This window comes from Telopea speciosissima, chromosome 10, assembly GCF_018873765.1.
Source record: "Telopea speciosissima isolate NSW1024214 ecotype Mountain lineage chromosome 10, Tspe_v1, whole genome shotgun sequence".
Classification (NCBI taxonomy): Eukaryota; Viridiplantae; Streptophyta; class Magnoliopsida; order Proteales; family Proteaceae; genus Telopea; species Telopea speciosissima.
In genome coordinates, this window is record NC_057925.1 from 37,184,679 (window position 1) to 37,309,919 (window position 125,241).

General features: G+C 40.7%; 1 protein-coding gene across 1 annotated transcript; it reads left to right on the forward strand.

The window, feature by feature from the left end:
• Positions 1-6,232: 6,232 nt before the first annotated feature.
• On the forward strand, positions 6,233-121,158 carry LOC122643527 (starch synthase 3, chloroplastic/amyloplastic-like). Its single transcript, XM_043837144.1, has 16 exons — positions 6,233-6,307; positions 6,724-6,787; positions 6,901-8,319; positions 9,053-9,267; positions 12,195-12,465; positions 13,134-13,309; positions 45,840-45,947; positions 46,486-46,595; positions 62,373-62,478; positions 63,416-63,586; positions 84,182-84,310; positions 107,299-107,481; positions 107,744-107,875; positions 107,977-108,088; positions 120,084-120,207; positions 120,858-121,158. Exons 1-16 carry the CDS (start codon positions 6,233-6,235, stop codon positions 120,985-120,987), a joined length of 3,525 nt encoding a protein of 1,174 aa, XP_043693079.1. The 3' UTR covers positions 120,988-121,158.
• The last annotated feature ends 4,083 nt before the right edge of the window (positions 121,159-125,241 follow it).

The following is a 125,241-nucleotide window of genomic DNA, read 5'->3' on the forward strand; positions in this document are numbered from 1 at the left end:
TCAACAAGTGTATCATCATCATCAACCAATGGCTTGTTTCTATCTTTAGGAAGAGATTCATCAAATTTTATATTCATTGATTCTTCAATAATCAAGCTTTTCTTATTGAAGACTCTATAGGCTCGACTATTTGAAGAGTATCCAAGGAAAATGCCATCATCGGCTTTAGCATCAAATTTTCCTAAGTTATCCTTAGTATTCAATATATAGCATATACACCCAAACACTTTAAAGTAATCAACTTTAGGTAGTTTATTATGATAGAGTTCATAGGGTGTTTTGAGTAATATAGGTCTAATTAATACACGATTTAACACATAGCAAGCCGTATTGACCGCTTAAGCCCAAAAATATTTTGGAAGAGAGTATCCATTTATCATTGTTCTAGCGGTCTCTTGGAGTGATCTATTTTTTCTTTCAACCACCCCATTGGATTGAGGTGTTCTAGGAGCGGAGAAGTTATGGGTTATGCCTTGTTTACTGCAATAACTCCCAAATTGATTGAGATTGTCAAATTCTCCTCCATGATCACTTCTAATGGTTGTTATGAGATATCCCTTTTGGTTTTGTATTCTCTTACATAGAGATGCAAATTCATCAAAGGCTTCATCTTTATGTTTTAAAAATAGAGTCCATGTGAAGCGAGAGAAATCATCAACTATTACAAAGGTGTATCTTGAACCGCCTAGGCTAGGTGTAGTAATAGGTCCAAACAAGTCCAAGTGTAGTAGTTCTAAGGGTCTAGTGGTAGACACTTCATTTTTTGATTTATGAGATACCTTGGTTTGTTTTCCTCTTTGACAAGCATCACATACATGGTCTTTTCCAAATTTGAGTTTGGGTAAGTTTCTAACTAAATTCTTAGATGCAATGGTCTTAATAACTTTTACATTAACATGTCCTAGTTTCCTATGCCATAGGTAGGGATCAACATCATTTGTCACAAGACATGTATTACTAGAATTTGCTTCATCCAATAAGCAGATATAGATATTATTTTTCCTAATTCCCTTCAAGATAGTCTTATCATTTGAATTTTTTACTAAGCAATGAGAGGTTTTGAAAATGACACTATATCCTATATTACATAGTTGACTCACACTAAGTAAATTATACTTTAAATTGTCAACTAGGCATACATTGGATATGATTGTACCTCCAATGGTGATTTCACCGATGCCAATGATTTTTCCTTTGCTATTGTCCCCAAATGTCACCATTCCTCCATTGTACTTGTTTAGCTTGGTGAATAGATTGGAGTTGGCCGTCATATGCTTGGAGCATCCACTATCAATATACCATTCAATTGCTTCACTGCTTTTCAAGCATACCTATAAAAGCAATCAATTATATGTTGGTCCCCATAATCTCATGGGTCCATTGAGGTTAGGATCGATCATACCCTTAGGTATCCAAGCTCTTCTAGAATTTTGACTTTGTATTGTAGGTGTTCGATGTCCATATGATCTTTGGGTTCTTCTTGGCCCTTGAAATTCATAGTGTCTATATGGAACATAGTAATTTTGTGATGTGTAAGACTTATTGTTGATGTAGGCCCTTTGGTGATCATAGGGCCTAGTGTATGTGTTTGGTCTATAGTGATTTTGAGGTCTTTGGGGTGCATATGGCATATATGAAGCATTTTGCCTATATGGTTGAAATGGCTTAGGCTTGGGATATTGTCTTTGTGGCCGTTGGGGCACAAATTCTCTTTGAGGTTTGTTGGTCCTCTTTTGAGAAGTATAGTAGAATGCATGATGCTTCCTTTTTGTATCCGGTTCTTTATATATCACCTTACCATCAATATAAGCACCGATGCAAGTTTCATGCCCGGGTAAATGACATTTTTCACATACAATGGGATGTGAGGTTTGGCCTTGGTTTGATTTTCTCCATCTTGGAGTTCTCATCTTTCCCTTTCCTTTGGCTTGATGTGGTCTTTTACCATCATAGCCTAGACCTTCTTTATTTTGAGGTCCCTTTTGTGGATTTCCTAATAATGTATCTAAGGTGTTTTGACCCTTAGTAAAGGTGTGCAATGTGGAAGTTAGATTCTTATTTTCTTCTTCTAGGTTGTGTGCAAGTGAAGTCAACTCATCAATTTTGTGTAGAAGATTGGCTACTTCTTTTTCTAAGGCCTTTTTAGAAGCTTCCTCTTGGAGACTTACATTATAAAGTTCTTCAAAGGCCTCTTGAAGTTCTTCATATTCTAAATCAACATTGCAAATTGACACTGAGCTATGATAGGGAGAGTTTACCTCGTCATCATCATTGTTGTGAGCCATTAGTGCCAAGTTGACGGTCTCTTCATCGGATTCATTATTTTCTTCTCCACTATCACTTGAATCCCATGATATCTCGGCGGTGCAAGCCTTTTTCTTTCTGTTTTCCTTTCCTTTTAGCTTGGGACACTCGGTTTTGAAGTGTCTGGGCTTTCTACATTCATAACACACAATGTCCTTGTTAGTATTGAAGGGTTTTTCCTTTGTGTATGTTTTACCTTTGTTTTCTTTTGATGGTTGTCCTTTGTAGAATCTTCCTCCTCTCTTTCTTAGGAATTTTTGGAACTTTCTTGTGATTAGAGAGATTTCTTTCTCTATATCCTCTTCATCGCTTTCTTCTTCTTCGGATTCGCAAGAGGTCTTGAGTGCGATGGACTTTCTCCTTGGTTCTTTTACTTCTATGACTTTATCATCTTCAAGGAGTTCAACTTCATGGGTTTGTAGAGTACCCATCAATTCATCCATGTGTAGAACCTCTAGATCTTTTGCTTGTTTGATGGCGGTCACCATTGGTCTCCACTTGGAGGGTAGTGATCTCAAGATCTTCCTTACATTCTCCGCTTTGGTGTATTCCTTTCCTAAGCTTTTCAACTTGTTAACAATGTTAGTAAACCTAGTAAACATGTTAGAAATACTTTCATCATCAAGCATTTTAAACAATTCATATTCATGAACAAGTTTGTCAATCTTGAGTTGTTTAACTTGTGATGTTCCTTCATAGGTAACCACAAGAGTATCAAACATCTCCTTAGCTGTGTTACACATACTAGTTCTATTGAATTCCTTTTCACTAAGAGCACATTGTAGGAATGCAATAGCTTTGTAGTTTTGTTGTATGTGTGTTTTATCTGATGGTGTCCATTCGGATTTCTCCTTAGGTACAATTCTTCCTCCAACTTCTTTTGTGATTTGGAAGGGACCTTCCTCAATCACAGTCCATACATCAATATCATGAGCACACACATAATTTTTGAACCTACACTTCCAGTAGGCAAATCCTTCACCATCAAAGTATGGTGGCCTAGAAGTGTTGAGCCCCTCAATTTGGTGTGTAGATGATGATGATGCCATGGATCGTTTTTAGCACAATATAAAGACAATATGGTCTTAGTTTTGAGCTCCCGCTCTGATACCAATTGTTGGGTAACCTAGAGGGGGGTGAATAGGTTACCACTAGTGGATTTTGCCTCTTTTTCGATTGGTTGCACACTTATATTAAATATAAAAAGCAGAAGTAAATGAGGCACAAGATTTATAGTGGTTCGGCTAACTTAGCCTACATCCACTCCTCTCAACCTTGAGAGAATTCCACTAGTATTTCCCTTTCAATACAATAGGTGGGGAAATGACACCTTTACAACTCTTTTTAACAGGATAAGAGGATCCTTACAATCTTAGTTCCAGGACAAGAGTATCCTTTCAATCTCTTAAGGATGAGAGGGTCCTTGTACTAATCTAAGTACAATCTAGATTAATACAACAATGCTTTATCAAATCAAAAGCATAAACAAGTAAATACAATAGAAGTTTGGTATAAATACCTATCAAAGAGTAGTGACACTTTTACCCTTTGAGTGATGGTGCTAAATGATATGAATGAGAGTGATGCACCTTGAGTCTCCTAGATGACTCTCCTTGATGGCATGAGTTGGAGAGAGTGGAGAGTTAAGAGCTTGGTAATATCTCTTTGAAGAGCTTGAATTGAATAATTTAGCTCAATGACAAATTCTCACTTTTGTACTTTCTCAAATGTACTATGCACTTTTTTCTATCAAAAGATGTATTTTGTTCCTTGTTTGGATGTGTTTTATAAAGCCAAAAGTTGGAGTTTGTTTGTTCTCCAACGGATATAAAACTGTCATATTTTTAGACTGTCGGTCGACCTATAAAATTTGTCGGTCGACCATCAAAAAACTAGCCGTTGAAAACTAGCCGTTAAGCCCAAGTTTTGGGCTGTAGGTCGATTGTCGGTCGACCTATGGATCGACCTACAAGTGTCGGTCGACCGATAGATCTGTCGGTTGCAACCGACAGGCTACTGGAAACAGGTCTGTATTTTTATATTCTGTAGGTCGACCGACAGAGTCTGTAGGTCGACCGACAGACAATTATCCTATTTTTTGATTGTCTGTCAAGGGGATTTTTGGTCCAGCTTGCTTGGGGACTTCATAGGTTTTTGTCTAACACTTTAATGGCCATGTTTCTTGAGTCTAGGGCATGGGAATGAGTTCCTCCTAGGGTCTCTTACATGTGAATGCAATGTATGTGTAATGTGATATGTACATGTAATGAAATGTGTTCTAATGCACTTGAATCTTCTTGGAGAGTCTTTGTCTTGGCTTCCTTTAGAGGATGTTCCTCAATCTTCAAATTTCTTCTTTTCCTTAACTCTTCTGTTGTGAGCTCCATTGATCAAGTCTTTCCTGGATGCTTGATGTTCCCAACGTCTGACTATGAGGTTTGCTTAAAGATTGGAATATTAGTATTAATCTTAATGTTTGTTATCATCAAAATTAGTTTATGGAGGAATGTGTTTTCCAACAAAGGGTACTATTACACATGGACTTTTCTTTCAAAAATTGCCATCCTTGACTCTCCAGGCCTATACAGATGCTGACTGGGCAGGAAGTACTAAGGATCGGCGATCTACGGGTGCATATGCAATATTTTTGGGGCCCAATCTCCTTTCATGGAACTCATGGAAACAGAAGACTATATCCTGTTTGTCCACTGAGGCCGAATATAAAGCACTTGCTGATGCGGCAGCAGAGTTGATTTGGTTACAGGCATTGTTTAAGGAACTAGGGATCCAAGAGACCACGGCACCAATCCTGTGGTGTGATAATATCGGGGCCACATATCTATCGGCAAACCCCGTTTTCCATGCACGCACCAAGCACGTGGAAATTGACTTCCATTTTGTACGTGAACGGGTTGTGGCAAAGACCTTGTAGGTTCAATTCATCTCCACCCTTTACCAAATTGCAGATATTTTGACCAAAGCGCTACCGACCGCACAATTTCAGTTTATGAGAGAAGCTAAAGCTCCGTCACACCGGATCTTCATGTTGAGGGGGTGTATTGACCAACATAGTCGTTCTCACTCTTGGAACGTGCTATATTGGTACCCTTCCTTCTATAATTCTTACCATATGTTGACCATACCTTTTACACCTCCTACTATGTATTGCACATACCTTTTCTATCTCTTACCTTGTATTGTAGTGATTTGAATATATCTCTTACCTTATAAATCCACATGTGATATAGAATGTTTCCTATTATCACATGTGGGATCTTATCCCTTTGAGGATCCTTTAGACCTCTATATATACACATGTAATCTCATTGATTTGAATAGTGAATACAATCCAACTTACCATGTTCAATAAGCATTATTAAACTTCATTTGCTGCAAAACAAATATGTTCAGCTGCTAACTAACAGTTCACTAAATAGCCCATAAGATTTAAGAACACTGTCCGTGAGTAATTTCTACCCAAACCTCATTTCTACTAATGACCTTAAGTCAGGCCACCAATCAATCTGTTTAAGAGAGTAAATTAGAGAAGAAAATTCAGTTCCATTAGTGTTCATGCTCAGCAGAGCAAAAGCCTGAAGCCATCATCTTAAGACTAGAATGACATTTTGCACCGAAAGAAAGAAGAGGAAGGGATGGGGAAAGAATAGAAGAAAAAAAAAAGGGGTTGGGGGGGGGGGGGGAATAAGAGACTTGAATTAAGATTATGATTCCATGAATCACATAATGACAAGTACTACCAATGTAATTGTACCATCTTCTGAATCCTTATAGTCTCTCTGTGAAGGAAAAGTCGACATTAGAAATCATACATGATCTAAGAATTAATCAAGTATATCATCAGAGCATGATCATAGCTCTTCTCTCACCTCCCCAACCCATGCTCTCTCCATTCATTTAATTGACATTAATGCCCACAACTCCTTTAGAGACTAGAGCGTCTATTGAATTATTCTCCATTGGCAGAGCTAATTCTTCTGCACCGGTAATTTCTCTAATAGTCTTAGTATCTGTTTCCTCTGTCTTATTTTTGCTGAGTTTTGTTTAATGTTTAGTTTATTTTAGTTTCGATTGAAGTTAATTGGAAACTGTTTGATTTCGTGCTCCGTAAACTGTTTTTTATGCTCTACTTGTTGAAGATTTTGATGGGGATTTTCACATAAAATTGCATGGCTTCACTTGATCTTTACTGCCTTTCTCCTCGAATAAATCGTGAAAGAAGAAGAGTTTTTGTATTTTAGTCATTGTGTAAGCCAATTGTTCGAGTGGTTCGCAGGATGATAGTTGCAGTAAAGATGGACATATATATTGATTTGTGTCGCACTAAAAAAGAAAAATGGAGTGTCATTTGTGGTTAATGGTTGAGATATGTCTGTTTATTTTTTCATTTATTCTTTTCAGTTGTCCCCATGGCGAAAGGATTCTGTAGGAATGGGGGTTTCACATCATATCATCGCAAGTGCAGGTCAGTGTGTTATTGATTTATTCTCAATAGGATACTATTCTGATGCATATTGAAATCCATTTTACTAACTTTATTTTTATTTCCCTTCCCTGTTTATTATCTTTAACTCGTAGATTTCTCACGGAGGAAACCAAGAAAAGGGCAGATTCCAAGGCCAAAAGGTGCTGTTCCAAAGGGTTTTGTGCCAAAATCACGAGTTGACACGAGCACCCAAAAGAGAGAAAAAAGTGACAGTGGAGATGAAGATGGTTCGAGGACTGTCGTATCTGGCGGGAGGGCTGGACCCAGTAAAAAACCAGCAGAAATGAAAGCTGGCTCTGATGAAGATATTGAAATTGAAAATGAATCTGACAGAACTGTATCAACAAGCCAACTGTTAGATGCAGTAAGAAGTGATGAAACAGAGGAAAATGAAAGAATGGCTGTAACAGACGATGATGTAGCTGAGACATCAACTCCAAAAATACTTGCTGAGAGTGAAGAGGGTGAGGGAGATGGTACACCATTTAGAAGCAAGCATTTGGATGTGGTTGGGAGTGACATTGTAAATGAAGCTGATGGAACGCTGTCAACAAGAAAGACTTTGGGTGTACTTACGAGCGACAGTGAGGAAAGTGGAACTATTGCTGAAATTGATGAGTACAAAACTAAAACAGAATTGACAAAACCAGAATTGCTCAATCACAGTGAAACTTCATTGGATCATGACCCGGAGATGGAAGAGTGTTCAATTAAAAAGGTGGAGCTCGATGCTGATATGTACAGGCAGATGCTTGAGAACCTAGCTCAGGAGAACTTTTCAAAAGGGAATAAAATGTTTGTTTATCCTCAGGTAGTGAAGCCTGATCAAGATATAGAATTGGTCCTAAATCGGAGTCTCTCCACTTTGAAAGAAGAGCCAGATGTTTTGATCATGGGAGCCTTTAATGATTGGAGATGGAAACATTTCAAGGTAAAATTGAATAAAACTCATCTTAATGGAGATTGGTGGTCTTGCCAGCTTTATGTTCCTAAGGAGGCGTACAAGATTGATTTTGTGTTCTTCAATGGGGGGGATGTTTATGATAATAATGATAAAAAAGATTTCTTTATAAATGTCGAAGGTGGAATGGATGTGTTGTCTTTTGAGGATGTCTTGCTTGAAGAGAAAAGGAGGGAACTTGAAAGACTTGCTACAGAGCAAGCTGAAAGAGAAAGACAAGCAGAAGAGGACCAACGTAAAGAAGCAGAAAGGGCTGCAAGAGAAGCTGATAAAGCACAGGCTAGGATGGAGGTTGAAAAGAGACAGGAAGCTATACATCTGGTAATGAAGAAGGCTGTAAAGGCTACTGATAACGTTTGGCGTATAGAGCCTAATGAATTTAAAGGTGGGGACTCGGTCAGATTATATTATAACAGGTGCTCGGGTCCTCTTGCTCATGCTAACGAACTTTGGATCCATGGGGGGCACAATAATTGGAATGAAGGAGTGTCTATCACCGGAAGACTTTTCCAGTCAGGGAAAAAGGACGCTGACTGGTGGTATGTTGATGGTATGCATGACTACGCACCATCATATATTTCTTGTTGAGTGAAGATAGATTGTCTTCTGTTGAAATCCATTGCCACTTGGGTGGGCACTTAGAATTTTTTGACTGACACTATGATACAAAGTGGGTGCATGCAAGGGGAAACCTATTGTTTTGGATGGTCCAACCAACCAGGGCGCACTATACCGGAGCTTAATGTAGCTATGTTCATAATTATCTACTTCCTTAGGTTAGAAAAGGTTGGAAATTTGTTTTCTAAGAAATGAGTCTATTCATAACACAATATGCTGATTCGCCATAGATTATCTCGTATTGTGGATCGAGGGAATGGTGGGTCTTGAACACTTGCATGTGTGCCATGTTCACCAAACATAATTCCATATATCTTCCTTTCTGGAATGTATTTATGGCCTTTTAAGAGTTGAGTTGGTCCCTACCTTTTGTGTTCTGAGTATGCAATATATATATATATTTAACCCTATACAACTTGATAAGTGTTTGTTTTTGTCTTTGACCTACATACAGTTGTTTTCAGTTGAAAATTTAAATGCCATCCGATCATTTCACCATGGATGATGACAGAATCGTGCATTTGAACCTTCATTTTTAGGTTTATTCTTAGAGAGTATCTAGTAGCAACAGATTTTTGCAGATGCATATCACCCATCATGGTCCTCTGCGTTTACCTCTGTCTGTGGCTGATTGATTGTCCGTTTTCTTTTTCTCTCCCCAATAGTTGTTGTACCTGATCGAGCACTCATCTTGGATTGGGTTTTTGCTGATGGACCTCCCAAGAATGCCCACATATATGATAATAACTACTTTCAAGATTTCCATGCTATTGTTCGAATGTGCATGCCTGAAGAACTGTATTGGGTTGAAGAAGAGGACCGGATATATAACAAAATTCAGGAGGAGAGAAGATTAAAAGAAGAGGCAATACGTGCTAAGGTTAGTCTAATTTGAATGATAGTCAATATAGTAGTTATAGTGTAATTTGGAATTAACTTTGAACGTGAAAATTAAACCCCCCTCACCCTACCAAGAGAGAGAGAGAGAGACAGAGAGAGGTAAGAGTTATCTTTATCCAATTTTCTGAGATCTGTCATGTGATATTCTCTTTTACTTAATGAGGACTTCCAAGGAACCTGTCAGGTAGACCATAAGTGATGCTATAGTGAATCAATTCATTGTGCTTGCAATGGATTTGAAAAGTTTTTTTTTTTTAAACATTGTGGAAGCCTAGTTTCTTTTACGGAGGGCAATAACTTCTTGCTGTAAATATCCATCTCAAAAGCAGCCTAGTTTCTTTTATGGAGGTCATACATCTCAAAAGCTCGAACTATTGGGTGGAGGGACTCATAGATAATTGAGGGGGCGGAAGGCCTTAGGGATAACTGATGTGGGACTATTCTCCCAATAATCCCCTTCACATGGAGGCAGGACAGAACTGCGCACACGTGCATGGATTAACGGAGGCAGGTCTGAGACACCTGCAGCATGACTAGAGAAAATTGACTCTGATAGCATGTCAGATTCCAACCCAAAAGACTAGTCTATTAGGTGGAGGGACTCATGGAGTCATGAGTATACGATGACATGGATATCCCACTCCTAACTGATGTGGGATCCTAACGCTTGCAAGGTGGTAATCTGAGCAACATGAAAAGATGAAAGCGTAAAGAAAATATTTATTTATAATTAACTTTTGATATCTTTTGGACATCATGTATACATCTTCTACTGACCTTTCAATGCTCCTCTCATGCTGAACCTGTGCTCTGCTAACCAAGAACTCTTGCAATTCTACAAATTCAAGATAGGAGATACTTAAAGAAGCCATAATCAAACTACAAGTTCCTTTTCACAAAAATATTTCAAATAAGGTAGCTCAACCTTAGAGTGTTTCAGTAACAAAGACATGCATCCACTAGCTCAGCTTCCAGGTTTTCCCATAAAGGACTCCTAAGAAGATGAATTATGTTAACAACAACAATAACTCAGCCTTATCCCAACTAAATGGGGTCAGCAAGAAGATGAATAAATTATGTAGAATAAAGATATTCAAAACTTGGATGCTTGAGATTTACTGACTATATTTCCATGTATACAGATCTAATCAACTAATAATCTTTAAGGACCCATATTTCCATGACTTAAAACTTGATGTTTTGAACAACGTCAAATTCTGGACTATAATCTTTGAAACCTCATGAAAATTCCACAGAGATGTACTAATAAAATAAATGAAGAAGTCGGTATAACATTTTTACTGCATCCATGTGTCTTAGCTCTATAATTAACCCCATGTACTCTCGGATGGAATTTTATTTGGTTCTTCTCATCAGTGTTGGAGTACTTCAAATACTATATCAACCAGTGCTTGAAGTGACCCATTACCCTCTAACATAATGCCAAGATTTAATGCCTATTTTTCAAATACATAAAAATTGGTAGTCAAATGGTATCTTAGTCTAGATATAATAATGTGGTTTCAAGCTTGTCTGACTCCTGTTCTTGGTAGTTAACAGCTTTCTTGTAGCTTTTAGTGATATACACTAGCCATTATAATTATTGGCAACCTTAGTACCAAAGTTTTTCCTTAACCTAAGCTCCATTTGTTTAAATTGGAAAATTTTTCTGGAAAATCAACTTTCATTTTAGTATATCTTTTCCATTTTCCTTTATGAACTGTATATGACAAGAAGCTTTTTTAAGCTAGGTTGAGTGAGGAAAAGGATCCAGCCATATGACGGGGTTGGTCTCCTCTATGGTTGGCAAATGTATCATGGACCCAGATGCCACCATTTTTTTCTGGAAAACCACATCCATAAATTTAATTGGAATTCATTCTGAAAATTTGTGTTGTATTTAAGTAAAAATTACACGTCACCCCCTGGTTTTCAAACGAAACTCAGATCACCCCTTGGTTTTTGAAAAAACTCAAATCACCCCCTCTACAGTAACGGTGTTAGTCTGCTGTTAGTTATTGGTGTGAAAGGACTATTTTACCCTTGTACTAAAACATTAGAATTAAATTTACAATACTACCCTTCCTTCATCTTCAACATTGGTCAAGGGTAGTTTAGGGATTTAGATTTATTTAACTGGCTGACATCATCACTTAACAGCATAAAACTAACGGTAGGGACTAATTTGTCATATTGGGGTCTAAACCAGGCGGTGATCTGAGTTTCGTTTGAAAACCAGGGGGTGACATGTAATTTACCCAATAATTTATAGCTTTTTAACAATATAAATTCCTTTTTCTTTCAAGTAATTCCTGTAAAATATTTCCCATTGAAACAAATGGAACCTAATGGAAGAATCTGCTTTGATACCTACTTGATACAAGGGGACTACATAGGTTAATAAATTTTAAGGAAAAAAGCTCGAGAAAATTTCTATCTAAGAAACCCAATAACCCATAGCTTCACAAAGAAACAAAAGCAAAAGGCAAATCTTTGTTGAAAAGTTGCCATTAAAGTTTTACAACATGATACATCTTTTTCTACTTCTTAAAATTCCTCCCATGATAAACATCCATAAGGCTTGGTACTAAGTACAAAGTGCAATTTTAAGTTCCATCCTTAGATGTTGAATACTTAAAAAGCCTCATTGTTTTTGGTTGAATCAAGAAAAATGGTCTGCCTATGTCAATATGTCATACTGGTCACATGAGTCTACTGAAGGTGTATGAGACCCTCTACTCGTTGGCTTCCTTCTCACTGCATTGTGCTATCCTTGTCATCTACAAAACGGATACCTTAGTTTTTTTTTTTTAAAACCTTTAGAATTCTTTTCTGTTAAATGTTAACATTTCACTTGACTCACTTTTGTTCTTCACACTATTTTCTTCTGTGCTTGCTCTCTCACAGGCTGAAAGAACAGCTCGCATGAAATCTGAAACAAAGGCAAGAACCATGAAAATGTTTTTATTGTCTCAAAAGCATATAGTCTACACTGAGCCAGTTGATGTCCAAGCAGGAAGTGCTGTGACAGTTTTTTATAATCCTTCAAACACAGTTCTGAATGGAAAACCTGAAGTTTGGTTCAGAGGCTCATTCAATCATTGGACCCACCGTAATGGTCCATTACCACCTCAAAAAATGTTGCCTACTGATAATAGTTTGCATGTCAAAGCCACTGGTGAGGTTCTCCTTCAGTTGGGCCGCTTGTTGCACTATAGTACATTTACAAATCTGGTCAGAATCATAGTTTTTGAATCGTCTCTTTATTGGGGATATCCAAAAGGATTCTCCAAAGTGAATTAAGTTTCATATTTTAATATTTTCCTGGGATTATAATTTCCAAACCTTGTAGCAACAATGTTCAAACTCTAGTTCTCTTCCCATTTTGCTATTTGTTGATTTTGTACCTATTTATATGTATATGCAATTTTTTTTTTAACTTCTCTTTTTAAAAAGATTTGTTGAATGTGTTGCAAATAGTTATTTTCAAATATTCCATGAAGAAAATGCGTAATTAAACTCGGAAATAAAGGGTGGCCTCGGCATAATGAATTATGGAAAACCAAAATGCTGATAAACAACCTATACACTGGTCTGAGTTAAATTCTTAAATCCATAAGGAAATTCAGTTTTTGTATAGCAGTGCTGCACATGTGCTTGTAATCCAGCTGATGATCTCGTTACTATCCAATTATCCATGCAGTTTCATCGTCCAATTCAGTGATTCACAATTCATTAACTCCTAAGACTTTTTCCTCAATTTCCAGCATATTAGGATACCCATTTTGTATACAAGTATGTTAATACTTGTCCAGACATGAAGGTGCGAATGTTGTCTTCTTGCAGTTAAGGTTCCATTGGATGCATATAAGATGGACTTTGTTTTCTCTGAGAAGGAAGATGGTGGCATTTATGACAACAAAAATGGGATGGACTACCATATACCTGTCTTTGGAGGAATCACAAAGGAGCCACCAATGCATATTGTTCATGTGTCTGTTGAAATGGCACCTATTGCTAAGGTCAGTTTCAGCTATACTTTACCTGGGATGATTATACATGACACTTCCTATTTGGTAGGATTCTGATGTATGCATGTTTTTTCTATATTCTTCCACAAATTTGGGACTTTAAGAAATTACATGGTGAAATCTGCGAACACTTGAGAGGGAGGCATGGTAAGGTATCATGACATCTATTAACTATTAAGAGGGTATGTAGGTGAAGAGAATGGTTTGGTACGTGTGATGCTGTTGGATGCTTGATGCAGAATTTCAGCAGGAAGAGAAGATGGGCCTGTTGTTTTGGGTTGGTTAACTTTCTTGAGTCAAGTTAGGCTTAATTTGGAGTTCCCAATGGGATATAAGGACCATGGACTTAGTATTTTTGAGTTCTTTATTAGTTTATTGTAATGAGCCTATAAGCCCAAATATTAGGGATTTAGGCCTTATACGGGATTAAGTAATTAGTTAGCCATTTTTATCTAAGAGGTGTTTTTTCGTTCACCCACAGTCAAGGGATTCACCAAGGGGTCCGGATGGTTGCAGAGGGTATCGGGGAACAGTCAAGGGGTATTATCGATTTTTACTATGGGGGGGGGGGGGCATTTATGTCCCTAGATGGGTGTACTCCTTGGTGCAGGAAAACTTTTCCTTTATTTAAGTTCTTTTCTTTTTCAGTTGTTTTATTAAGTCTATGCCCTTTATCTTGTGTAAAGGGTTTTCTTTAAGTTTCTCTTTTTGTTTTTAGTTTCCTATTGGCTATGTAAGTTTGGTTAGACAAGTTTCTTACCCAGCTAGGGAATCTTTTCTTCTAAATAAACTGTTGCAGGCTATTTGTCCATCTAGCGTTTTGATGAATGAAGTCTGTGGCTGTTGCCTCTTTGCTGCTGAGAAAGTAAGTTGCTGTGAGATTTGGTGAAGAGTGAGAAACTCTTGTGATTTGAGAGATTCTGATCTAGGCCTGTTGGTGGGATATCATAAGTCATATCCTGTTAGCAGATCCGTGAGTTAGAAAGAGAGAAGAGAATAGCTTATTCATTGATAGGTAAACTCTCTATTTATAATAGAGGGGAAAATTACAAAGGGACAGAAATACCCCTAACTAACTGACTTTATAAGAGTAGCAACTTAAACCCAATGACATAAGAATTAAACTACCCCCAAAAGGACCAGAATACCCCCACGGCATTCTGGATTACATATTCCAACACTCCCCCTCAAGCTGGATTATACAAATAAGTAAAGAAAGAAGATCCAGCTTGAACTAATAAGAAAAAAACTCCAACATTCTAACACTCGCCCTCAAGTTGGCGCGTATAAAGTACTAATGCCCAACTTGAACAAAATAAGAAGAAATAGAGTTGCAGCAGAGTCCAGCTTGACAGATGAATGAAGCTCCCAAATAAACCTTCAAGAACTTGAAAAATAGATCTTCAAAACCTGGGCAGACTTGATCAGCAAACCGGGACTGGAATGTCTTAAAAAAAGACAGCTTTCACCAATCTTCAATAGCTGTCCAGTGATGAATCTTAGATTGTCATAATGACACAAAATCTTGAAGTGAAAAACTAGGGCAGCAAGCGGCGGAATAACTTTAATCAGGTAGCGGAAACAACTGAATCGACCAAACTGTAAATCCTCAAATAGGCAGGCAACAACCAAATATCTTCAATAAACTTCAAAACTTTAATCTCCCCCTTACGGCAAGTTCAACCCAATAACAAAAAAATACCCACTGGCAATGGTGGACAAATCTGATCTTCTATGTTTTGCCACAAATGTTCCTGCAAGTTCTGCTTCTGCAATGTCTGCAGGTGTACTGTACATAATCTCCCCCTCACGTGTAGTACACGTGGACATAACAGAGATTTTGTAAGAGGTAATGGCAAAAGTATAATGTTCCTGAATTTTCCAAAGGTGCTATGGGAATGGAAAAGGAAGGAATGACTAATTAGAGTATACCATGAACTTCCAAAGTGGTTATGGGTAAAAGCCAAAGGTATGGGTATGGGAGATGGGTAAGTGAAAAAGCAGTGGGATAAAAATCATGGAGAAAAACAATGCAATAGATAAATTTTCAACCGTCTTCAAACGATCAAACAAACTCCTTAGATGGAAACTCCTGCAGGAGAGAAACACCAAACTCCAATATTTAGATCTGGTCTAATATAAGAAAAATAGATCTGATTTGAAACAAGGAAAGGCTCCAATCTTCAAGGCTTGATCAATCGTCAAACTAGGAAGAACCAGTATGCAAAACTCCAATCTATAGACTCCCATATGCTGAATAGAACTGATGAAGATATTTGGGTAGAATTGACATAATAACCTTAAAAAAAACTTGGATCAGGCCTGAGTTAGAGAACAATGCTAGGATCAAGCTCCCAAAGTAAGCTGGAAATGAACCAATAGTAATGCTTCACACAACTGAATAGATTCGTAGTCGCAACCAAAAACCATGAACACACTATTGTAATCCCAAATAAATTGATCTCCAGGGTAGTAGATTCGACCTTCAACAACGTGGAAGAACTTCGATCTCCAGTAGTAGGATACTCAATCTCAAGAGCAGGGCAGCAGTAGTCCTCATAAAGGCAGCAGTAACATGTTAACCAGTCATGCTTACAAAAGCCAAGTAATAGAACCAACAAGTGATGTAATAAAGCTCAATAGAACCAGCAAGTATAAGATAAATAACTCAACAGATCCAATAGTAATTGATGCAGCTAGCCATATAGGAACCAGGAAAATAGAGGTTGATAGTTGTAGAAATTGACCATAAGGAAGAAACCTGAATTTTGTCAAAAAAACTCCATAAATGATGCTGAAATTTGGGTTGAATACTCTTCTGGTATGTGTAAGACTCCCCTAAAAAAATTAGCTTGATAGGACAGCCCTAAGTCTAAAATCGATTTTAGTTAGGGTTTTAGAAAACCCTGAAATTGAGATCGATTTAGGGAAAGAGGGCTTCAATTTCTGATGTAGACTTGCAATAGATGCTGATTAGTATTGCTTGAATGGGACCTCCAATGCGAACAACCAATCTCCAGCTAGAATGAGACTTGATCTTCAAGAGGGAGAGCCGAAAAAGTTGCTGAAAATTAGGGCAGAAGCTATTGCAGTAAATAGACCTTCTTCAAGCCATGAATTGATGAAGTAGAGTGTCTCTTTTAATATTAGAACCACCTCCAAAGCACTACAACAGCAGCAACAAACATCCCTATCCCAAAAATCTAATTGTATCAGGGTTTTGGAAAACCTTGAATAGTAGAGATTGATTGGGGTAGGGATCTTCAAAAAAACTTGGAAAGGTACAATATTGAGGTCGATTGGTCCTTGTAATGGAAGTAATCAGCCCTCCAAAAATCAGCAAAAGCTAAAACCTGTAACCCTAAATTCGATTGGAGTCAAGATTTTGCCAAGGTTTTTAGTAGGTAACTAAATTAGAAGGTTAAGGAAGCTTTGCTGTAAAAACTAATCCAGCCATCAGAAAGGGTCCAAACTCAAGTCGAGTGGGGCTTATAGTAGTAGAGAATCACCCCTAAAAAATCAGCAGCAACTGAAAGGAGAAACCCAAAAAATCGATGGAGTCAGGGTTTTGAAAAAAACCTTGATAAAGGAGATCGATTGGGGTAAATTAAGGCTGGAGAAAAAAAAAAGGAAGGGGAAAGAGAAGATGTAAAAAAAGGTAGATAGATGTTGGAAAAGAAGGTAGAGGGAGCTCCAATAATGGAAGATCAGCCTTCCATGGTGATAGGAATCTGATCTCTAAAGAATTTTGGGAAACTCCAAATCGCAGAGATGGTTCCAGTAGTTTTTGATTAGAAAAAGTAATGAAAAAGGTAGATTGGGAGGAGGGCAGCAACTAAATCATTGGATGCTTTGATTACCTCATTAGTGCTGCCCCCTTGCAAGGATGAGAAGAAGAAAAAACAGAAGAAGGAGAAGCCGAGAAAGTGAGAAAGGAGGGAGAAGTCGATTGAAGAAAAAAGGGTGTTTTTTTTTTCTTTTCCTTCTAACCTAGATCAGAGTTGGCTCTGATACCATGTTAGCAGAACCGTGAGTTAGAAAGAGAGAATGGAATAGCTTATTCATTGATAGGTAACCCCTCTATTTATAATAGAGGGAAAAATTACAAAGGGACAGAAATACCCCCAACTAACTGACTCTATAAGAGTAGCAACTTAAACCTAATGACATAAGAATTACACTACCCCTAAAATGACTAGAATACCCCCACGGTATTCTGGATTACATATTCCAACATATGCCCTTTTCTATGTTTTGTTTTCCTTCTCAAGTAACTGCTATTTCTTCTACTGTTTATTGTGCTTGCTGAAGTTTGATTTAATCTGAGGTTGGGTGGGATAATCATCTACTGTTATTTCTGTTCATAAACTGTTAGTACTGGAATTTAAGTCACAGCAAGATACCACCAATACACACCCTGTTTTAGGTCCTCTTTTTTTTGGTCAAATTGAGATCTGCTGTAATCAGGAATCTGCCCATCAGATTTCCCTCATCTTCCAGCAGTGTCCTCGACCAAGCTTTGAGGCTGATCCGAGCCTCTGATTTGCTGTTACAGAAAATCTCCTAAATTCTGGGTTTTCAAGTTGTAATTAAGTGGCGTAAGGATAGAAGTATATCTACTTCTAACTCTTTGTAATTTCTCTTATTTTTTAATATATAGTTTCTTTCCATAAAAAAAAAAAAGTTCAGATTCCATTGTTTTGACTGTTGACCTCAATCCGATCATTGAATCATTGCAGTAATTTGGGGTTCTGTTATTCCTAGCAGTTTATTACCTTTGACCAGAACATGGACTCCATCAGAAAAGGTTGACTTTGAATTTATTATTTGAGCTAATTTCTGGTTTAAGGTTTTCTTGAGATCTTGTTAAAGGGGTGTGAAATCTGAATCCTTGTGTTCTGCCTACCTGATAAAACCTTTTTACATCAATAGAAACAAATTCATGAATGAAAGATAAAAGTGCAGAAATGAGTAATTTAATAATCCTTTTCTTCCAAAGCTCTCAAGCATGGTTAAACCTTCGAGACATGATGTATAATCTCCCCACCACTTGTGTCTTCTTAGGTAAAAAAATTCTTTGAAGCAAAGCTTTCAGCTTTACCTGGAAATTTGTATGGGGTTCACTGATTTGAAAACATTGATTGCTGAAAGGGTTGATTATATTGGGGACTGATGAGTAACCCTGTTCAGTTTTCTTCTTGTTGAAGATGTTACTAATAGAATGAGTTAAAATCAAATACCTAGGTTGTACTCTACTACCAACTTGTTAGAACCTTGTTTCGTCAACAAGAATAGTGGAGTAATAATTCTAAGTGCAGGATATTGTAAATGATTGAAAAAGGTTTTATTTGAGGAAATCCCTTGTCCCTGAAACACTTGAGAATTGTAACAACCTTCTTACAAATCACCTGCTTTACATCTTTGCAAGCTGGCACGTTTAGCTCTGGTGGCACACGTTAGGATCTGCGATTCACGTGGGTGTTAGGTCATGGCTGCTCCTCCATCTCGGGAGGAGCACCCCCCCTGATCCTTGTGGGGTTGGAGATGGTAGGACCTCGTTTGCTGCTGTCGTGGCAAAGTCGCTGAGTGTTACGCCAGTCGCGATAGAAGTCAAGAAGCCATCGTCGTTTTTTGGAGAACCAGCAGTGTTCTTCTCCAAGGAGGAAGTATCGTTATCGGAGACTGTTTTCTCGACTGCGCTGATTTCAAAGTGCAGCCATGGCCGGCCTTCCCTGTTTGCAATCAAGGATCATCTTCGAAAAAGTCTATTTCTGCAGGCGGATGTTGTCATCTCCACCTTGGATCCCAGGCACGTCCTCCTTCGTTTTACTGCCGCAGAAGACTTTGTTAAGGTTTGGATGAAGGGGCAGGTTCATATCCAGGGCTACCTACTGAGAATAATGAAGTGGACCTCAGATTTTGTCTCAGGGTGGGAATCCCCCTTTGCACCAGTGTGGGTTGCACTGCCAGAGCTGGCAGTCAATTTCTACCAGGGGAACTTTCTGGTGTCGATCGCAGGGACGATAGGTAATTTTCTGAAAGTGGATGGTGCCACGGCCAATTGCACTCGTACCGTTGAGGCTCGATTCTGCATGGAGGTGGACCTTAGAACAGTGCTGCCATCGAAGGTGTGGATTGGATGTGGCTCAGAAGGTTTTTATCAAAGGGTGGTCTACGAAGGGCTCCCCTCTTACTGTGATGCTTGCTCGAAGTTGGGTCATTCTCGGGAGGCTTGTAGAAAGTTGCAGAAAAGGCTTGTCGTGCCTCCAGGTGCAGTGGCAGGGAACGAGGGCCTTACTAGCGCTGGCTTGGGTGTCGCGGGGCAGGACGGTGATGATGGTAGTAGGAATCGAGAGGAGGTTTTCATTCCTAGGGGTGAGGGGTCCTAATGGCGTGACGCAACAGTAGCGTCAACCGGCAGGGTGACAAGGCTTTGCTAGAAGGGGGGACGATGGAGACCAGCGGCGCAGCAATCGGCGAGGCCGCGCGAAGGGAATGGTACTGGTTGTTAGGTCGAGGGTGTTGCCCCTCTTAATCACGCAGTTGGTGTGCTGGTGGGGACAGTGGATGGAGAGACCAATCGCTCTTTGGAAAAAGGTGCGCTTCGTGGCTTGGGGACGGGAGGTAGTCTTGTATGCGTCGGAGGCACCGCCAGTCGCACCACGGCAGCTATCGGTGGCGCAAGATGCGTCGAGTTTGGAGGTGAGTGGGGTTGTTGGCGCTATGGGCGATCTTTGTCATTGCTATAGTGGACTGTTCGCAGTTTGTTGAAGATGATGTCCAGCCTTTTTTTGAGAACTGTGAGGAGCCATTGAGAGCCTCAGATGATCTCCATGTGTCAGATCAGGGAGAGGTGTTTGCGTCAAGCCGTGTGGCCCTATTGGAGAGTCTTAAGGAGTTAAATGCTTCCATTGCCGAGCGCATTCAAAGAACTTTTGACAAGGATGGTGGGGTCACGGCTTCGCCAGTGCCGGCAGGTGTTCAGGAAAGGAGGAGGACTCCACCTCGGGCTAGCTCCCTTACTGCTACCAAGGTGTACAACAAAAGGAAATTCAGGAAATCCAAGGGGGGGAGGTTTGTCAGGGAGGGAACCCTTCGTCGTGTCACGTGATCGATCAGATCATTGGAAACAGCCCCAAATGGTTCCGAATGAGTTGCTTATTTTGGAATGCTCGGGATATCGGGAACAAGCCTACCTCTAGGCGTTTAAAAACCTTAATTAGCCTGCACAAGGTTGACATGGTTGCTATTGCTGAACCTAAAGCGCAAGTTTCCAAGGCGCATAAGATTATGGGACGGATTGGGATGGATTCAGTACATGTGGTGGACAGGATTTGGGTGTTCTGGAAGACTTTGTTGCAAATTAGGGTGGTGGAGGAACATCTCCAGTTTGTTACACTGGAGTGTGTGGATACCAGTGCAGTTCCCTTTGCTATTACTTTAGTTCGTGGGCTGTGCTCAGCGGGAGAGAGGAGGGAGGTGTGGGAGAGGCTTGAACTCTTCTCCAGGTCAAACTCTTTGCCATGGTCGGTGGGTGGGGATTTCAACGCTGTTGTGGCCCCTTTTGAAAAGGCAGGGGGTAGACTGGCTTGCTCTTTGTCTTTGGAAGAGTTTGGCAGTTTTGTGAGCAGTGCTGCATTTATTGATGCGGGCTATTGTGGCAATATGTTTACTTGGTCGAATAACTAGACAGGGGCAGGGAGGGTTCTTGCTAGGCTGGATCGCTTTCTTGTGAACGCTGCGTGGGTGGGGGCGTTTCCCAGGTGCGAGGTCACTCACCTCAATTGGACCTGCTCCGATCATGCGCCCATCTGGCTCTCTTTTTCTGTGGTCTGTAGCAAGGGGTTCTCAGCTTTTAAAATCCAGCAAATGTGGTTGTTGCACCCAGGGTTCCAGGACTTTATTAAGGAACAGTGGGCAAAGCCAGTGGTGGGCCCGCCCCTTAGTGTCCTATTTTTGAAGCTCAAATTTCTTCGCAGTGCTTTGCGCAAATGGAACAGAGAGGTCTTTGGCAATGTACATCAGAGGGTCAGGGATGCTGAGGATTCTATCAGCAGGGCAGAGGCTGAGGCTGATCAGCGTGGCAGTATGGAGGCCAGGGATGCCCTCGTGGAGGCCAGAAGCACCTTGGAGGGGGTGCTGGTATAGGAGGAGATTTTCTGGAGACAGAAGTCCAGGGTGACGTGGTTAAAGGAGGGGGACCGCAACACGAAGTTTTTTCACTCTATGGTTAATGTCAGGAGAAGGCAGGCGTGTGTGAACAGAATAAAAGGGGGGGACGGTACGTGGATATCTGATCCAGAGGGAGTGCAGGCTGAGGCGGTGCGTCACTTCTCCAGTATCTTTAGTTCCCAGGGATGTTCGGTTGATGAGGAGTTGTTAGCAGTTATTCTCAAGGTAGTGTTGGATACTGCGAATTCAGCTCTTATTTTACCTCCCTCTCTGGAAGAGGTGAAGGGGGCTGTTTTCGCCTTACCGTGCAAGAGTGCTCCGGGCCCCGATGGTTTCTCGGGCTATTTCTACACGGCGTACTGGGAGGTGGTTGGTAAGGATGTTTGGGTTGTTGTGGTGGGTTTTTTTGAAGGCGGGGTACTTCCTAGAAGCTTCACCTGGGCCAACCTGGTGCTCGTCCCCAAAAAGGACAACCCTGAGGTAATGGCTGATCTCCGCCCCATTAGTCTTTGCAATTTCTCTTACAAGGTTATTGCCAAGATTGTTGTTTCCAGGCTGGCAGGTCTCCTTACTTCCTTAGTGGTAGAGGAGCGGGGCGCTTTTGTGCAGGGCAGATGTATACATGATAATATCTCCATTGTCCAGGAAGTCACGCAGGACTTGAACAGGAAAGCTCGTGGGGGTAATGAGATCCTCAAGCTGGATATGGCTAAAGCCTATGACCGACTGGAGTGGAAGTTTCTTTGGTTAGTCCTCTCCAGGTTTGGCTTTTGTGAAGCCTGGATCGCCTTAGTCCGGAAAACAGTGGAGAATTGCTGGTTCTCTATAGTGATGGGAGGCAGCCACTCCGGTTTCTTCAACTCTACCAGAGGGGTCAGGCAGGGAGACCCTTTGTCTCTGCCCTTTTCATCTTGGCGGAGGAGATGATGAGCAGGGGCATAAAGAATCTCTTTCAGGAGGGGCATGCTTCTTGCTACAGGCTTCCAAGGGGGTGTCCGGTAATATCTCATTGTCTTTTCGCGGACGACACCATTATCTTCACAAGGGGCCTAAAGGGCTTGCTTAAGCAAGTAATGGGATTTATTGGCAGGTATCAAGGCTTCTCAGGGCAGCTGGTCAATAAGGAGAATAGTTGCTTTATCTTGGGGGGCAGGGTCTCCATGGTTAGGGCCCAAATGGTTGGGGTAGTGACTGGGTTTGCCAAGAAATCGCTCCCAATCACCTACCTGGGGGCCCCTCTGCACTCTGGAAGGCTTAAAATTTGTTTCTTTGATGGGCTTGTGGAAAAAATAAGGAACAAAGTGGCAGGCTGGAAGGGAAGACTCTTATCATCTGGGGGACGTGTAACACTCATAAAACATGTCCTTTCTTCTATTCCCATACATGTCCTTGCAACGCTGGACCCGCCGAAGGCAGTCATTTGGAGGATATACAGGATCTTTGCTGATTTTCTGTGGGGTAGTTTTTGGAGTGGGGCAACCGGAGACACTGGATGTGCTGGGAGAAAGTCTGCAGGCCTCTGACTGAAGGGGGGGCTGGGGATCAGGCTACTTGAAGATGTGGGTCTCTCTCTCAGGATCAAGGGGTTTTGGAGGGTTCTCTCTGATCAGTCTCTTTGGAGTGCTTTTTTCAGTGCCAAGTTCTTCAAGAATCTCCATGTATCTTTGGCGGGTCGGCATGGTGTGAGCTCGAAATCTTGGCGTAATACTCTAGCTTTCAAGGGTTTCTTGTTGGAGAGATCTCGGTGGCTGCTTGGCTCTGGCAGGATCACTTTCTGGCTTAACAACTGCATGGGAGCTGGCCCTCTAATTGATTATGTTGACAATGGCCTTAACGTGGACACGGAGTTGTGTGTTAAAGAAGTGTTGGGGGAGAATGGTGTTTGGCGGCAGGACATTTTAGAGCACATAGATTCGGCTGCAGTTAGAGACCGCATTGGTCAGGGAGGTTTTGCCCTGTCGGGGAGTGAGGATGTCTTGGTGTGGACACCCTCTAGTGATGGATGCTTCTCCACTAAATCAGCCTGGAATGAGATTCGGAGCTCTTCTCCCGTGATTTCTTACGTGAAGTGGATTTGGAATCAATCTGTTCCATTGAAGGTGGCCTTCTTTTCTTGGCAGCTCCGTAATGGAAAGATCCCCACTGATGAGGCCTTGATGTCGATTGGCATACCCCTGGCTTCTAAATGCAACTGTTGTGGGAGGCCTCAACTGGGGACGACGAACCATTGTCTGTTATATGGCGGTACGACCACTAAAGTATGGGGTTACTTTTCTAGGCTTTTTGACATCACTTTTGTTCTCTACCAAAATGTCAGGAGTTGAATCTCTTTGTGGCAGAATTCGGCAAGCAATAAAAGCCTGAGTGCTTACATCGCAGGTATCCTTCCTTCTCTGATTGTCTGGGAGCTCTGGAAGGAGAGAAATAATAGAAGGCATGGGGAGAGTAGGCGCACTGTAGGGTTTATAGTGGAAAAAATAAAAGCTTGGGTGAGGGAAAGTCATCTCCCCCCTATGATAGGGTGCTCAGGGTCCTTGAGGGACGGTTTTATTTTGCAGTGCTTGGGCATTATTCCTCCAGCGCCCCCTCTGAGGCGTCCTCTGCCTGTGTACTGGTGCCCACCTTTTGCCTCTGTTAAACTGAATGTGGACGGTGCGTGTAGGGGAAATCCAGGGGATGGAGGAGGTGGGAGAGTCATTAGGAACCAGAATGGTGAGGTTCTGGCGGCCTTTGCTAATTTTTATGGTGTTTGCACTAATTCGGTTGCTGAGCTCCGAGCACTAAGGGATGGCTTGCTCTTGTGCCAGGGTATGGGTGTTCTTGATGTTGTGGTTAACTCAGATTCTGCTTCCACAGTCAGAATGGTTAATCAGAGGAAGTGTAACTTATGGCAAGGCTGGTATTGGTTCCGCGAGATTGTGGCCTTGATTTCAGCTTTGCGGGCTACTGTGACGTTTGCATTTCGGGAGAGTAATAGGGCGGTAGACTGGCTTGCCAACCTGGCATGTGATGTAGGGGAGTCTGCCACTTTTCAGCAGGGCTGCATTCCGGAGGGTGAGATCCAGACTATTCTTCGTGAGGATAAGGCAGGTCTGCCCGTCCTCAGGAATTAATTCCCTTTGGGTTCCAGGATTAGCTATTGTGAGTTCTTGAGTGCTTCTGCACTTTGGGATTGGGGTAAGGTGGAATGTCCCCCCGCGTTTATTCTTTTATTCTTTTATTCTTTTGAGGATTCTAATAAAGCTCTAGGGGCTGCCCCGGGTCCCAGTTAAGTTCGGGTTAAAAAAAGGAAAAAAACAAAAATTGCAAGCTAAAATTGATATCGTTAATATCTATGTTTAAAAATGAAATGTTGGCTTGCATTTGCCTTGTAGCTAGGTGGTGCCTACAAAAACATTGTTTGTGTTTTGAATGTCAAAAAGAGATGTCAAACAGCTTGAACATTAGGAGAGTTGCATTAGTGTGTGCTAAATAAGAAAATGCATTAGGAGAAAGCTGGCGCACTACACGGCAGAGCCACTACTCTTCGAGGCACCAAGCAGCCTCGCACCTCAACCCACCCATTCTCGAGGAGCAACAATGGTTGACTCAATACTAACTCCCTTACTACTTGTTGAATAATGTAAACCAGCATACCGTGGGGGTATTCTTGTCTTTTTGGGATTTTTATTATGTGTTTTATGTATTTCCTAATTAAGTCGGCTAAGCTAGGGGTATTTTGGTCATTAGGGTGTAATTCTTAATGTTATAAATATAAGGCTTGCTTGATCAATTCGATCATTCAAGCATTCGCCTATTTTCTGTTTTTGTTAACATGGCATCAGAGCCAACTTCTGTGATCCAGGTTTTCAAAACCCCATCCCCTCCATCGTTCTTCTCTTCCACCCTTTTCCACTCGATCTTCTCTTTCTCTCTTCCTTTTTTTCTTGGTTCTCTTAGTTGGATTTTAGTTTAAGGATGTAGGTAAGAGAAGAGGAGGAAGATGGTGGAGAGGAAGAGAAGAAGAAGAGAGCAAGAGAATGGAAGAGTAATGTTTCGGTTGTAATGGTTGTGTGTGTGAGAGAGATCTCCACACATCTATATTACTTCAAAGTCATAAATTAAAGTATTACAACTCACTCCCTAGGGAGGTAAAAGGTAAAAAAGAAGAAAATACAGAATTACATAATAAGGTAACTAGTAACAAGACTAGTACCAGAATTACCCTTATTACAACTCTATACACATCTAACACTCCCCCTCAAGTGGAGAATATATATCATGCATTCCTGACTTGCTTAGGAGAGTACTAAGCGAGGAGAGGCGAGAGCCTTGGTGAAGATGTCTGCAACCTGATCACCGGTCTTCACAAAAGGAGTACAAATACAGCCAGAGTCTATCTTCTCCTTAATGAAGTGTCTATCAACCTCAATGTGCTTAGTTCGGTCATGTTGGACAGGATTGTGAGCAATACTGATGGCAGCCTTGTTGTCACAGTATAGCCTCATAGGCCCTTCAGTGCCAAATCCCAATTCTTGAACTAGTCTCTTCAACCAAATGAGCTCACACACTCCATGAGCCATAGCTCTAAATTTTGCCTCTGCACTAGATCTGGCCACAACATGTTGCTTTTTTGCTTCTCCATGTAACTCAGTTACCTCCTACAAAGGTACAATAACCCGAGGTAGATCTCCTGTCTGTAATGGATCCAGCCCAATCGGCATCAGTAAAACCTTCCATTCTTAAGTGACTGTGTTTTACATACAACAGTCCTTTCCTTGGAGAAGACTTCAAATATCTCAGAATGCGATACACTGCATCCAAGTGGCCACTCTTGGGGGCATGCATGAATTGGCTCACAACTCCCACTGCGTAAGAGATATCTGGGCGTGTCATAGAAAGATAGATAAGTTTCCCCACAAGCCTTTGGTATTTTCCCGCATCAACAAGAGAAGGACCACAATCTTCTCCTAGTTTGTGATTCTGTTCAATAGGAGAATTTGCCGGTTTGCATCCTAACATCCCTCTGTCAACAAATCAAGAACAAATTTCCGCTGACATATGTTGATTCCTCTCTTGGTCCTTGATACCTCAATGCCTAAGAAGTACTTCAAGGGACCTAGATCTTTGATTTCAAACTGTTGAGCCAAGTAGATTTTCAGTCTTTTAATCTCAACCAGATCATCTCCAGTGACTACAATATCATCAATATACACTATGAAGGCTGTAATGGTACCATCTCCTCGCTTGGTAAAGAGAGTGTGATCAGCTTGACTCTGGGAATACCCATCCTTTAGAATAGCCTGTCGGAAGCGCTCAAACCATGCCTTTGGTGACTGTTTGAGACCATATAGAGCCTTTTTGAGGAGACACCCTTTCCCTTCAGCTGAAGGCATTTTGAAGCCTGGTGGAGTTTGCATGTACACTTCCTCTTCCAAGCCCCCATGAAGGGAGGCATTCTTCACATCTAACTGATATAGTGGCCAATCTTTATTGGCAGCCAAGGATAATAGGACTCTTATAGAGTTGTGCTTAGCCACAGGAGCAAATGTCTCCTGATAGTCAATCCCATAAACTTGACTGTACCCCTTGGCTACTAACCTTGCTTTGTATCTCTCAACTGTCCCATCTGACTTATGCTTGATTGTGTAGACCCATCTGCATCCAACTGGGACACGTCCCCTTGGAAGGTCCACCAATTGCCAAGTACCATTCTTTTCAAGGGCCATCATCTCCTCGGACATGGCTTGTCTCCACTTTGGGTCAGACATAGCATCAACAACATTCCTGGGAATAGAAGCAGTAGAGAGAGCAGTAACAAAGGCAAGACCTGTAGGAGAAAGAGCATCATAGGAAACAAACTGGGCTATAGGATTAGTACAGGCTCTTTTCCCTTTTCTAACAGCAATGGGAAGGTCTAAGTCAGATGGAAGGGAAGGAATATCACCTGATTGAGGAGGCTCAGGATGTGGATTTGGATCCAAAGAGGACTCTTGGTAGGTCTTCTTTCTTTCATTATGCAAGCCTTCACCTCTCTTGTAGGTAATATGGTAATCCTTATCCTTACTAGTATCATTGTCAACATCCGGATCTGTATTCACATCTACACCCACAACCCTGTGCTTACCAATGTCAAGTATAAAGGGAGAGATAGGTAGGGAGGAATGAAGGAGATCAGTAGCCTGTTCACTACCACAATTCTCCCCCTGAAGAGGATGCTGAGAGGGTGCAAAGAAAGGGATAGACTCAAGGAAGGTCACATCATTGGAGATGAAACACTTGCGAGAAGAGGGATGATAGCACTTGTAACCTTTGGTAGTAGAGGAGTAACCAAGAAAGAGACACTTGAGAGCTTTGGGATCAAGTTTAGTGCGATGTGATTTATTAACATGCACATAACAAACACATCCAAAGACTTTAGGAGGAAGAGAGAAAGCAGAGACTGTAGGAGATAGAATGTCCAAGGGAGATTTGTAGTCAAGAAGTTTAGTAGGCATGCGATTGATGAGGAAAGAGGCCGTAAGAAGAGCAGCAGACCAGAAGGTCTTGGGGGCATGCATGCCAAACAAGAGACTACGGGTGACCTCCAATAGATGGCGATTTTTCCTTTCAGCAACCCCATTTTGTTGGGGGGTGTCAACACACGCAAGCTGATGGATAATGCCATGATCAGTAAAGAAGGTTTGAAGGCCACCAAACATTTATTCCCCCCCCTTTATCAGACCGAACAATTTTGATCCGAGTTTCAAACTGGGTAAGGATCATCTGATAAAAATGTTGAAATGCATCACAAACATCACTTTTATGTTTCAGAAGAACAGTCCATGTAGCACGAGAAAAATCATCAACAAATGACACGAAATAACGAAAGCCAAATAAAGAAGTAGTAGGGGAAGGTCCCCAAACATCAGTATGCACAATGTGAAAAGGGGCTGCAGTTCTATTACCATGATATGGATAAGAGGAACGACAATGTTTGGCTAACATACATGATTCACATTGAAAAACATGAGAAGAAGCAGCAAAAGAAAATAAGTGAGGCAATTGTTTCCTCATTACAACAAAAGAAGGGTGGCCAAGACGACGATGCCATAACAAAACAGCCGCCACTGAACTACTATCATTACGGCCACACACATAAGACTGAGCTGTAGACACAAAAGGATAAAAAAGATAAAGGCCTTGCTCTTCACGTCCACTACCAATAATCCTCTTCGTCACCAAATCCTGAAAAAGACAGTGAGAAGGGAAAAAGGTGATGCAACAATTCAAAGATTTTGTCAAGTGACTCACAGATAAAAGATTAACTATAAGGTTAGGAACATGAAGAACTGAAGTAAGAGAAATAGATGAAGTGACAGGAATGCTACCCTTACCAGATATGGAGGATAGGGAGCCATCAGCTATTCTAACCTTATCCTTACTAGAGCAAATGGTATAGGAATTATAATTATGGGACGTACCAGTCATATGGTCAGTGGCACCAGAATCAATGACCCAAGACTGGGCTGTAGTAGAGGCTGAAGTAGAGACCTGTAAAGCGGAGGATGATGAGGAACTGGCTACAGAAGGTGTAGAAGATGTGCTAAGCTGTGATATGACCCGGCGAACCACTGTATCCATAAAGGCAGAGTCATCCTGTGTAGTATCTGCCTCAGTCATCACAGAGTGAGCTCGAGCTCCCCCTCTACGGCCACCACGACCACGTGTGCCAGGAGGACGGCCATGAAGAGACTAACACCTATCCTTGGTGTGGCCAGTTCTCCCACAATGATCACATTTAAACCGGTCACGACCAACTCCACTAGCACCTACTGTCTCCACTGTATTGGCTACCTCTCGGTTAGGCCCTTGGCCTCTACCACCTCCACGGGTGTCTCGGGAAGAGCTGGAGTTGAGGGCTGACCTCTCAATAGAAGATACAGAAGCGGGCTCCATAGCAACACGCCGAGTCTCCTCACTCTGTAAGTAACTACAGACCTCACTAAGAGATGGAAAGGGAGACCGGCCTAAGATCTGAAGCCTGATGGGCTCATAGTCAGGGTTCAGACCACCAAGTAAGGTAAAGACACGCTCTTTTTCAAGAGTCTGATATACCTTAGCCTCATCCTCTGGGTCCTTCAAGTGGAGATCCCTGTAGTGGTCATATTCTTCCAAAAGGCTAAGGAAGGCATTGTAGTACTCAGAAATGGTCCTATCACCCTGCCTCATGGAGTTAATCTTTTGGTGAAGCTGGTAGACCTTGGCAGAGTCACCCACTCGATCAAAAGTTTTTGCAACACTGTCCCAGATGGCCTTGGCAGTCTCCTTTCTTATAAACCTTCGCCCAATCTCAGGTGTCATAGAGAAGATCAGCCATGTCATGACTGTAGAATTGTTGGCCTCCCATTGGTCAAAGCCAGGTGAACTAGGCTCTGGAGCCTTAATGGTACCTGTAATGTACCCAAGTTTCCGTTTGCTTCTTAGTGACAGCCTCACGGAGTGTGACCAATCCAAATAATTGGTGCCATCAAGTTTTACAAAGGAGATTTGTGTAGGCACACTCTCATAAACAACTTGAGGTGCAGTGGGAAGAGGCTGTGAGGTAGCCGAACCAAGTTCAGATGCAGATGTATCACCCATAGTGTATGGGAAAGAGTACTTGACCATAAACAGGTAACAACCAGCAAGGGGAGTGCATACTCAACCCAAGGAAATTATCCCAACAGGCAAAAACAGAGCTGCCAGCTTAAAGACAAAGATTACAGCACAACAAAGCTTCACTCCCACACTCTTCAAGAGATAAAACAGCTTAAACAAGCCCCAATATTTCAAATGCAGATATTCATCATCACTTTTCAATCAAACAAGAGGTCCAATATACCCTAAATGCAAGAACAAGGAAAATGCAGCATTATCGGGTTTACCTGGGCAGAGAACAACACCACGAAACTGAGTAGAACTCAAAGAGGAGTCTCATCCATAAAAGGAGAACACGAAGACTATAACTAGGGTCCTTATACGATCCTAGTAGGCTGGTCCAACAGCCAAACCCATGCTGAAATGGACCTGATCCATGGATTCAACCTGCAACTAGCGGAAATCTGGGCAGAAGAGCAGATCCACAAAACTGAGCTATGCTTGGACAGTACCTTCATTCATCAAGGAGGCACACTTGGAGCATATAGAGGACCCTTATACGATTCTGTTGAGCTATTCCAAGCTCCAAAAACATGCCGAGAATGAGAGAAACATGGCCTTCACTCTTGAGCTGGCGGAAACCCTAACTGCTGCTTGGTTCACTTCAAAACAGCTTCAATGGAGCTCCAAAGTAGCTCAAGAATCATCCTCAATCACCTAAATAGGTTATAGAGAACCTACTTCATACCTCTTTTGCAAAGGATTTACATAGGAACCTCTTCTTTGAAATCCCTTGAGTTCTAGGATCTCAAAGAGAGGGAAAAAGATGAGGAAAATAGAGATGGTACGACTCTCAAACCTTTGGCTTTGATACCAAGTTGGATTTTAGTTTAAGGATGTAGGTAAGAGAAGAGGAGGAAGATGGTGGAGAGGAAGAGAAGAAGAAGAGAGCAAGAGAATGGAAGAGTAATATTTCGGTTGTAATGGTTGTGTGTGTGAGAGAGATCTCCACACATCTATATTACTTCAAAGTCATAAATTAAAGTATTACAACTCACTCCCTAGGGAGGTAAAAGGTTAAAAAGAAGAAAATACAGAATTACATAATAAGGTAACTAGTAACAAGACTAGTACCAGAACTACCCTTATTACAACTCTATACACATCTAATACTCTTCACTTACTAGGGCAGCACTAATGAGGTGATCATACGATCTAGATGCTGCCCTCAATCCAACCTCTTCAATAGATGGTTTAATCACATATCAAGCTCGGTAGCTGCTGCCTTGTGTCTCTGCGATTTTTTGGAGTTCTCCCCTTCATGAAGATCGAGCCCTTTTTTGTCTTGGAAGCTAATTTTCCCTATTGGAGATCCATCATAGCAGTATTGGACAGCAACTATCACAAGAATTTCAAATTGTTCGAAGCCCATACCCATTATCGATCTCCCTTCAGGGTTTTGGAAAACCCTGACTCTTCTCGATTTTTGGGTTTTCTCTTCTTTGCTTTGGCTGATCTTTGGAGATCTTATTCACACTACTTCAAGGCCCACTCGCCACTGTTGGTGTCCCTTTCTACTGAAGATTTTCCAGATTTCCAGCATCTCCCAACCTTGGATCGATTTCTGCCTATATCGATCAGGTTTTGCTGTTTTTTTTGGTTCTCGGCTGCTGCATTGACCTTGATATTTGGCTGCTCTCACATCAGTATGGAAGGGTCTGATATTACATCTGCTACCTCTGGTATTGAAGGACACAATAAGCCTGAATATCTTCCTTATGCTTCAGCTATTAAGCTTGATGGGACAAATTATCTGATGTGGTCCTGTTTTACTTACTTAACTATTGCTGGCCGTGGCCTTACTGGGCATCTCCTTGGCACTTCTGCTGCACCCTCTGAACCTGGTCCTCCTCAGGACCGATGGCTGTCTAATGATGCTATGGTTATGGAATATTTGATACACTCCATGCAGCCTGACCTCTCTAGCAAATATCTTTTATTGGAAACTGCCCATCACATATGGAGTGCTGCTAAGGAGACCTATGGACAGGTAGGGAACAATGCTCAAGTGTATGAAATTCATAAGAAAATTCATGACACCATATAGAAGGAGTTACCTGTCTCTAAATACTATGCTGCCCTCAAAGGTCTATGGCAGCAACTGGATCACTACTCTGCTTTTCAGCCTACCACTCAACATGTGGACAAAATTAGAGTCTATGATTTTCTGGCAGGTCTGAACATTGAGTATGATCCTATTCGTCAGCAAGTTCTTAGTAGGGTTCCCTTCCCTACCCTAGAGCAATCTTTTGCCTTGGTTCATACAGAGGAATCTCGTAGAGATACTATGCTACTTCAGTCTCCTATTGATAGGTCTGCCCTATAGGCTGGTTCCAACCTTGCTACTCCTACTGATGCTTCTCCCACTGCTACTATTTCCACCAAGGAACCTGTTAAGTGTGAACACTGCCATAAATCTTATCACACTAAGGCTACTTGCTGGAAATTACATGGGAAGCCTTCTGATTTTGAAGCCAAGCGTGGTCGTGCTAAAACTAAAAACAAGGTTAATCACACTGAAAGTGTAGCTCCAGCCCCCACTGCTGACAATGGTCTCTCCCAGGAGGAATTACAGGCTTTCCGGCGTATGTTACAGACTTCCGCTGCCTCTACTACATCTCTTCCTGCCAGTTACTCCACTCCATCAGGTTCCCACTTTGCCCGATCAGGTATTTTCTTTGCTGGTCATTGTGCATCGGTTGTCTCCACTCCATGGATCATAGACTCCGGTGCCACTGACCACATGACAGGTTCCTCTAGCCTTTTTCATACCTATTCCCCTACTTTTGGCAAAGATAAAGTGAAAGTGGCTGATGGCTCCCTCTCCTCTGTTTTTTGGAAAAGGATCCGTTAGTTGTTCCCCTTCTCTTACCTTGTCTTCTGTTTTGCTTATCCCTAATTTCACTACTAATCTTCTCTCTCTATTAGTAGTCTTACAAAAGATCTGAATTGCAAAGTAACTTTTTTTCCAACTTATTGTGTTTTTCAGGAACTGGACTCGGTGAAGACAATTGGATCGGGTAAAGTGTATGGTGGATTGTACCTGCTTGATGATGGATACCTTCCTCTACAAGCATTACCTTCCAAGTTATGTCAGACTCATAGTTGTCAGGCGACGCCTAGGCGTCCAGACGCTTTGGTCGACTTGGGCGCCTTGGACGCCTTGGCCGCCTACTTGGTGTCGCCTTGATTTTCTACCCTCTCCAACGCCTTGGATCGCCTAACCGCCGTGACAACTATGGTCAGACTTCATCTTTCTCCTCTGAACTACACCAATGGCATTCTAGATTAGGACATCCCCCTTTAGGCACTTTATCCCATTTATTTCCAGCTTTGGTTAACAGTTGTAATAAGGAAGAATTTTTTTGTGAGGCTTATGTCTTGGCCAAACAGATACGTTCAAACTATCTTATTTCTAATAAAACATGTTCTTCCCTATTTCACTTGGTTCATTCTGATGTGTGGGGTCCTAGCTGTTAAGTGTCTCTTTCTGGTCATCGGTGGTTTGTTACATTCATAGACTGTTATTCTAGATCCACTTGGGTTTACCTGATGCACACACAAAATGAAGTTTTTTACTATTTTCAGCATTTTCACAAAATGGTTTAGACCTGATTTAATGCCACTCTCAACTCTCAAAATCTTAAGAAGTGACAATAGGACAAAGTATATGGAAGGTCAGTTCCAAAAATACCGTGCTGCCCATGGGATTCTACATCAGACCAGCTGTGTTGATACTCTAGCTAGAATGGTGTGGCTGAGAGAAAAAATCACCATCTCTTGGAGGTGGCTAGAGCACTTTTGTTTGCTCGAAATGTTCCCTCTTTTTATTAGGGCGATGCTGTCCTTATTGCGGCCTATTTAATTAATAGACTGCCTTCTCGGGTTCTTGACTCCAAGTCCCTTGTTGAGCTCCTACACGGCTCTACTTCTTTTATTGTTACCCCTAGGGTATTTTGCTGTGTTTGTTATGCTAGGGATACTAGATCCCCTAGTAAACTTGAGCCCCATGGTTTCCGCTGCATTTTTTTGGGATACTCTGCCACCCAAAAGGGGTACAAGTGCTATTATCCTCCTACACGCCGTACCATGGTCAGTATGGATGTTGTCTTTCATGAGAATCTCTCATATTATTCGTCCCTACCCCTTCAGGGGGAGAGTGTTAGTGAAGATGTGCTGACCATAGAACCTCCCTTTCCGTATGTTCATAATGAGTCTGTTCTTGTTCCTCCTACTCCTAGTCCTCCCTCTGCCTCAGGGGGAGAGGTTCCTATACAGGGGGAGACCATCACAAATAATGTTGACATTCCTATTCAGGGGAAGATAACTCCGGTCCAAGTGTCCAACAAACACTAGTCCAGAAAACCATTAGTGAATTTCAGAGGAGGATTAATGATTCTAATGTGCAAACTTATACAAGGAAACATAAGCAGCTTCAATCCACTGCAGTTCTAGTACCCATCCAGTTGCCGAACCTGGATCCAGAACCTGCTTCTCCACCTGGTATTCTGGTAATACTTCTCCTCATGATCACCTGCGGATAGAAGCATACACTGATGCGGATTGGGCTGGTTCTCCTGGTCGCAAATCTATCTCTGGATATTGTTCTTTTGTAGGTGGCAAACTTGTCACTTGGCGTAGCAAGAAGAAGAATGTGGTGGCTCGTTCTAGTACCGAAGCAGAATTTCGTGCTATGGCACAAGGCATTTGTGAGTTGCTCTGGCTGAAGGGTTTGCTACAAGACCTTGGTGTTCCTATTCGTCTTCCTATGATGTTGCATTCATAGTTCAAAATCTCGCGAAATTTCGGCGATATTTCGCCAAATTTCGTATATCTCGAGCTGTTCGAGATACGATACCAATCCGAAATGGAAAAATACCATATTTCGACGATATCTCGTGAGATATCGACGAAATATCGTGGACTCACGATATATCGCGAGATATTGAAAAAGTCACGTGCAATATTTCGAATATTTCGGAAATTTCGGTCATCTCTTTTCGGAAATCTCGGTAATTTCGATAATCTCGGTCATTTTGGCCTTTTACACCCACAGAAAAATACCATATTTCGACGAAATTTCGGTATCTCGGAAATTTCGGTCAGACCGAAACACCGAAACGAAACGAGATTTAATACCATGGTTGTATTATGACAACAAGGCTGCAATCAGCATTGCACATAATCCAGTACAACATGATCGTACCAAGCATGTTGAAGTGGATAGGCATTTCATCAATGAAAAATTAGAAGAAGGGCTGATTTGTGTTCCTTTTGTGAAGTCTACTGATCAGTTTGCTGATATATTCACTAAGGGACTGTCTGGAAAGATGTTTCATCCTAATTTAGTCAAGTTGGGCATGTTTGACATTTTTGCTCTAACTTGAGGGGGAGTGTTGAATAATGTAAACCGTGGGGGTATTCTGGTCTTTTTGGGGGTTTATTGTGTTTTATGTACTGCCTAGTTAAGTCGGCTAAGTTAGGGGTATTTTGGTCATTAGGATGTAATTCTTAATGTTATAAATATAAGGCCTGCTTGATCAATTCGATTATTCAAGCATTCTCTTATTTTCTGTTTTGTTAACACTACTTAAAGGCAGCTGACCTGCTCAATCCACAACCTGGTTCTTTTTCTCTGCAATTTATGCGGCAAACTCCGCTGTTGAGAGGCTCTTTTTATGGTCTTCGCTTGCAGGTATCTCCTCTCAACTTGGGAGGTTTCCCTAGTGTTTGGGAGGGGATTTTAATGTTCTCTTTGCTCATGAGAAAATTGGTTTGGGGGGGGGGGAGGTCCTATTTTTGAGCAGGTTGTGGCTACCTTACATTCCCACCTGGATTCCATCAAGGTTCAGGATCTTAAATGTACTGGTTTTAAGTTTACTTGGTCCAATAGAAGGTAGGGTGCAGATAGGATTGCTAGCCAGCTTGACTGAGTACTCTCAAATGATCATTGGCTTGATGCGTACCCTGACTTTGGGGTTGTTTATGATCCCCCAGGTATCTTGGATCACAGCTCTGCAGTAATTCCTATTTCCCCTTATGTCTTATTTGGCCCCAAGCCATTCAGATTGTTTGACATGTGCATTCAGCACTGTGACTATCTGGCCATTGTTAGATAGGCTTTGGAGCAACTTGTAAAAGAAAATGTCTGCCCCCCTTCTCAGGTTTGCTCAAAAGCTAAATACTGTCAAAGCTGCTCTTAAGGGTTCGAACTCCAATGTATTTGGAAATATTTCTTCTATTGTTAAGGATTGTAAAGCCATCCTATCGGATGCCCAAAGACAACTCCAATCTGATAGGACTAACTCTCACCTTGCCCAAGAGAAAAAGACTATCTATCAAGCTTGGAACCCTATTTCTCTAAGGAGAGAGTTTATTCAACCAGAACTTTAGGGTAAAGTGGTTCACTCTCGGCGACTCTAACACGGGGTTTTTTTCATCGCTCTCTTAAAGCCAGAACTAGCCATAACTCCTTGTATAGGCTGGTTTCTCGTGAAGGAGTCACGTTATCGCAGCCGGGGAAGACATTAAGGCTGAAGTGTTGAGATATTATATGGAGATATTCCGTCCTTCCTCTCTTCTTTCTTTAGAGCCGATTCCTAACCACTTATCCTAATAGGCTTGCTTTGGATCAGCAGTTTTTCTTGTCGGGCCTCCCCTATGACGAAATATTTTTGGCCATCAAAATTCATAAAGCTCAAAAATCCCTGGGTCTAGATGGTTTTAGCATGGGTTTCTTCCTCTCAGCCTGGGACATTATTAAGTCGGATCTAGTAGGCGCCATTCACAGCTTCTTCTTTCATGCCCAAAAAATTAGAGGCATCAACCACTAGTTTATTTGCCTTATTCCAAAGGTTGAAGATGCTTCTTCTGTTTCGGCATTCAGGCTGTTGCAAATCAGAATTAAACTAATCACATCAGGGATGAAGGAAGAAAGATGAAAGAAGAAGAAGAAAGAGAGGAAGAAGAAGTTGCCGCAAGAGAGGAGAGCAGCCTGCGATAGGTAAAAACAGAATACCATCACGCAGGCAGCCTCCCAGTATATAATTAATTTAGAGACAAAATAGAAAGTAAGGTAGTTAGGGATATATGAAATTACCCCTAACCCCTTACTTATTACAACCTTACAAACTAAGGACAGAACTGATGTAAAATAACAGAAAACCCCAAAAACCCAAAATATAAGACTAAAATACCCCTAGTTTTCAACACTCCCCCTCAAGCTGGAGCATAGAGGTCTCTCATGCTCAGCTTGTTACAACAGGTGAGAAAACTAGGAGCAAAAAGTGACTTAGTGAACATATCTGCTAGCTGATTCAAGGATGAATCAAATGGGGTCTCATCAAGTTTTTTTAACACAGCATCTCGAACAAAGTGACAGTCCACTTCAATATGTTTGGTCCGTTCATGATAGACCGGATTGCTCGCAATGTATATGGCTGCCTGGTTATCACAATACATCTTCATAGGCACCGACACAGATAAACCCTTCTCAAGAAGAAGAGACCTGAGCCACATCAACTTTGCAGTAGTATGAGCCATAGCTTTGTTTTCCACTTCAGCACTCGACCTGGCAATTGTGGTCTGTTTCTTACTACGCCACGTAACTAGATTACCCCCAACAAAAGTACAATACCCTGTAGTCGAGCGACGATCACTGGCCAAACCAGCCCAGCCAGCATCTGAAAAAGCAACAAGATCCATATGCCTATGAGGGCGATAAATCAACCCTTTACCAGGAGCACCCATCAAATAGCGAAGAACACGAACAACTCCATCCCAATGAGCCTTCCGAGGAGACTGCATAAACTGACTAAGGACACCCACTGCAAGGAAATGTCTGGTTTGGTAACTGTAAGATAGATTAGCTTCCCAATCAAACTTCTGTACTGGTGCACGTCTTTAAGGAGATCACCATCATCTACCCCAAACTTCTGATGAGGATCCATAGGAACATCCACTGGCTTTGAAGCAAGCATGCCAGTGTCAGACAGAAGGTCCAATACATATTTCCTTTGAGATAAACTGACACCTTTCGTACTTCTCACAACTTCGATGCCAAGAAAATAGTGAAGATTACCTAGATCCTTGGTCTGAAAATGCTGTTGTCAATATGCTTTTACCTCTGCAATACCAGCCTCATCATCACCAGAAATAATAATATCGTCTACATAAAAGACCAAGACAACCACTTTACCATCTCGGCGGTGGACAAACACCGAGTGGTCGGAATAACACTGTGAAAAGCCACAAGACATCACCATGGCATTGAATTTCTCAAACCACGCTCTGGGCGACTGTTTGAGACCATAGATAACCTTTCGTAGCTTACAAACCCGTGTAAGATCCTCCCCCTGAGCAACATACCCCGGAGGTTGCTCCATATAAACTTCCTCTTACAAGTCACCATACAAAAAGGCATTTTTAATGTCAAGCTGATATAATGGCCAATCAAAATTCACCACCAAGGAAATAAGTAAGTGCACCGAATTCAGCCGGGCAACGGGAGAGAACGTCTCAAAATAATCAACTCCATAAGTCTGGGTATATCCATTGGCAACTAGACGGGCTTTGAGCTGCTCAACAGAACCATCAGGAAGATACTTAATAGTGTAAACCCAGCGACACTTGACAAGGTCCTTACCAGGTGGCAAATCATCAAGAGTCCAGGTGTTACGGGTCAACAGGGCATCCATTTCAGCATCCGTGGCATGCTTCCAGCCAGGAAGACGAAGGGCCTCAGTGTGACTTTTAGGCACAGTAGAAGCGGATAACGACAAGGAAAAATTATGGACCAAAGGCAGTAGATGAGATAAGGAAACAAACTTGTTAATGGGGTACACAATATTAGACTTCTGTGTACAGGAACGTGTACCTTTCCGCAAGGCAACTAGTAAGTTAGATGAGGAAGTAGACGGAGCTTCACTAGAGGAGGACGCAAGTGGAGGGGTTGAAACCACTGGAATTGTAGGAATCTCACACGGGGCTGCTGTCTTGTCCCGACGCTGATACACCTGCAAAGGAGGGGAAAACGGTACTAAGGTAGGAATAGGAGGTGGCACAACAGGATGCCACTCGTCCTCAGAGGACAACGAAGACTGAGAAAAGTAAGAACTCCCCTCAAAGAAGGTGACATCAGCACTCACAAAATATCTGGAAGAGACAGGGTCATAACACTTGTACCCTTTTTGGGTACGAGAATAACTTAGGAAAATACACTTGGTAGACCTAGGTGCAAACTTGTCGGTGGAGACATGTAAGTTATGCACAAAGCACACACATCCAAAAACATGAGGGGGTAAAGCGAAAGCGCAAATGCCCGGAAAAACAATGGATAAAGGGGACCTATCGGCAAAAATAGAAGAAGGCATGCGATTAATCAAATAACAAGCAGTCAACACACTCTCACACCAAAAAAGCTTTGGGACATGCATATGGAACATGATAGCATGAGCTGCCTCAAGAAGATGCCTATTTTTGCGTTCAGCCACTCCATTTTGTTGTGGAGTGTAGGAACAACTAGTCTGATGAATCATACCACGGGAAATACAAAAATCAGAAATTTCATTTTGTACATATTCCAATGCATTATCAGAACGAAAAACTTTAATAGAGACACCAAACTGAGTTTTTATTTCATTATAAAATTCTTGGAATACAGATAAAAACTCGGAACGATCCTTCAGGAGATACAACCAGGTACAAAAAAAAAACAGGAGTGATGACCCAGTAGTAGGTGAGCACCAACCACACAAATAATATGGACAGCAGCAGCTTATACCAATTCAGGATCAATGAAGGTTGCAGCAGAAGTCAAACAATAACCACACAGAGCAAACCAGCAAGTGCAGTAAATAACTAAACACCACAGTAGAAGAATCCTCCACAGTCACACAGCCAGCGGCAACCATCGATTCTCACCAAAAAAGGAACCAAAATTGATATGGAGAGCAAAACATCAGTTGAGATTGATTTCTCCAATATGAAGAACAGAGAGAGAAGTTGATAGAATCTTCAAACCAGCATGAAAACCACCTTAAAGAAGATCATAAAGAACAAGATTGGCATAGGAACCACATGCCATTAGCACCCAGTTATAATAGGAACCATCACCATTGAGAGAGAGAAAAAAAAAATATTCAGCAGGAACAATTTCTGATCGATTCTTCAAGGTTGTCTTCCCATCAGCAACCAAACTCCATCGAGAGAGATCAAAAACAGCCCTCCATTCATTAATAAGGAGGGTTTAATCCATAGTAAACCAGAGCAGCAATCGGTGGCTGCACACCAAAAAAAAAAAAAAAAAAACTGGAAACCGAAGGAGAAAACCAGAAGAAAGGGATTGAAGAACCCTTGATTGATTAGTATAGCTCTGATACCATGTTGCAAATCAGAATTAAACTAATCACATCAGGGATGAAGGAAGAAAGATGAAAGAAGAAGAAGAAAGAGAGGAAGAAGAAGTTGCCGCAAGAGAGGAGAGCAGCCTGCGATAGGTAAAAACAGAATACCATCACGCAGGCAGCCTCCCAATATATAATTAATTTAGAGACAAAATAGAAAGTATGGTAGTTAGGGATATATGAAATTACCCCTAATCCCTTACTTATTACAACCTTACAAACTAAGGACAGAACTGATGTAAAATAGCCGAAAACCCCAAAAACCCAAAATATAAGACTAAAATACCCCTAGTTTTCAACACAGGCCAATCTACCTCAGTAACTTCTTGTATAAATTTATTGCTAAGATCCTTGTTAACAGACTGAAGTAGTTTGTTCACGATCTTGTTACTGCAAATCAAACTGCTTTCGTTTGTATAAGAAATATTGTGGATAACATTCTCTTATGCCAGGAGGTCGCTAGAGGTTTTGACAGGAATTCACACCCCCTATTTTGATACTCTGAAGTTGTATGTCCATAAAGCCTTTTGGCTCTATTAGGTGGGAATACATAAATTGTATCATAGCGAAGATGGGTTTTCCACCTTGTTTTACCCACTGGGTTCTCCAGTGCATCTTATTTTGTTCATCTCTCCATCCTCATCAATGGGAGCTCTGCTCTGTGGGTTATTTTGAGCCAAAGCTGGGGCTGAGGCAAGGCCAAGTAATATATCTGGAAATCCCCGCTGGTGATTCTTTATCTTTATTAACATCGTTTCGGGCACAATTGGTACATTTCAAAATAACCATGCCTCTGACTCAATTCTGACACAAGGACCTTCTTAGATCGAATAAGTACATTAGATTTGATAAAATGATTTTGGCGTATCCAGAATAATACCAATCCAACCCATTTCATGAATAAAATGTGACCAAGAAATTAATATTCTAGTCTATTTTTATTCTAATTTCTCTCAATTCTAAAGAAATTTTCTATTTTCTATTCGATTTTCTAATCTATTTTACTCTAAATAAAATAGAATTATAAATAGATTTTGATTGGTCTGGTTTCGACTCGAAACCAGACCAATCAAAATCTATTTATAATCATAGTTGTCAAGGCGTCGCCTAAGCGCTGCCAAGGCGACGCCTAGGCGTCCAGGCGCTTTGGTCGACTTGGGCGCCTTGGTCGCCTAGGCGGGCGCCTTGGACACCTTGGCCACCTACTTGGTGTCGCCTTGATTTTTTACCCTCTCCAACGCCTTGGATCACCTAACCGCCATGACAACTATGGTTTCGACCGAGTCAGAGCTAACTTGGGGTGCCTGGGCAGGCATATAGACAACTTCCTCGTCTTCTATAACAGCTTGTGAAGCACTAGGCATATTTCCTAAGGACTTGCTAGGAGTTGTTTGCAATTGGGGTTGTGCGAACGGATGTCCATCAAAATATGCATATTTTACTTAATATTTCTAAAAATTTATATTTCTAAATAATAGTAAAAAAAAATATTTTTTTATAATATTTAACTATTTTTTTTGGTAGGCTTGATCTTGATCATATATGATTAGATGCATATGTAGTTGCGGTTAAGAATCGCTTGTATTTTTACGCGGAATCCCTAACAAAAATTATAAAATTGATATGTATAATAATCCGATAAATGAGATTGACTTCAAGGGTGCCCCCTATCCCCTCTCATTTTATTTATTGCTATGGAGTGTCTCTCAAGAAGTTTGCATTATATGGTTGTTCAAAATTATTTTATTCCTTTGGGAAAATGTATGCCTCTCAAGTTAACTAATCTTATCTTTGCTGATGAAATCATGATCTTCTCGAAAGCCTCTGCGACCTGTGTGACTGCTATTATTAAATCCTTAAAAGTTTTCTCTGGGATGTCAGAGCTCGTCATCAATGCCCAAAAATTGGTCATTTTCATTGCTGGAGTCACAGATGAAGATAAGGCCAAAATTCGAGCCATCTCATGTTTTCCCTTTGGACACCTCCCTGTCACTTACCTGGGTCTGCCATTACTCTCTTCAAAGGTCTTTGTTCATCATTGTTTGCCTATTCTTGATAGGCTTCGCAAGAGGCTTTAGCTCGGAAAATGTAGATTACTGTCTTATGCTGGTAGGTTAGAGCTCATTAAATCTGTCATGCAAGCTTCAATACCTGTACTGGGTTGGTGTTTTTGGGTTTCTAAGTAGCATTACAAATAAGATTGAAGCCCTCATGTGCTTGTTCCTCTGGAAAAGAATTGAGAGCTCTAGGTTTTTGCACAGTTGCAGTTGGAAATCTATTTGCCTCTCAAAAGAAGAGGGTGGTCTTGGGCTGAGAAGAGTTTAGGAGGTCAATACAGCTTCCCTTGTGAAACTAATTTGGAAGATTGCAGTTAAAGATGACTCCATATGGTCAATTGGCTTTACTCTCGTCTTCTTAGAAAGGACTCAATCTGGTTTGTCACTTGCCTTTCTGACTCATCCTGGTCTTAGAGAAAGATTATTCAGATTAGGCAGTTGGTATCTCATTCTATCATGACTTCTACCGATGATGAGGAGGATAACATCCTCTGGTTAGACTTTGGTACCCCAAAGGGTCTCTTTCGGCTTGCTATGGGGCATAGTTGTCACGGCGATCCAAGTCGGTGGAGGGGTGTCACGTCGATATATCGACATGTCGCCCGCCATGGCGAGCATGTCGTTGCCATGGCGAGCATGTCGTTGCCATGGCGAGCATGTTGACCATGTTTTATTTTTTATTTTCTCTATTTTTAATGTTTTAATAGATGTATACTCGAGCCATGTTTTATTTTTTCTCTATTGTTTCTCAAGTTTTAAGAAGAAAATTCAGAAATCGAAGAAGAAATCAAAGAGGGAAAGAAAAAATCGAAAGAAATCGAAGAGGGAAAGAAGAAATCGAAAGAAATTGAAGAGGGAAAGAAGAAATCGAAGGGGGAAGAAGAAATCGAAGACAGGAAGAAGAAATCGAAGAGGGAAAGAGAGACAGGAAGAAGAAATCAAAGAGGGACGCCATGGCGTAGGTCACCATGCAGTCCTCTCCAGCGCCATGGCGACGCCATGACAACTATGCTATGGGGAAAGGATTAGATACGACGCTAGGTCAGATAGATTGACCAAATTCTTTTCCATCTTGAGAGATTTTGGAATCCTGGTCCTTCCATTTCCTCTGCCCTCATTAAAGTTTGGGCTGATCTGCAGAGCATTCCTTGGAGGCCCAGAGGTAGTGGTGACCTTGTTCAGTGGACAGCTTGTCCCTCTGGTAGGTTTTCTACAACATCTCTTTGGAATTTGGTGTGATCCAAGATGCCTTTGGTCCCCTGGGCCATATGGTCTAAAGGTTGTATCCCAAGGCACAACTTTGTTTTTTAGCGTGCCCTCACCTTTACTCTTCCTACCCAGCTCTTCCTTCAGCAAGTGGATCCCTTTCCATTCCTAACTGTTGCTTCTGTTGGAATGCCCTCAAAGATGTAAATCACCTTTTTTTTTCCTTTCAATTCTCCAAAGTGATTTGGGAAGGTATTTTGGCCAAGATGTCTAGGAGATGGCGAACATTTGGCTCTTTTGAAAGATTATGAGTGTGGGTCTTGTCTCGGTTTAAACGGAATTCAATCTGTGATGCTATTGTGAGATTTACTTTTAGAGCTGTGATTTACCATATCTAGTGGGAGCGAAACAAGAAAAGATGGTCTAAATCGCTCCGTACATATCATCAGATTTGGACTTCAGACTTCTATTGTATTTGATGTTCGTCAGAAGACCCTCACTCTTCTTTCTCTCTCTGTAGAGACACTGTGAGGAATCGTTTCATTGCTTCTTCTTGGGATATCCCAATGCTGTTCTCCCCCCAATCCCTAGTCTTCCTCTTCTTGCTGTTTTTGGTTTGTTGTTCTATTTGCCATGTATTTTGATGTATTGCTGTGGTAAGCTGCTGCTCTTGTCTTTGTAGGCTTATGCCTTCTTGGGTGGCCTTTGTGTTGGGGTCCCTCCGCTTCTTTTTTTTTTTTTTAAATTTTCTTAGAGAGAGACACTGTTAAGTTGCTAAAGTATGAGTTATTATCTCTCTCTCTCTCTCTCTCTCTCTCTCACCCGTGGTAATCAATACATATTCTCTCAACCATAGTTATCAAGGCGTCGCCAAGGCGTCACCATGGCGACGGCATGGCGTCCAAATTCCTTGGTCACCTTGGACGCCTTGCGCGCCATGACGGCCGCCTTGCCGGCAAGGCGGTGTCGCCTTGATTTTTGGCCCTCTAAAACGCCATGGTCGCCTTCCCGCCTTGATAACTATGCTCTCAACTTACTAAAAGGGCTGGATTGAATTGTAGGCCATTTCCTTGTGCTGCAACCATTGAGTTTTAGTGGTATGATCAGTAAAGGGTGGGTGCAGAAATGGGAATGGATACTTATCTTTCTCAATCTTGTGACTGTGGTTGCAGCAAATATTCCTACTCTATTCAACATTTCTCCTTTTTAGAATTCTTTAATGAAACCTATCTGTTCTTTTTTTTTGTGAAGGACAATTCTTTTCTGCATTAGATATACCTGAAGAAGTGTACATGGAAATTGTGATACTGAAAATGAACATGGGGAATCAAAAATCATGGTACAATGCTTGCAAAATGTACAAAAAGAAAGTAGAATTAGCAACAAATACTCTAAGCTGTGACATGTGAAAATAAAAATATAGAAAACACACAGTATTAAGAATATTTTTATGGTCTCTTAAAAATTCACAATTGTTGGTCAATTATATTTATAATTGTTAACTTATTTTTACATTAAATATACATGGTAAGATTCCGAATTACAAATTCAATTGGAAATAATAGTAACATTATGTGATGAAGTTGAAACATTGATATGATGTTTGTTCATAGAATATGCAAATCAACAGAAAAGATAAAATTTTAAATTTTTATAAAAAATAGAATAAATTAAAAAACAGATACTGATCCAATTCCTTCTTACTATTTTTTCCCGCTTGCTAGCATCAAGAGAAACTATATGTAGATAATTTCTGTGTGACATTTATGCTTGTGATTTATCTTTTTTCTTCCAATATTCTGGGGGCTTCCCTTCTCTTGATGAATTTTGCCCACCTTCATCAAGAAAAAAAGATCTGCAATGAACTATTAGTATTTTTATAAAATGAATTGTCATATTTTGAAGGAGCATTCCAAATTGCTGTATAAACCTTAAGCTATCCGCCTTTGCAGATTTTTTGTACAATGAGTCTACTTGTATGTTCTTATACATAATTTATATATGTCATGTCCAACAATGTTTCAGGTGGGAGGCCTTGGAGATGTTGTCACAAGCCTTTCTCGTGCTGTTCAAGATTTAGGCCATAATGTTGACATAATTCTTCCTAAGTATGACTGCTTGAACCTTAGCAATGTAAGCTTTCAAATCTTTAATGTCCTGTCTTGAATTTTAATGAATCAGACATGTGGGCTAGTAGCCTTGCATAGTCTATTTTTCAGTGGGGGTAAATTATGTATTTTAGTTGAGACTATTGGATTTGGTGTTCTTATTATATTTTTATAGTTTTCCTTTGGTGGTTGAAGTATGCATATTTTTTTCCAGTGTTTTCGATTTATCATATTTCACACATCTATTCCCTCTAGTTTTTTTGGGAGTAATTCATGCTTTATCTTATCATTAAAATTATAAATGTCTACAGGATTTGGTAGTGTAATGGATGTATTGTAGGATTATCTGATATCTGATTTTCTTTTAAATGTCAGCACTTCTGTTTTGTTAAAACATATGATCATGATTCCACGTTTATTAGCATCTCCCTATTTTTACTGTTCCTATATTGTAGCTTTTTCTATATCTATTGCTACCCACCACCCAAAAAAAAAAAAAAAATCCACAGATTTATAATGAAAGTTCTCTCTTAGTTCACTGAAGTTTATGTCTTGTGGAATAGGTAAAGGAGTTTCAATTTAGTCGGAGCTATCATTGGGGTGGGACTGAAATAAAAGTTTGGTTTGGGAAAGTAGAAGGCCTTTCAGTGTACTTTTTGGAGCCTCAAAATGGGTAATGTCGCACTCTTGTTGAACAATTAAAAGTTCTATTGTTTATATGTTCTAATGTTTCATTTACTTCAGTGGTACTAATTAGTTTTTGGCTGTATCTTATATGTATTTCATTATTAAACTTATGTATTTATTTATAACAAATTATAAATGTAAATTGTTCTATATTAAATCTTATAACTTTGCTTGGCTGTGGTTTGTCTTACTTGTTTGAACTTTCAAGGGTCTTTTTTTTTCTTATTAACTTTCAAGGGTCTTAAATTAGTGCAGATCATACATATATATGTGTATTTCTCTTGTTTCGTAGGTGGTCAATTTGATAGATTGTTGAAGAACTGATGTCAAACTTCAGGACTGTTTTAGCTGTTCAACTTTCAGGAGAACCAAAATCTGTATTGTTTCTTTTGTGCATTCATCCTGATGACCTATTTGTATTCTCTTTCACCTTAACACCTTAATGAGACCAAGGAGATCTTGCTTGATTCAAAACTTGATTTGTAAAAATCATACCTGTTATTTGGTCTTAGACCATCTATAGATAGCCCATATCCATAAGTTGGTTGATTCCAGTATTGAATCTATTGATCTCCAATATATTGGCTAAGCTGATTGCGGCTGCTCTGTACCAACCCCCCCCTCAACCAAAAAAAAAAAAAAAAAAAAACCCTCCAATATTATGGTTCATTCTAGTAAATTGAATCTATTGATCTCCAATATATTGGCTAAGCTGATTGCGGCTGCTCTGTAACCCCCTCCAAAAAAAAAAAAAAAAAAAAAAAAGACCCTCCAAAAATAAGTTTTTTTATTCGTTGGTTTTTTCTCTCCCTATCCACTGCTTACTGTTTTTTTTATTAGTCTTTCTGTATTTCAAGCAATGCCACCTCCTCATGTGCTCAAATTTGCTTCCTTTCTTTTGCCTCTTGTTGAAAACTATGGTAGCTCTTGCAGCGTTGATGGTACCTAAAAACTTTAACTTGGTCACTGTCAGGATCATTTTTTTTTTTTAATAAAGGGAATAATAACAATAATGAGGACATCTGAGATGAGCATAGATATATGGTAATCTGTGAGAAAGTGTTTGCAAATTCTAGCATGTCGTGAACCCATTCAGCCTGTGTTGTATTTGAAGGGTTCTTTATATTCAATATGAGGATTAATCTGTCTTAAAACATGTCCCATATGTACCGTGGGGGTACATATTTTGTTATGTGTATATATGTATGGGCAGTAGGCATGTTAGTCAGTTACTCATATTTTGTTTGTTTTGTTTTTATATTGTTTCCTAGTTAGTCTCCGTTAGTCTTGGATTATAAATAGGAATATGGAAGCTTCTAGGCTTTCCTCTTTTGTGTAATTGCTGCTTATATAAACACGATATGGGGGACTGCTGAGAGTCATGATTCTGCGGTTCTCTTTGTTAATCTCACCTTCTTCCTCAATTCTGTTCCTGTTCTTTTTCTCTTTCTCTTGTCTGATAACTGGTTTCTAGTTTCTGAAATTGTTACATGGTATCAGAGCACTAAAAACCAGTCATCATCTTCATTCACCTTCTGGTCTGATAGTCCATTCAAGGACTGCAATTGTTTCTGGTTGCAGCAGCCTATGCTGCCTACATGTTATATAAAGGCGTAGTTTATGATGATAGGAAGATAAGTTAGGGCTTTCTACTACCATATCTTGCTGTTCATAGAGTTTTTTGCCTACCGTTGTCAAGTTATATGAAGATAATTGCTATCGACACCTATTCTGGATTGTTTATTTGAAGCTATCGAGCTCTCCAATTACTTTTCATCCCGCCATGGATGCTATTATTATGTTGAAGATTAATTACTACTGCTGGGAGATAAACTCGATCCCCTTTTTTGGGCTGATCACAGCCCCTAATTTGCTGCAATTGATATTATCCTTTCACCTGGGCGTTCCCTGTTTTTGAGAGAATTTCAGGCAATTGACTTCTAAAATTAAATTGGATCTGACCAGTAGATCCATCCAGCCTTTTGAGACATCAGTACCCTCTACTTGAAGGTTCTTCGACCTTAATTGCAGGTCCATCTGACCTGCTGATTTCTGGTAATTTATAATCACCCAAATCTGGCTTTTTGAGGTACCAAGTTGGATTTTTTATACGCTGGTTGCTGTGTTCTTCTTAGAACAGTGTTTTTTTTTATATTTTATTGTTGATCCTCCTACTACTGTCGCCTACTGCTTTGGATGCGTTTTTGGTTCCTATATTCCCAGTGTGCATATGGCTGATCTTAAACAACCCGTCGATAATGTTCACATTTAGATCACCAACATTAAACTCAGTAGAGTTTCTAACTACATGTTATGGGCTCAAGCTGTTCAAGTCTATTCATGCTATAGGGAAGATAAAATATCTTCCTATTGACCCTCCATCTGCTGATTCTAAAGACTCAGCCGCTATCACAACATATGAAGAGTGGATACGTGAAACTTCCACACTCAAAATATTGTTGTGGAACAGTATGGATTTACTTATTGTAGCTAATGTCATGTTCCACACTACTGCAAAGGGGGTTTGGGATGATTTAAAAGAAAGCTTTTCTTAAAAGAAGAATTTATCCTGGACCTATGAGTTATAATGAGTAAATGTTCAATTTTAAACAGGGGGACAAGTCGTTGAATGAATACTTCAACAGTTATAAGGGTATTATTGAAAAACTCTAAACTCACCAGCTTCTTACTATTGATCTGCAACAATTGAAGATTAAGCGGGCTGAATTTCATGTTGTAAAATTTATGGCTGGAGTACATCTTGATTACCAGTCCGTTAAAAGTTAGCTCATTGATGGGGAAAAAGTACCTTAATTAAATGAAACATTCTCCCGTATTCAGCGTATGGTTACTCCATCCAGGGTTGATTCCTATCCTCCTCCTAAGGAAGGTTCGGCGTTTATTGCTTGCCGGGGACGAGGTTATACCTTCTCTGGGAGAGGCCGTGGCCAATGGAGAGGTCGTGGTCATGGAGTAAGTGGTCGCAGTACAGGTTGACAGTGTACTAACAGATCTTCTCGATGGTGTTCCTTTTACGGCAAGCCCAATCAAACTGTTGACACATGTTGGGCTAAACATGGCCGACCAGACTGGGCTAATGAGTTTGTTAACACAGCTATGACTAATAGTAATATTGAGAGATTGACTTTTGGTGACACTACACTTGCATCTGCATTTGGGGCTTCTTCATCTGTTTATGTACCTCGACATGATTATAATCAAATACTTAATTGTCTCTAACAGCTCGAGTCATCAGCCTCCACTCCATGGATAATTGATTCTGGTGCCTCTACCCATATGACTAGTAAGTTAGACCTTTTCTTTTCCTTGTCAAAAGTTCAAAATTCTTCACGTGTCATTCTTTCTAGTAGATTCTCCACCCATGTGATTGGTCATGGTACGGTTTTATCCACTCCATCCATGATCTTGTCCCCTGTCCTTCATATACCACAATTACTGTTAAGTCTTTTATTTGTCAGCCAACTTACTAAATCTCTTAACTGTTATGTTACCTTCTATCCTTATTGTGTTTTTCAAGACCTTTAGACAAGGAGGACGATTCATGGAGGCTTGTGCAGGTTGGACTATATTATATGGATTGCACTGGACCGTCAACCGCTGCTGCTACAACTACTAGTGGTCCCTCTCCTCTTCAATGACATCTTCACATGGAGGCATCTATCCTTATCCAAGCTTCAGCATATGGTTCTGAGTTGCAAGTTCGTCTATCGGCTTAAGTGTGAAGCATGTGAACCTGGGAAGCATCATCGGTTGTCTTTTCCTGTTCATAGTGTATCTAGGAGCCAATCTTTATTTTCTTTAATTCATTATGATATTTGGAGTCCTGTCGTGTCAAGAATAGATTAGGCTTTTCTTATTTGTCACTTTTGTGGATGATCATTCCTGTTTGACTTGAGTGTATTTGTTGAAAGATCGTTCAGAGTTTCTTTTTTTGTTTTAAAATTTTTTATAATGAAATAAAAACATTGTTTGATGCTTCCATTAAAGTTTTCCGGTCTGATAATGCTCTTGAATATACATAACATGAAATTTTTTATTTTTGTTTGGCTAATGCTATGATTCATCAAACTAGTTGTTCGTATACCCCCTAAACTCAATGGGGTGGTTGAAAGGAAAAACAAACATTTGTTGGAGATTGCTCGGTCTCCTATGAATTAAGATCCATATGCATGTTCCCAAATATTTTCGGTACGATGCTATTCTCACTGCTTGTTTATTAATTAATCGGATGCCTTCTTCTGTTCTAGCTAACTGATCTCTGTCTTTATTTTATATCCAATTGATCCCTTATTTACCATACCACCTCGTGTCTTTGTTTGTGTGTGTTTTATTCATATCTTGCAACCTCACATTGCTAAATTGTCTCCCCAGGTGGTAAAGTGTTTTTCTTGTAACACTAGAACTCAGAATGGCTACAAGTGTTCTGATCCTATTACTCATCGATAATTTGTCATGTGCTGATGTTACCTTTTTCAAAAATACTTCATATTATTCTCTTCCTACATCTACTCCTACTTCTGCAGCTGATACAAATCATAAACCCCCTATTCCTGTTCTTGTGCCATTTGAGGACAATGCCTTCCATGTCAGCTCTAGTACCAGCCAACCTACCATACAATCTGATCTAGGTGCTAAGGTTCCTACTGACTTATCGATTGTCCTTCGTAAAGGTATTCACTCTTGTACTAAAAAATCCATGACTGCTTATCCTATAGAAAACTTTGTTTCTATAACTTATTTTCCACCTCCACTACATGACTTTGCTTGTTCATTAGCTACTAACTCCATTTCGAAAAAACATCATGAGGCTTTATCTCATCCTGGGTGGAGGGTGGCTATGGAGAAGGAAATGGATGCATTATTATCTCATCAGACATAGACTTTAGTGGTCCTGGGTTCGAGTCTAGAAACAGTCTTTGCGAAAGCAGGGGTAAGGCTGCTTACGTTATGACCCTCCCTAGATCCCGCAGTGGGGGGAGCCTCGTGCACTGGGTATACCCTTTAAGGATCTCGTGCGATGTCACTGGGTGGACACAATAAACTACAATCAAAATTGCTCCGTTGAACGACTCAAGGCCTTGTTGGTCTCAAAGGGGTATACTCAGAACTATGGTGTAGGTTATTTTGAAACTTTCTCTCCTGTTGCTCATCTCAATTCAGTACGCGTATATAAAAAATGCATTTCTACATGGTGATTTGCATGAAGAGGTCTATATGAAGTAACCTCCCTGGTATGTTGCTCAGGGGGAGAATTCTGATAGAGTATGCAAGCTACATAAGGCCATCTATGGGTTGAAACAGTCACCTAGATCCTGGATCGACAGGTTTAGCGCCATTGTTACTTGTGTTTTTTTGCATTGTTACTCTGACCATTCTGTATTTATATGACTCCAGGGCTCTAAGGTGGCAATATTAGTTGTATATATAGATGGCATTATTTTATTTGAGGATGATGCATCTAGGATTGAAGAAGTAAAATCTCATCTACATCGGCATATTTCAGATGAAGGACTTGGGTGCCCTTAGGTATTTTCTTAGCATTCAAGTAATACGGAGTAAGAAAGGAATTAGTCCACATAGAGAAAATATGTGTTAGACCTCTTGTCTGAGATTGGTATACTTGCCTCTAAACTAGTTGATACTCCTATGGATTCACATCAGAAGCATGGAACTAAATCTCGGCTGAAATTGTAGGTTTTGACTGAGATATCTCAGTTCAAACTACAGGTTTCGACCAAGATATCTCGGTTTTGCAGCTGACCGAGATGAGTTGAAGGGGGAGTTTAAATGCAATGTTTTGACCTGTTTCAACCATATTTTGGTAATTTCGCAAGTTTCAACCTGAACACCTATATTAATTCACTTATCCCCATCAAAACTTGAGGAAACCTAACTCGAAACCAGGACAGACACTTATTTATGCCAAATATCATTTAAGTAAATGTTTTTATCTTAAGATATTATTCATAAACAAGCAAATACCCCCTATTTGAATCAATAAAAATAGTAAAAAGTAAATAAAATTCTAAAAGGATAAGAAGTCAACCTCTAGTTCAAGAACAAAAATTGGATTTTCGGTGGTAGCTGCAATTTTCAACTTTTAAATGATGGGTTTTTTTTTTTCCCAAATCTAAAAATTCCATAAATCTCAATATGATAAACATTGCTAAAAACCAAAAGAGCGGTAAAATATTCATTTATTTTGATTTCTAAAAATTTATTTCCATTCAAAGCAATTTTAAACAGCATTCGCATACCAAATTAAGTTTGACTGAAATGTAGCTTGTTATATGCATGGTAGTTATACGTAGGTTGTTAATTCATGTGAGTTGTGTCATGTGGATAGTAGTAGTAGTGGGTCTATTATTTATGTGTTGAGTTGGTTATTAGTTCGTGGGTGATTAGTGTAGTTAAGTATGAAGATGGGGTTAGTGATAGGAAGTGGGTAACCGTATGGTAAGAGGCTGGTGTAAGTCTTATTTATTTTCTCTTTCAATGGAATGAAGGGTCGAACATTATTATCCAAGTATCTCATTGTGAGGTTGAGGCAGGGTTTCCTCTATAGAACCCAAGTAATTCTCTGCACTTCTTCCTTACCTTTCATTCAGATCCCTTCTTCCAAGATAGGGAAACAAACTAAGGGGAAGTATATACCAGCTTGGTATCAGAGCCGGAATATGGATGGGCGGGTGGAGAAGCTGGAAGAGGAGGTAAGCACTCTTCATGAAGGGCAACAAAAAATTCTTAATCGACTGGAAGAACTTTTCGAGAGGTTCACCGCTTCTCAAGCTCCTTCTCTAAACGCGATAGGAGAGAGCTCGAGAGCTCCTGTCCCTCCTTCTAATGACCGACTACCACCTCAACAAACGATTCCACGCTCAGCCAACACACACCAATCCTTTATGCCTAAGTTGGTCAAATTGGATTTCCCTCGATACAATGGGAATGAAGACACGACCAGTTGGACGTGTAGGGCAGAACTGTTCTTTGAATTTCATCAGACTACTGAGGAAGAAAGAGTGTCATTGGCATCCTTCCATTTGGAAGGGGATGCGCAACTATGGTACCAAATCTTCAAGCAGGACGAAGGGATGATATGTTGGCAAGAATTTTGTGATGGCCTTCACTACAGATTTGGTCCAACCCCATTCTAGGACTTCTTTGGAGAATTGGCGAAATTACAACAGGATGGTTCTGTTCGAGATTACCAATCTAAGTTTGAGAAGCTGCTGTCCAAGGTCGGACGACTCCCTCCAAACCAGCAAGTCAACCTCTTCGTGAGTGGGTTGACGGAACATATTAGAGCGGATGTATTGGCCGGTACACCGACTACCCTATCTGCAGCTATTGGATTGGCTCGACTGTACGAGGCCCGTGACCAGTCACTTGAGAGAAAGAGCATTCCACCTGACATAGAACCTATTCCCGTTCGTCGACTCACGTTAACGGAGATATGAGAAAGACGGGTTAAGGGACTTTGTTATAATTGTAATGAACGGTTCGTGCCTGGACATCGATTCAAGAAATTATTCTTGATTGAAGGCTGTTACGAAGCGGAGGATGCCACGTGGGAAGACACCGAAGAACTCGGTCTTGAGGACAAGACCCGAAATTAAGAGGGAGGGAATTGTTATATGCATGGTAGTTATACGTAGGTTGTTAATTCATGTGAGTTGTGTCATGTGGATAGTAGTAGTAGTGGGTCTATTATTTATGTGTTGAGTTGGTTATTAGTTCGTGGGTGATTAGTGTAGTTAAGTATGAAGGTGGGGTTAGTGATAGGAAGTGGGTAACCGTATGGTAAGAGGCTGGTGTAAGTCTTATTTATTTTCTCTTTCAATGGAATGAAGGGTCGAACATTATTATCCAAGTATCTCTTTGTGAGGTTGAGGCAGGGTTTCCTCTATAGAACCCAAGTAATTCTCTGCACTTCTTCCTTACCTTTCATTCAGATCCCTTCTTCTAAGATAGGGAAACAAACTAAGGGGAAGTATATACCATAGCTCCTTTAATATAAACCAGATTTAAGCAATATTGGATTTGTTTCAAAGCTTTCCTACAAATCCAAGATTGCTTATATCTGATTTGTATTGAAGGAGTTATGTTCCGGTCAAGCCTTAGTCGATACCATGTCCAAAACTAATGCATGAATTGGGTTCAAAATGTCAAAAATAGGCTGCACAATAAGAATCATGGCAAAAAAACAACTTCTGAGCCTCAAAACCAAAGTTCGAGTTAGTCTGGAGAAAGTACCAAGTTTCGACCAAGATATGGTTGAAACCGAGACAATCTTTGTTTCTGGTTGGTCGAAATCTAGGTTGAAACCAATATTTAGAACCTTGATCAGAAGTTTGGGACTAGTGGTGGTGAAGAATTTGATGATAAGAACCGGTATAGGAAATTAGTAGGGAAACTTATTTATTTAACAGTTACTAGACTTGACATGTCCTTTGTTGTTGGTGTTATTAGTCAGTTTATGCAATCACCAAAGAAGGTTCACTGGGAGGCAGCCTATCGTATCTTAAGGTATCTGAAGGGGGCTTCAGGGAAGTGGCTCATTTATTGTCCTCATAAAAACGTTTATTTGATAGGATTTTCCGATGCTGACTAGGCTGGTGCTGATGGCGATAGGATGTTTACTGCAGGATATTGCACATTTGTTGGTGGTAATCTAGTCACATGGAGGAGCAAGAAGCAAATAACTGTGGCTAGATCTAGTGCTGAGGCTGAGTATAGTGCGATGACTCATATTGCAGTCTGCAGCAGAGTTGATGTGGTTGAGATCGCTGATTCAAGAGTTGGGTTTTCCAGTTTTCCAACCTATGAAGATGTATGTGATATTCAAGTTGCTATCTACATTGCTAGAAACCCGGTGTTTCATGAGAGAAACAAGCACATTGAAGTTGACTGCCATTTTGTGCGGAACACTGTCATGAGGAAACTGATTGATACTCATTTTGTTTCTTTTGCTGATCTGCTTGGTGATATGTTACCAAGCCTTTGTTTGGTCCTGCTTCTGGAAAGAGTATTACAAACTGGGCATAGGTGACCTATATGCTCCAGCTTGAGGGAGAGTGTTAAAACATGTCCTATATGTACCGTGGGGATACATATTTTGTTATGTGTATATGTATGGGCGGTAGGCATGTTAGTCAGTTATATATATATAAATACACACATATATATATGTTAGTTATATGTCCAGAATACCGTAGGGGTATTCTGGACCTTTCTTCTTTCTTAGTTGTGTTTATTATTTCGTTTTAAGTCCCACATTGATTTTGTAATCTTTTGTATTCATTCATTATGATTATAAATAGAAGTGATTGGTGATCACATTGATTATCCAAGTCTTACCCTAATTCAGTCCTCTCTACATGGTATCAGAGCAGAATTCGAATTAGGGCCACCCATCATTAAATCTCGATCTCTCTTCTCTCTCCATCTCTCTCGGATTTCTCCTCTCCTTCCTCTCTCTTCTCCCTTGTTCTCTATTGTCACATAGGGCAGCACTGATGAGGTGATCATACGATCCAGTTGCTGCCCCCATTACCTCATGAATGATATTTAATTCTTCTCGATAAGAACCAGCCATTGCAGCCTGCTGAAATTGGATCTTCAGTTTTTTTTTGGGATTGCTTCTACTACTCATACAAGGAATCAACTCCACTTTTGAAGACCACAACCTGCCGGCAGTATTCCCTTTTGGTTCAAGTTCTTATCTCAGTTTTACAGCACTGTTTCAAGACCTCCTAGGATCGATCTTCATCAAATCAGGTTTTTTTAAAAACCCTGACAATTGTCGATCTAGGGGATTGGGCTCTCTATTAGTTCTGATTTTTTTGCATGCTTCTTCTCCACTTATAAGGAGTCATTCGAATGCTATTTGGGCCTCCACAGTTCTGGTTTTTTGTGAAGACTCCTTGAGATCGATTTCACCATCATCAGGGTTTTTTTTCAAAACCCTGACAACTATCGATCTTAGGGATTGCTGTTGATTATTGGATCTGTTTTTTTGAGGGTTATTTCCTCCATTATAAGGGCTATATTGACTTCAGTTGGGCTTATAATTCTGCAGTTTGGTGCTTTCTTATTCCCTTCATCGATCTCAACAAATCAGGGTTTTTTTCAAAACCCTGACCAATATCGATATAGGGATCCTACCTTGCTGCTGTTTCTGATTTTTTAGGACCTCATTCAGCCTAGTATTTGAAGACATTAGTGGACTTCTCTGCTGCCAGTATGGGTGACTCTACCAACTCTACGGCTACTTCTGTTCATGATGGCAATAACAAGACAGATTATCACAGCTTTCCACCTAACCCTATCAAACTGGATGGCTCAAATTACTTTCTATGGTCCAGATCAGCCTCCTTTGCCATTGCTGGTCGTGGCCTCACCGACCATATTGATGGCACTAGTGTTAAGCCCAGTGATAAAGGCCCTGCTCAGACTAAGTGGCTTGCCAATAATGGTGTTCTCATGTCCTACCTCATAGGCTCTATGACTTCACTTTACAAAGATAATTTTCTTCTTCTCGGATCTCGCCGACCAGATTTGGGCTGCTTGCAAGGAGACCTACGGGCAGCTTGGCAATGATGCCCAGGTTTATGAAATTCGAAAGAAGGTCCTTCACACTACTCAGGGAGACTTTTCTGTTTCGGACTACTATGCTACTCTCCGCAGCCTATGGCAACAGTTGGACCATTTCTCTGATTTTCACCCTTCTATAGTTGATGACATAGCTTCTTATAAGAAACATATGGACAAGATCAGGGTCTATGATTTTCTGGCTGGTTTAAATATGGAGTATGACCCCATTCGTGTTCAAGTATTGGGCCATCAACCTTTTCCCACACTTGAACACTCTTATGCATTGGTTTCTTTTGAGGAGAACCGCAGGGCTGCCATGTTACATCCTCCCATTACTGACAGATCTACTCTCAAGGCTGCTGCCCCCATCATTATTATACCTAGTGGCACTGCTTCTTTTGGTGATTCTCCTACGGGGACTGTCGTTTGTGAGTACCGTCACAAACCATATCACACCAAGGAGAAGTGCTGGAAACTTCATGGGAAACCAGCTGACTTTGAAGCAAAAAGAGCTGCCAAGACCAAGACCAAGACAAAGACCAAGGCCCATCAGACTGAGACTGTTACTACAGCCCCTACTACTGACACTGGTCTATCCCAGGATGGTCTACAAGCACTCCTACGTATACTGAGGTCTTCCGCTGCTGCTGCCTCTACTACATCAGCTACTGCCAATTCTTCCGCTCATTCAGGTTCACACTTTGCCCGGTCAGGTATTCCTTTTGGAGGTCATTGTGCTTCTGTAGCCTCCCATCCTTGGATCATAGATTCTGGGGCTACAGATCATATGACCGGTTCCTCTAGTTTGTTTCATAGATATTCTCCTACTTCTGGGAAGGACAAGGTCAAGGTAGCTGATGGTTCCCTTTTATCTATTTCTAGAAAGGGAATCATCAACTGCACTTCCTCTCTTCCATTAACTTCTGTTTTGCACATTCCTAATTTTACTACTAACCTTCTTTCCATTAGTAGTATTACTTGTGATCTTAACTGTAAAGTTACTTTCTTTCCTTCTCATTATGTGTTTCAGGATCTGACCTCTGGGAAGACGATTGGATTGGGTAAAGCGCACGGTGGGCTGTACCTGCTTGATGATGGTCGCTTCTCTCCACCACCATTACCTTCTCCACTACACCAGAACTCCATGGTCTCTTCTGAACTCTACCAGTGGAACTCTAGGTTAGGTCACCCCCCTTTAGGAATTTTAGCACATTTATTTCCTAGTTTGGTCACCCTACATACTAAGGATGACTTTTTTTGTGAGGCGTGTGTTCTGGCCAAACAGACACGTTCAAATTATCCTATTTCAAATAAAAGAAGTTCTTCTTGTTTTCAGTTAGTGCATTCTGATGTTTGGGGCCCTAATCGTAAACCCTCTATTTCTGGCCATCGGTGGTTTGTATCTTTCATTGATTGTCATTCTAGGAACACATGGGTCTATCTCTTGCACACAAAAAATCAAGTTTTTTCATGCTTTCAGCACTTTCATAAAATGGTCCAAACTCAGTTCTAGGCTACTCTCAAAATATTGAGAAGTGATAATGGAGCAGAGTATAAAGAATCACAATTTCAAAAATATTTGGCTGACCATGGAATCATTCATCAGACTAGTTGTGTTGATACCCCTGCCTAGAATGGTGTGGCAGAAAGGAAAAACCGCCACTTGTTAGAAATGGCCAGAGCATTAATGTTTGCGAGGAATGTCCCGTCTCAATATTGGGGGGATGCGGTTATCACGGTAGCCTATCTCATCAATAGGCTGCCATCTCGGGTACTTCACTCCTGTAGCCCCTCTGATGTTTTAATTGGTAATTCCTCCTTTATTGTGCCTCCCAAGGTGTTTGGTTGTGTGTGTTATGCTCGAGATACTAAATCTCCCAGCAAACTTGAACCTCGGGGACTCCGTTGTATTTTCTTGGGTTATTCTCTAACCCAGAAAGGCTATAAATGTTACCATCCCCCTTCCCGCCGTACCATGGTTAGCATGGATGTTGTTTTCCATGAGTCCCTTTCTTATTATTCTTCGCCACCTCTTCAGGGGGAGAGTGCTGGTGAAGATGTGGCTTTCGAGATTCCTCTACCTGAGGAGCCTCTGGCTGCCCAGCCCTCTTTACCACCCACGGCTGCTGTCCAGCCCCTTTTGGATGCTGCGCATCCACCTTTGGATGCTGCCCATTCTACTTTGGAGACTTTCCAACAACCTCTGGCTGTTCCTCCCTCACCTAATGGGAATCCTTTACAGGGGGAGACCATAGAAAATAGTGTTGTTAATATTCCTACTCAGGGGGAGCAGACTCCGGTCTAGAGAACTATTGGTGAATTTCAGAAGAGAATTGACAACTCCAACATGATCACCTATACAAGGGGAAGATCCACAAGAGGGCATTGCATCCCACTATAGCACTAGTACCCATCCAATTGCCCTCGCATACGATCCTACATCTCCTGGTAATCCATCTCCTTCCGACCTACCTATTGCACTTCGCAAAGGTACTAGGACTTGCACTTTGCATCCCATATCTCAGTTTGTTTCGTATAACTCTCTTTCTCCCTCTTTTCATGCATTTGTATCTTCTCTTTCCTCTGTTTCGGTTCCTATAAATTGGCAGGAAGCATCTACAGATGGAAAGTGGAAGACAACAATGTTGGAAGAAATGAGAGCACTACACAAAAATAATACTTGGGATCTTGTGGCTCTTCCTCCAGGGAAAAAACTAGTGGGCTGTAGATGGGTCTTCGTAGTTAAATAGAAGGCTGATGGTTCGGTGGACAGGTATAAGGCACGTTTGGTTGCAAAGGGGTTCACTCAGACTTGTGGAGTTGACTATCAGGAGACCTTTGCACCAGTGGCAAAGCTCAACACCGTCAGGGTGTTATTATCTTGTGCTGTAAATCTTGGGTGGGATCTTCAGCAGTTAGATGTCAAAAATGCCTTTCTCCATGGGGAGCTTGAGGAGGAGGTATATATGGACATTCCACCTGGTTTCTCTGATGACAAGACTAAGGGCAAGGTTTGTAAATTGAAGCGTGCCCTTTATGGCTTGAAGCAGTCACCCAGGGCCTGGTTTGGCAGATTTCATAAGGCTATGATTTCAGCAGGTTACAAGCAGAGCAATGCTGATCACACTTTGTTTATCAGACGACTTGGTGACAAGGTTACTCTTCTCATAGTCTATGTGGATGAGATTGTGATCACTGGTAATGATGATGCTGCAATCAGGGATTTGAAAATTCTTCTTGGCCGTGAGTTTGAGGTTAAAGATCTTGGTCCCCTAAAATATTTTCTAGGGATAGAAGTTGCTCGATCTTCAAAGGGCATCTTTCTTTCTCAAAGAAAATATGTCCTTGATCTATTGACTGAGACAGGGCTACTTGGCTGTCATCCTTCAGATACTCCTATGGAAGCTACTACAGAACTTAGGGAGAAAGAGGGTGAGCCGGTTGACAAGGGTGCCTATCAGCGGTTAGTAGGCAAACTAATCTACCTTTCCCACACACGCCCTGACATTGCAGTTGTTGTGAGTTTGGTGAGTCAGTTCATGCATGATCCATATTCCTCTCATATGGATGTGGTCCGTCGTATTTTGAGGTATTTGAAGTCTGCTCCAGGAAAGGGAATTCTTCTATCTGCCAATGGTCACTTGAATGTTGAAGCCTATACTGATGCCGATTGGGCTGGTTCTCCTGGCAGGAAATCTATCTCTGGCTATTGTTCCTTTGTGGGTGGAAGCCTTGTCACATGGCGGAGCAAAAAGCAGAATGTTGTGGCGAGGTCTAGTGCTGAGCCGAGTTCCGTGCAATGGCACAAGGAATTTGTGAGCTTCTGTGGCTTAGAGGATTATTGCAGGATATTGGTGTTGCTGTCCATCTTCCAATGATGCTTTATTGTGACAATAAAGCAGCCAGTAGCATTGCTCATAACCCTGTCCAGCATGATCGTACTAAACATGTGGAGGTTGACTGACATTTCATCAAGGAGAAGCTTGAAGCTGGCCTCGTTTGTGTTCCCTTTGTGAAGTCTACTGATCAGCAAGCTGATGTGTTCACTGAGGGATTGAGTAGCAAGCTGTTTCATCCTATCTTAGTCAAGTTGGGCATGCATGATATATATGCTCCAACTTGAGGGGGAGTGTTAGTTATATGTCCAGAATACCGTAGGGGTATTCTGGACCTTTCTTCTTTCTTAGTTGTGTTTATTATTTCGTTTTAACTTTGATTTTGTAATCTTTTTTATTCATTCATTATGATTATAAATAGAAGTGCTTGGTGATCACATTGATTATCCAAGTCTTACCCTAATTCAGTCCTCTCTACAATATATATATTTATTTACTTATTTATTTATTTATATTTCTATTTATATTGTTTCCTAGTTAGTCTCATTCTTCAATTATAACTAGGAATAGGGAAGCTTCTAGGCTTTTCTCTTTCATGTAATTGCTGCTTTTATATAAACACGATAGGGGGGACAGCTGAGAGTCACGATTCTGCTGTTCTCTTTGCCAGTCTCACCTTCTTCTTCCTCTTTTTCTTGTGTGATTACTCGTGTCTAGTTTCTGATATTGTTACAACCTGTAACTGTAAGAGTTATATCATCGAAAAAAAGTCTTTGCCAATAAATAGGTCAGTTGTGGATAGCAACTGACCTGAAGTAGGGAGATTGTATGATTGAATCTGTTACACTATTCCTATGCTCCTTTCTTTCATCCTATATTCAACTGAAAATGCACTAGGAACCACTAGGAATTTAAGCGTGTCAGATTGGCTGGGTTAGCAATTTGAAGGGCTGGGCTTAGTATGGAATATTAGGAACTTATCCCTGATCTAGTCGGTATTGGTCAACAATGTTAGGCTATTAATAGAGGCCCAGCCTGTTTTGGAGTATTAACAAGTCCATCAACCAGGCTCCTTGGGTCAAGTGAAAATTACCACACCTATAGACCTGGGTTGCATAATTAGTATCATGTATTTGAGGCATTGCATCATTTCCTCATATATAGTATGCCAACTGCTTTGGCATGTGTGTGATAATCTAGATTTATTAGGCTTGTGAGATAAATTGACAATTATTTTGATGCTATACTATACAAGTTATTACAGTGGTAAGTGAAACATCCGTCTTTGATATGGACTTTTCTCTTCTGTGCAGACTGTTTGGGACAGGTTGCATATATGGTTGCAGGAACGATGCCGAAAGGTTCAGTTTTTTTTGCCATGCAGCTCTTGAGTTTCTTCACCAAAGTGGATGGAATCCTGTGAGTTCTATGATTCGATTCATTTTTTCATGGGTGTTGTTTCTAAGTCTGCTTTTAACTGGCTCAATTATTTCCTAGTTGGGTGATTAAACTGAAGGTGGATAGATTATCCAGTTGTGTAACTGTTGAGATCCTATGGCTATCAGTAGTTGGCCTGATTTGGTGTGTGGGGTCATCAAGGGGTGGGTCATGAACCAAGGGATTTTTTGATCATGCAATTTGGTTTCTATTATGTATGTTGGTACCGACTTCCAATGATATTTGTTCCGCTGCTTACTTATAGTCAGGGATTCCTGGTATTTGGATTTGAGTATTTTGTTTTGCCACTGGTGTGGTTCCAAGCGGTTTTCCTCCTTAGGCTTCATTTTCTGTTCCAAAACTAGGTCTAAACTTATCTGCTTGTGCTAGTCACGAACTTCAGATCTGATGGCTGGGAGGCACCCTCCTCCTTCATTTTTATCAATGTATGTGTTCGCCTGAGGGGTGGACAGGAAATCCGAGGGGCTTAGACGGATCTTTATATTGTGTAATTTTACATGTGAGCATGCATGGGTGCAGTGGAGGGTGGTGTTTATGTGCAACATCTAAGACCCAGTCCAGCCTTCTTCAACCCATTTTGGCAATTGGAGATGGGGGCAAGTACTTAATCTGCTGGAAGCCATTGGGTTAGAACTGGCCAAGGAAATCTTTCATTATGGACAAATGACCTCTCTTGGTTCGTTGGAGCTGGTGTTGACCCACCTGCTTTGGTGACCAGGTCACAGGGTCTGTGTTGATCCAACACAGCCAACCTGGGTCTCATGGCCCTTGTTACATGTGCAGTTAAATGCATGCATATTGTTCATAACTTGCACATGAAACATTTATCTCTTTCTCAGTTTGTTTTTTTGTCCTTCACTAGGTTATGTATCTTAAATAATAATTTCATGGTGAGCAGGATATTTTACATTGCCATGATTGGTCTAGCGCACCTGTTGCATGGTTATTTAAGGACTATTATATGCATTACAGTCTCAGTAAAGCTCGTGTTGTCTTCACTATTCATAACCTCGAGTTTGGAGCTCACTTAATTGGGAAAGCAATGGAGTACTCAGATATGGCTACAACTGTTAGTATCTCGTTCAGAGCTACAATATCTTAAAAGACTTTTGGATGGCAGCTTAGAATGTTGCTTGTTTATTGAAATTAAAATTTCTTTTGTTGAAGCTCTATTTTTAATCATTGTAATTTGTATTTCAGTTCCATTACTCTCTCATTGTCTCACCTTTGGCATCTTATTTTCTGATCCACTCTCTTTGGAGTATGGAATGGAATTAGATCAACTTGTTTCGTATCCTTTTATTGCTAATACTTCCATTGTGTGTATTAACTGGTGATTTCATGTGTTATTCTTGTTAATTTCCTTTTCTTTTTATAGATAAGTTAGGTGTGAAGACTGTAACAGAGTATAGGTGAAGACAACCAGAACCGAGAATGGAGGAAGAAGAGAGAAAGAGGAGAGAACTGTTAAATTGATCAGTCTCCCTCATAATGCTTGAATTTATAATCTCAAATTACAATAGAAAGGGGAACTCCTAATCAGATTAGGAATTCCTAGTCATGATAGGATTCCAAGTTACAATAGGAAAAGAACCATGAAATAAAACTAGAACTACAACTAACAACTCAAACTGAAACTAAGACTAACAACTCACAGTAGAATTAGGACTTGACATAATTAGAAACTAGGACTCCAACTAGGACTAGGAAAATAGAAGATACACATATCAATCAAGTCACTGTTCACGTGAATAGTGTCACGTGAACAGTACTTCAACACTCCCCCTCAAGCTGGAGCGTACAAATCACTTAGACCTAGCTTGGTACAACTTCGACGAAAAGTAGGTCCAAATAGAGCCTTTGTAAACATATCACCAAGTTGATTGGTAGTAGAGACAAACGGAGTAGCAATTAACTTCTTCATAACAGCATCCCGAACAAAGTGACAATCAACCTCAATGTGCTTGGTCCTTTCATGAAATACAGGATTACTTGCAATATAGATGGCGGCTTGATTATCACAAAACATTTGCATAGGCTGAGTGATGGGAAATCCCAATTCTTGGAGCAATTACCCACATCAATTCAGTTGTAGTATGTGCCATTGCTCGATATTCAGCTTCAGCACTTGATCGAGCAACAGTTGTTTGTTTCTTGCTTTTCCATGTGATCAAATTACCACCCACGAAGGTACAAAAGCCAGTAGTAGAACGCCTATCACCAACAGCACCTGCCCAATCAGCATCAGAAAACCCAACCAGATTAGCATTCCGATTAGGTCGATAAATAAGACCTTTATCAGGAGCACTCTTCAGATAGCGCAATACATGGCAAGCAGCATCCCAATGAATTTTCTTTGGACACTGCATAAATTGACTAATAACCCCAACAACAAAGGATATATTCGGACGAGTGACTATAAGGTAAAGGAGTTTGCCAACTAATCTTCTATATCGATGAACATCTGAAAAATCCTCACCCTCAATGGACCTAAGTTTCTGATGGGGATCCATGGGAGTATCTGCTGGTTTGGAAGCAAGCATTCCAGTGTCAGTCAGAAGGTCATGAATATATTTCCTTTGAGATAGGCTAATACCTTTCTTGCTTCGCAAAACCTCAATACCAAGAAAATACTCGAAAACTCCCAAGTCCTTCATCTGAAAGTGTTGATGAAAGAAGCATCATTACTAAATATAATAATTTCATCCACATAAACTACCATCACCACCACTTTTGAATTCTGACGGCGAACAAAAACAGAGTGGTCAGAATAACACTGTGAAAATCCTACCTGAGTAACAATGGAGCTGAACTTATCAAACCATGCTCTTGGAGATTGTTTCAACCCAGAACTTGCCTTACGAAGCTTACAGACTTTGGTAGACTCCCCCCCCCCTGAACAACATACCTGGGAGGTTGCTCCATATAAACCTCCTCTTGAAGATCACCATAGAGAAAAGCATTTTTGATATCCATTTGATATAAGGGACATTCAAAATTAACAGCCAAAGAAATAAGGATCCGAACGGAGTTTAGACGAGCAACAGGAGAAAAAGTCTCAAAGTAATCCACACCATATGTTTGAGTATAGCCTTAGCAACTAAGCGGGCCTTCAGCCGCTCAACGGAACCATCTGGGTTGTATTTGATAGAAACACCCACCGACACTTAAGATCCTTCCCAGCAGGTAATGAAACTAGAGTCTAGGTATTGCAAGATAACAATGCATCCATCTCTGTGTCCATGGCAGCTTTCCAACCAGGGTGAGAGAATGCCTCATGGTGGGTGTGAAGGATAAAGTTAGTAGTAGACAATGCAGAAGCAAGTGGGTAATGGGAAGGAAGATGAGAAATAGAAACATAGTGCTCAATAGGATAAACAGTTAAGGATTTTTGGGTACAAGAGCGAGTACCTTTACGAACAGCAATAGGTAAGTCGATGGAGCCTTCAGCATCAGAATCAGATTGAATGTCGGGCTGATCGGTGTCCGCTTATCACTTGGCAAGACCGGAATAGTAGGTGTTGTGGGTAATGGAGCAGGAGGCGGTACAGGTGGCGGAATAGTGGTGGCTGGTATAGGTGTAGTGGTGGAAGGTAAGGGCGGTGGTCGACGTCGCCGACGGTTATAAACTTCAATTGGTGAATGAATAGGAATAGTGACATATATGGGTGGACCTAGAGGATCTTCATTGTTCATAGTAGATGTTACAGTAGAAAAAAAATAGGGAGTATTTTCAAAAAATGTGACATCTGCACTAATAAATTGTTTGTTGGAAATGGGATCAAAACATTTATACGCTTTTTAGGTACGAGAATAACCAAGAAAAAGACATTTAATAGAACGAGGAGATAGTTTATCAATGGTGGGATGAAGAATGTGAACAAAACACACACAACCAAAAACATGTGGTGGAGAAGAAAACAAAGGACTATCAAGATGAAGAATAGAAAACGGAATTTTATTTTGTAAAACAGAGGATGGCATACGATTAATAAGATAACAGGCAGGAAGAACGGCATCACACCAAAAACGTTTGGGGACATTCATGTGAATCATAATAGATCTGGCAACTTCGAGTAAGTGCCGATTTTTGCGTTCGGCTACCCCATTTTGTTGTGAGTGTATGAGCAACTAGCTTGGTGAATAATACCATGGGTGACGCAAAAATCAGAAATCTCAGTTTGAGTATACTCCAAAGCATTATCTGAACGAAAAACTCGAATGGATGTAGCAAATTGAGTTTTTATTTCGTGATAAAAATTTTTAAATACAGTAAGAAATTGAGTCCGGTCTTTTAAAAAATAAACCCAAGTGGAGCGAGAATAATCGTCCATGAGACTAACAAAATAAGAAAACCCTAACCTATTACAAACTCTACACGGACCCCAAATGTCAGAATGAACTAAAGAAAACAATGAAGAACTTCTAGGTAAAGTGCGAGCAGGAAAAGAGGCACGATGATGTTTGCCTAGTTCACCAGCCTCACATTCAAGGTGAGATGTGGACTTGCAACTAGGGACCATTAATTGGAGTTTAGGTAAGGATGGATGACCAAGCCGGAGATGCCATTGCATGGGGGATGGTATGGTAGTGGATGTCGCAGCAGTGGAAGGTCTGGTGCCATCCAAGTAATACAGTCCATCACGCTCAAGCCCTCCACCAATCTTCTTCCTTGTCTGAAGGTCCTGAAAAACACAATAAGAAGGATAGAAAGTTACAGAAAAGTTAAGGGACTTAGTAAGTTGACTAACAGATACAAGGTTAAAAGGTAATTTAGGAACATGAAGAACAGGAGAGAAGGTCATGGAAGATGTTGGAGTAACAGTTCCATGGCCCGTTATCTTAGTAGAGGATCCATCAGCAAAGATAACATTGGAAGGGGTTTGAACGGAATTTATGGAAGAAAATAAACTTGACTTACCAGTCATGTGACATGAAGCACCTGAATCGATAAGCCATGAAGTAGAAGAAGGGAAAAATGCAGCATTACCTTTATAAGCTAGAGTGGCGGTAGAGGTGGAGGCAGATGCAGCTTCAAGGTGTTGGAGGCTTTTGACTAGCTGGTTGTAATCATCACGAGACACAGATGAAGTAGTTGGACTCTGGATCATGTCACTGGTGGTTTTCTCATTAGCAGTGTCAGAGGTGGCAGCATTGGCTAGTTCATTCGCCCACTCAGGTTTTCCATGCTTGGCCCAACAAGTATCCACAGTATGATTTGGTTTGCCACAATGAGTGCATTGGCGGGCAGATTTGTCAATATATTGAGGTCCTGTACCTCGTCCACCAGAGCCAGAGCCACGGCTACGGCCTCTAAATTGGCCACGACCATGTTCCCGTCCAGGAGTAGCAACAAATGCTGAGTTGTCCTTGGGAATATTGTTAGGCTTGGAGGAATTAGCCAGACGGTTGAGACGAGAAAAAACTTCATTGAGAGAAGGAACCTTCTCTGCTGTAAGTAACTGACTCTTCACAGACTGGTAGTCAGGATGTAGCCCAGCAAGAAATTTTGCAACATGGAACTCAGCTCTTTATTGCTTTAACTGATCCAGATTAGTAGTCAAGGGTTGGTGTATCTGCAGTTCTTCGACCATGCCCTTATAACTGGCAAAATACTCATTCAAGGTTTTATCTCCTTGTTGGAAGGTAAAAAGTTTCTCATATAGATCATACATACGGGAGATATTCCTTTCTTGAGAGAAGCTTTCACGTAAGTCATTCCAGACATCCTTACCAAGAGTGTGACACATCACATTGGAAGCAATAACAGGTTCAACACTGTTCCAAAGCCATATCTTTATAATAGAATTTTCACGCATCCACTCCTAATGAGCTGTAAATGTGGTAGGATCCTTAGGATCACGATTAGGAGGATCATCTGTAATATATTTCAGTTTGCCCTTGGCATGTATGTAAGCTTGTACTGCCTGGGTCCATAACAAATAATTTGAAACTCCAGATAGTTTAATGGTGGTAATCTGTACTTGGACATTGTCCGATGGTGGTTTAGGATCAGCCATCAAGTCCAAAAAGTAATAGCAGCAGCAAAGTAATCGGCTCTTGAACAGAACCTGGTTAGGTTTATGATGTAGCATCTGATATGGCAGATCGGGTGGACCATGATCGCAACCACCCCAAAGAGCTTAGGCGTTCCACACGGATTCTCCAACCGTCCCAACGCCTTCGCCACGTCACCTAGGCACCACATCAGTTCTTGGAGCACAAGTCATTGGGGTCTAGCATATCTTTTAGATTCTTAGAGTATTTGCTTTCCTATTTACTAGTTTCCATATGTACGTAGAATTATTCGCTTTCCTATTTACTAGTTTCCTTATGTGCTTAGGATCTCTTATGTAATGCAACTTGGGTTGCAAGTTTTAATAGTTTAGGAAAGCTTCCATTATTCCTAGTTTCTATTTTCCCTTCTTACCATATATTTGTAATCAGTTTATGGGCTTTAAATCCCCATCCATGGAATGAAATTGAAGAAGATTTTGAAAGCCATTGAATGTGCAGCCTAGCTCCATCGATCCTTGAAGAGATCACCTTCCTCAGGCCTTAAAGAGCCTCCCCAACGACAGCCTTGAAGAGCTGTCCGCTCCTAGAAGAGAGCCACCACCCACAGCCTAGAAGAGCCGCAGCCCCTCTCCACCATCTCACCTCCATTGTTCCACCTTCTCTCCCTCTCATTCTCGTCCCTCTCCATCTCTCTCTCCCATTCACGCTACCCTCCATCTTACCGCCCTCTCAAGCCCTTGATCACCACATAAAATATAAACCCCTTCCACCCTTTCATCGCATGCGATAACGTTTACCCCTCTCAATCTCTCTTCCATTGAGTGATCCTTGATCTCCCGAAGGAGGTCCACATTATTTGGTATTAGAGCTGGAACGAAGAGAAGATTGTTCTCATGGCCCCACGCTGTGGAGGACGTACAGCACGTGTTGCAGAAGTTGAGTCACGCGACGACGCTGCCCAGGCCGAGACAGCCCTCCTTCAACGTCAGGTTGCAGAACTCACCCGCGAACTTGAGTTGATGCGTGCTGCTTCGCAACGGACGAGTCAATCAGAGGAAGAAGTAGGAGATGGTGATAGCCATTCCTCCACAAATGAGGATTTGCGCCACGATCGGGGAAGAGGACTGCGAGCTAGAAACCCACGCCCTCCTCAACCTCCACGTGAGCAGGACTGGAACCGTAAGCTAAAGGGGGATATTCCAGATTTCACAGGTAATCAATCGCCTGATGAAGTTGTTGACTGGGTTACTCTAGTCAATGAAGTTTTTGAGCACCGCGAAGTTCCTGAAGACAAGCATGTAGGGCCGTAGGCCTCATAGTCATGCGACTGCGAGGCAAGGCGATTGCATGGTTTCGGCGAGAGAAGCAGACACGCCAAAGCGCCGGTAAAGATCCCATCACCCAATGGCGACATATGGAAGAGAAGCTGCGGAAACACTTTCTTCCTACTAGCTACAAGAGGGAGCTCTACCAGCATTACCAAAATCTTCAGCAAGGTACCCGCACTGTTGACCAGTACACCAGTGAATTCAAAGAATTGCTTACCCACAATAACATTGGTGACACCGAAGAGATGCTTGTGAGCAAGTATTTGGGTGGGCTGCAACCCCAAATCCAGGAGGTGCTTGAAGTCCTTGACATATGGGTCTTAGGCGATGTGCATCAGCGTGCAGTGAAGATCGAGAAGTTGCGGCAGCAGAGGCAGCCTACAGGTAGCCAGCGATTCCCCTCTTCTAAGGGTACTTACAATCCACTTTTTAGCCAAACAGCCGCAGGCCAACAATCGGCAGCCAAAGCATCGCAGCCCCCTACATCGGCTACAGGGTTGCAGGCCAGCAAAACTGCGACACCCTCTCTCTCTACCCAGCAAACCACTTCTTCCCTCAAGTACTATGCTTGTGGAGAGTTGGGACACCGTGCCAACTGTCGCACTGTAAAGAATAGATCGACCGGCAAGGGACTTTTGTTGGAGAATGATCCTGAAGCGCCAAATGATGAAGAAGACAATTTGGAGGATCCCCAGTATGACAGCCAAGGCGAAATTCTCTATGCAGATTCTGGTGAATTCCTTATGATGAGAAAGGTGTTTCTCACCCCCCGTCATGAACCTAATGACCATTGGCTCCGCAACAACATATTCCACTCAGCTTGCACCGTCGCTGGCAAGGTGTGCCAATTGATAATTGATTCCGGATGTTGTGAGAATGTTATTTCTGAAGAGGCGGTCCGGAAGTTGCAGCTCGAACAGAAAGAGCCCCCTACCCCTTATAAGATGACTTGGCTGAAGAAAGGTATTGAGGTAACTGTTTCGAAACGATGTTTGGTTGCATTATCTATTGCTTCTACTTACTTCGACAAGATTTGGTGCGATGTATTGCCTATGGACACTAGTCATATTTTGCCTGGGCGCCCTAGGCAATTTGATAGAAAGACCTTGCATGATGGGTATAAGAACACTTATTCTTTTATGTATGATGGAAAAAAAATTGTTCTAGCCCCATCCAAGGAGTCCTTGAAGTCCCCCTAGCCGAATTTGGCTCCTCTAATTTACTTACATTGAGAGACTTACAGGGTGCTATGACCGATGTGGATGTTGTGTATGTATTACTGAATAAATCTGAAGGAGACGGTGATTCACATACTGTACCTGCAAGGGCCAAGCCTATATTGGCCGAATTCCATGATGTGTTTGAAGACCTCCCCATTGGCCTACCCCCTATGAGAGATATCCAGCACCAAATTGATTTGGTCCCTGGAGCTCAACTACCCAACTTGCCTCATTATCGGATGAGTCCGGCTGAACATGCAGAACTACACCGGCAAGTTACGAAATTGTTGAACAAAGGCTTCATTCGTGAAAGCCTTAGCCCTTGTGCAGTACCGGCCCTCTTGGTTCCAAAGAAGAACGGCACTTGGAGAATGTGTGTGGATAGTAGAGCGATTAACAAGATCACTGTTAAGTATCGCTTCCCTATCCCACGTCTTGATGATCTACTGGACCAACTTACTGGTTCTACCATTTTCTCTAAGCTAGATCTCAAGAGTGGTTATCATCAGATCCGGATTAGACCAGGGTATGAGTGGAAGACTGCATTCAAGACACGAGAGGTCTGTTTGAATGGTTGGTAATGCCCTTTGGTTTATCCAATGCTCCTTCTACATTCATGCGTTTTATGACACAGATCTTGAAGCCGTTTTTGGGCCATTTGGCTGTAGTATATTTTGATGATATACTTGTGTTTAGTAAATCTACTGATGAGCACTTGCAGCATCTTACCACTATTCTAGTTGTGTTGAGGAGAGAGCATCTGTTTGCAACTCCAGAGAAGTGCTATTTCTTTCAAACAAAAATCCTCTTCTTGGGATTTGTTGTTTCTGGTGATGACATTACAGTTGATGATGCCAAGATTAAGGTCATCCGGGATTGTCCTACTGCATCCTCCATCTTTGATGTTCGTAGCTTCCATGGCCTTGCTTCCTTTTATCGGAGATTTATTTCACATTTTAGCTCCATTGCAGCGCCACTTACAGCTTGCATGAAAAAAGGTGTATTTGAGTGGACTAGTGCAGCCCAGAAGAGCTTCGAACAGTTGAAGGAGAAGTTGATTTCTGCTCCAGTTTTAGCCCTACCTAACTTTGACCTTGTGTTTGAGGTTCATTGTGATGCGTCAGGTACAGGTATCGGCGCAGTCCTTAGTCAAGGTGGTCGCCCCATTGCCTATTTCAGTGAGAAGCTTAGCGGCGCAAAGCTTCGTTACAACACCTACGACTTGGAGTTCTATGCGATTTTTCGCACTCTAGAACACTGGTGATCCTACTTGATCCACTGGGAGTTTGTTCTTTACACTGACCATGAGGCGTTGAAGTATCTTGCAGGTCAACATAAGCTTAATTCCCGACGCGCAAAGTGGGCAGAGTTTCTTCAGGAGTTCACTGTCAATATCAAGCACAAGGCTGGCGTTCAAAATCAAGTGGTGGATGCTCTTAGCAGAAATGCACCACCATGCGCGACACCACCCTTGGCTTTGACACGTTCCGGGATCTCTATGAAAGTGACCCTTACTTTTCGAAGGTGTTGCTTGATGTGCAAGGAAGAGCCACTACTGATTTTGTCATCCTCGGCTGTGTATTCCCGACTGTTCTCTTCGCCTGAAAGTGCTTGCAGATATACACAATGCAGGACACTTTGGAAGAGTCAAGACTCTACAACTGGTGGGTTCTCGCTATTTTTGGCCTAAGCTTACCAAGGATGTGCAGCGTTTTGTCCAGCAGTGCCAGATTTGTCAGACATCGAAGGGGCACTCCACCAATGCCAGCTTGTATATGCCATTGCCATCCCTACCGCACCGTGGACTGATATCTCCATGGACTTTGTTCTTGGGTTACCTAAGACTCAAAAGGGCATGGATTCTATATTTGTGGTGGTAGACCGTTTCTTTAAGATGGCGCATTTCATTCCTTGTCGGAAGACGATGGACGCATCTCGCGTTGCAGACTTGTTCTTTGGAGAGGTCTATAAGTTGCATGGCTTACCCCGCACCATTACTTCTGATAGAGACACCAAGTTCCTCAGTCACTTTTGGCGGCAGTTGTGGAAGAGTATAGGGACGGCCTTACAATTCAGTTCAGTTTTTCACCCTCAATCTGATGGTCAAACCGAAGTGGTGAACCGTTCTTTGGGAAACTTGCTTCATAGTTTGATTGATGACAACCCCCGCTCTTGGGAGCGTCGACTATCCTTGGGTGAGTTTGCATTCAATAGCTCTGTGAATCGCTCCACCGGCCTTAGTCCTTTCATGATTGTTTATGGACGACAACCTACATCTGCAGTGGACCTAGCTCCAATCCCATTCCCGGACAAGCCACTTGTACAGGTTGAAGAAATTGCATCTCAGTTGCGGCATATTCATGATGACGTGCACCAGAAGCTGGTGACTAGTACCGCTACCTACAAACAAGCAGCCGATCAGCGGCGTCGACAGGTTCTATTGGAGCCCGGTGATTATGTATGGGCTTACTTGCCGCCTGAATGTCAACCTGCCGGTAGCTATGGCAAGCTCAACGATAGGAAAATTGGACCTTTGGAGGTCTTGGAGCGTATCAATGACAACGCCCATTGCTTGAAGTTGCCTTCTCACATTCGCACTCACAATGTGTTCAACGTGCGACATTTGACCCCTTACCGTGGTGACTCCTCCGATGATGGTACTGCGAATTCGGGGACGAATTCTTCTAAACCGGGAGGGAATGATGTAGCATCGAATATGGCAGATCGGGTGGACCATGATCGCAACCACCCCAAAGAGCTTAGGCGTTCCACACGGATTCTCCAACCATCCCAACGCCTTCGCCACCTCACCTAGGCGCCACATCAGTTCTTGGAGCACAAGTCATTGGGGTCTAGCATATCTTTTAGATTCTTAGAGTATTTGCTTTCCTATTTACTAGTTTCCATATGTACATAGGATTATTCGCTTTCCTATTTGCTAGTTTCCTTATGTGCTTAGGATCTCTTATGTAATGCAACTTGGGTTGCAAGTTTTAATAGTTTAGGAAAGCTTCCATTATTCCTAGTTTCTATTTTCCCTTCTTACCATATATTTGTAATCAGTTTATGGGCTTTAAATCCCCATCCATGGAATGAAATTGAAGAAGATTTTGAAAGCCATTGAATGTGCAGCCTAGCTCCATTGATCCTTGAAGAGATCACCCTCCTCAGGCCTTGAAGAGCCTCCCCAACGACAGCCTTGAAGAGCTGTCCGCTCCTAGAAGAGAGCCACCACCCGCGGCCTAGAAGAGCCGCAGCCCCTCTCCACCATCTCACCTCCATCGTTCCACCTTCTCTCCCTCTCATTCTCATCCCTCTCCATCTCTCTCTCCCATTCACGCTACCCTCCATCTCACCGCCCTCTCAAGCCCTTGATCGCCACATAAAATATAAACCCCTTCCACCCTTTCATCGCATGCGATAACATTTACCCCTCTCAATCTCTCTTCCATTGAGCGATCCTTGATCTCCCGAAGGTGGTCCACATTAGTTTAACAGAAAAACCAAAAAAAAAAAAAAAAAAAACAGCAGTAATATTCCAACCAGCAGTAGCAGTAGCAGTAATCACAAACAGCTCTTACTCAGGTTCTGATTAGGGTTTGAAAATCTGAGAAGAGTAGCAGGAACCAATCGACTGCAGTAGGGTTTGTAAACCCAGAAGTAGCAGCAGTAAATAGGGGTTTGAAAACCCAAAAGTAGCAGCAGTAAATAGGGTTTGAAAACCCAAAAGGAAACAATAGAGAAGATGAACTGCAGGGTGAATCTGTAAGAGAAATCAGATTTCCCAGATTAATGGATCAATTGGAGATAAAATAGCACCTGATATGAAAACCCTCAATGGGTTATTGCAGGAAGTAGTAGAGAGAAAAAATTAAGTTGAATCTGCAGTCTTCAATAGTAGAGAGGATCCACAGATTTGGATCAGTATTATATGTAGAAGAAGTCTTCAACAAAGGCAGCTTCAACTTAAGGATCTCCAATCGATCTAAGAACTCAGGTAGATAGTATTAGTACAAACCCTAGTTTTCACTTGAAAACTCCATCTAGGGTTTAATCCATAGCAATATGCAGCAGTGGGTGCTGCACCCCTTGAAGAGAAAAGGCTTTAGAAGATCCTCAAACCAGAATTGCAGATCACTTCCAGTCTAAAGGTGATGCTCTGATACCATGTAACAGAGTATAGGTGAAGAAAACCAGAACCAAGAATGGAGGAAGAAGAGAGAAAGAGAAGAAGATGAGGAAGAGGAGAGAACTGTTAAATTGATCAGTCTCCCTCATAATGCTTGTATTTATAATCTCAAATTACAATAGAAAGGGGAACGCAGGAATTTTACTCCCCAAGAAGACCAACATGCTCAACTCTGGTAAAGTTATTGAAGTGGGTCCTGGAGCTCGCGATAGAAATGGGAAACTTATTCCTGTTAGTGTAAAGAAGGGTGACACTGTACTCTTACCTGAATTCGGAGGAACAACGGTAAAATTTGGTGATAAAGAGTATCAGCTGAATAGAGATGATGATATACTGGGGACACTGCATGATTGATGTATCTTATGGATCGTGACTGGGTTAGGAAATATTTTTTTTTTGGTGGATCCTGTCGGAATGCGGGACTTTGTAGCATGCAGAACAGTAGTAGAGTTGAATTGGGGGTTGCATTTTAACAAGTAGTGGTCGGGTTACTCTGGTTTCAATTTTATTAAAACAAATGACAGTCATTATTCCATAAACAACTTTTATGTAATTGAAGCATTTCTTGATTCTAATCAAATACTTTTGCATTGATGTTTGATAAGGTAATGTATCAAACATGGAAATGCACGTCATAAAAAAAAAAAAAAAAAAAAAAAAATCACATTAAGAATTCCTAATCATGATAGGATTCCAAGTTACAATAGGAAAAGAACCATGAAATAAAACTAGAACTAGAACTAACAACTCAAACTGAAACTAAGGCTAACAACTCACAGCAGAATTAGGACTATTAGAAACTAGGACTCCAACTAGGACTAGGAAAATAGAAGATACACATATCAACCAAATCACTGTTCACGTGAACAGTAGTTCAACAAAGACGAGATTGAATCCCAAGCCCAGTTACAACAATTCACAGGCTTTACCAGGACACCACTTGGCACCTTCAAAACCATTGAATACTCCCGATAAAAAGCGAAAAAAGTTAGTAAAAGTAAAAGAAATAGCAGTGGCATACCCCTCTTTTCTGGGTTTATTTTATTTTATTTTATTGGGTTGTGGTGCTTATGCATGTGACCTGATAGAATGTCATTGCAAATGGTTTAGTTTGTACATGTTTACAGGAGGGTTGGATTCAAGTTTGAAGAGTTAGAAGAAAGGAGAAAGGAAGAATCCTAAAGAGAAAATGAAAAGAAAGAAGGAACAATAGTACAAGAAGAGATGAAATGATGGGAATAACTGTTTAGGTTGGTGACACAATGTTCTGGACTGAACAGCATTGTTCTGTCATGGTAGAAAATTGAATAAGACTTGAATGGAAGACATTAGAAGCAAGATCATTTCAACACAAATCCTTTGTTGGACATAGAAAAGTCCTGAATTAATGGAATTCGTAATTTCTGTTGTGGTTAGATAAACAACTGCAAAAGAGGCTGCTCTCTCTTCATTCTGAACTTCTTACAACTTTAAAAAATTAATAAACAATATGATTAAATAAAAAAATTTGCCAATGATGGGTTGAGTCTGAAAATTAGCCTCCATAAAACCACTTCTTTTGCCTAATGGCTGCTTCACAGTTTATTGATGAAGCATATAGGAAACCCAAGCTCTCTCGGTTTACTCAAAAAAAATGAACTGGCCCCAGGCCTTTATATTCCACCTCCTAGGAGGGTTAGGACTTACTGGACATATGGTTCTTGTGATCTATTGGCTTCAATTCAGAATTGGCAAGTTATAATAAGGCGGGTTTTGGACTTGGTTTCGACTTTGTAAAGTGCTTTAGTTGGATTAGTCCTAAGTATTTGTTTTAGATAAGGGGTCCAGCCATGGGGTCGGGTATAGGTCTTTAAGAGTTCAGGTTTAGTGGTTAAGAAAGTTAATCAAATTGACTATTTTTTTTGGTTCTTCTGAAATGGTAAGTATTAAATGGGGTTTTCTTTGTCAGTATGTTTAGAACCATGTCCTGAGCTATAACAACAAAAATAATAATAAAGAAGTAAAGAGGGGGGGGGGATACAATATCAACACAAACTCTAGCGTATCGACCCTTCTTAGCTACTTACCGCTTCTTAACCGCCCAACATTATGTTCCAAGCCTCGAAAAGGAGTGTAAAGCAACAACATCACATCATCATAGTCCAACTAAATGGGGTCAACCACAAGAATCTTCGCTCTCCAATCAGCTCTATTTGAGGTCATACCAGGAACAAGGCCTAAGCTAAGCATGTCTTTCTTCACCACTTCTCCTATGGTTATCTTAGGCCTGCCTCTGGTTCTTTTGGTTCCCTCAATCAAGATCAGGTCACTCTTCTGAACTGGGGTATCTGAAGGCCTCCGTTGAACATGGCCATACCACCTCAAACGATTCTCTCTAAGTTTATCATGTATTGGAGCTACTCCCAACCCAGCTCTAATATGGTCATTCCTTACTTTATCCTTCCTAGTTTTCTCACACATCCGTCTCAACATCCTCCCTCATCTCTATAACACCAAGTTTATATATATGGCACTTCTTCTAAGTTTATCATGTCCTGAGCCATAATGATGCTTTGATAGTAAAGTGTAGGACTGATGCATAGATGGTAAAGTTTTAAACAGTCCCATACCGGGAGTTTGTTGCCTGATTGCCAGTCTAGGATGCACATAGTTAAGAGACGTTTCAGTAACTTGCTAACCCCTGTAGAGAGAGGGGGAGGGGCAATCCTAATGCTACCACTTACCGTATGACATAAACAAACTCCCCCTTTGGTTTATTATCCTAAATAAACTAAGCACCTGAAACTTCATTTCTTTGGAGGAGTATGGGTATAAGTCATCAATAAGAAAGAAATGTATAATACTATAACTCCAAACTGGCAACAAGTTAGCAGTTGAAAAGAAATAGTACAACTTTGTGCCATGCTTGAACAAAATTGGTTTCCCTACTTTAACTTTGCCCTTGGGACTTCTTTGATTAGAATGCCCCAGGATAATTTGGTACTGTAACAAAATATAGCCCTAGTTCTGACCAGCTGTGAAGAACAAAGAAGAAGAAGAAGAAGAAGAAGAAGAAGAAGATGGAGAAGAGAAGAGAGAGAAGAGAGAGATCGATTGAGAGCAATAAACTCCCTCACGATTTTTGTGTAAGTAAATCGTGAGAGGGGGCAGTATTATTTATAACCTTAATTAATGAATTACAAGTAAACTGCCCAAAATACCCTTAAGACAATGAAATAAACTAGAAATATAAATAAGACTAAAACACCCCCAGAAACCCTGTAAACTCTAATCGACAACTCTTAACACTCCCCCTCAAGCTGGAGCGTAGACATCACCAAGATCCAGCTTGGAACAACCACTCAAGAACTGAGGTCGAAACAAAGCCTTCGTAAACATATCTCCAAGCTGAAACTGGGAACGAACAAAGGGAGTAGTAATTAGCTTCTTCTGAACAGCATCTTGAACAAAATGACAGTCAACTTCAATGTGTTTGGTTCGTTCATGAAAAACAGGGTTGTTGGCAATATAAATGGCAGCTTGGTTATCACAGTACATCTCCATGGGCTGATCACTAGAATAACCAAGCTTACGAGCAAAAGAACGAACCCACATCAACTCTGCAGCTGTATGAGCCATAGCTCTGTACTCAGCCTCAGCACTGGAACGAGCAACGGTGGTCTGTTTCTTGCTCTTCCAAGTAACCAAATTACCTCCAAAGAAGGTACAATAACCTGTAGTCGATCTTCTATCGCCATCAGAACCAGCCCAATCAGCATCAGAGAATCCAATAATACTGGTGTGACCATGGCGACAGTAAACCAGCCCCTTACCTGGAGCACCCTTGAGATAGCGTAAAATACGACAAGCAGCATCCCAATGTACTTGCTTAGGTGTTTGCATGAACTGACTAACTACACCCACAGCAAAGGAGATATCGGGACGAGTAACAGTGAGGTAAATAAGTTTACCGACCAGGCGTCGGTACTGATGTGGGTCACTAAGTTCCTTATCATCAGAAGTACCAAACTTGACATGTGGATCCATAGGAGTATCAATAGGTTTGCAACTCAACATTCCTGTCTCATCAAGTAAATCAAGTACATACTTCCTCTAGGACAGGCTAAGACCTCGAGAACTGCGAACAACCTCAATACCAAGAAAGTACCTAAGGCTACCCAAATCCTTGATTTGAAAATTATTATGCAAATATGTCTTCACCTGTGCAATCCCAGAAGCGTCATTACCAGTAACAATAATGTCATCAACATAAACTGATAAGATGACCACGTTAGACCCCTGACGTCTAACAAAGATAGAGTGATCAGAATAACACTGAGAGAACCCACAACCAGCCATAACACTGCTAAATTTATCAAACCACGCACGGGGAGACTGTTTCAGTCCATAAATGGCCTTATAAAGGCGGCAAACCCGAACACTATCCTCCCCCTGAGCAACATAACCAGGAGGTTGCTCCATGTACACCTCCTCCTGTAGATCACCATATAAGAAGGCATTCTTCACATCCATTTGATAGAGAGGCCAATCACGATTGACAGCCAAGGAAAGCAAAATGCGAACAGAATTCAACCTCGCAACAGGAGAGAAAGTCTCGAAGCAGTCGACCCCATAGGTCTGTGTAAACCCCTTGGCAACCAAACGGGCCTTGAGTCGCTCCACAGTGCCATCTGGATTGTACTTAACCGTGTACACCCAACGACACTTAACAAGATCCTTACCAGGCGGTAGATCAACCAACGACCAAGTCTTACGAGAGACCAAGGCATCCATCTCCACATCCATAGCAATTTTCCACCCAAGGTGGGATAAGGCAAGCGTATAAGAGTGGGGAACAAAAGTAGAATGTAAAGCAACAACAAAAACACGATGATGAAGTGGGAGATGGGAAACAGAAACATAATTGGCCAATGGGTAAAGAGGGGTCTGAGTGCAAGTGCGAGTACCTTTCCTTTGGGCAATAGGGAGATCATCAACGTCTAAAATGGGATCCGCAGGCAAGGAGTCAGCTGGTGGCGGTGGAGAGGCAGCCTCAATAGGTGGATTTAGCAGTGGCAGTGGCTGCTGTTGGGTACGACGCGCGTAGACCTTCACCTGCGTGGGACCAGGATTTACAACCAATGGGATAGGAGGAGGAACATGTTCAGCCACAATACGATCAACCCCACCAGTATCAAGAATAGGATCCACACCAATGGAAGAAGCAGCAAAATAAGGAGAGTTTTCGAAGAATGTAACATCAGCGGAAATAAACTGTTGGCGAGAGATGGGATCAAAACACCTATAACCCCTTTGGGTACGAGAATAACCAAGAAACAAACACTTGACTGCCCTAGGAGATAGTTTATCAAGACCAGGGCGAAGCACATGAACAAAACATTGGCAACCAAATACACGAGGGGGAAGAGAAAAAACAGCTCGATTAGGAAAAACAATATTAAATGGAATTTGATCATTAAGAACAGAAGAAGGCATACGATTAATCAAGAAACAATCGGTTAAAGTGCATCAGCCCAATAGAGTTTAGGAACATGCATATGAAACATCAAGGACCCAGTAATGTCTAACAAATGGCGGTTTTTGCGCTCTGCCACACCATTTTGTTGAGGTGTGTAAGAGCAACTAGTTTGATGAATGATGCCATTGTCAGAACAAAAGGAGGAAACCTCACGTTGAATTATCTCTAGGGCATTGTCAGTATGCAAAATTTTCAAATGAACACCAAATTGAACACGAATTTCATTATAAAATTGTTTGAAAATATAAATAAATTCAGATCTATCCTTCAAGAGGTACAACCATGTCATACGAGAATGATCATCAATAAAACTAACAAAATAATAAAAACCCAACCGACTCTTGACCCTACAAGGGCCCCAAATATCTGAATGGACTAACTGAAATAAAGTAGTACTCCTAGACTCTGGACTCAAAGGAAAAACAGTACAATGATGTTTGCCAAGCTCACAAGCTTCACACTTAATGCGGGAGACAGATTTGCAGCTAGGAACAAGAAGGCGCAGCTTGGATAAAGAAGGATGTCCTAGCTGATAGTGCCAATGTAAAGGAGAAGTGCTAGAAGAAGTAGCAACCGCTGCCGTAGGAGGAGATGCCAAATCAAAGTAATAGAGGCCACCCTTCTCATGTCCTCGACCAATCGTCGTCCTTGTTGCAAGATCCTGAAAGACACAATGAGAAGGATGAAAAGTTATAGAACAATTCAAGGTCTTAGTTAATTGACTAACAGAGAGAAGATTAAGAGGAAGCTTAGGTACATGAAGAACATTAGACAAGGAAAGGTCAGAAGATAAGGGGATGTCCCCATGACCAGTAACCGGTATAAAGGACCCATCGGCAATAGAAATCCGAGATGGGACAGTGGACTGTGTAAAAGATGAAAATATATTGGGCTTACCAGTCATGTGAGAAGAGGCACCGGAGTCAATGACCCACGGAGAAGATGAGGAGGCGAAACATGCAGTAGATGTACCTGAGTGGGCAAGAACAGCTGTAGATGTAGAGGAGGATGCCTCAAGTTGCTGCACTCGTTGTAATAGTTGAGAAACCAGGTCATTGGAGGAACTACCACCATCAGTTGAAGACCCATAAGTAGTGTCAGAAGGTGGCACAGGATCAGCCGCTCCATCAGAGACTGCAGCGTTAGCAAATTGTTCACGTGCCCATTGTGGTTTGCCATGTTTCAGCCAACATTTTTCAACAGTGTGGTTAGGACGACCACAATGAGTACACCATCGAGAGCCACCATCACCAGAGGGGGTACCAGCAGAATTTGAAACAGCCCCACGACTACCATGACCACCATGACGAGCCCCACGACCACGACCTCGAGAAGAGGTACCACCACCACGACCACGTCCTCCAGTAGAGATGAAGAGGGCAGAATTATCCTTGGAGATAGGAGCTGGATCAGACTTCACCACCGAAGGAGAAACAACTCTCTGGATCCGACAATATGCTTCATTCATAGATGGAATCTTCTCCCCAGTCAATAATTGGCTTTTGACGGATTGAAGATCAGGATCCAATCCAGAGAGAAACTTAGCAACCAAAAACTCTGATCGTTGGGATTTAATTACAGAGGCATCGGTGGAGATAGGCTGGTACACATTAAGTTCTTCCTACATTCCCTTCAGTGAACTATAGTATTCGCCAAGGGACTTTCCTTCTTGCTTGAAAGAGAAAATTTTCTCATACAGATCATAAATGCGAGACAGATTAGTATCTTGAGAATAGCTTTCCTTGAGTTCTTCCCAAACACCCTTGGCAGTTTTATGAAACATAACATTAGAGGCGATGGATGGCTCCATGCTATTCCAAAGCCAGCAAAGAAGGGTCGCATTTTCTGCCTTCCAATCATCATATTTTGCATCAGTAGATGCTGGCGGTGTCATAGTGAGATAAGACATCTTCCGGTGAGCAGTAACATAAACTTCAAAAGCTTGAGACCAAAGCAGATAGTTGGAGGCACCATTCAGCTTGATTGTAGTAATCTGAATATTAAAATTGTCCGTGGGAGGCTTAGAATCAGCCATTAGGTCAAATAATATTGTCACAAATTACAGGGTTTTGAGAATCGATCACTTCATGCAGCAGAAACTCGAACAGCACCAGCCACAAAAGGCACAATCATTCTTCAGTAAAACAGGGAGCCCTAGTCCTTCATTAGGGTATGACTAGGGTTCAAACAGGAAGGTACAGCATCTGGTTGCTGTAGACCACGCTAAGAGAGCAAGATGAAGGAGAGGCCTTCAAAACAGCAACAAACGAAAATTCTGTTGATCAGAATTAGTGCTCTGATACCATGTAACAAAATATAGCCCTAGTTCTGACCAGCTGTGAAGAACAAAGAAGAAGGTGGAGAAGAGAAGAAGAGAAGAGAGAGATCGATTGAGAGCAATAAACTCCCTCACGATTTCTGTGTAAGTAAATCGTGAGAGGGGGCAGTCTTATTTATAACCTTAATTAATGAATTACAAGTAAACTGCCCAAAATACCCTTAAGACAATAAAATAAACTAGAAATATAAATAAGACTAAAACACCCCCAGAAACCCTGTAAACTCTAATCGACAACTCTTAACAGGTACCATGCTTGCACAAATTGACAATTGAAAATGGACCTGATGAAACTTAATTCCGTAACTAGTTGAAAAGGTTATAAACCGATTCCAATATGCCACTGATGGCCATACCGTTTAGGTTTTAGATTATCCAGAATATAAAAACCAGGAACACCAATTAATCTTGCAGCCTTTTTCTCCTATTTACTCTTTAATTGTTTCTCTGGAAACATTCTCTCTGCGAAAACAGGGGTAAGGCTGCATACATTATGACCCTCCCCAGACCCCGCAATGGTGGGAGCCTCATGCACTGGGTACGCCCTACTCTTCAATTTTTTTCTAAGTGGACCCAAAAATGGCAAAAGAATATTTCCCAGTCCCACCCCGTCCGGGCATTGTTCCAGGAATGTGAAGGCATGAAATGTTTGGCAGCAGACAATATGAGTTCTTTACATGGTTGTTTGGATGTTTATTGATTAGTATATATCATCTATTTCTTCCAGTTGTTTAAACAGATGCCAAATTTTACAATAGGAGGTCTATATACAAGGTACTCCATATTTTAGTTTAAGAAATTTTGGATATATTTGTCCCAAACGGTTTAGACAGGGCTTTGTTGAGTCGATTGGCAATATGTACTTGATGTTTTGTGGAAGTAGAATTTTGAACTTTTCTGCCCTTAACCTATTCAATGTCTCGTTAAAAACTCGGACATAAGAAGTGGTTTGTGCGATTAATGACATGCATTCGCCACATTGAGGATTTCTATGATGATTTCTTTGATCTAGTAATCATTATAATGCACTCATCTTTTTAAGCTACTCTGCAGGTATCCCACACTTATTCAAAAGAGGTTTCAGGAAATTCAGTGATTGCTCCTCATCTCCACAAATTCCATGGTATTTTAAATGGAATTGATCCAGATATCTGGGATCCGTACAATGATAAGTTTATTCCTGTAAGTAGTTTGGAATACATGTTCTGGTATGAATTCCTAAACATCTGATCCATCGTTAAATTCCCTTCTATTTTGTTCTGGTCCATTGGATAAAACTGTACAATGTTTTGGTCAAATTGGACGTGTAGTAGCATACAGAGTGACAGAACAAAGTCTTCTGAGAAATGGAATTTGCCTTAACAAAACTTAAAACTTATAATGAGAGCATGGTGGGTTGAAGTGCATGAACAGAAGATCCATAAATTGAAAATCTTGTACAAATCTACCTAATCATGGAAATGAAGGAATTGATGTGAAAACTCTCATCAAAGTTTTGTGACTGTTGAGGTCAGGCTGTCAGCCAGTCGGTAGCCACACTTCTCTCTATTCTCTTTTCTTCTCCTCTTTTGTTTCATCCTTTGTCTACTTCTTCTTCTAGTTATTACTTCTGGTTGTTCTAGATCTGAAACTGTTACATGGTATCAGAGCATTGAACAACCAGTAGGTGCGATTCTTCTCCTCGTTTTGAGAGTCCCATTTGGGCTTTCTTCTGTTGTGGTGTGCAGCAACTTATGCTGTTTTGATTTCTGCGAAACCCTAGTTGGTAGAATATGAAAAACTAGGGTTTCTTTTGAGTTATGATGATGAAGATTGATACATACATGGTGCGCTGTTGATATACCCTGTTGTTTCTGTTCATAACATATTTTGGGGACAAACCTGACTTGTGGCTACCCTGTTTTATGCCTTTTTGCTGCAACCGAAGATTGGATGTATCTCTACATCTAACCATTGGTTGCCTGAGATATTTTAGGGTTGGGTTTTTGACAAATGCCCCCCCTGAAAATGCCCATTTGTCCAAATGCCCCCCTACAACTTTTCTAATTGCAAATTCCCCCTACTTTCAAAACATTGTAGCACTTTGGTCCCTGCCGTTAATTTGGGACGTTAAATGTTAGTTTTAAGGAATCTAATGACCAAAATGCCCTTCTGATAATAACCCATCAAAATTAAAGAATAAAATGACCAAAATGCCCTCATCTTCCCCAAATCTATTAGGGTTGAAACTGAAAAAAATTTCCCCAAATTGGTTAGGTTTGAACCCATCTGGAAAGCAAGAGATTTTTTCCCCAATATTACAGTAGGAAGAAGGGCCCACGGATTTAGGAGTTTGGGTTGAGCAGGTGAGGAGGATTTCGTATAACATCATCTAAAACCAACTATAGTGGCTCTGATTTTCTCTACTTCAGAAGGTGATGAAATTGCTTAGTTGCATCTTCTTCACTCAGGTCGGACCCTGGCACCCCACCACCAATCTCTTCAAGTAGTCTTTGTGGGATCCTTAAGGTGGGCGTCATTGAAACAGTTACAAAGAATATATTATCCTTGAATCTGCCTGTACCAAGCAGAGTATAAGAAAGTAGACAAATCTCTTAATAAAATCGGAGATAACAAAATTTTGATAGCATTGGCAATTAAAAGATGAGGAAGTCTAGATGGGATTCTATTGATTAATTTTAACTTCAAAATGCTAATCCATGGGTCTTCATCTGGCATGGGTTACAAAGTGTAGCAGCCTTGCAGGACTAGTTTTTGTGGTCTGTGAGAACGACAAAGAACAGAGTTTGCACCAGGTTAGTAGGAAATGCTGTTCTTCCTTCGTCAGATGGTGTTCTACCCATTTCATTTTTTATAAACAAGATAAGTTCTAGATCCAATTGAAATTTAGCAGTAGAAAGAAGGCGACAGATAACAGCGGGGAAAAAAACTTTATGGAGTTAATGTCTTACGCCTAACTTGTTCGTCTCGGCAAAGCATTGCAGCTAATGTCGACTTCCCACGTCCCCCTGGAGCACATAGTCCAAGCACAGCCAAATTTTCTTTGAACAATTCAATCTTCAATTCTTCGAGAGGTAATTTGAATCCAACAACAGGATAAGCTCCTTTCCCATAGATTCCGGGGCAAGCAGAAGCAGCTTCAAGAGGTACCTCTGGTTCATCTGATCGCTTGCTTTCCAGATGGGTTCAAACACCAATTTGGGGAAAAAATTTTCAGTTTCAATCCTAATCGATTTGGGGAAGATAAGGGCATTTTGGTCATTTTGGTCATTTTATTCTTTAATTTAATGGGTTATTAGCAGAAGGGCATTTTGGTCATTAGATTCCTTAAAACTAACATCTAACTTCCCAAATTAACGGCAGGGACCAAAGTGCTACAATATTTTGAAAGTAGGGGGGAGTTTGCAATTAGAAAAGTTGTAGGGGGGCATTTGGACAAATAGGCATTTTCAGGGGGGGCATTTGTCAAAAACCCTTTAGGGTTTATCCCTATTGACTAGACTCTTCCATCAATCCAAGTTTGGTCCTGATCAGATCAGTAAGTTGGTTATTATTGTTAGTTCTTAGATTCTGTTCCAAGTTTCTAATTTCTGATCATCCATTATTGTCACCTATACAGCCATCAGATTACTCCCAGCTTTTGGGGATTTAAACTACTATTCTAGCCCTACACTCCACCTGAGTTTGGGCCTTATCTGAGGTACTGATCAATTGCTATTCAATTTCTCTAATTCTGGTTCTTATTAATACCTACGGTTTTGCTTGTTGGGGATATCCTTAGACCTGCTGTTAGTTGTGTAGTTGATTCTCAGTTTGCCGCCTATTTATACATCACATTGTTGCTGATTTATTAAGGTTTTATTGGTTGTACTCTTTCTTCTGCTGTTGTGATTGATTTGGTGCTACTGTTATATATTCTCTGATTCAATTGGTGATTCAAAATCCTTTGTGGATTCTGTGAATGTGCAAATTACTGCTGTTAAGCTCAATGGTTTCAGAACTTCCCTCTGAAACCATCGAGAGGAAAATTGAAATATTTGATTTCAGAACTTTCCTCTGCTGACTCTATAGATCATAAGGAGTGGATGCATGAGAATAATACTTGACTTTTTGGGGTTGTAGAATAGTATGGATCCGTCTCGTTGCAAATGTTATGTATACTTCTACAGCTAAGGGTGTTTGGGATGATTGAAAGAGAGTTTTTCCCAAGATAAAATATGCCTTGTGTATATGATCTCTATGAGTAAATCTTCTCTTTCAAGCAAGGTGATAGGTCTGTGGGTGAGTACTACAATACCCTCATGGGTATTTGGTAAGAACTTAATGTCTACCAGCCCCTTACCCCTGACTTGGACTTGTTGCAGACTTAATGTGCAGAGTTTCAAGTAGCAAACTATTTATCTAGTTTGAATTCTGATCTGCAGCCTATTAAAGTCAAATTCTTACTGGTGAAAGAGTTCCTTCCATGCAGTGTTCGAGAACTCGTTTCGTTTCGGTATTTCGAGCTGACCGAAATATCCGAAATATTCGAAATTTCGGTCGAAATATTGTATTTTTTCTGGTATGTTTCGATAGGTCATTTCGGTGGGTTTTAGGCCAAGTTAAGGCCTGAAACTTCATGGAAACCCTATTTTAGGCTATATAAACACATTTAAATGTTCAAATTGCAAAAATAGTCACCCAAAATGGTGTTTTGGATGTGCACCATTGATTGGCAACGTACGGTCGAACCCTAATGTATAACTTAGTTAATTACACATTTACACATACACATTGTACATTAAACAAGTAAATTGACTTGGAACTAAGTTGGAAACATAATGACTCATAAGTTAAGTCATAAATCATAATATTAAGTACATAAGACATCAAGTCAATAACAAGTTAACAAATAACAACTTAAGAGTTAAGATTTAAAAAGATGATATCAAACATTCCAAATCACAATATGTCAATATCCCCAATTGTCCCCTACAAGGCTACAAGTCAAGTAGTCAACTAGTCATCATTCATCTCAAATGTTTACAAATTTGCTAATAATAGCTACTCCACCGTCCAGGATCAACCCCACTCATGGTCCGCTGGAGCCGACGTGTATTGCTCTCCGACTGTAGGACAAATGCATGCCACGTCATAGTCTGGGAGAAGAAGCGAGTGTAGTCATCCACAGTGGCCATGTAAACTGCATCATCAACATGCTGAAGGTAACCTATCCTAGGATATAGGTCACCAAACTATGAAGAAGTACTACCCACTAATCCACTATGATATGAGTCATATGACGGCTCTGGAAGCATGTACGGGTTGTACGGCTGCGGCTGGTGGGTTGGGTAGCCAGTGTAGGAAAAGAAGTCATCCACAAAAGACGATCCACTATATCCTTGTGAGTGGGAGTCATACTCTCAAATCGGGAATGGATGGAGAAGATATAGGTCGCCCTCCAAGGGTACGCCTGAATGCCCTTCGCCACATGGATGTGAATGAGATGAACCATGCTCGATTGGCTGAGATGGACTGTTGTCTACATGAAAAGATGGGGCACGGAAATGCCCACTCGATCCATGTCTCTATCGCCAATACTCATCCAGAACCAGATAGGGCATCAATGTCCATAAGCTCACCGCCTACTAGTACCACTACCACGACCACCAGGACGGGACTGGCCACGTTGCTTTCTCGAGTAGGTCGAGGTGGACGATGCGGGCCGTGTGGCTGGTGTGGGGCCGGTGGGGGCATGGATTGCCTCTTGCTGCTCTTATACCACAAACGGGACTCGAGTTCCCTCATATGCTTGACCACCATCACCATCATCATCACGTCCATCATTACCTTCATCATCAACTCCATCATCACCATCTCCACCATCTCCACCACCACCATCTCCACCAGATGACATAGACCAATCTTCATCCTCCTCATCAACACCACCAGTAGACTGGAACAGTATGGGTGACGCGTCCCGTGCATGTACCTCACCCTCTGCAGCCATGAAGTCATCCACATCAGCTTCTATGTGTTCAGCGATCATGGGGTCAGGTCTACCTCCAGGTTGATCTAACACTGGCTCACTTCTATCCCTCACCCAATCAACAATAGGATCTTCATCATCTGACTCCACCTGGAAAATGTCGGCGAGATCGATATTTTCCCTGATACCCTCTTGTCCCATGCGTATGTGTTGCATCTTCAACCTCAAATTATAATGCACATACACTAAGTCAGAGAGATGGTATTTTATATAAAGCATTTTCTCGAGATTTTTGAAATCTCGCGAGATTTTGAAAAAATCTCGAAATATCTCGAAATCTCGAGAATTTCGATTGAAATTTTGTATTTTTTTTATTCGAGGGGTCATTTCGTTTCGAGGGGGTCAAAATTCTCGAAATCTCGATCGAGATTTCGCGAGATTTTGAACTATGCTTCCATGAATGATGCCTTTTGTCAATTCAACATATTGTGCCCCCTCTCTTTTATAAGGACAACTCTTCCTTTGTTGCTGGCAGTCGAGGCTTTGCATATCCTGGAAGAGGTCGTGGTTCAGGGAAAGGTTGAGGACGTGGTATTGGAGGTAAAGGGCAACAAACTGACCAAGACTTGGGTATTGTTTGCACTGTGGCAAGATCAATCATATTGTTGATCACTACTGGGTTAAGTATGGCAAACTTCAGTGGGTACAACAACTTACCAATACTTTAGTGACTACATGGAGTTCTGGCATGGTGTCATCTAATGAAATTAATCTTGCTTCTTCATCTGGAGGTGGTTAATCAGCGTCCTTTTCTCGTGATGATATGGTTACTCCATAGTTGTCAAGGCATCGTCTAGGAGCCTTATTATTGGTTTCGCTTTGTTTTTTTTCTCCTCCAACGTTTAGGATCGTCTAGATGCCATAACAAGTATGGGTCACTCAGTTACTGAAACGTGTCCACTTCCTCATCTACTACTACTCTAGCCCATACAAGTATTGTTGCGCTACTTCTTCATCTCCTACCTCTATGGTTATTAATTCTAGGGCTTCCTCTCATATGACTAGTAAGTCCAATGTGTTCTCTTTCCATAAAGCTAGTCATTCATCTCGAGTTACCCTCGCGAATGGTTCTTCTATCCCTGTTTCTGGCTATAATATGTTCTCTCTTACTTCATCCTTGTCTTGTCTCTGTCCTTCATGTACATCAATTACCGTTAAATCTTCTCTTTATAAGTCATTTTTTTATTCTTGTAAGACAAATTACCAAAACTCTAAATTGTTCTGGTACATTTTTTTCCTTCTTATTGTGCCTTTCAAGATCTTCAAGCAAGAAAGAAGATTGGTGGAGGGCATGAGAAGGATGGTCTCTACTATCTTGATGATGCATCATCTTCTATGGCTACGTCTACTTCTTCTATTAGTGTTTCCTTTTTTCATTGGCATTATCAGTTAGCACATGTATCGCTCTCCAAGTTTCAACAGGTGGTCCTAGTTGCAAGTCTGTTTTTCGTATTGAGTGTGAAACTTGTGAGCTCGGCAAGCATCATTGTACCTCTTTTCCTTTTCGTGACATTTTTAGGAGTCTATCATTATTTCTTGTAATTCATTCTGATATTTGAGTCTATCATACAGATAAGATTTCTTTCATGTACTAATACCAAATTTTTTTTAGGTATTGTATCACTACCGTATCGTATCGGTACCTTAAAGATACGATACGTATCGGTGGAGACGGAATGATATTTACAACCTTGGTTATGAGCATGGTATTATTCACCATACTAGCTGTTTTTATACCCTTCAGTAGAACGGTATGGTTGAATGGAAAAATCGGCATTAGCTAGAGATTGCTCGCTCCTTATTGATTCCTTCAATGTTCGTAAGATTTTTTTAAGGGATTATTTTTTAATTGCGTTATACCTGATTAATTGAATGCCCTCATCTGTTCTTAAAAATCAGTCCCCTATGTCTCTTGTTTTTCCTACCTCTGTGTTGTTTCCTTTGCCACCTCAAGTTTTTATTGTACTTGTTTTGTCCATGATTTAAGACCTGGAATTTATAAATTCTCTCCTCGAGTTGTCAAGTAACTTTCTTGGATACTCTCGAATTAAAAGGAGTATCGCTATTATGATCCCCTTACTCGACGATAGTTGTTAGTGTTGATGTTACCTCCTTTGAAAGTACTCCATTTTTCTCTGTTGAGGATTGCGTTTCGGTAACTTAGCCTATCAATTCTCCTCTTGTTCCTGCTTTGCTTCCTCTTATAGATTTTCCATCTACATCAAGATCACCACGACTGCATGTGTATCAGCACCATCCCAAGCCATCTACACCAGTTTCTGCTGCTCCTCTACTGCCCTCCGCATAATCCGATTCTTTATCTGCAGATCTTGCTCCTTTGTCTTCAACCGCTAACTTAGCAGTTGCCCTTCGTAAGGGTATATGTTCTTATTTCATTCAACGGTCTTTGGTTGCTTATCTCGTAGATTAATTTGTTTCCATCTCACATCTTTCATATTCTCTTTATGGCTTTTCCTTGTCTTTATCCGTCAATTCTGTTCTTAAAATCTATCAAGAGGCGTCATCTCATTTTGGGTGGAAATCAGCTATGGATGTGGAAATGGACGCCTTGCTAAGTCGCCAAACATGGACTCTGGTTGATTTACCTTCAAGTATGGATCTTGTGAAGTGTCATTGGGTGTATACTATTAAGTATGACCCTGATGGATCTGTTGAGTGGCTTAAAGCTTGCTTTGGTGGCTAAGGGCTATACACAGACATATGATGTTGACTACTGCGATACATTTTCTCCCATTGCCTGTCTACATTTTGTTCCTGTACTTATCTCCTTGATGTTAATCTTAATTGTCCCTTGTATTAGCTTGACATCAAGGGAGTTTTTTTTTTTTAAATGGTGATTTGCTTGAGGAAATTTATATGGAGCAACCTCCTGGATTTGTTGCTTAGGGAGGATGAAGGAAGGTATGCAGACTTCACAAGGTAATTTATGGTTTGAAACAGTCTCTACAAGCTTGGTTTGATAAGTTTAGCAAGATTGTTACTTCTTGTGGTTTTACACAGTGCTAAGATTCTAGGGTGATTGTTTTGGTGGTTTATGTGATGTTATTATCATTTCTGGTAATGATTTGTCTGGAATTGAACATGTCAAATTTTATTTGCAGCAACACTTTCAAATGAAAGATTTGGGTATTCTCCGGTATTTTCTGGGTATTGAGTTTTTTCAGAGTATAAAGGGTATTTTTTTTAAAGAGAAAATATGTGCTTGATTTTCTGTTTGAGACTGGTACATTAGCCTCTAAACCTGTTGATACTCCTATGGATCCTCATTAGAAGCTTGCAACATGTGATGGTAAAGAGTTTGCAAACAAGCATCAATATCGAAGGTTGTGGGGAAAGCAAGAGAGAAGAAATATGATGACCTTTATGAAAAACTTAATACAAAGGAAGGGGAAATGCGATTTATTGAATAGCTAAAATAAGAGAAAGGAAGAGCAGAGATTTGGACCATGTTAGATGCATTAAGAACGAGGATGGGAGAGTACTAATATGGGATGGGGACATTATGGAGAGATGGGGTGACTATTTTTATAACCTACTAAATGGAGCTACCTTGACTGATAGGATGGAGCTGGAAGTGGAAAGGAGTAGTCATGTAGCCAACACACGTCATGGACACCTACAACGAGTTGGTGAGGTCGAAGTTAAAGAGGCCCTACGAAAGATGAAGGTAGGCAAAACACCGGGACCGGATGAGATCCCAATTGAAGTGTGGAAGAGCTTAGGAGTACGAGGGGTATCTTGGCTAACCAAGCTTTTTAACAAGATTTTGAGTACAAAGAAAATGCCAGATGATTGGAGGAGAAGCACTGTAGTTCCAATTTATAAGAATAAAGGTGATATCCAAAACTGTAATAATTATAGAGGCATAAAACTAATGAGCCATACCATGAAACTTTGGGAAAAAATCATTGAAGCCCACCTAAGAAGAGAAACTGATATATCAGAGAACCAATTTGGTTTTATGCCAGGGAGATCCACGACAGAAGCTATTTACCTTCTAAGGAGGCTTATAGAAATTTTTAGGACTTACAAAAGGAACCTCTATATGATCTTTATCGACTTAGAAAAGGCCTATGACAGAGTCCTTAGAGAGCTCATTTGGCATGTTCTAGGGAAGAGAGGGAGCTCAAGTAACTATGTGGATATAATTAAGGACATGTATGAGGGCGTAGTGACGAGTGTCAGAACTGCAGAGGGCCAAAGTAATGAATTCCCAATTACAATTGGGTTACACCAAGGATCAACTCTAAGCCCTTATTTGTTTGCACTCATCATGGATGATCTAATTAGGCACATCCAAGATGAGGTCCCTTGGTGTATGTTATTCGCTGATGATATTGTTTTGATTGATGAGACAGTGGAAGGGATTAATGCGAAACGGGAGTTATGGAGATCAAGTTTGGAATCAAAAGGTTTTAAGTTAAGCAAAACAAAGACAGAATATATGATGTGTAACTTCAGTTAAACCAGGAGAGATGATGAAGTGGTGAAACTTGAGGAGCGAGAGGTATGATGGATGAAGTGGTGAGGTGCATCGGGAGTGTTATGTGACAAATGTATGCCAGTTAAGCTTAAGGGGAAATTCTACAGGACAGTAATAAGACCAGCTATGACATATGGGGCGGAATGTTGGGCAGTTAAGAAGAGTAATATAGATAAGATGAGTGTAGCGGAGATGAGGATGTTAAGGAGGATGTGCGGCAAGACCAGGAGAGATAGAATAAGAAATGATTATATTAGAACCGATTTGGGAGTTGCACCAATCCAAGACAAACTCCGTGAGAGCCGCTTGAGGTGGTATGGTCATGTCCAATGGAGACCCCTGGATGCACTAGTTAGATGGAGTGACCAGATTCAGTTTGACGGAGCTAAAAGAGGTAGGGGCAGGCCTAAAATGACTATTGGAGAAGTGTTAAGAAAGGATATGCATGTAGTAGGGCTCGATCCTAGTATGACCTCAGATAGAGTTGTTTGGAGGACAAGGACCCATGTAACCGACCCCTTGTAGGAGGATGTTCCTAGGATGCTGCTTTGACTACTGCTTTGACTTCTTCCTTTACTTATTTTCCTTTTACTGCCTTTACTCCTTTTTTCTTCTTTTTTACTTCTCTTATTTTTCTACTATTGTCATAGCCTGTATCGGATCCATGTAGCCGACCCCATTTAGTTGGGATACGGTTATGGTTGTTGTTGCATCAATATCGAAGGTTGGTAAGCTTATTTATCTCACAGTGACTTGGCCATACATATAATTTGTAGTGGGTATTATTAGCTAATTCATGGAGACAACTAAGTTGGTTCATTGGAATGTTATATTTCGTATTTTACGAATCTTAAGGGTACTGCAAGAAAGGATCTCTATTACAAACATCGTGGACATGTTAAGGTTGTTGGCTACTCTGATGCTGACTGGGCTAGTGTTAAAGGTGATAGGAGGTCTAACCCTAGTTACTATACATCTGTTGGTGGTAACCTTATCACTTGTAGGAGTAAGAAACAAACTACAGTGGCGGGGTCTAGTGTTGAAGCTGAGTATAGAGCTATGGATCATACTGTAGCTGAGTTGATGTGGTTAAAGTCTTTTCTTCAAGAGCTTGGTTTTCCAACTAATAAACCAATTGACATGTATTTTGAGCATATTGGAGTTAGATTAATGTAGTCCTAAATTGGTAGAAGACCAAATAGGAGCCAGTAAACTAAGATATGTTATGAATAGGTAAATTGGCTAGGTTAAAAATAGGTTTTTTAGTGAAATTTGGGGCTAGGATTTGGATCGATTATTCTGAGTGTAGGGAATGAAATTCAATTCAGGTATGGTGTGTTTCTGGTTGGATTGGTTTGTGAAGAATTTGGGTAATGGGATGATCTCCAGAAATAGGTGGGATGTGGTGGTTTGAATGGGGTAATGGGAAAACAGCTTGGTTCAAGTATTCCAATTGGGCAGGAGAATACTTGATCTAGTTATGTGAAGGTGGTGTTAGCTGAATGGTTCGTTAAGAATTTTAGGAGATGGGATGGTTTCAAGAGATGGGTGGGAAAATTAGGGTTTCAGGATGGTTTGGAGGATTAGGAGAAGAATGGGTATGGGATGATTCAAACTTACTGTTGTTGCAAGGGCAGCTCAGTTGGTTAGAGGATCTTGAATAATTCTTAAGTCTTGATTTTGAAATTGAAGGAGATCTTCAAAGAATTTGAAGGAGAGCTTCAAAAGAACTACCCGGGCTTACCGTAAGGTGTCAATCGGATCAAACACCGATCCCACTAGCCTTCATCAAATACAAGACAAAAATCTTCAATGTAGAAGAAGAGCAGCAAAAGCTTTCATTAATATCAAAATTCGTGTTCAATACTTGCCCCCCCTTACAACCTTATATAAAAGACTAAAAAATAGGCTCCTACTCTAAAAAGGAAAGGTCTAACCCAATCCTTAACCTATTAGGTAACGTAAACTGACTAGAAAACTGAAATAGACTCAAAACAGAGTCCTAATCCAGCCCAACTAAACACTTAAAAGAAAACTACTAAAATCACTTAAATCGAACCATTGGTTGAACTGGTTCAATTTATGAACAAAAACACCAAAATAAAACTAAGTATGAAACTAAAATAACTAATCCCGGATGGAACCTAATTGTTGGAATATGTAATCCAGAATATCGTGGGGGTATTCTAGCCCTTTTGGGTTAGTTTTATTCTTAAGTTATTAAGTTTAAGTTGGCTATGTGGGTTTTAGTCCCACATCGCCTATTTCAGTCCCTTTATAACTTTCCCCTCTATTTATTACCTATCAATGAAAATAAGTTATTATTTTCTCTCATTCATTCTTTTCTAACCCACGATTCTGCCAACATGGTATCAGAGCAGGTCTGATCTAGGTTAGAAAAAGAGAAAAAACCCTACTCCATCTCTTCAATTGATCTCTCCCTTCTTCTCTCTTTCTCGGCTTCTCCTTCTTCTGTTTTTTTTCTTCTCATCCTTGTAAGGGGGCAGCACTAATAAGGTAAATACAATATCCAATGATTTAGTTGCTGCCCTCCTCCATTATATCTATTTTTTTTTTCTATTAAAAATTGCTGGAACCATCTCTGCAATTTGGAGTTTCCCAGAATTCTTTGGAGATCAGAACCTTATCATCATAGAAGGCTGTCCTTCGACCATTGGAGCTCCCGTTGCTATCTTTTCCAGCACCTTACTACCCTATTCCAATGTCCTACTTCCCTTTTTTCTTTTTCTCCATCTCTCATTAACCATTCCAGCCCCTACCCTAATCGATCTAAACTTGTCAGGTTTGAAAAACCCTGACTCCAATCGATTTTAGGGTTTCCTTTGATGCAGCTGAATTTTTTGGGGTTATTCCCTACTACTACAAGCCGTACTCGACCTAAGTTTGGACCCTTTCTGATGGCTGGATTTGTTTCTACAGCAAAACTTCCTTAACTTGGTAATTTGGTTACCTACTAAAAACCCTGACTTTCAGGTTTTAGTTTTTGCTAATTTTTGGAGGGCTGATTACTCCAACTACAAGGACCGCTCGACCTCAGTATTAGCCTCTTTCCAAGTGTTTGAAGACCCCTAACCCCAATCGATCCTCCTTTTCAGGGTTTTACAAAATCCTGACACATCGATTTTAGGGTTAGGGTTACTTGCTGCTGCTGAAGTTTTTTGGAGGTGTTTCTACCATCAAGAGGGACATTCTACTTCAACTATTCATGGCTTGAAGAAGTTCTATTACACAAGATAGCTGCTGCCCTATTTTTTCTGCAATTTTTGGTGTTTCTCCCTTTTGAAGATCAAGTCTCAAACACAAATAGAGATTGGTTATTCGTATTGGAGATCCATTGAAGCCGCAGAGGACAGTATCTATACAAATACATCATCAATCTTTGACAAGTCATTATCAATTTCTTTTTTTAAGCCCCTTTCCCTACAATCGATCTCAACTTTCAGGGTTTTTTACAAAACCCTAACTTTAATCGATCTTAGGGGAAGGGATGTCCTATCTTGCTGATTTTTTTATGGGACTTTTATCACCATCAGAGGAGTATTCGACCCAAGTTTCAACATCAATCATGGATTTATTATTGAAAAAATTCAGGTTCATCTTATGGCTCGATTTTTCCAATTATCAGCCTATTTTACTGATTCCTATGTGGCTGGCTACTTCAACTACCTATTGGGTCTGCTGAGTTATTATCTTATATTTGTTGGTTCTATTGATTGGCTTCTGTAAGCATGACTGGTTGACATGATATTGCTACCTTTATGTGGACTACTGCTGCCCTATTATTGAGACTGAGTATCCTTCTATTGGAGATCGAATTTCTTTCATTATTGAAGACTCGAATCTACTACCTTGGAGATCAGCTTATTTGGGATTACAATAGTGTGTTCCATGGTTATTGGTTGCAACTACGAACCTATTCAGTTATGTGAAGCTTTTCTGGTTCATATCCGGCCTACTTTGGAGCTTGGTCCTAGCATTGTTCACTAATTCAGATTTGATCCAAGTTTTTTTGTTGAAGCTTCTTACATCAATTGCTGTCCAGATATCTTCGTTAGTCCTATTTCGCATGTGGGAGTTTATAAATTGGAATTTGCACACTTGTTCTTCTTTGTTTGAAGATTGATCAAGCCTTGAAGATTGGAGTCTTTCCTTACTTCAAATCAGATCTGAATATTGGAGTTAGGTGTTTCTCCCCTGCAAGAGTTTCTATCTAAGGAGTTTGTTTGATCGTTTGAAAATGGTTGACAATTTATATGTTGCATTGTTTTTCTCCGTTATTCATTATCCCACTACTTTTTTTCACTTCACCACCTCCCATACCATACCTTTGGCATATACCCATAACCACTTTGGAAGTTTATGGTATTTTCTAAATTGCCATTTCTTCCTTATCCATTACCCTTGGCACCTTTTGGAAAATTCTGGAATATTATATTTTTGCACTATTTCTTACATCATCTCCATTATCTGTCCACGTGTACTACTACACGTGAGGGGGGGATTATGTACAATACACCTGCAGCCATTGCAAAAAGCAGAACTTGCAGGAACATTGGTGCAAAGTATTGAGATCAGTCTTCTCCACCATTGCTATTGGGTATCCTTCATTATTAGGTTGAATTGGCCGTAAGGGGAAGATGAAGAGTATTGAAGATGTTTGGTTATTGCCTGCCTATATGAGATTCTACAGTTGGGTTGATCATTTCTGCTACCTGATTTATTTGTTTCCGCTGCTTACTGCCCTAGTTGCTTATCTTCAAGATTATCAGTTAGAGATTCATCACTGGACAGCTGTTGAAGATTGGTGAAAGTTTGCTGATCAAGGCTGCCTAGGTTTTGGAGATCAATTATTTCAAATTCTTGAAGGTTTATTTGGGAGCTGCATTCATATGTCAAGTTGGATTCTGCTGCAACTTAGTTTCTTCCCATTTTGTTTAAGCTAGGCATTAGTACCTTGTATACGCTAACTTGAGGGGGAGTGTTAGCATTATTATGGAGTTCTTTTTTATTAGTTCAAGCTGGATTTTCCTTCTGCTCTTATTTGTATAATCCAATTTGAGGGGGAGTGTTGGAATATGTAATCCAGAATACCGTGGGGGTATTCTGGTCCTTTTGGGGTAGTTTTATTCTTAAGTTATTAAGTTTAAGTCGGCTATGTGGGTTTTAGTCCCACATCGCCTATTTCAGTCCCTTTGTAACTTTCCCCTCTCTATTATAAACAGAGGGGCTTATCTATCAATGAAAATAAGTTATTATTTTCTCTCATGCTCTCTTTTCTAACCCACGATTCTGCCAACACTAATTACCCATATTTTAGGCCCATAAAAGTGGCCTATTACATGGAAAACCCATGGGATCATAGGCCCAACATGTATATAACCCAACCCTAGACTTATTCCTAAGAAAACAAGCTTATTTTGGTTATGAATCTGCATCATAGGTTGTCATTTTGTGTAAGATGTTCTGATGAGGAAGGTGTTCTTCATTCCAATTGTTAGTTCTTTCCAACAGCTTCGTATTTTATTACCAAATCCTTGTTTAAGAGTATATTTCTTCAAGGTTATTCCAAGCTGGGCATGGCTGATATTTATGCTCCAACTTGAGGGGGAGTGTTAAGAGTTAAGTATTGCAGAAGTATTTCTGGAATAACTTATATTCCTTAGGGGTATATGTGTATTTCACATAATTTAAGGGTACATTTGTAAATATTCAGTTTTCATTATTAAAAATACAAGGTTATTGCTACCGATTAGAGGTACTGGCTATTCTCTCCAATCGGTAGCAACGTTTTTTCTTGTTTCCTCCTTTTTCTTCTTATAGTTAATACTGCTGGTTGTTAAGGTTTAAAATCTCGTTTCGTTTCGGTATTTCGGTTTGATCAAAATATCCGAAATACTCGAAATATTCGAAATACTCAAAATTTGGTATTTTTCCTACAAGGTTTCGATTTTTCGGTGGGTTTTAGGCTAAATTAAGGCCTGAAACTTCATGGAAACCCTATTTTAGGCTATATAAACACATGTAAATGTTTAAATTGCAAAATAGTCACCCAAAGTGGTGTTTTGGATTTGCAACCTTGATTGGCAGTATACGGTCGAATCCTAATGTATAACTTAGTTAATTACACTAGAGGACATAATAATTAATAAGCAATTTAAACAAGTAAATTCTCTGGGAAACATAAAGTCAATGACTCATATACGTCATAATATTAAGTACAATAACAGGATGACATCAATATCCTAATACAAGTCAACTAGTCATCAAGCGACTCAAATCTCTACTAATAATAATTATTGTGCCGTCCAAGATCGACCCAACTCATTGTCCGATGGAGCCAAGTACATTGTCCTCTGATTGTAGGACATATGAATGCCACGTCATAGTCTGGGAGAAGAAACGAGTATAGTCCTCTACAGTTGCCATGTAAATTCCATCATCAACATGCTGAAGCTAACCTATCCTAGGGTATGGGTCACCAAAGTGTGAAGAACTACCCATTGGTCCACTGTGATATGACAGCTCTGAGAGCATGTACGGATATGACTGGTGGGTTGGGTAGGAGAAGATGTCATCCACAAAAGATGATCCACTACATCCCTGTGAGTGGGAGTCGTACTCAAAACGGGGAATGGATGGAGAAGATATATGCTCTCCCCCTCTCCCCCAAGTCAATTGCCCATATGATTGTGAATGAGATGAACTTTACTCTGATGGTGCTGGAGATGGACTGCTCTCTTCGTGAAAAGATGGGGCACACCAATGCCCACTCGATCTGCTGTCCCTATCGCCAATACTCAATCCACCAACAGAGCTAGATAAGGTATCACTGTCCATAAGATCAGCTTGCCTACCAGTACCAGGAGGACAGAACTGGCCACGACTCCCTTCCGAGTAAGAGTTACGTGTGGCCGGTGTGGGGGCATGTGCACCGTGGTCTGTATCCTGTGTGGCATTATCAAATTGTGTTTCTCCGGTGAATCGGATCGGCTCCTGGTGCTCTTCTACCACATATTGCTCTCGAATTCCATCATATGCATCACCACCACCACCACCACCACCACCATCACCATCACCATCATCATCATCTCTACCAGTATGAGTAACTGGCGGTGAAGATCTGCGAGTCTGAGTCTGAGTCCCACCACCTGAGGACAGGACCAATCATCTTCCTCCTCATCAGCATTGCCACCTGTAGGCTGGAACGGTATGGATGACGCTTCCCGAGCGTGTACCTGACTCTCTTCAGCCATGAACTCATCTACATCCGCACCTATTTGTTCGACTAGGGTTAAATACGCGTACCCCCCTAAAATGCACCCAATATTCCTCGTACCCCCCTTAGGTTCTCACAAGTCCACGTACCACCCCTGAAAATTCCACGTACTACCCCTACTTTACCCCCTAAAGCCATTTAAGTCCACACCAGGTGTTAAATGCTAAAAAATGACCAAACTACCCTTTCTTCTATCTTTTCTAAAATATGAAAAGACCTAATTGCCCTGATCTATTTGCTAAAATTTGGAAAGACCAAAATGCCCTCATCTTCCCCAAATCATCATCTTCTTTTACATACCCAATACTACCACCACCATCACCACCACCACCGCCACCCACCATTAACACCATCACCACCGTGAAGCCCCACCTCTAGCACCATCTCCAACTCCTCCACCTTTACCGATTCCACCACCGAGTCCTCCTCCCTTGCCTATTCCTCCACCAACACCACCGCCCTTACCAAATGTAAGACCTTTGGATTATGTCCATTGATTAGGACTTCATGAGATTGAGAAGCTTACACGAACTTTACTGGTCAGAACATTCTGCTTCGCCGACTATAAATAGAGGAAATTGAAGGTCTCGTGCTTTCTACGGAATCCCAAGGCCCAAACATCACCTTCTGTCGTTGTGTGTTTCTCTTTCTCTTCCACAATTAAAAGGGTTTTGGTATATCAGAGAGGTAATTCGAATTTTTTGGATCTTCATTCATTCATCGATGATCTATGGGGTTATTTTGAGTTTCTTGCTTAGGGCTTCCGGCCGACCTTTGCTCTCTGATTCCTCTGTTCAGGTGCGTGTTTGATCCCCTCTTTTTCATTCTCAATAGATACATCTTCGATTAACGATCACTTTAACATCTGCAGTATGCTTTCTGTTTCTGATTTATATGGTTTTTTTTCCCTGTTTCGAATTGTGTTTTGTTTTTAAAATGTTGTTGGAACCTAAATTCGTTTCTTAGCTAATTTATTTGTGGTTTTAAAATTTTATTGTGAATCTGATTTAAAGTTGCAATTCTCTTTATTCCTCTTTTTGCTAATTTGTTTCATTTTTTAATACCCGTTTCTTTTCCGATTCTATTCGATCTTTTGTGTAGAATGTGGATAGATTAGTTTTGGATTTTTGGTATCTGATTCATGTCTTCCTTGTACTTTTAAGAGAAGGCTTGGCCTCTCACTATTTGTTTCTTGGTGGTTTCTTTCAATTTTCAGTTTGTTAAATTCTCATAGTTTGTTCAAGGGGGCGGAAGTAGGGCGTGCTGAGTGCTCACTGGTAACTGGAGGATAGATGTATAAAGAGTTATGAGATAGTGTGTTGTACATAGTGTTAACGGTTGGGTTATCTGCAATTGTGGAATTCGAGCAATTCTGTTTTATTTGAGAGGGTAAGATGCCATCATCTTATTTAAGAAGGTGACCCCTGAGCTGCGGTCTGGCATCCGGAGACTGATTGTAGGGCAACAAGTAGAGCTTCAAAGCTTTGTGGAAGTTCTTCTTGGGCAAGGAAAATCTTTATTTACGAATTCTGGGTTGTCTCTTGTCAGACCAATTTCAAGCATTGGTGAGACGCTTTGGTAAGGGCGGCGGTGTTGGTGGAGGAATAGGCAAGGAAGGGGGACTCGGTGGTGGAATCGATAAAGGTGGAGGCGTTGGAGGTGGGGCTTCACGGTGGTGATAGTGTTAATGGTGGGTGGCGGCGGTGGTGGTGGTGGTGGTAGTAGTATTGGGTATGTAAAAGAAGATGATGATTTGGGGAAGATGAGGGCATTTTGGTCTTTTCAAATAAAAGCAAATAGGTCAGGCCAATTTGGTCTTTTCAAATTTTAGAAGAGATAAAAGAAAGGGTAGTTTGGTCATTTGTTAGCATTTAACACCTGGTGTGGACTTAAATGGCTTTAGGGGTAAAGTAGGAGTGGTACGTGGACTTGTCAGAACCTTAGGGGGGTACAAGGAATATTGGGTGCATTTTAGGGGGGTACGCATATTTAACCCGTTCGACTATTATAGGGCTAGGCCTACCTTCAGCTTATTCCAACACTGGCTCACCTCTATCCCTTACCCAATCCACAATAGGATCTTAATCATTTGAATCCACCTGGAAAATGTCGGCGAGATCGATATTTTCCCTGATACCCTCCTATCCCATGCGTATGTGTTGCATCTTTAGCCTCCATACACCAAGTCAGATAGACATTGGGAACCCAATCTGTCTCTTCTCTTGGAGTGGATAAGCGAAAATGTACTCCACTTCCGTTCACAGCCGGATGCGGAACATGTCTGGGAGAGGACCTTGATTGCTATTTTCCTTAAATTCGCTGTCATACTCCTATACAACACCCCACCATTCAGCTGCATTACAACAAAAACGACATGTTATTTATATTTCGCAAGTTTCAATACATATGTAATTTAAAGCATAAGATATTGAATTGAGTAATGAGTACCAGCATCACTGCGTGTTCGGCGTTGCTCTGCAACATCGGTTCCAAAACTCCCCAATGCATCCGTAAAACTCTTCGTCTATACTCATTTGGAAAATATTTAAAATTAGTAATGACTCATTACTATTTATTAATTATATTCCAAATGATTTATAAGACTTGCCTCAGTGTTGCAGATAGTTTGTAATTTACTGTCTAGCTCCAACTTGGCCACTACTTTCTTTACTGCTTCAATAAGACTAGTATTCAACCCAAGCCTATGACTATATTGGTACTTGGGGTTCAAATAGTATGCTGAAAATTCACATTACATATTGCCGATGCCTTACTAGTTAGTAATATATCTTTCAAATTAACTTTAAAAGATGTAATTGCATAAAAAAAAAATATTCACCAGCCTTATGCAGTGGATGCATAAGTTGAAGCTTCCAGTGATCCTTGATAATCTTAAGGAAGTGTTTGCTACCTCGTGGATTCGCATTGTATACACTTTCATTCATCAAGTCTATAGCAGCATACAAATGTGGCATGGTTGGCGAAGCAAACATAGCTCTGAGTCTGGACTTCTTGGTCTCAATACTCTTGAGTGCAATGTAGTTTGTGGTGAATCTAATTATGCCTAGCCTCACCAAGTCATCCCCACACTTCTCGCTCACGAGGTTTAATGCAAACCCATGGTTGTATACAAAATTGGTCATTTGTCTTTCCTTTTCCACAACACTCTGTACCAAACTACCGATTCGATCTTCCCCATACCTTTCAGCATGAGGTCTATACAATGGGTAGCATAAGGTGTCCAAAGAAGCCGATACTTATTGTTAGTCATCAACCTCTCACCGGCCTTCTTGTAGTTGCTTCCGTTGTCCGTTACAACCTGGACAACGTTCTCTACTCCTACCTCTGTTACCACCTCCTTCAACAACTTGTAGATATATATTGCATCCTTTATCTGATTGAATGCATCCACAGATTTAAAAAATATTTTCCTCCCATCACAATGCTCCATAAAGTTGATGATGGACTTTCTTGTAGGACCAGTCCAACCATCATACATGATAGTCACCCCATAGCTCTCCCACATCCCCCTCATTTCAGCAATATAGTCCTCAAGCTCACTATTTTGTTGGGGCAAATAAACATTCATGATCTCATATGGGGTGGGCCCCTTATACCGTGGACCAGCCTAAGCAGTTGAATCTATCATAGTCTGATAAAAGGGGCATTGTGTAGTGCTTGTTGGGATGGTATTGTATAACATCCACTTAGCTATAGATTCCTTCTCCATCCCTTTCAAAATTTTCCTTGCTCCCTTTATCTTAGGCTGCTTGCTGCCTTTCTTCCTATAAACGCTAGGATCCTGGTGTAGTGCGAGGTCAACTTGTGGTGGTACTATTAGAGGTGGTGGAGGCGGAGCTGCCCTCGTACTCTGTGATCTCCTAAAGGGATTAGGCAACCTAGGCTGCCTACCACCTGCTCTAGAGTTACCAGCTCCTCCACTACCACCTACTCTCTGTTTCCCCTGATCCTCGTGATAAGTAGCTCTGCTCCTTAACTGTGTCCGTCTCCAATCCCTAGCCTCTTGCTCGGTCTGTATATCATTAGGCACATAGGCAAGATCATCACTATCATCATCATCATCATCATCATCATCATAATCAACATCATCGTAGCCTCTCACTGTACTCCTCACTGCATTCTCAAGTTTTACTCTTGCCTTCTCCCTCTGAGCCTTGCTCTTACTCCCTCTCTTCATGTACTCAATTACGACCCTAGATACCTCAACAGGGACCATATGACATGGGACCACTTTAGGAGAATTCCCAGCCTGATGTTGTTTGAGTCTAGTGGCCCCACCTCCCAAAAACTTCTGGTGACAATAATTGCACTGGGTTTTTCTTTTATCCCCTTCAATTGGCACTCCGTGCCCCCATGCAATGTCACCCCTAGTGCGCTTGGATGGTCTCTGCTCCCCCTGCCTCTGTCGCCTATCACGATCCTCCATAATCTGACTTGTTTACTGTTGCATGAATAAAACAATTAATTAATCACTGAAGCACATCAATTCTTTTAGTTTGAGAGCACTAAAACAAGTATATAGCTATTTAATATTTTTCCCCTAACCCTTATATTTTTCTCATATTTAAAAACAAATTTTAAAATATTTTCTAAATAAATATTGGCCTAGCACAACAAAACCGAAAATGATATGAAATGGACAGCACTTCCAAAACATGTAGAATTTACTTTCATATTTTTCATTAATTTTCAAATCAACACCTCATAATTTTCCTTATTTTTTCCTTTTTCTTTGAATTTTTAAATAATTTTCATAATTTCCAAAAATTAAGATAATTAATTATTGGCAGAAAAATATTTTCAACACTATGAGGCCCATAGATTGGTCAATGGTGTCTAACATATATTTAATTGATCCCCATAGAGTTTACATACCCCTATTTTTTCAGATTTTTGTTGTAGGAAAATCAAATTTTTGAAGCAAAAAAATAAAAAAAAAATTTATATACAGAAAAAAATGTCGACACCATGAGGTTGTAGATCGGCCTCCGGTGTCTAACATATAATAAATTCATCACTAACCAACATGTATTGATCATATTTTTTTCAAAAAAAAATTTTTTTTTGGAGAAAATGGTTTTCCCTGAAATAGTGGAAAGGCTTCACTGATGTGCTAAGAAGGTTCAATAATGTGTTTCCCAAGTGATTCCGGCGTTGGGCGAAGATTCGAAGAAGAAATCACAAAACACTAAAAACAAGTGAAAGAGGAAGAAATGGGAGGAAAAAACTTGGTCTGGTGAGCTCTGAGATTCACGAGGCCATGCACTTTTATAATGGGAGTTTATAACATCTTTCTGAAATTTCGGCGAGATGTTACAAACAATCGAAATTTTGACATATGTCCGTAATTTCGACCAAAATTTTGTCTTTTTTTGTTTTGAGGTTACAATTCGTTTCAACTTGTCGACTTGACTTAAATACTCGAAATTTCCAAGATTTCGACTGAGACAAAATGAAATTTTGTACTATGCTGGTTGTTCTAGGTCTGAAACTGTTAAATGGACAGTTGTTCCAAGTTTCTACGCCTATGTGGTGACTCTGGATGGCTTATGAATTGAATTGGTAGTTCACAACAATCTGCATTTATAGATGAGGATGGAAAAGAAGAGACTAGATTATTGTTAACAGTTAACACATTTCATTAACTATGTGAGGGATATGTAGATTCACAAACAATGTACAAGTTAGTTTCTCTAGACTAATATGACAGATGATATGGTTATACTTCTTACTTTCTATTCTCTTCTGTCATACTTTACTAGTTGAAACCAGGCTAGCATTTAGTAAGCATAATGTCGAATTTTTATAGGACTATTCATTTTTTTGAAAATTTTGGTGTCTTAAATTAGTCTAATAAATGTCAGAAGAGAAGTTTTTGAATCATTCTCGGGACCATTTTTTCTATAATTAAGTATTTTCAAGAAATGAAAAGTACCAAAACCTGCATTTGGAAAGTCCAAAGAGGCCTTTAGATGCCAAGATCACATGTATTAGAACTCTCTTTTAACTTGACACAAATGGGTCTTGCTCTGTTCCCGGAAAAACAGGAATGAAATCACTGTTTCTGTTTCATGATTATTATTTTTGAGAATAAAAAGAAATCTTTTTTGTAAAAACAATATGTTCTGTCAACATTGGGGCTTTTTTTAGGTAAAAAAACACTATAATCGTTTCCCGAAAGCAAGCCTGAACATGCTTGTGATATTGAATGGAGTGTCATCTTCCTTTGAGTATAAAAATGTGAACAATATTTTGATTTATAATTATTATTCATAAGTTGTGCTTGTTTGGACTGAAGTAGATGATGCATGTCATTCCAGGTATCTTACACTTCAGAAAATGTGGTGGAAGGTAAAAAGGCTGCAAAGGAAACCTTACAGCAAAGACTCGGTTTGAAGAGAGCAGACCTTCCTTTAGTAGGAATCATCACTCGCTTAACTGTTCAGAAAGGAATTCATCTTATCAAGCATGCAATTTGGCGCACACTTGAGCGCAATGGACAGGTTGTTTTCTCTCTATCTGCATCATTGATAAGAAGAACCAATACATTTAGATGTCTCGTGTGTTTTTCTCTCTAAAAGATACAATGTTTAGTGGCTTCTCACTAGGCAGCTGCTCAGTTTAATTCATCCTGACCATTCACTTTGTTTCTCTCCCTTCAGAATGCTAGCCTGACAATTGTGAATTTGTGTTGTCCTGTTTGATGTTATCAAGTGCGTTTATGATACATTTATTTACTGATAAGGAACAATGTTGTAATGGCAGGTTGTACTTCTAGGTTCAGCTCCAGACCCTCGCATACAAAATGATTTTGTCAACTTGGCAAATCAATTGCACTCTACACATGGCGATCGTGCACGTCTTTGTTTGACCTATGATGAACCTCTTTCACACTTGGTATACTCTCATTGGTTAGATGGAATCTTTTATGTTTGGAGTGTCACTTTCCATCTAATGATATAACCCCAGCAGTTACTAATCCATTCTTATTTTTATAGATATATGCAGGTGCTGATTTCATTGTAGTCCCCTCAATTTTTGAGCCTTGTGGATTGACACAACTTACAGCAATGCGATATGGTTCAATACCCGTCGTTCGTAAAACGGGAGGTATGTTGATACTTTTTGTTTCTCTGGATGTTTCCAGTGAATCTCCTGTTTGGTATTTTCTGTCTGAAATATTTGCTATTTTTTAGACCATTTCCCCCTCTCCTCATATAGTGACTTAAAACCTTGTTGGTGGATTCAATGTATTGAAGTATATCGAGCACGTAGAGAAGAGGAGAATCTCGATCAGAATATCGAGATTCCCTTCTCTTATGTGTCTTTCCTATTTTAGTTAGGATTGTCTAGTCGTAGTTTGTTTATGATTATTCTATTGTAACTAGGAGTGTTTCTATTTTAATTTCGATTTTTCAGGTTGTAACTAGGATTCCTGACTTACTTAGGAATTCCTCTTTTTGGTTGTAATCTAATCTATATAAATAAAGGCATGGTGAGGGAGACACTCAAGTTCGATCACCCCTGACTGCTCTCCTCTCTTCTCCCACTTCTTCTCTCGGTTCTGGTTCTCTTTATTTAATTTCGTTACATGGTATCAGAGCACAACCAATAACTGGTTGTTGCATCGATTTCTGGTTTGAAGGTCTTCTCAACTTCTTAAAGGGGTGCAGCACCCTATGCTGCCTACTGCTACTGATAAACCGTAGATGTAGTTTTCCATTGAAAACTAGGGTTATTATTGCTTACCTAGATCAATTGGAGATCATTACTACCTCACTGCTACACATATCATTGAGTTTTCTTTGAAGATTGGTGGATTATTTCAAGTTCTCTGGTTCTATCACACCTGCAGTACCCTGTTCAGGGTGTCTTATTGAAGATTGGTGGATTTTTTTCTATTTTCTGGTTATCTCATACCTGTGGTACCCTGTTAGGGGTTTCTCATTAACTTTTTTCTTCTCCAATTGATTTAATACTGGTTAAAAGGCTTTGCAAGTTGATTATTTGTCCTCTGCAACTCTCAGCCAAACTTCTCTGCTATTTTTTTGAGGTTGGTAAACCCTAACTCTTTCCCTGTGGTCCTTTTCTGGGTTATCTGTTAGAGTTACTAGTAGTTATGTTCTAAGGGTAGTTTGGGAACTAGCCTGTTAACTAGTTGCCCAGTTTTGTAATTTCTATCTTTTTCCCTTTTTTACTGTTTACCTCCTTAGGGAGGTGTATGTAATTCCTTTACTTCTACTAATGAATCAATATAGCTGTGGAGAGATATCTCTCACACACACAAGTTACAACCGAAATATTATTCCTCCATTCTCTTGTTCTCTTCTTCTTCTCCATCTTCTTCTCCTTCACTTACCTATAGTCCCAACCTAGAAACCAACTTGGTATCAGAGCCAAAAGGTTTGAGAGTCGTATCACCACTCTTTTCCACATTTTTTCCCTCTCTTTGAAATCTTTTGAGTTCTAGGATTTCAAAGAAGAGGTTCATATGTAAATCCTTTGCTGAAGTAATATGACATAGGTTTTCTACAACCTATTTGGTGATTGAAGATGGTCCTTGAGATAGTGTGGAGCTCCTTTGAAGTTATTTTCAAGTAAACCAATCAGCAGCCTAGGGTTCCGCCAGTTCAAGGTTGCAGACCATCTCAGTCCTTCTTTCGATATCTTTTTGGAGCTTGGAATAGCTCAATAGAATCGTACAAGGGTCCCTTCTATGCTCCAAGTGTGCCTCCTTGATGAATGAAGGTATTGTTCAAGCATAGCTCAGTTTCGTTGGAACTGTTCTGCTGCCCAGATTTCCGCCAGTTCAAGGTTGAATCAATGGCTCAGCTTCATTTCAGCATGGGTTTGACTGTTGGACCAGCGCATTAGGATCGTACAGGGGTCCTATTTATTGTGCTTGTGGTCCTCTTTGATGGATGAGAGCATCTTTTGAGCCCACCTCGGTTTCGTGGTGACAGATTTTCTCGCCGAGGTAAGCCCGATAATGTCTGTATTGTCCTTGTTCTTGCATTTAGGGTATGTTGGGCTTCTTGTCTGGTTGAGAAGTGATTATGAATATCTGTATGTGAGTATTGGAGCTTGTTTAAGCTGCTTTTTCTTATTGGGGAGTGTGGGAGTGAAGCTTTTTTTCTTGCTGGAATCTCTGTTTTGTGTGTTGGGATAATTTCTGTGGGTTGAGTGTGCACTCCCCCTTGCTGGCTGTTATCTGTTTATGGTCAAGTGCTATTTGCCATACACTATGGTTGATACACCTACATCTGAACTTGGTTCGGCTACCTCACAGCCTCTCCCCACAGCTCCTCCCGTTGTCTATGAGAATGTGCCTACACAGATTTCCTTTGTGAAACTTGATGGCACTAACTATTTGGATTGGTCACACTCCGTAAGGCTTTCACTAAGAAGCAAACGGAAACTTGGCTATATTACCGGTACCATTACCGCTCCTGAGCCTACCTCACCTACTTATGAACAATGGGAAGCCGACAATTCTACAGTCATGACATGGCTGATTTTCTCTATGACCCCTGAGATTGGACGGAGGTTTATAAGAAAGGAGACTGCCAAGGCCATCTGGGACAGTGTTTCACAAACTTATGATCGGGTGGGTGACTCTGCCAAGGTCTACCAGCTTCACCAAAAGATCAACTCCATGCGACAAGGTGATAGGACCATTTCTGAGTACTATAATGCCTTTCTTGGCTTCTTGGAGGAATATGATCATTACAGAGATCTTCACTTGAAGGACCCAGAGGATGAGGCTAAGGTCTATCGGACTCTTGAAAAAGAGCGTGTCTTTACCTTACTTGGTGGTTTGAATCCTGACTATGAGCCTATCAGACTTCAGATCTTAGGCCGGTCTCCCTTCCCATCTCTTAGTGAGGTCTGTAGTTACTTACAGAGTGAGGAGACTAGACGTGTTGCAATGGATCCAGCTTCTGTATCTTCTCTTGAGAGGTCAGCCCTCAACTCCAGTTCTTCCCGCGACACCCGTGGAGGTGGTCGTGGCCCGGGGCCTGGCCGAGAGGTAGCTAACACAGTAGAGACAGTGGGGGCCAATAGTGTTGGTAGGGACCGTTTTAAATGTGACCATTGTGGGAGAACTGGACACACCAAGGATCGGTGTTGGTCTCTTCATGGTCGTCCTCCTAGCACACGTAGTCGTGGTGGCCGTAGAGGGGGAGCCCGAGCTCACTCTGTGATGACTGAGGCAGATACTATACCGGATGACCCCACCTTTATGGCGACAGTGGTTCGACGGGTCATGTCACAGCTTAGCACATCTTCTACACCTTCTGTAGCCAGCTCCTCATCATCCTCGGCCTTACAGGTCTCTGCTTGACCTCTCACGTAGCCCGGTCTTGGGTCATTGACTCTGGTGCTGCGACCATATATTTGGTACATCCCATAATTATGATTCCTATACCATTTGCTCTGGTAAGGATAAGGTTAGAATAGCTGATGGCTCCCTATCCTCCATCTCTGGTAAGGGTAGTATTCCTGTAACCTCGTCTATTTCTCTTTCTTCTGTTCTTCATGTTCCTAACCTTACAGTTAATCTCTTATCTGTGAGTCACTTGACAAAATCTTTGAATTGCTCCGTCACATTTTTCCCTTCTCACTGTCTTTTTCAGGATTTGGTGACGAAGAGGATTATTGGTAGTGGACGTGAAGAGCAAGGCCTTTATTTTTTTGACCCTTTTCTGCCCACAGCTCAGTCTTATGTGTGTGGTCATACTGAGAGTAGTTCTGTGGAGTCTGTTATGTTATGGCATAGGCGTCTTGGCCATCCATCTTTTGTTGTAATGAGGAAACAATTGCCTCACTTATTTTCTTCTGTTGTTTCTTCTCATGTTTTTCAATGTGAACCATGCATGTTTGCCAAACATTGTCGTTCCTCTTATCCATATCATGGTAATAGCACTGTTGCTCCTTTTCATCTTGTGCACACTGATGTTTGGGGACCTTCTCCTACTACCTCTTTATTTGGTTATAGTTATTTTGTGTCCCTTATTGATGATTTCTCTCGTGCTACTTGGACTATTTTGATGAAACATAAAAGTGATGTTTGTGATGCGTTTAAAACCTTCTATCAGATGAGTCTTACTCAGTTTGACACCCGAATCAAAGTTGTTCGATCTGATAAAGGGGGGGAATACATGTTTAGTGGTCTCCAAAACTTCTTTACTGATAATGGCATTCTCCATCAACTAGCATGTGTTGACACTCCCCAACAAAATGGGGTTGTTGAGAGGAAGAATCGCCATTTATTGGAGGTCACCCGTAGTCTCTTGTTTGGTATGCATGTCCCCAAAACCTTTTGGTCCGCTGCTCTTCTCACTGCTTCTTTCCTCATCAATCGCATGCCTACCAAACTTCTTGACTACAAATCTCCCTTGGACATTTTATCTCCCAAAGTTTCAGCTTTCTCTCTTCCCCCTAAGGTCTTTGGTTGTGTTTGTTATGTGCATGTAAACAAATCTGCCCGCACTAAACTTGATCCCAAAGCTCTCAAGTGTCTCTTCCTTGGGTACTCTTCTACTACCAAGGGCTACAAGTGCTATCACCTTTCTTCTCGCCGGTGTCTTATCTCAAAGGATGTCACCTTCTTGAATCCCTTCCTTTCTTTGCCCCTTCTCAACATCCTCTTCAGGGGGAGAAGTGTGGAAGTGAACAGGCTGCTGATTTTCTTCATTCTCCTCTTCCTATCTCTCCTTTTATGTTTGACATTGGTACACACAGGACTGTGGATGTGGTTAATACTAGTGATCAATCTCAATCAGATGTGAACACAGAATTGGTGGTTGAAAGTGGTCCTAGTAAGGAGAAGGATTACCACATTAGATACAGAAAGGGTGAAGGCGTACATAATCAAAGAAAGCAAACCTACCAAGAGTCCTCTTTGGATCCAGATCCACATTTTGAGCTTCATCACTCTCAGTCAGGTGACATCCCTTCTCCTCCTTGTGATTTAGACCTTCCTATTCTTGTTAGAAAAGGGAAAAGAGCTTGTACTAATCCTATAGCCCAGTTTATTTCCTATGATGCTCTTTCTCCCACAAGTATGGCCTTTATTCTTGCTCTTTCTACGCTTTTATTCCCAGGAATGTCATCGATGCTATGTCTCGACCCAAAGTGGAGACAAGCTATGTCCGAGGAAATGATGGCCCTTGAGAAGAATGATACTTGGCAATTGGTGGACCTTCCTAAGGGACGTGTCCCGTTGGTGCAGATGGGTCTATACAATCAAATATAAATCTGATGGCAGTGTCGAAAGATACAAGGCAAGGTTGGTTGCCAAGGGATACAGTCAAGTCTATGGGATCGACTATCAGGAGACGTTTGCTCCTGTGGCCAAGCACAATTCTATAAGAGTCCTCTTATCCTTGGCTGCCAATAATGATTGGCCTTTATACCAGTTAGATGTGAAGAATGCTTTCCTTCACGGTGACTTGGAAGAAGAGGTGTACATGTAAACCCCTCCTGGCTTCAAAATGCCTTCAGCTGAAGGGAAAGTGTGCCTTCTCAAGAAAGCACTATATGGTCTCAAACAATCTCCCAAGGCATGGTTTGAGCGCTTCCGACAGGCTATTCTGAGAAATGGGTATTCCCAGAGTCAAGCTGATCACACTCTCTTTACCAAGCGGGGCAATGGAACTATCACAACCCTTATTGCTTATGTTGACGATATTGTGGTCACAGGGGATGATATAACTGAAATAAGTAAACTGAAAGACTACCTGGCACAGCAGTTTGAAATCAAAGATCCGGGTCCTTGCGGTACTTCTTAGGGATTGAAGTATCAAGAACCAAGAAAGGAATCAACATATGTCAACGGAAGTTTGTCCTTGATTTGTTGACAGAGACAGGGATGTCAGGCTGTAAACCAGCAAATTCTCCCATTGAGCAGAATCATAAACTGGGAGAAGATTGTGGTTCTCCTTTGGTTGATGCGGGAAAGTACCCACGGCTAGTGGGGAAGCTTATCTATCTTGCTATGACTCGCCCAGATATCTCCTATGCAGTGGGAGTGGTGAGCCAATTCATGCATGCTCCCAAGAGTGGCCACTTAGATGCTGTGTACCGCATTATTAGGTATTTGAAGTCTTCTCCAGGGAAAGGACTATTATATGCCAAACACAATCACTCGAGAGTGGAAGGCTTCACTGATGCTGATTGGGCTGGCTCCATTACAGACAGAAGATCTACCTCTGGCTATTGTACCTTTGTGGGAGGTAATTTGGTTACTTGGAGAAGCAAAAAACAGCATGTTGTAGCCAGATCTAGTGCAGAAGCACAATTTTGAGCCATGGCTCATGGTGTTTGTGAACTCATATGGTTGAAAAGGCCTGTTCAGGAACTGGGATTTGCTACTGAAGGCCCTATGAGACTCTATTGTGACAACAAGGCTGCCATCAGTATTGCCCATAATCCGGTTCAACATGACCGAACCAAGCACATTGAGGTTGATAGGCACTTCATCAAGGAGAAGATTGATTCTGGCCACATTTGTACTCCGTTTGTGCAGACTGGTGATCAGCTGGCAGACATCTTCACTAAAGCTCTTGCTTTTCCTCAGTTTAGTACACTCTTAAGCAAGCTGGGAATGCATGATATATATTCTCCAGCTTGAGGGGGAGTGTTAGAGTTATTAGTAGTTATGTTCTAAGGGTAGTTTGGGAACTAGCCTGTTAACTAGTTGCCCTGTTTTGTAATTTCTATCTTTTTCCCTTTTTTACTGTTTACCTCCTTAGGGAGGTGTATGTAATTCCTTTACTTCTACTAATGAATCAATATAGCTGTGGAGAGATATCTCTCACACACACAAGTTACAACCGAAATATTATTCCTCCATTCTCTTGTTCTCTTCTTCTTCTCCATCTTCTTCTCCTTCACTTACCTATATTCCCAACCTAGAAACCAACTTTATCATCACCTGCTCTGCCGCTGCTACTCTTTCTGGGTTGTTTAACCCATAACTTGGTTCCTTTTGTGAACAGATTGGTACCACTGCTGCTGCTGATCCTTGAAGACTCAATTCTTGTTGAAAGTTAGGGATCTCAAACCCTATTTTCATACCTGCTGCTGTTTTTGGGTTGGTTAAACCCTTACCTGGTTCTAATCAAGAGCCGATTATTACCTCTGTTGCTGCTAGTAATTGTGGATCTTATTTCATTGAGAATTGGGTACTTTTAAAACCCAAAATTTATTACTGCTGCTGCTGCTGCTGTTTGAGATCAGTCACAGTATTCAGTATGGCTGATTCTAAACCACTTACGGACAATCTCCAAGTCCAGATTGCTACCATTAAACTCTCCAGAGTTTCAAATTATCTCCTATGGGCCCAGGCAGTAGAAGTCTACATTCATGCCAAAGGAAAACTGAAATACATTACTTGATCCTCCTAATCGTGATCCAAAGGATCCTGCTACAATCACAGCTTATGATGAATGGATGCGTGAAAATTCTGTTATCAAGATATGGTTATGGAACAATGTTGAACCCGCTATTGCATCAAATGTGATGTTTCATACACTTGCTAAGGATGTCTGGAATGATCTGCGCGAAAGTTTCTCTCAAGAAAGGAATATCTCCCGCATGTATGATCTCTATGAGAAACTTTTTACTTTCCAACAGGAAGATAAAACCGTGAGCGAATATTTTTTCAGTTATAAAGGGATGGCTGAAGAACTACAGATACATCAGCCCCTAACTACTGATCTAGATTAGTTGAAACAACAAAGAGCTGATTTCCATGTTGCAAAATTTCTAGCTGGACTCCATCCTGACTACCAATCTGTAAAGAGTCAGTTACTCACAAGAGAGAAGGTTCTTTATCTCAATGAAGTTTTTTCTCGTATTAATCGTCTGGCTACTCCATCCAAAAATGATAATACACCCAAGGATGCAACCTTTGTTGCAAATCGTGGACGAGGACGTGGTCGTGGTACAAGTCATCAAATTATTGACAAGTCTTCTTCGCCAATGCACTTATCGTGGTAAACCAAATCATATTGTGGATACTTGTTGGGCCAAGCATGGAAAACCTAAGTAGGCAAATGAACTAGCCAATGCTGCAATGACTGACACTTCTACTAAGAAACCCACTGGTGATGTGAATCAGAGTTGTACTACTTCATCTTCCATCTTTTGAGATGATTACAATCAGCTAGTGAAACGCCTTCAACAACTTAAGGCTTCTATTGCCACCTTAGCCTATAAAGGTAACTCTATTTTTTACCCTCCTTCTAATTAATGGCTTATTGATTCGGGTGCTTCGTGTTACATGACTGGTAAGTCAAGTTTGTTTTTTGCAATAAGTCCTGTTCAAATCTCTTCTAATGTTATCCTTGTTGATGGGTTCTCTACCCAAGTAGCTGGTCATAGAACTGTCTCTGCCACATCTTCCATGACCTTCTCTCCTATTCTTCATGTTCCTAAATTACCTTTAGATCTTTTATCTGTCAGTCAACTTACTAAACCTCTTAATTGTTCGGTCACTTTCCATTCCTCTTACTTTGTTTTTCAAGACCTTTAGACAAGGAAGATGATTGGTGGCGGGCTTACTCGCGATGTGCTATATTACTTGGATGGCACCGGACCTTCTACTGCAGCGACATCCACTACCATACCATCTCCCATGCGATGGCATTTACGTTTTGGTCACCCATCTCTACCTAAATTTCAATTAATGGTTTATGGTTGCAGTTCTACATCCCGCCTTAAGTGTGAAGCCTGTGACTTTGGCAAACATCATCCTGCCTCCTTTCCTGTTCGTATTATACTTAAAAAATCTTCATTGTTTTCCTCAGTGCACTCTAACATTTGGGGTCTGTGTCGAGTTCATAATAGGTTAGGATTTACTTTGTTAGTTTTGTGGATGATTATTCTTATTCTACTTGGGTTTATTTGTTAAAAGACCGGACTCAATTTCTTACTGTATTAAAAAATTTTATCAAGAAATAAAAACTCAGTTTGGTATATCCATGAAAGTTTTCCGGTCTGATAATGCTCTTGAATATGCTCAAACTGAGATTTCTAATTTTTGCCTCACTCATGGTCTTATTCATTAAACTAGTTCCTCGTATACTCCACAACAAAATGGAGTGGCCAAACGCAAAAATATACACTTACTGGAGGTGGCCCAATCCAGTATGCTCCACATGAATGTCCCGAAACGTTTTTGGTGTGATGCCATCCTTACTGCCTTTACCTTATTAATCGAATGTCGTGTTTTGTTTTAATTAACAAAATACCTTTTTCTACTCTTTATCCGGATAGTTCCTTATTTACCTCTCCACCACATGTTTTTAGCTGTGTATGTTTTGTTCACATCTTTCAACCTACCATTGATAAACTATCTTCTCGGACTATTAAATGTGTTTTCCTTGGTTACTCCCGCACTCAAAAAGGGTATAAATGTTTTGATCCAATTTATAATAAACGATTTATTAGTGCTGATGTCACCTTTTTTTAAAATACTCCTTATTTCTCTCGTTCTTCTATACCGTCCACTGTGAACAATGAAGATCTTCTAGGTCCTCTCCTATTGGTGACCATTCCAGTCACCTCACCTCCACCGATTCAGACCTATCACCGTCACCAACATCGACTACCAACCTTACCCACCACCACCCCTACTCTGTCGGCACCTGCTCCTCCTGACACTCAATCTGTTTCTGATACTAAAGGCTCTATTGACTTACCGGTCGTTGTCCGTAAAGGTACTAGCTCTTGTACTTAAAAGTCCCGCAAATCCTTAACAGTTTAGCCTATTGAGCAATATGTTTCCATTTCTCATCTTCCATCCCACTATCACCCACTTGTTTCTACTTTATCTACTAACTTTGTGCCTAAAACCCACCATGAGGCAATTTCTCACCCTGGTTGGAAGGCTGCCATGGATATCGAGATGGATGCTTTATTGTCTAGACATACTTGGACTCTGGTTTCATTACCTACTGGGAATGATCTAGTTATGTGTCTGTGGGTTTATACTATCAAATACAATCCAGATGGTTCGGTTGAACGGCTTAAAGCCCGCTTGGTTGCTAAAGGCTATACTCAGACTTACGGTGTTGATTACTTTGAGACTTTCTCACCTGTCGCCCATCTGAATTCAATTCGTATCCTTATTTCTTTGGCTGTTAATTTTTACTGGCCATTATATCAGATGGATATAAAAAAAATGTTTTTCTCTATGGTGATCTTCAAGAGGAGGTTTATATGGAGCAACCTCCAGGGTATATTGCTCAGGGGGAGAATTCTACCAAAGTTTGCAAGCTTCGCAAAGCAATTTATGGATTGAAACAATCCCCATGGGCATGGTTTAATAAGTTCAGCTCCATTGTTATGATCATTCTGTTTTTGTTCGTCGTCAAGGCTAAAAAATGGTGGTGATGGTAGTCTATGTGGATGATATTATTATATTTGCTAATGATGATTCTGGTATTGCTCAAATTAAATCATATCTTCATCAACATTTTCAAATGAAAGACTTGGGTGTTCTCAAGTATTTCCTTGGTATTGAAGTATTGCGAAGCAAGAAAGGTGTTAGGTTATCTCAAAGGAAATATGTTCTTAACCTTCTGACTTACACCGGAATGCTTGCTTTCAAACCTACAGATACTCCCATGGATCCACATCAAAAGCTTGTATCTGTTGAGAGTGGGGATTTTTCTGATGTTCATCGGAATAGAAGATTAGTTGGGACACTCATTTATCTTACTGTCACTCGCCCAGATATATCCTTTGTCGTTGGAGTTATTAGTCAGTTCATGCAACATCCAAAGAAAATTCACTGGTATGTTGTCTGCCGTGTGTTGCGATACCTAAAAGGTGCTCCTGGTAAGGGTCTTATTTATCGGCCTAACCGACATTCTAATCTAGTTGGGTTTTCTGATGCTGATTGGTTATTATACTTTTATGGGTGATAATCTGGTCACCGGGAAAAACAAGAAACAACCTATTGTTGCTTGATCAAGTGCTGAGGCTGAATATCGGGCAATGACACATACTACAATTGAGTTGATGTGGGTAAAATCATTGCTCCAGGAGTTGGGATTTTCTATAACTCAACCTATAAAAATGTTTGGTGATAATCAAGCTGCTATTTATATTACAAGTAATCCAGTGTTCCATGAGAGGACTAAGCACATTGAGGTTGATTGTCACTTTATTCGTGATGCTTTATGAAGAAGTTGATTTCAACTCTCTGTGTCTCTACTACCAATCAACTTGGTGATATGTTTACTAAGCCACTATTTGGATCTACCTTTCGGAGGGGTTGCTCCAAGCTGGGTTTAGGTGATTTGTACGCTCCAGCTTGAGGGGGAGTGTTGAAGTATAACGAGCACTTAGAGAAGAGGAGAATCTCTATCAGAATATCAAGATTCCATCATCCAATGTGTCTCTCCTATTTTAGTTAGGATTGTCTAGTCCTAATTTGTTTATGATAGTTCTATTGTAACTAGGAGTGTTTCTATTTTAATTCCTAATTTTCTGGTTGTAACTAGGATTCCTAACTTAGTTAAGAATTCCTCTTTTTGGTTGTAATTTAATCTATATAAATAAAGGCATGGTGAGGGAGACAGTCAAGTTCGATCACCCTTGACTGCTCTCCTCTCTTCTCCCACTTCTTCTCTCGGTTCTGGTTCTCTTTATTTAATTTTGTTACACAATGAAACCTAATAAACTAGTCTTGAATTAGTCACTCCAATTTGAGGTTTGGTACCCTGGGTCATCTCTTGCCTGCCATGAGAAACAGGATGTCAATACAACCTTAGGAGACAGACTCTTGGGGTTGAATTGGAATTAAAGTCGCAATTAATCATTCAGGGTTGCACCTATTTATAAGTTTTAGTATGTTAAGCAAGAATTTTTAAGTATCAGCATGTTAATAGAGTAGATATTCTTAATTTTCTTTCACTTTTGGGATAAACTCTGATTTTTCCACGTAAATGCACCAAGGACCATCATACTTCTCGTCTTCCCAAGTTCAGAAATTTAATTCATCTCATCTGGGGTGCTGCAGTAAACTCATATATATATATATATATATATATATTTTCCCCTCACAACAGTGTATTATTTCTTCTCACAGGGCTCTATGATACCGTTTTTGATGTTGACCATGATAAGGAGAGAGCTCAAGCACAGGGTCTTGAACCAAATGGATTTAGTTTTGATGGAGCTGACATTGCTGGTGTAGATTATGCTCTCAATAGGTAAGCAAATGTATATCTTCTTTTCAAATTGACAGATCTTGCAATATGCATGTCTTGGTTGCTGCGACTATGAGACTAGGAGGAAGGTACTAGTACTAATTGAGTATACCATGAAGATGAGCTAACCCTGTTTGTATGTTTAGGTGGATGGGATGCACGGTTTACTTAGTAGACTATCTTTTCAATGCTCTGTTTTTTTCTATTTTGGTGTTTTTCTCTTCAGTCTATTGCATCCTCTGTTCTATCTTCTCCTATTGCCCATGTCTGAAAAGAACTGCAATCCCTCCAGAGAATTGATGGTTAAAACTACAACCTTAAATTTGAAGTTTTCCCCATTGAGTTTTTAGTTGAATCATCCAATGGTTGCCTCTGCTTATTAGAGAGTTGTGCATAGAACATGAACCCCAATGTGTCTTTGCTAGTTTTCCTTTCTAGAAAATATGGATCCGTACTGCTAGGATTGTGGATGCAAAAGTTGGTTGCACGGAAAAAATAAAAAATCCCACTATTATCCATGTGCATCCAATGTGCCTTTCCTCTAGTTTGCTATGAAAAAGAGCGAAATATAACTGTAACTATGACTTAGGTTACTCTGTAGTGTTATTTCCTGTTATTCAACATGAAAATTTATTCTACAAATTGTCTTCCAGAGCTATCTCTAGCTGGTACGATGGTCGAGATTGGTTTAACTCATTATGCAAGACAGCGATGGAACAAGACTGGTCCTGGAACCGACCTGCACTAGACTACTTGGAATTCTACCACGCAGCTCGCAAGTGAGGCGGGTCAAACTTGTGCATGGAGTAAGAGAGAACTAATTTGTACAGGCCAAAAAGTATGTTGTCATATATTTTGATTCATCATCTAGTACAGATGGATGCAAGTAATTGCAGTCCTAAAATGCACACCTTTGGTGTTAGATTTTCATCCATTCTTACTGGTGGTTTAGAATAAAGGTTTAAGTATAATAATGTAATTCAGAGTATCCATTGGCATTAGATGAAATTGATATATTTGTGGCTAGTTCCTTTGCACTTAAACATGATAAAATCGATACAGGCTTTCCCTGCGTGATACTTTTCTCTTAGCCTGCAACGCTGGTGGGAAATGAACTCCAGCTTTAGGATCCTAACCAACGTATAAGGGAGTTTGGGTTCTGCTTCTGATAGCTTGTCTTTGTTCAACTTGAACAAATCACTTATAGCAAGGTTGTTCAAAGATGCAGCCTTAGAAAGTAAGGAAGCTGCATAACCCACAAGCACACATGATGTATCAGTTCATGTGATTCAACGGGAAGAGAGTATGTTTGCTTCAAAACATTCTCTAGAGTCCAGATTGGTCACCCTAGAGAGTTCTTTGAGGGCTAGTTTAATTAGCTTAGATTTTCTTTTACATGCTCCACAAGGAATATGTAGTAAATGAGAAGGTGAGAGGTTACATTATAGGTTCCCTTTCTAATCAATAAGCCTTTCTATGTTCTTTCATGGCTGATTCCGTTATGTGCCTAATGGGTCCACCCTAGTGGATGTGCGCTAGATTGGGCCGACCTAGTATGGGATAGGTTAAAGGGTTTGATTTAACGCGTTCCATCAGCTCTAGAGTTTTTGGCGTATCGATCAAGTACCTAATATTTGGTATTAGAGTTAGGTATCATGTCACAGGCTCGAGTCACGAAATGGTTACCTAGAGTAGAGTGAAAGTCGTCAAGAAAGGGTTACTTGTCGCCAGGCAAAAATCTTAGAGCAAAGTGGATTCGTTTCGAAAGGGTTACCTACCCGCATGGTGGTTTGTTATGTGCCTAATGAGGCCCACTCTAGTGTATGTTTGCTAGATTGGGCCAGCCTAGTATGGGATAAGTTATAAGATTTGATTTAATGCGTTTCATCAGCTCTGGAGCTTTTGGCATATCGATCAAGTACCTAATAGGCTCGTGCAATTCTAGCATCATATTGAAGACCAGTTGGATTCTTTTTTTTTTTTTTTTTTTTTTTTTTTTTGACAAAATTTTCCTCCACCCATAGAGGATGGTTCAACCACCATCACAAACCCATCATAGGGTTTTGTATGTTCAAAAATACCCTCTAACATCCATTCTTGTCGTTTCCCATCCCTCGGTGAATGAGATCCAATTCACTGTGGGTGGAGGGAAATTTGGTCCTTTTTTTCTTTACGGCTATGGTTTTTATCTTTCTTTTTCTTTTTCTTTTTTTCTTTTTTTTTGATATATATTTTCTTTCTTTTCTTTTTGGGTGAATGGCTATGGTTTCTTGTTAACCTCAAGCCACATTCTTGAAAATTTTCTTCTAGTAAAGTGATTTTGAAAGAACATGGGTAGGCTCTACTTATCTGTTCAATTTGCGGATAACGTGAATTTCTAGTCAGATGAAGCTATCATATCTAGTGGATAAGGTCTTTTGGTAGTTTGACATTCCTAATGGAACATCATACAAGGTATGGTGTGGCAGACATCCCATCCCTCAAGAGGTAACAAAAGTTAGCCCGAACGGTTGGACCGACTAAAAAATGAATCTAATCAGACCGAATGACTTATTGGGTGGTTTCAAATTTATGTTTTTAGAAACTGGCACAAAACTGAAACAGACCAGACCAACAACTCCTTAACAATCCGGCTTTTGTTTGGACTGGTAGATGCATAAAATTGATTCATCCCCACTGAAATTGGACTGAACCGACCGTTTGACACCCTTACATTCCACCTAGGAAGGGCCTCCTATGCTGGCCAAATATCTCCCATGATAGTTCACACTTCACGGGGCTAAAATTTTGGCACGTGATAGTTAAGTTATGAATCTGACATGTCAATCCATATCATATGTGTGACCTCTGGGTTTGCCGGATATCGTCCAGCTCGGGAGTGCGCTGGAGAGGAGTCGGATCCACCCCCTTACTAGGGGTGTGCAAAGAAGTGAAGAGCCTTAACAGTCCAGCTTTTGTTTGGACTGGCACATGCATAAAATTGATTCAGCCTCACTGAAATTGGACCTAACTGACCGTGTCACACCCTTACATCCCACCAATTAAGGAAGGGCCTCCTATGCTGTCCAAATATCTCTCATGGTAGTTCACAAGGGCTAAAATTTTGGCATGTGCTAGTTAGGTTCTGAATCTGACGTGTCAATCTATATCATATCTGTGCACTCAATTCTCTCCATTTAAAGGCACCTTGGCCATGTGTCGACCTTTATGGAGTGCGCCGAACATCGTCCAGCTCGGGGGTGCACTAGAGTGGAGCCGAATCCACCCCCCTTACTAGGGGTGTGCAAAGAAGTGAAGAACCTATCTTATTATTCATGAGGCATAAATCTCTGATAATATAACCTATCTTATTATTCATGAGGCTTCTGATAATGTCATTGTAACTTATAAGATTTTCTATCATATGAATAAGATAAAGAGGAAATAGGGGCACCTAGCTTTCAAGATTGACATGTCAAAAGGCTGCAATAGGCTTGAGTGGTGTTTTATCAAAAGAAATTTTGAATTCATGGGTCTAGCCAACTTTGGTTTGATTTTGTTTGATCAGTTAATATCCTCTTATACTTGAGCAATAAAATTTGAGGGTAGCTCTTTCAAGGGGGATTCGTCAAGGATGTCCCTACATATTTATCATGGCTATGGAAGAATTACCTAGACTCCAAACAATTTATCATGAATAAAACATGTACAAGTGCATCAAGGTTACTTCTTCAGCTCCTGAAATTTAGCATCACTTTACTAATGATATTTTCATCATCAGTGAGCAAACAAGGAGGAAGGTACTGCAATCCATGCCCTCTTGAAACTTTTTGAAGATCTTTCCAATCAACCATATTAATTTTACCAAAAGTGGCATCTATTTCAGTAGAAATGTTGCCCTCAAGGATAAGTTATCCATAAGCTGACTCTTAGGGATTAAAGAAATGGCTAGTGACTCCCTATATTTTAGGAATTAATATGTTCTTGCCATGATCCAAATGTAAGGCTCTCAGACTTTGCAGGAAATGATTTTGGTGCCTGCTACATATCTTTGGCCTTGGAACTCCACTCACATTATCTTACTACAACTTGTTTATTTTGTTCCAATACTTTGGTATAGAAGTTGATGATAGAATATGTTCTTTTTTCAATTCGCTACTCAAGCTTATTAATCTAAAGTTCCAGTTTCTACTTTTGGAACCCTGAACAATGTAACCTCTCTTCTCTCTTAATGTTTACTTTTTATAATTTCATCACAAGAAGAAAAAGAAAAGAAAAGGGCTCTCCATCATATTGGAAAAAAGAGTCAAAGGTCGGCTTTTTCTTTGGACACAGTTTTATGTTTTGTGCCAATTTTTTACATGTCTTGTTTTCTTTTCTCTCAAAAGATATACAAATCATTGTTGGCAAACCAGGTTTTGATCAGGAAAACTCGCCCGAGTTAGGTCAAAAAATGGGAAACCTGGTCATGAGTCTTGAAAACTCGTTCTGTATAAAAATAATAAATAAATAAATAAGACTCAGGTCGAGTCAGGCCGAGTCCACATGGATTCAGCTTTTTTGCTGAGTCTTGTAAAACTCACCGAGTCTGGTTCAAAAAAATAAAATTGAAAGACTCTAAAAAGTAACACAACCGTCCCTATTCCCTATTTTACAAAAAAAAAAAAAAAAAATCCCTTCTCTATTCCCTAGACCCTAACGGCCTAATCATCTCAAACAAAGTGTCTCTTAATCTATTATTATTTTCGCACGTCCAGCACATCCTGCTCTTATCCCGTATCTCCTCCTCAATCTTCTCTCTAGAATCATGTAATTGTAATATTGTAATCCTAATCCTATGTTTATTCTTTCTACGTATCCCTTCCCTATTATAAGAAGTTATTTATCTTGGAAGAGAGTCTCTCAACTGATTTGTAATTAGTTGTACATAACCATACGGTGGTCTCTTGAATATTAAGGAAATCAATTTCCCTTTATTGTCTCTTCATAAGTATCCTCTTATTAATTATATTATTTTCATTTATCATCAATTTAAAAGTAAAATTGTGAAACCCTATT

Excerpts from the sequence above, each read along its gene's own strand:
- LOC122643527 (XM_043837144.1), top strand. The coding sequence starts at position 6,233 with ATGCCCACAACTCCTTTAGAGACTAGAGCGTCTATTGAATTATTCTCC. Across the intron at positions 62,479-63,415 it reads ACCAAAGTGGATGGAATCCT|GATATTTTACATTGCCATGA; the intron begins GTGAGTTCTATG and ends CATGGTGAGCAG. Across the intron at positions 84,311-107,298 it reads ACAATGATAAGTTTATTCCT|GTATCTTACACTTCAGAAAA; the intron begins GTAAGTAGTTTG and ends ATGTCATTCCAG.